The sequence below is a fragment of the Euprymna scolopes genome, chromosome 36, assembly GCF_053919585.1.
Source record: "Euprymna scolopes isolate OS-2025 chromosome 36, ASM5391958v1, whole genome shotgun sequence".
Lineage (NCBI taxonomy): Eukaryota > Metazoa > Mollusca > Cephalopoda > Sepiida > Sepiolidae > Euprymna > Euprymna scolopes.
In genome coordinates this window covers 1,090,181-1,234,359 of record NC_136517.1, presented here as the reverse complement: position 1 = coordinate 1,234,359, position 144,179 = coordinate 1,090,181, and the positions used below count along the sequence as shown (strand labels likewise).

At 35.3% G+C, this 144,179-nt stretch overlaps 3 protein-coding genes across 5 annotated transcripts in view; 1 reads left to right on the top strand and 2 right to left on the bottom strand.

Annotated features, from left to right (window-relative positions):
- Positions 1-48,161: 48,161 nt before the first annotated feature.
- Positions 48,162-59,525, bottom strand: LOC145260282 (m7GpppX diphosphatase-like). Its single transcript, XM_080118120.1, has 4 exons — positions 59,140-59,525; positions 53,399-53,544; positions 50,102-50,326; positions 48,162-48,520 (listed from the first exon to the last, which is right to left on the bottom strand). Exons 1-4 carry the CDS (start codon positions 59,465-59,467, stop codon positions 48,221-48,223), a joined length of 999 nt encoding a protein of 332 aa, XP_079974246.1. The 5' UTR covers positions 59,468-59,525; the 3' UTR covers positions 48,162-48,220.
- Positions 59,526-65,535: 6,010 nt separating this feature from the next.
- On the bottom strand, positions 65,536-116,702 carry LOC145260283 (protein YIF1B-B-like). Of its 3 annotated transcripts, none has more exons than XM_080118122.1 (9): positions 116,502-116,702; positions 86,657-86,761; positions 86,182-86,333; positions 80,607-80,711; positions 79,192-79,270; positions 75,871-75,928; positions 74,226-74,381; positions 72,612-72,705; positions 65,536-66,072 (listed from the first exon to the last, which is right to left on the bottom strand). In XM_080118122.1, exons 1-9 carry the CDS (start codon positions 116,530-116,532, stop codon positions 65,920-65,922), a joined length of 933 nt encoding a protein of 310 aa, XP_079974248.1. In that variant the 5' UTR covers positions 116,533-116,702; the 3' UTR covers positions 65,536-65,919. The 3 variants fall into 3 exon arrangements, with proteins under 3 accessions (XP_079974248.1, XP_079974249.1, XP_079974247.1); XM_080118123.1 differs by having other exon boundaries at positions 116,508-116,702; XM_080118121.1 differs by lacking the exon at positions 116,502-116,702 and adding an exon at positions 109,150-109,225.
- A 21,679-nt stretch (positions 116,703-138,381) lies between these two features.
- Positions 138,382-144,179, top strand: part of LOC145260278 (golgin subfamily A member 5-like) — an 87,888-nt gene continuing 82,090 nt past the window's right edge. The window contains exon 1 of the mRNA XM_080118115.1: positions 138,382-138,503. The gene's annotated coding sequence lies outside the window, so the exon portion shown is untranslated. The remainder of the gene's footprint in view (positions 138,504-144,179) is intronic.

Sequence of the window (144,179 nt, the reverse complement as noted above, 5' to 3'; positions counted from 1 at the left end):
ATTTACAGTTCCTTTTCTTGTTTACTAGGATTAAAGGATTGTTTAAACAGTTTGACTAGAAATGGACATCAATTATCCATTAACATTTCGAACATTCACAATCATACTGTGAAGGTTTATGGTTTATTGGGAGTTGATGCTTTGAAGGTTTTTAGACTAATAAAATTAGTAAGTTGTGTTAAAGGGAGTCTGTTTAAGTTCTCAAAAGGATTAGTATTTTTTGGTGCCATTTCAAATTTTAAGCTTGATATTGCTTATTCTTCTGATAAAGAGTCTCATAATTTGAACTATAATCAGATAACTTCAAGTTATTCTGGATGTCCTGTGGCTTAAGTGTATCATGTTTTGGATTCCAAAACTAAGATAAAGGATAACATTAGTTGTATTACTCATAATTTTCATTCTGAGAAAATGTTAGGTAACTTGCATGACACTGAAAAGGATGATTTTCAATTTTACGTTGATTTGGAAGAAAAAGATAACAATAAAAAAGGAAACATTTTTGTCCTCAAATTTTAGTGATTTGAGCTGTTTTAATTCTGACAAGTGAAGATTAGTTTTGGTTACTACTTTATTCAATTTATGTTGTTTCAGATTTGGCTTCAGTTTTAAATATATAAAAAAATTTCGTCTTAACCATTAAAAGTTTTTATCTTTATATTTAAATTTGTTAACACTTTGAATGATTTTGATTCTGCGTCAGATTTGGCTTCAGTTTTAAATATAAAAAAAAATTTCGTCTTAACCATTAAAATTTTTTATCTTTATATTTAAATTTGTTAACACTTTGAATGATTTTGATTCTGCGTCAGATTTGGCTTCAGTTTTAAATATAAAAAAAAATTTCGTCTTAACCATTAAAATTTTTTATCTTTATATTTAAATTTGTTAACACTTTGAATGATTTTGATTCTGCGTCAGATTTGGCTTCAGTTTTAAATATAAAAAAAATTTCGTCTTAACCATTAAAATTTTTTATCTTTATATTTAAATTTGTTAACACTTTGAATGATTTGTATTCTGCGTCAGATTTGGCTTCAGTTTTAAATATAAAAAAAAATTTCGTCTTAACCATTAAAATTTTTTATCTTTATATTTAAATTTGTTAACACTTTGAATGATTTTGATTCTGCGTCAGATTTGGCTTCAGTTTTAAATATAAAAAAAATTTCGTCTTAACCATTAAAATTTTTTATCTTTATATTTAAATTTGTTAACACTTTGAATGATTTTGATTCTGCGTCAGATTTGGCTTCAGTTTTAAATATAAAAAAAAATTTCGTCTTAACCATTAAAATTTTTTATCTTTATATTTAAATTTGTTAACACTTTGAATGATTTTGATTCTGCGTCAGATTTGGCTTCAGTTTTAAATATAAAAAAAATTTCGTCTTAACCATTAAAATTTTTTATCTTTATATTTAAATTTGTTAACACTTTGAATGATTTTGATTCTGCGTCAGCTGCCAGAATATATTTACTTAAATTGATACACGTCATTTCTTCTAAAGGAGAAGTTTTTCTTGTTGAATCCGTCCATGAGTGACATCCATTTTTTTAGTTTCTAGTTTAAATCTGTTTCTAGATAGTCAGGGATTGATTAGATCTAAAGGTAGAATTGAGAAGTCAATTATTTCTTCTTGTTATTTATGTAAAAAATATATTTCCACGTCCTTTAATTATCCTAAAGTTACTAATTTACTCAAACATAGAATTAATTTATCAGACCTTTCCTTCATAAAGCAATAGATTTTACTGGCCATTTGAAGAACAAGACACAATGAAGAAAATGCATCAATGTGAGAACAATCCATATGGAGTTGGTTGACGACATGTCTGCCTATGCCGTAATTCTTGCCTTTGTGAGATTTTTTAAATTTGTATGGCATTCCTATCCAGATTTATTCTGACAATGCTCGTTCCATTTTTTTCTTTCTTATTTTTTGATTAGAAAAGTATTTGCGTCTGATGAAATTGAGGGAAAATTCAGTTTATACAACATAAAGCATCTTACCATTCCAATGTATTCAGTTTGGTTTGGAAGTGTAAGAGTGTCTTATTAAGACGGTGAAATGTTGTTTATATAAGTTAGTGGGAAGGAAAAAAACTACCATTCTTCGAGGTGTTTACTTTGTTATCAGATATTCAGAATTCTGTTAATTCACGCCCGCTCACTTATAGATGTTCAGGAGATAATAGTTGGGGTGTTATTTCTCCAAATGACTTCCTTTACTCTTATTATTATTATATTCTCTATTTTTAAATGCTGATGATTCTTTGAAAATGAATTATCTCAAATGTCTAAAAGCTATATAGCTAAGAAAAAAGCGATTTCTAACTTAAAATATTCCACAACTTTGATTTATTTGAGCTTTGGCTATCTTTTTGTAAAAAACTTTCTACCGGGAAATCAACCTGGATAAAAGAATTAAATATTTTGACAGAGAGCCAAAATATTAAGAAAAATTGAAATATTGCAGGGAAATCAACTTGGATAAAAAAAAATTAATATTTTGACAGAGAGTCAAAATATTAAGAAGAATTTTAATATTGCAATATTTAAAATATTTTGGAAGAGGTCTAAAATATTAAAATTATTTTCAGTAAGCCATAAATGGAGTTCAAAAGTTTCTTGAGCTCAAATGATTTTTAATTTGTAATATAAATTCAAAGAAAAAAGAATATTAAAAGAAAATAATATAAAACGATAAAACTAGACCACCACCAAACAAACAAAACCAATTCGCCTTCACCCTTGAGGCTCGCTTTCACAAATATCCATGGGCTTAGAGGTAATCTAGATAATGTAGAATCTTACCTTTTAGTAAACTCCCCAAATATCTTAGCATTAAGTGAAACAAACTTACACTTTTCAATCCCCTCTAACTACTTTAACATAACAGGATACCTCCCACTTTGCTGTAAGGACTTAGATAGATATATGCATGAGCTTGGAGTCTATATCCATAGCACCCTTCCTTTAACTAGAGAGAAAAATCTTGAATCAGATGACCAGGCTTTTATGTACTTTCAACTAACATTTCATCACTGCATTAGTTACTTATATTTTCTCTGCCATTTTCCCTCAAGTCAGGATTTTAAATACGTTCGTTTTATTACTTACATTAAAAAGTTGTTGTTTTTAATCCTTAAAAGTTTTGTAAATATTTAATATTAAAAAACATGTTTAGGAAATATATATTATTTCTTTTAAATCTTAAAAAGTTTTGTAAAAATATTTTTTTTAAATCTTGCTCACAAACATTCAACCCTGTCTGCTATATGCCGTGTTTACAAACAACCAACACCAATGTCAAGGTCAAACAACCGGTGTCACTGAAATGTTCACTAGTATTCGTCTTTTGCTACAGGTTATCTAATCTTTACTTGATCCAGAGTATGTGTGTGTGGAGTGCACATTGAAGCAAGTAGGAGTTTGAAAGGTCACCATGTCGTCTTGCTTTGTACTCACATTCAGCCTGGGGCAAAAGCCCCAAGCTAATGTGTGCTGCCAGCTGAAGCCAGGTAGAAAGAGAGTTAAGAGTTTCAGATTTCGCCTTTTGTATACTCTGTCATGTGATTGAGAGCTTGCTTGTGATTGGACAAGCCAGGGAGAAAATGGATTCCAAATCTTGGGTCGAGAGAATTAGCTTCTGCCTGTGTTTGTAGCGAATTTCGACTGCTACAAAAACTTTTGTGGGCCAGGATACAGGAAGGTTATATATGCTGGCTCATGATTCACCAGACCTGTTGAAAGCCATTCGCACCAATTGAAGGAGAAGCTTTAGCCATAAAGTTTGACTTCGAAAGCTACAAAATGTTTGTTTTGGCCGATGATGACACCTGTTCGAACATGTTTTTCTTAACATATACACACCCACACGTACGCACGCACGTACACACACACGCATGCATATACACAGCCTCATACACACTCTCACATTCATGCGCATACACACACTCACATTTATGCGCATACACACACCCGAGCTGTGACGTCACTTCCTTTTAAGTGAAAACCAGACATGCACACCCAGAACACTAACTCCAGTATAAAAGTCAACAAAACCTGTTAACTTCCCTTTTTCATCCGGACCAGCATTCAACCTGTTGAGTCGACAAACCAACCACGCACTCTAACGTCACTTTCCCTGCTACTGTAATGTGGGGCAAGCGCAAGTACACTTTATACGCTTTCTCTCTCCATGAACTGGATTGACTTTCTCACTCTATCTCCCCTTTGGCTTTGGTCCATCAAAACAGACATGTGCGGGACTCTCTACTGAGCTTAACCCTCTCTTTCTACAGGCCGGCTTGCCACTTCACGTTTCTCTATTGCATTCCCTTTTCCTTCCACGCGCGTAGTCGTCAACAGCTGAATGAACACGTGTACACCCAAGACTTTCATTTCTCAACAGAAAATAAGCGACATGTTTATTTTATTCCAGCATTTGAGTTCTTTGTTTCCTTCATTCAATTCGTTTCATTATTTCTTCTTGTAGCGAGTTAGGGTATTTATATCCTGGTCCACAACACACCTTACCAGACGGCTTACCAAACAACAAGATGGGTATCCATGCCCCACAATTGCCTATCCTACTCAAAGCCAACACCCTCAAACACAAATAACGTTAACACCACCTTCCGCACTCAGAATGCAAATAGAGAATGAAACCCCAGGCCAAGATCAAAGTGTAGTATCTGTTCTTCAGCTGCTACACTTCAATTTCTTATTCTCTCTCAGTGGAGGAGAAATCCTTCACGATTGAGACAATATTTATTTTTGTTCCTTTTCTCCAAGTTAAAAAACGATCCTGGTGTAACTCTGTCCCGTGGGGAAACATTGTAAATAGGAACTCCTCCAACGACAGAGATAATACAGAACAAAGGACTAGAGACGAGGTCTAGTCCTGTGACAGATGATTACCCTCTAGATTTAAGGACTTCCAGCTGCGAATAATAAAGTAAATAAATAAATAAATAAATAAATAATAAATAAAAATAGCATGTTCATTTAATGCTGAGTTATCTATCCTTGGCCCGAGCTCTCCACAAGTGGAGGAGAGGAGTGCATTGTTATATGGCGGAGTCAATAAAAGATCTCATGTACATCGTAGATGAATAACCAAACGCTTGTGTCCTGTTGTCATTCCTCGTTATGTAATGTTCCTATATCTTAACTATACAGTTGTCTACAGTGATAGACTTTTTCTTTTTTTTACTAAAAACGCAATAGAAGTTATTCTACTCGAATGAATTTTCGTAATTTTGGGATATATTACTATTTTAGATATGTAAGTACGTAATATTGTTTTTGCTTAAAACGATTTTTTTTTTTAATCGATTTGTTGACTGTATCTTAACCAGCACGCGAATAATTCTTTTAAAAATTACGAAAAGGAAAAAAAAATGTATATCTCGAAGGAGTCACTACTCTAGAAAAGAACCGAGGTATCAGCTGTGAATGAATCTACGGAATTTTTTTTACTGGGGAACAAAACCCGGTTTGTTGCGATTTTACGCTTTTTCTTGGATATATTTTTATGTGTTGTTTGAGATGTCAATATTTATGATGTCGTAAATTCTAAAATTTCTATCTGATGACTTTCTTTGTTTGTCACAAATTATTATCCAATCAAATCGAATGCAATATCATTTGAAAATCTCAGGTAAGAAAAACAGACGATCCATTTCTTTATTTAATTTACGAGTATTTGTTTATTGTATCGGACAAAATGACAATTACAGATATTTTAATTTCGTAATTTAAATGAAATATTTTGAATGAGGGAAAAGGAATCGGGTGCCTGTTTAGAAGAATAGCGAAAATCGGAAAATTGAATTTCAACAAAAAACAATGTTCCTATTTACTTGCCTCCCCACGAGGGCAGAGTTAGAAACAAGATCGGTTTTTAATGTGGGGAAAATTCAGCTCCCCAAAAAGGGCCGCTCTGGATGGGTACAAAAATAAAAATTGTCTCAATTATGAAGGATTTCTGCTCCCACTGACCGAAGACAGAAAAGGTGAAGTGTAGCAATGTAGCAAGCATCAGAACAGATACTACATTGTGATCTTGGTCCAAAGGCCAAGAATGTTTCTATTTACTTTATTCACGAGGGCAGAGTTAGACTTACGGTCGGTTTTTAATGTGGGGGAAATCCAATTCCCTTAAAAGGGGCATTTTTGATAAGAACAAAAATAAAAATTGTCTCAGTCATGAAGGATTTTTTCTCCACTAACGGAGGACAGAAAAGGTGAAGTGGAGCAATAGCATCAGAACAGATACTACACTGTGATCTTGTTTATATAGTTTATTGCATGAAATTTACAAATTAAGTTATAACACAAAAACTGAAAAATAACATACAAGAAACTAAGGCTGGAAACTGATAAGAATTTGAGGGGGGGGGTCTTTCTAAAAAGTCTATAAAACGTTGAAGAATACTCTTGGCTGGCACCATTCGCCATAATACTGCATTCACACTGTGGACTTAAACCTACTTAATAAATTCCCTACGCGTTGTATAAAAATTATGTGTGTCTGTCACGTGTGTATTCTTTTTTCCTTTTTTTTAAACAAAAACAAATGTTCATTAAAATAAGTCTTTGAATTAAATTTGATATTGTAAAAAGTTCAATGTTGTAAAATGTTCGTATTGGGGAGTGGGAAAGAGCTAAGAAACACCCAAAAAGAGAAGATTGAACCAAATAAAATGCATATTGCAGTGTGTTAGTATGGTCCCTGCCGACCTTAATCTAAGTATTAAATCGCCCACTGTATTCCAGGAACCTAAAACGAGCAGGTCGGTCTCTAGTTGGGAATATGATGATTTACTCAAAGATGTGGAGAGAAAAAATTAGGGAGGGAAAATGGGAGGCAATCTCTTTTCAAATCCAAGTCTCCACCAACGATTCCTTTGTACTTTCGACCAGTTTTTATCCAGCTGTAGACCTGGTTCAAACCAGACACTAAGAACACGGACCAGGTCATCAGTCCAGTTGAATATGTCAGGAAGTGCGGATTCACCATTCCAGGCATCAAACCGTAGGTCGACAGAATTGTTGTAGTTGAAGACAGCCCATTGTAAGCGGGCACCTTGGTCACTGCTTGAATGTCTGTACATCTCGACGCACACAGTGACATCATCAGTGAACGCAGAAACTCTGGCTTGTGTACCGCAAAGACTGGTGTATCCACCTCATCCATTAGCTTGCGAAGGAGAGGTTCCAATGCCAGAACGTATAACAGAAACGACAGCGGGCAGCCCTAACTCACCAACCGAGGGACAGTGAAAGACTCCAAAAGTCTACCATTGATCTGCACCACTACCGTCGGCCTGTGGTACAGAACAGAAACCAACATGCAGAAGTCTGGATTAAAACCAGCGGCTTCTAAAAAGATCCGAGGAAAAGATGGTCGACCCTATCGAAAGCCTTGGACTGATCTAAATTGATCAGCAGGGCTTCAGTGTTGTCTTCTATTTCCAATAGCCAAGAATGTTATCTACTTAATTATCATGATACGAGATTAGTAACATAATTATTATGCTAGCATGACCCGTGGAAATTCCACAGGATGTGAAATATATTTAATCAATATGATTTGATGGAGCTGATATTTTTCTGGATAACGAAAAATATTTTTTTAGAAAATTAATATCTCGCAGCAAATATGAGTTTATTAACATTCCTATGAAAATAGTGTCCATTATATTTTAAATATAGAACTGACCTAAATGAGATAAATTAATCTCTATATAAATAAAATGAACTCATTTTTTCCCATCGGATTTTGACCTTAATAGGATTAAAAATCAAGATATTTCATGCAAATATAATATGCACAAACGGCAGAACAATATCTGAGGTGTGTTACAGGCTTATTATTTCTCAAATTCCTCGATAATCTTAGATTTCTATACCTTTTCTGCTGAGAAGTCACGGCTAAAGTCGGTTAAGATCAATGGAAGTGGTAAAATATTTTCTCTCTAATAAATTCCTCCTCCCCCTGCCACCACTTAACACCGTTTGGGGATCGTTCACAAGGAACAGTTGAGAAGAGAACACCGGTTTGGCTTCGTAGTTCTTTCATGTGAAGTTATTTAAAATCACTAAACTAAGCTGCAGTGCTCTGTGGCGTAGTGGTTAGCATGCTGGACAATTCACATTATATTTTCACGTTCGCGCCGACCTACCGTAGTCGTTTTTTTTTTTTTTTTTTTTTTTTTTCCTAAACAACTGGAATGGACTTTTCTTGGTGGCCGAACTGTTAACGTTGCAGATGTTTTGGTTTTTTTTTCACACTTTATTTTCCTACTTTTACTCATGACTCCGGGTTTGATCCTTCCTACTTACCTACCATAACATTTTTTAAAACTCCCCCCCCCCCGTCCCGGAAACAAACACTCGGGCAACGCCGGGTACCCCCGCTAGTAAAGTAATATTGTGCTACATAGTTCATTACAAATAATAAAATCAAATTGTAAGGGACAATCTTTAATTTATTCCTTCAGTCTACCACCTCTTTTTTTATCTTGTTTCTTTTAAATGTTCCTTTTTTTTTTTACATAACTTTTTACTGACATCTTTTTTTTGGTAAAGAACCGCTACATGTCGAAATTACTACAAGTTTCTTTCTTTTTCACTCCATTGCAACGATGATCATATATTATTATAAGGATTTTCGAAAACGAGGTTACACACAAGGAAGGTCACTCTCATACGCTTGTCAAGGTTTGCCTTTTTAGGGCCAAATTTCATGAAGTTGGCTTTTTTTTCTTTTTTTTTTTTAAGCATTTTGGCCTTCAAAAATTGTATTTTGACTTTTTCAAAGCATAAAGTACGAACTTACTAAAAAAAACAAAAAAAAAACAAGCAGAATATTATAGAGATTATGTAAAACATTTACTTTTATAATCCAGCGATCTACCATTATTTTTTTTTTTTATGCAATGACAACAAAGATGGCGGACATGACGCTATCTCCTTTGGAGTCCCGAAAAGTATACAAAATCTCGAAAATAAATTAAAATACTAAAAAAATCCACCTAGTAAATGTCATGATGATATTTATTGACATGATAAGGGGAGGGTGTCTTGTAACTAATCTGTACTTTCACCTAACAATCAATAAAGAAAAGTAACCATAAAAATTGAATTTAACCACCGACATCCATGACAAAAAAACTCCCTAACTGAGAATTCTTGTGTTAAGTCAATATTAAACAAATGTTAAAGTATAAATACATCTGGGCAACACTGGATCGGGACAGCTAGTTAAATATAATTAAAAAAATATATATAAAACATAGTAACAGCTCAATAAACTGCTAACAAAATATAAAGACTTCTTTGAAGTTGGTAAACTACAATATACACATCACATCATGGTAGATGAAAATATATCACCAATAAATCTACCAAGAAAAGTTTCTAATAAAAGAAAAAAATTCAAGCAGAACTAGACAAAATGCAAACACAACAACCACCGACATCCATGGCAAATAACTCCCTACCTGAGAATTCTTCCTTCAAACTCCTCAGCTTAGCATTCATGTGCAATATGAACTGGAACCAATACATTGAGGATATTGCGAAGGCTGCTGCAAAAAAGGTAGGTTCCCTCTATTGTGCTAGAAGACTATTCATATCAGAGAGTATCCTGTACCTCTACAAGGCCACAAGTCTCTCCCTCTTGGGTAGGGTCCAAAAAAGAGTCTTCAATCTAATAAGTCCCACTTCATCAACTAAGCTCTAACCTCTGTCCCATCACCTCAATGTTGCTGTGCCTGTTTTATAAGTATTTTAATGGAACGTGCTCTGATGAACTCGTTGCACTTGTGTCCACTCAACTTACATATCCCTGATAAACTTGTTTAGCAGCAAAATCACACCCCTTCACTGTTGAGAATGCCAGAAAGCTTTCTACTCTAATAGTTTCTTCCCTTGAACAGCTAGACTTTGGAATTCCCTTCCTGCTACCTGTTTCCCTGACTGTACTGATATGCAGAAGTTTAAATGTAACTTAAACCAATATCTTGTTAATCTTTCCTAGGCATGGTCCCAAATGTCCAAGTAGCAATATGCCTTGTTAGGAGGTGAATGTGAGTAAAAAAAAAAAAATAAAAAAAAAATAGTAATACCAACAACTGAACCAATAAAATGTGTTGATTCAATTGAAATAGTCGAGACATTAAATGCAAAACTACAAATAAGAGACATTTTAGGAAGATGTTATAAGCTCAGAACTGCAAAGAAATCTGTTGTTTATTTTCTTTTACAAGGTGGAACGATAAATTTGTCGGCCAAGAGAAAATAACTATTGAACTAGAAAACTATTCACACCTGAGAGTATCCTTGATAAAGAAAAGTAACGATAAAAATTGAATTTAACTTCTAAATCCTAAGACCAATGTAAATGTAAGACTAAACGTATAATTTTATTATTGGATTTCTTTTGAGATGAGTAATTTGTATATTTTATTTATTTGCGGACTTTTCTCCTCATCTTTTATTCGTTTCGGCCAACTATTCCTCTGGCTTTCATCAGGTTATTAACCGCAACAGGATAGGAATGTGTAATCTTCAAATGTATTTCCAGTAATTACTGCCTCCCATAGTTGTTGTCGTCTCACCACATTTTGTCCAACTAATCCTCTGGTCGGCTTTGGGTAGGATTGAAACCGCTATCTTCAGACAATACTTACCTGGAACTGTACAGATTCAACGTCTCTATTCACTGCGCCATGGCCCCAAAATCAACTATAAAATGATGAGGATAATAGTCCGCAAATAAATAAAATAAGACTAAGCTGTTCTCCTTTAACAATTACAAGATGTCTCTCCAACCACTGATATCCATGACAAATAACACCTTATCTGAGAATTCTTCCTTCAAACTCTTTGGCTTAACATTCACTGGCAATATGAATTGAAACAAATACATTGAGGACATTGCGAAAATTGCTGCAAGAAAGGTGGGTTCCCTCTATCAAGCTAGAAAACTACTCACACTTGACAGTATCCTGTAACTCTACAAGGCCACCATTCACCCATGCATAGAGTATTGTTGCCACATCTGGGCTGTTGCATTTACCACTAGTCTCTCCGTCTTGGATAAGGTCAAAAAAAGAGTTTTCAATCTAAATAGGTTCCATTTTGTCAACTAAGCTCCAACCCCTGTTCCATCACCGCAATGTTGCATCCCTGTGCCTATTTTACAAATATTTTAATGGAATGTGCTCTGATGAACTCATTGCACTTGTGCCGCCTTGACGTACATATCCCCAACAAACCTGCTTAGCAACAAAATCTCACCCCTTCACTGTTGAGGTCCCTAAATACCAGAAAGCTTTTAACTCTAATAGTTTCTTCCCTCAAACAGCTGGACTTTGGAATTCCCTGACTGAACTGATGTGCAGAAGTTTAAATGTAATGTAAATCAACATCTTGTTAATCTTCTTAGGCATGGTCACAAATAGTAAATCCTTACATCCAAGTGGCGATATGCCTTGTTAGGGGTGAACGTGAGTAAGAAAGAAAAAATCCGATCTAAAAAAAATAGCTGCAGTTCATATTCTTTAAAATGCCAATAAAAATCTCAGACAAAATTTTACGAGTTTAAGTTTTTTGTTTATATGTGACTTTTGTAAATACACATTGAATTATATTTTAAATTTTGTAAATACACATTGAATTATATTTTAAATTTTGTAAATACACATTGAATTATATTTTAAATTTTGTAAATACACATTGAATTATATTTTAAATTTTGTAAATACACATTGAATTATATTTTAAATTTTTAAATACACATTGAATTATATTTTAAATTTTGTAAATACACATTGAATTATATTTTAAATTTTGTAAATACACATTGAATTATATTTTAAATTTTGTAAATACACTTGAATTATATTTTAAATTTTGTAAATACACATTGAATTATATTTTAAATTTTGTAAATACACATTGAATTATATTTTAAATTTTGTAAATACACATTGAATTATATTTTAAATTTTGTAAATACACATTGAATTATATTTTAAATTTTGTAAATACACATTGAATTATATTTTAAATTTTGTAAATACACATTGAATTATATTTTAAATTTTGTAAATACACTTGAATTATATTTTAAATTTTGTAAATACACATTGAATTATATTTTAAATTTTGTAAATACACATTGAATTATATTTTAAATTTTGTAAATACACATTGAATTATATTTTAAATTTTGTAAATACACATTGAATTATATTTTAAATTTTGTAAATACACATTGAATTATATTTTAACTTTTGCAAATACACTTGAATTATATTTTAAATTTTATAAATGCACATTGAATTATATTTTAACTTTTGTAAATACACATTTAATTATATTTTAACTTTTGTAAATACACATTGAATTATATTTTAAATTTTGCAAATACACATTGAATTATATTTTAAATTTTGCAAATACACATTGAATTATATTTTAAATTTTGTAAATACACATTGAATTATATTTTAAATTTTGTAAATACACATTGAATTATATTTTAAATTTTGTAAATACACATTGAATTATATTTTAAATTTTGTAAATACACATTGAATTATATTTTAAATTTTGTAAATACACATTGAATTATATTTTAAATTTTGGTAAATACACATTGAATTATATTTTAAATTTTGTAAATACACATTGAATTATATTTTAAATTTTGTAAATACACATTTAATTATATTTTAAATTTTGTAAATACACATTGAATTATATTTTAAATTTTGTAAATACACATTGAATTATATTTTAACTTTTGCAAATACACTTGAATTATATTTTAAATTTTATAAATGCACATTGAATTATATTTTAACTTTTGTAAATACACATTTAATTATATTTTAACTTTTGTAAATACACATTGAATTATATTTTAAATTTTGCAAATACACATTGAATTATATTTTAAATTTTGCAAATACACATTGAATTATATTTTAACTTTTGCAAATACACTTGAATTATATTTTAAATTTTATAAATGCACATTGAATTATATTTTAACTTTTGTAAATACACATTTAATTATATTTTAACTTTTGTAAATACACATTGAATTATATTTTAAATTTTGCAAATACACATTGAATTATATTTTAAATTTTGCAAATACACATTGAATTATATTTTAAATTTTGTAAATACACATTGAATTATATTTTAAATTTTGTAAATACACATTGAATTATATTTTAAATTTTGTAAATACACATTGAATTATATTTTAAATTTTGTAAATACACATTTAATTATATTTTAAATTTTGTAAATACACATTGAATTATATTTTAACTTTTGCAAATACACTTGAATTATATTGTAAATTTTATAAATGCACATTGAATTATATTTTAACTTTTGTAAATACACATTTAATTATATTTTAACTTTTGTAAATACACATTGAATTATATTTTAAATTTTGCAAATACACATTGAATTATATTTTAAATTTTGCAAATACACATTGAATTATATTTTAAATTTTGTAAATACACATTGAATTATATTTTAAATTTTGTAAATACACATTTAATTATATTTTAACTTTTGTAAATACACATTTAATTATATTTTAACTTTTGCAAATACACTTGAATTATATTTTAAATTTTATAAATACACATGTAATTATATTTTAACTTTTGTAAATACACATTTAATTATATTTTAAATTTTGTAAATACACATTGAATTATATTTTAAATTTTGCAAATACACTTGAATTATATTTTAAATTTTGCAAATACACATTGAATTATATTTTAACTTTTGTAAATACTATATTGAATTATATTTTAACTTTTGTAAATACTATATTGAATTATATTTTAACTTTTGTAAATACTATATTGAATTATATTTTAACATTTGCAAATACACATTGAATTATATTTTAACTTTTTTAAATACTATATTGAATATATATATATATATTGAATTATATTTTAAGTTTAAGTAAAGTGAATAGAAAACTAAAACGATTTTTTTTTATTTTTTGTTAAAAAAATTGTAAACTCTCAGGTTTGTTTTACAATCCACAGAGGTACAAAAAGGTTGTCAAAAACAAATATATAACAAATCAGAGGTAAGATAAGTTACTTGACAAGATTGAAGATTGAGTGGCAAAATACTCTCGATCCCTATATCACATAAAAGGAACCTAATTCCCTTAATTACTGTTATGTTATTATGTAAACAATAATATCAGTATTTCAGAAGTTAACAGTTTTAAATTAGCAGAACTTCTTTTTTAAAAATAAACAATTTAAACAACTTTTTTTTAATAAACACTTTATTTATTTTAAACATATACTGACCCTTTTTTTTTTTAATAATTTTAAACAATATAAACTTTTTTTGTTTTTAATTTAAACAATATAAACAGAATTTTTTAAAAACAAATATTGTTTGAATGCTTTTGATTATACGGAAAAAGACTTTCCCCTTTTCTGCGACATGAATTCCATCATATACATTCCAAAAGTTTATCTGTCTGACTTTTTTTTTTTTTTCTTTTTTTTTTTAATGATGGAACCATGAACCTATGGTTTGTATGTGTATCGAGAGGTCAATCAGGTCAACAAAGTTTTCTTCATGAATAATTTCATCATGTTGATACTTTCCATGACTGAATAGTCCAGATCTTTATAGGCTGCTCATCCACTCGATAAAATTTGTGTCCCTGGTAGGATCCATGAATTAATTATTGGTAACAATTGTTGCCCAATCCCTGCTGTCAACTCTGGTAATATAACAAAGGTTTGAGCTACGTTCGACAGCCGTGAAAACCTAGACACTTTATTGGCATAGTCCATTAAGAAAAAATTAGGAAATTGAAAATTTTTTTTCAAAAATTGAAAAGGATAATACATTAATTTTAATTTTAATCGTTTAAAAATAATCACATGGTTCATTTTTCAATAATCACGCGCTTAAATTTGAATCAATAATTTAGGGAATTTGGTTTCATTTTATGTGATATAGAGATCGAGAGTATTTTGCCGCTCAATCTCCAATCTTGCTAGGTACTTTTCGACCTAACTGGATAAGTTTTTAGTGTTTTTATTTAAAGTAAAATGTGTATTCGGCTAAAAAAATATGTCATGTCAGTAGCTACGTGCCAATGAGAAAAAATGGATATATCTCTACATCTTTGAAGTTTTGATAAAGACTTAAGAAAAAAAAAGCAAATGGTTGTAGAAACACACCCATTGTTTGTGTTAATCATATTTATTTACATGGATTTAGTTTGTTGTATTCCGTTACCTGAAATAAGAAAGGATAACATTCACAGGATGCCGACTAGGTCCTCCATGTTGGTTATTAAAAGAGCTCCTGCTGATTATGACACTTAGACCAATCTTCTAAGCCTCACAGGTTTTTATATTTGTTTGGTGTCGTTTTTTTTCATGGTTTTATTGGTGCATGAGGCAATACCTGTCCCAGACTTATTTTACCTGTGATCTTTTAATCGAATGGTGTTTATGTATTTCATACGCATAAATGTCTGCGCACCATCACATGAATTGGATGTGCTTGATGTTTACAATAAAAAGTGTTGATCAATAGTTATTGTATTGACCTTTGACTCTGAAACCAAACACTTCCAAACCTGTTTATGGGAACTTTGTTCAATATTTACTTACATATAAGCCAATCCAGTAGCATTACAAGTTGATTTTTTCTTTTTAGATAACTTTTTTTTTTTTTTTCAATTTGCATTAAAAGAGCTATGTAAAAGATGCTTAAAACCGTTTGAATTATGCAAATACCATCAGTAGTTCAAAAGTTATGAGAATTTTAAGTGCCAAATTTTAGGCTTTTCCGTGGACATTTTTCTTGAGAAAAAGTGGGCTAAATTACTAGATGAGTAGACACAATCTGTCACAACCTGACCTCAACATTTCAAGAAATTCGGTAATTTCCCCAACATTTATTTATTTTCCAAGTTCTTCTAATGAAATTTGGAACTCTTATGTAAAATTGTGTGCTCTTTCTGATTATGCAATCAAATCTGATGTATCTCTTTACCATAAGCCATGAATTATAAATTAAGATATACAAATTTCGATTTTTTTAAATTGGCGCATCGTATCATACAGTGGGTGTCTATTCATGAACAAAACTAAGTATTATAGTTGTATTTAAATATAGCTTCTCCTGCCTCCTCACCAGAGGAGAGCTTAGTCTGGGGTGTAGACATTTTGAATGCCTAAAGAGCATTCATGGCCGGTATTTACTACTCTACTCAAAGAAAAAAAATTGAGGAGATATGAATTAATCTCAGAAATAAATCAAAGAAAATTTTTCATATAGATTTTGGATTTCTGTAAAAGATGGAAATTCCCATAGTCAACCAGAACTTATGCATTTTGGGACAAGTCCAATTTTCAATTTTGTAAATCCTTTCTATCTGGCCCAAAATATACCCCTATTTTCTGAGATTCAACCATAAATCGTACTCTACGTGAATCCTTGATGTAGCTTTCACCGTACCAGGATACCAGGAATCCTGATAAGCAACAACTATATATTCACCAGTTGATGGTAATTTTCGTCATTTCTATTCTGTTGTTTTGCTGAAAATTCAACTAGGTAAACAAAGAAATAAAACGGTAATTTTTTACCTTGTTTTCCACCTTAACATTTAAAATGATTACTTTTATAGGTTTTAGGGTATGCTGAAAACGAATATCGCTTTTAAATTTTCTGCAAATAAGCAATTTTCTGGATATCAAGCAATGTCATTTCTTATGTTATCGCTGGTGACCATCTTAGTACGCGCGAACGCAACCCCAAGAAACTATGTACAAACGCGCATACCAAGATGGCCACCAGCAATAACATAAGAAATGACATTGCTTAATATCCGGAAAACTACTTATTTGCAAAAAATTTAAATGCAATATTTGTTTTCAACATAGCCGAAAACCTTAAAAGGTCGTCATTTTAAAGAAAAATGTTAAGATGGAAGCAAGGTAAAAATTTACTAAATGCATCACAATGAAATTCTTTATCGAACTGCCAAATTATTATTATTATTATTATTATTATTATTATTATTATTATTATTATTTAGATATCCTCAGTTTAAAAAAAAAAGGTTTGTCTTACAGATTAAAAAAAAAATAGTCTTGACAGTGAGTTAAAAATAAATTCAAGTTTCACAATATATTTTCTTTAATTGTTGGTGAAAGTGCAGAATAGTTAACAAAACACCCTTCCTTTCCCCATGTTAAGAATGTGTTTCTAAATAATGTTATTTCAGCATGGTAGCATAAGTGCACAAGTACCCTTTTTATTTGTTATATATTTGTTTGTTTTTTTACAATAACAGAAACGAATGTACTTAGTAGATTTTGTTGTTTTTTAACGCTTTTAGTACATGTGTACTAAAAGCGTTAAAAACAACAAAATAGTATTGTTTGGAAATCAAATTTGAAAAATTTGAAAATAATTTTTTTTAAATTGAAAAACTCAAAATAAAAAATGAAACTGATTTTTCTGCTTTCGTTTTGAAAGCAGAAAAAACAGTTTGTTTATTATTCTTTAGTCAGCTGAGCGCATAGCAAGCCATTTTCCTGAAACAGATTTGAATTTCTATAAAAGATAACATTTTAAAGAAATTTCCGCACAATTAATAATTATCAAATATTTACATATTATATTTGAAAATAATTCTGAAACTATTATCTATATGAAAATGTATGATATATACCGATGTATCTTATCAATTTTAAAATATTCTTTGTCAACTTTTCTCAGTCGTAACTTTGCGTCCTGTGGTTGTAAAAATAAAAATCCAGTAGAGATGGACTTCTATGCTTATATAGCCTGTAAAATTTCAGCCACATCCAATCAAATTTAACCCTGTGCATATGTATCCAAACATAACATATGAAATGTAAACATTGTAAAAACAGTTTCCCTTTTTTTGCTGTTGTCATTTTTTACCGTTTTATTTTCATTTTTAACTTGGAGCATAAAAATATTGAACGCATAAAAGAAAAATAAATTAATATCATTGGAATGCTTATTCTATTCTCTGTCCAGCAATGTAATTCTTTTAAAAATTGACCGAAAATAAAAAAGATATGACTTGTTGAAGCAGATTAGCTATGTAATATTGCCGATGTTCACGAAAATACAACATACGCTTGTAATGCTAAATCCAGAAGTAATGCGATCGATTTTCCAAACACCTTATAAATACAGGGTGGAACGATAAAATTGTCGCCCTAGAAAAGACGACATGATTCCATTTCTGTTTGATATAGCAATAAGAGCCTTCTATCATGTCTGAAAGTGACACAATGTTCAACTATCAAGATTGGAGATGCGCCGCTATACAACTCATGATCTCTACTGATCCAAGTTATAACAGGACCATTGCCAGTACCCTCAAAATGCATTGCTGGATTGTCATGAATAATAGGGATATGCCTAGGGTGATGAAAACAAAGTTTCCGGCCACGGTTATGGTCTTTGGTGTGGTTTCATCTTTGTGGTTGGCTTGAAAGTACACACCAAAGTGTACCTGGATGTGCTGAAGAGTGTGGGGATCCACTGATGCAATCAGGTGGCCGTTGGCAGACACTAAGTGTGGCAACAGGACTCGGCGCCAGCCCACAATTCCAAAGAGACCCAGGTTTGGCTTCAGAAGGAGTACCACAACTTTGGCCCTTCTCTTTCCCCGATCTGAACCTACTGGACTACTTCAATTGGTCATACATTGAGAACATCACCAACATGATCTCCCACAATACCAAAGCCAGCCTGATCACTGTTATCCGCCAAGTATTTGCTGAGCTTACACAGGCGCTTGTGAAAAGGTATGCTCTTAGTTCCAGTCCCATCTCGAGGCTGTCATTTAGACTAAAGGCGGCTTCATTGAATAGATGTCAGCTCTACTGCATAATGAAGTTACCTGAATTGATTTTTTCAATAAGTTTTAAAATAAAGCTGTATTGTTGTTTTCTTTAGGGTGACAATTTTATCATTCCACCCTGTACCACAAAGTCATACTCCCCATTTAATCTTTTCATTTTTTTGTCTAATTATTGTTTGAATAAAATATTGTATGAACCTCATAATTTATTTATGGTGTGAATGTAATAAATAATTTATTTTTATTGTTTAAAATATCAAATTTAAAATATCAAATTTAATCAAATGTATTTTCTTTTATTTACAGATTATGAGAATTAGATGATAAAATATAACAAAGCATTAAACCATATTGAAAATTATGATAATCAAAACACCTGGAAAATTGTGGAATTTGTGATGATAAAATACATAAAAATATTATAAAATTTGTGATAATAAAAAACATGGAGAATTATAAAATTTGCAATGACAAAGCAAATGGAAAATTATGAAATTTGTGATGGTAAAAGACATGAAAAATTATTAAATGTTGACAATAAAACATAGAAAATTGTGAAATTTGTGATGATAAAACATCAAAAATTATAAAATTTGTGCTGATAAAATACATGGAAAATTATAAAATTTGTGCAGATAAAATACATGGAAATTGTGACAATAAAATTCATGGAAAATTATAAAATTTGTGACAATAAAAAAACATGGAAAATTATAAAATTTGTGCTGATAAAATACATGGAAAATTATAAAATTTGTGCTGATAAAATACATGGAAATTGTGACAATAAAATTCATGGAAAATTATAAAATTTGTGACAATAAAAAACATGGAAAATTATAAAATTTGTGCTGATAAAATACATGGAAATTGTGACAATAAAGGAAAATAATGAAATTTGCAACAACAAAAACACATTAAAAATTATGAAATTTTTTACAATGAAAACATTGCTGATCGTGAAATTTGTGATAAAACACATGAAAAATAATTAAATTTCTGACGATAAAATGCGTGAAAAATTATGAAATTCGTGACAATAAAACATGAAAAATTATGAAACAAAAACAGATTAAATATTAAATTTTTGACAATTAAAACAGATATTGAAAATTATGACATTGAAAATTATGAAAATGTAACAATAAAAGTTTTTAATAATAATTTTTAAAAGCTTTGAAAACTTTGGAATGTTATTACTGTTTAAGACAAAATGCAAACGAAAATCTTACAGTTGTAATAAATTTAGAAAAAAAAAACATGGAGAATCAGGTGTCGCATCAAAGACAGGATTTACCATTTGTTTGTGAAATTTGCAACAAAAACTTTTCCAAAAAAAATGCTTTAAAAATCCACACAAAAATGCATTTCGGTAAAATTCCATTTCCATGCGAAATGTGCGGTAAAGAATTTTCACAAAAAGGAAATTTGGAACGGCACAGAAGGACTCACACCGGGAAAAAACCATATTCGTGTCAAGAGTGCGGAAAAGCTTTCTCCCAGAAAGTTTCGTTACAAATTCATGTGAGAACACATACTGGCGAAACTCCATACACTTGCGAGGTATGTGGCAAGGCCTTTTCTCATTCGATAAGCCTTAAGTATCACTCCAAAATCCACGTGAAGGATGCTGATGCTGATTATTCTTGCAAAATCTGTAAAGAAACCTTTCCGACGAAGTTCGATTTGAAAACACACAAGCAGATTCACGCAAGAAAAATAAAATTTCATTGCCCATTGTGCGAAAAAACTTTTTCTCAAAGAAGCCCATTAACGATTCATTTAAGAAGTCATTCTGGTGAGACTCCGTTTTCTTGTGAAGTGTGTAGTAAGGCTTTTACACAAAAAAGTAACCTAACCACGCATATGATAACGCATACAAAAGACGTTACGTTTTCTTGTGAAATATGTGACAGAAAATGCTCTACGAAACGGACATTACGAATTCATCTCGATGCTCACGCAAAAGACAGCGTGTTTCCTTGTGAAGTTTGTGGTAGAAAGTTTTCTCTGAAATGTAATTTAGAGAAACACAGGCGAGTTCACGATAGAGAAAAGTCGTTTTTGTGTCAAGTATGTGGTAAAGCATTTCTGCAGAAGTTTTCCCTACAAACTCATTTGCGAACACACAATGGAGAGAAACCATATGCTTGTGAAGTGTGTGGTAAAGCTTTTCCTTACTATGTCAGCTTAAAATATCATGCACAAATCCATACAAAATCTCTTGTATACACTTGCAAAATATGTAACAAATCATGTTCAACAAGGTCCGATTTAAAAAGCCACAAACTGACGCACAAACAATTGAGTCACTTTCCGTGCACATTTTGCGATAAAATCTTCTCACACAGAGGAACGTTGAAACTTCATTTACGTAGTCATACTGTAGAAAATCGATTTCCTTGCAAACTTTGCCCTAAGACGTTTTCTCAAAAGAAAAACTTAAATGCACACGTGCGAAAACATGCAAGCAATATCTCATACTACTGCGAAATATGTTCCAAGCCTTTTTCTACGAAAGGAACATTGAAAGTACATATGGAAACTCATTCCAGAGATGTTCAATTTCATTGCGGGATGTGTAGTAAAGGTTTCACACAGAAGGGTAATTTGGAACGGCATGTCCGAACGCACACGGGTGAGACTCCATTTTCTTGTAAGGTTTGCGGCAAATCCTTTTCTCAAAACGGCACATTAAAAATCCACTCACAGACGCACACGGGTGAGACCCCATTTCGTTGTGATGCCTGTGGTAAATCATTTTCTCATAATGTAAGTCTGAAAAGCCACATCCGAACTCACACCGGGGAAACTCCCTTTGCATGTAGCATGTGTAAAAAAGCTTTTAGTCAACGAGTAAGTTTAAAAATTCATATGAAACATCATATTGCTAATGTTTCTTCTCATAACGAAACAGATGGAAAATTTCCATAACAGTCAGGTTTCTATGTTCCCATGAAAAAACAACCTACGAAAACTTTTTCACAAACTGGTAATTTAGAAAGTCATCAATGAACTCATACTGAAGAAAATGGGCAATGCCGGTTTTGCCACTCAGCAATTGAGAGCCCAAACCACCTAATGTCTGCATACCCAATCTTATTGGCAGATGGCCTCTACACTGCCCGCCACAACAAAGTATGTAAGTACCTTCATTGGAAAATCTGTGGAGAGATGCAGCTTGACAGAGCGACGAACATCTGGGAACATGAACCACCACCAATAACATCAAATGGAAAAGTGACCGTGTTCTATGACAAAGACATACAGGCGGGGAGATACATAAAAGACAAGGCTATCAAGCCAGATATTGTAATATGGAACAAGCCTGAAAGAACTGCGCTCATTATCGATGTTACAGTCCCAAATGATTTTGGCCTTAACAGAGCTGAACGGGAAAAAATAACAAAATATCAGGACCTAACAAATGATCTAAAAACGACATGGTCTCTGAAAGAAATAAACATTATACTGGTTGTGATAGGAGCGACTGGGTTAATAAAAAAGAATCTTCATAAATACTTAGAAGCAATCCCTGGAAGACCAAGCTGTAACGAGATACAAATAGCAGCCATAAAGGGAACAGTGTCTATTCTTAAAAGAGCCCTCGGATATAAATTTAAATCATAACAGAATCAAGTGTTAGCTCCAGGAGGGAGCCCCTTGATCTCTTAATACTTACTGAAGTAAAATGAATAAAAAAAAAAAGAAAAGTGACAAATTTTCATTTGATGAAGAATGATTAATTGTAGCTACACAAGACCAAGGCCTGCTCACAAATGGACTTAAGAAAATGGTCTACAAAAACCTGACCAATGCAGATTTTGTCACTCTGATATTGAAAGCCGAAGCCACCCAATGTCTGGATGCAAGATCCTTCTAGCCGATGGTCATTACACTGCCCACCACAACAAAGTATGTAGATACTTACATTGGAAGATCTGCAAAGTGATGCAACTAGACAGGTCGTCAAACATCTGGGAACATGATAACATCAAACAGAAAAGTGAAAGCGTTCTACGACAAAGACATACAGGCGGCCAGATACATAAAAGACAAGGCCATCAAGCCAGATATAGTTAAATGGAACAGGCCCGAAAGAACTGCACTCATTATCGGTGTCACAGTTCCTAATGACTTTGGCCTTAATAGAGCTGAATGGGAAAAGATAAAATATCAGCACCCAGAAAATGATCGAAAGACGACATGGTCTCTGAAAGAAATAAACATTATACCAGTTGTGACGGGAGCAACTGGCCTAATAAAAAAGAACCTTCAGAAATACTTAGAAGCAATTCATGGAAGACCAAGCTGTAAGGAAATACAGATAGCAGCCATAAAGGGAACAGTATCTATTCTTAAAAGAGCCCTCGGATGTAAATTTAAATTGTAACAGAATCAAGTGTTAGCTCCAGGAGGGAGCATCTTGATCTCTTCAAACTAACAAAAATAAAATTAAAAAAAAAAAGAAAATATAGCAGATACATAAACGACAACATCATTAAGCCAGACATTGTAATATGGAACAAGCCTGAAAGAACTGCGCTCATTATTGATGTCACTGTCCCATCTTGTCATGTCACATCTTGATTAACAATCCTATTTTAGCTTTCCCTTGTATTTCTTCGTGAACAACTTCATATAGTTTTGTTCTGCTAATAAACTTATTTCCCATTTTTTTTTACTTCCTAACATTTCAGAGGGGAAGGGGAACATCAAAAGTATCACATTTAGATATTTCCGCAAAAAGATCAACCTACGAAGGTTTTATATTGCTGTGAAAGCTTTTGTGTTCCTTGGTGAACAACTTCCTATATTTTTGTTCTGCCGATAAACTTATTTCCTCTTTTTTTTCTTTTTTTTTTTTTTACTTCTTAGCACTTTGCTGTGAAATCAGTCGCAACACTTTTTCATCAAGTGACCATTCCAAATGACTATAACCTTAAATGGGAAAAGACAACAAAATCCTTACACAACTGTTTAAACGTTGTCTTAAGGAGAATTGCTTCCCATCACTCTGGAAAATCTCATCAGTATGTCCTGTATTTAAGAATTCAGGTGATAGCTCATCTCCCTCACAATACAGGCCAATAAGTCTCCTGTGCGTCATGAGTAAGTTGCTGGAATCTGTGTTAAATAGAAAATAATCAACCACCTTAGCAAAAATAATTTTGAAAATTGACACGCATTATGGTTTCCGTTCTGCTAGATCTACAGCAGATGTGCTTACAGTTATATCTCATAGAATTAGCGAATCTCTCGACGGAGGCTACCTTTCTAGGGCAATTGCTCTTGACATATCAAAGGCCTTTGATAGAGTAAGGCATAAAGGTTTACTTCACAAGATCTCCAGCTACAGTATAGCCTGAAATGTCTTCTCAATTATTAAATCGTTTCTCTCTGATAGGCTCATAAGAGTAGTGGTTAATGGGCAGAAATCAGAAGCTCTTAGTATTAATGCTGGAGTCCCTCAGGGTCCATCCTGGGCCCAACTCTCTTCCTGATCTATATTAATGATCTTCCAAATCACATCCTTACATAATTCGTAGACATCTATGCTGATGACACTACTGTCTATGGTAGCACATCTAAGATGGTAAACGACCAAGTTCTCTCTGATTCTCTCTCCTCTGATCTTGAGCAAGTGGTACAATAAGGAAAGGAGTGGCTGGTTACTTTTAATGCATCTAAAACCAAGCTTTTATCTTTACATTATCAACGCTCTGATCCCCATCTGGCATCAATTGAAATGAATGGCTCTCATCTTGGGGAGGCCTCATGTTTTGACAAGCTTCTGGGCTTGACCTTTACTCCTAATCTTAAATGGAACACATACATTAAATCCGTTGCCAAGGCTGCTGGAAAAATGGTGGGATCCTTCTATCGATCCAGTAGATATCTCACTGCTGATGCAATTCTCTATCTATATAAGAGCCAGGTACGTCCAAGGATGGAGTACTGTTGCCACATCTGGGCAGGAGCTGCTAGAAAGAACTTATCCTGCCTTGATGAATAGACTTCATAGCCTTGTGGGGGATGTCCTTTTCTCTTCCCTGCAACCTCTTTCTCACAGAAGAGATGTTGCAAGTTTGTCTCTGCTTTATCGTTATTTTCATGGCAGCTGCTCGGATGAGCTCCATTCTATGGTCCCCCCTCGCCAAACTTTCACAAGAAACACCCTTCTAGCAGAAAACACTATCACTAGTTTCCCCCACTCTTTATCTGTGCCTAAACCTAAGCGTAGATTCCATGAGCAAAGCTTCTTTCTTAGAGCTGCACACCTATGGAATTGTCTCCCGTTTTTCTGCTTTCTAGTTAACTACAATATGGTTGTCTTCAAGTCTAACGTAAACAAGTTTTTGATGAGCCGTTCCATATAAGTTAACAAATTTACTGAATCTCCATTACTAACATTTACTATATTGTCCAATTTCTATTGTACACTCTTTAACTCTTATCCTCGAGTGGCCTCTTGGCTTTGATAAGTGGTGATGCCTATGTAAAAAAAAAAAAAAAAATGTTAGGACTTCAAGAATGATTTAAAAGCATGGTTTCTGAGAGAAATAAAAATTCTACCAATTGTGATTGATGACACCAGTAGGAAAAAATAAAGACTTTAAGAATGAGATCATATTAGAGATGGCAATAACGTTTGAGATCATGTGAGAGGCATGGATGGCATTCAAGATGATCACATGAGGGATGTCATAGCAATAACGAGAGAAGGACGAAATAAATGTTAAATACAAGAAAATAGCAAGTTGAAGTTCTTTTCTATTCTTTGTTTCCTTTGCGACAGGCTACAATGTGTAGCCTGAGTCCCTTTGCGACTGAGGCTACGTTATAATAGGAGCAACTGAACTGATGAAAAAGATCTTAAGAACTACTTGGAAACAATTGCTTGAAGACGAAGCTGTAACAAGATATAAAAAGAACAATGTCTATTCTTAAAATGTAAATTACAATCATAATGAAATCAAGTGTTATCTTTGGGCGGGAATTCCTTGATCTCTGAAAACTAATTGAAGTAAAATAAAAAAAATAAAAAAACAAAGCATTTGTCTGTGAAATGTGTGGTAAAGTCTTTTTGTAAGAGTTGACGTTAAAAGTTTCAGACGATGCAACCTCCAACTTTCTCCAGGTGTATATTGTCGAACTTAAGAATCTCTCTGATGAACTCTGCAATCTTTCTGACAAAATTAGGAATGGAATGATTTATTTAATCGACAGGGGTAACATCCTCTTGTTCCATCAATGAAGATTGGTTAGAAGTCTTAAGTAAAATTTCTGATTTTAATAAGATACACCTCAATAAGGTCGGAGTTTACATCAGCCGAAATATTATGAAAATAACACTCAAGATGAGAACAGTAGTGCAAAGAATCCAAATAATATGCAAAATCAATCCTCATCTCAAAACTTTCCAAAATATTTGTTAAAAGATGGGAAACAAAGTCAAACTATGATACGATGCTACATGGCAGCCAACGACTAACAATTGAACTTGTTTGAAATACATCAGGTGGTCAACCGATGCACAAGGTCAAAAGTTCACACCTGTATCTAATGAGGTCGACGGTCATGAGTGATGCTCAAGTTGAAGTCTTCATAATAGATAAACTTTTAGAAGGTTAAGGAAGAGTCACACAATTTTCCTTTAGGTTGTTGGGTTGGGGTTGTCTTTTTGTATGAGATTTTTCTGAGGTAAGAAAAGTCAGAAGTGAGCTGAAATTTCAACATGGAAGAGTTTTCGGCCTAATCCTGTTTCTTAGTGTTAAGTAAATAAAAGAAAGTATACATACAGGGTTTCTCAAAACAATGTACCTCTAATGACGTGTTTCGTGATGTGTACGAATCCCTTGATGCACTTTTTCAGCATTGTCTGGACAATAATATTCATCAGTTTGAACATTTGCGAACATGATTCTTCAATTACATTTGTCTTCTGTGTTTGAAACTATTTAATTTCACTCTATGTTCATAAATAAAGGTTTTATCGTCATTCGAAGTGTGAGTATATTTTTTTCGAGTCATTTTTGTATGCAACCATTTATTCCAGCTTGTATGCTCACAACCTATCAGACACAACACAATGAAGGATCACGATTAATAAGATACATAGATTATTAGTTGAATGATTAATAATATTATGCAATGATTTAAAATGATGAATGACAAAGGCTTCCTTTCTAGGGCAATTGCTCTTGACATATCAAAGGCCTTTGACAAGGTATGGCATAAGGGTCTACTTCACAAGATTTCCAGCTACGGTATAATGGGAAATGTTTACTCAATCATTAAATCATTTCTCTCCGATAGGCTCATAAGAGTAGTGGTCGATGGACAAAAATCGGAGGCCTGCAATATAAATGCTGGAGTCCCCCAGGGGTCAATCCTGGGCCCAACTCTCTTCCTGATCTACATCAATGACCTCCCTAAACACATACTTAAATCATTCGTTGACATCTATGCTGATGACACAACCATCTACGGCAACACATCAAAGGCTGTAAATGACAAAGTTCTCTCTGATTCTCTCTCCTCTGATCTCGAGCGCGTGGTTCAGTGGGGGAAGATGTGGCTGGTTACCTTTAATGCATCCAAAACCAAACTCCTATCCTTACATCATCAACGCTCTGATCCCCAGCTGGCATCAATTGTGATGGATGGCTCTCGTCTGGGTGAGGCTCCGTGTTTTGACAAGCTTCTGGGTTTGACCTTTACTCCTGATCTGAAATGGAACACGTACATCAAGTCTGTTGCCAAGGTCGCTGGAAAGATGGTGGGATCCTTTTACCGCTCGAGAAGATATCTCACTACTGATGCAATTCTCTATCTATATAAAAGCCAAGTACGTCCAAGGATGGAATACTGTTGCCATATCTGGGCAGGAGCTGCTAAAAACAGCCTATCCTGTCTTGACAGAGTACAAAATAGACTTCGTGGCTTAGTGGGGGATGCCCTTTTCTCTACCCTGCAACCTCTCTCCCACAGAAGAGACGTTGCGAGCCTGTCCTTGTTTTATCGTTATTTCCATGGCAGATGCTCGTCTGAACTCCAATCTCTGGTCCCCCCTCGCCAATCTTTCACGAAAAACACCCGTCTAGCTGAATCCACTGTGAAAAATTTCCCCCATTCTATATCTGTGCCTAAATCAAAACGCGGATTCCATGAACAAAGCTTCTTTCTTAGAACTGCACGCCTGTGGAACTCTGTTCCGTCTGCCTGCTTCCCTCCGGACTACAACTTGGATGTCTTCAAGTCCAATGTTAACAAATTCCTAATGAACCGCCCCCTTAAGTAAACACTTCAGCAAATCTCCTCACTAACTTAATGTACTTGCAATAACCCTTATCCCTGAGTGGCTTCCGGGCCTTGATAAGTGGTGATCACTGTGTAAAAAAAAAAAAAAAAAAAAAATGAAATGAATAACATGAATTGGAACAAATACGTTGAAGACATTGCTAAGGTTGCTGCAAAGAAAGTGGGCTCCCTCTACTGTGCTAGAAAATTATTCACACCTGATAGTATCCTATATCTTTATGAAGCTACCATTCACCCATGCATGGAATATTGTTGCCACATCTGGGCTGGTGCATCTACCACTAGTTTAGAAAGGGTTTTAAAAAAAAAAAAAAAGTCTCCAACCTAATAGGTCTTGCACTATCAACCAAACTCCAACTCCTTTCTCATTACTGAAATGTTGCATCCTTGTGCCTGTTTTACAGGCATTTTAGTGGAATGTACTTTGACAAACTCGTAGCACCTGTGGCCCCTCGATGTAAATATCCCTAACTAACCCAAAAAAGCTGCAAAATTTCATCCCTTTACTGTAGAGATTCTTAGTTGCTGAAAAGTTTTCTACTCTGATAGTTTCTTCCCTCAAACTGCTAGAATTTGGAATTCCCTCTTGGTCTCCTACTTCCCTTATTGTAATAATGTGCAGAAGTTTAAATGTAATGTGAACAAACATCTCACTGCTGAACTCCTTGTAGATATGGTTTAAAATAGTAGCTTTTACATTCAAGAAACACTTTCTTGTTTGGGGTGGAAAAGAGTTTTTTAAAAAAATTAAAAAAGGACAGTTTATTGACATTAGATTTCTTGACATTAAGTTTATTGACATTAGATTTCTTGACATTAAGTTTATTGATATTAGATTTCTTGACATTAAGTTTATTGACATTAGATTTCTTGACATTAGATGAATCTAATGAAGTGGAGAGAAACCATTCAACCAAGTTGACAACCGAAATTTGAAGATAATCTTGTTCTAGTTCACAGTGAAGCAATCCCATGATAACATGTTCTATAAATGGGAAGTTTTTTTTAGGAAATTCTCTGCATAGAATTTTCATTTTATGTTAAGAACATAGAGAAAGTTACAAAAGTTCTTTGGGGTTTTGGTAGAGAGACAAGTTCTTGCTGTGAATGTCTTAAAAGGAGAAACCATAGATCGAAACTTAGTTGACCAGTTTCCACGAAAATAACGATTGAGTAGAGAAAGACTAGCAATGTCTCTTTGTTGAGAAAAAATTTGTCGGGAAGAGAAGAGACCATCTCCCACTAGATGGTAAAGTCGATATTGTATTTTATCAAAACAATAAAGAGTGCTTTTCTGTGAGATAAAAAACACACTGGACCTTCACACGCAGCATTCTGTAAACAAACATAGATTGAGTCGTTTGTTTTTTTTTTTCCTCGGCAAGATTTGTTTTTAATGAAATAATGATTTGTTTTTAATGAAATAAAGATTTGTTTTTAACGTAGGGTGTGTTTTTTTTTTCTTTCATATAAAACTATCTAAACAAAAGTTTTTAATTAACAAAGGATAATTATTTTAATAGTTATATTATTTTTTATTGTTTTTTTGAAATTTTTATTAAGAAAAAATGGGTTGTTTTCATCAACAGATTGATATAAGGAAAATTATATTTTAAGAAAAAGGGTGGAGAAAAAAAAATTATTAATATAGGATACATTTAGGGTGGGGGGCAATATTTTCTAATTGCCTTAGTCTAGAAAGATTTCTCTTTCCATGACTGCTGACAGAAGAGATCAGCATCCTTAATTTTCAATTATTATGTCATTATTATTCATTTTTTTTTTAATTAAAAATATCAATCAAGAGTGCCTTATCTGGGGGAGCTTGAGTCGGTGAATTTATAATATAATTTGTTTTTTATTATTATTGTTGTTTGTTTAAATAAAAATATCAATTCAAATTTTGGTTTAAATAGTTTTATTTAAAGGTTTTGTAAATATATAAATGTACTTTACATAAAAAAAAAAACATCTTGGTCGTGAATAAATAATGTAACTCATTATTATTATTTTATTTTCATTTATTTTTAATCCAAAATTTTCATTTATTTTTTTTTTAAATAAAATCTCAATTTTTTTTTTTTTTTAATACAAAATTTTTATTTATTTTTTAAATAAAAATGTTAATCCAAATACTTTTTTTAAAATAAAAATATCCAAATTTTTATTTATTTTTTAAAATAAAAATATCCATCCAAATTTTTATTTATTTTTTTTAATATGAATATCAATCCAAATTTTTATTAATTTTTTTAATAAAAATATTAATCCAAATATTTTTTAAAATATCAATCTAAATTTTAAAAAAAAAATTTTAATAAAAATATCAATCTAAATTTTAAAAAAATGTTTCAAATAAAATATCAATATAAATTAAAAAAAAAATTTTTTAATAAAAATATCAATCTCTAGATTAAAAATTTTTATTTTAAATGAAAATATCAAGATAAATTTTAAAAAATCTTTCAAATAAAATATCCATCTAAATTTTTTTTTTACACATCGCTCTCACCCCGCCAGGGGGGGGGGAGAAACCCTCATAAGAGCTAAGTTGAAAGGCTCTTGTTTTTAGCTGGGAAATTGATTAGTGGAACTTAAGTATGCAACCTGTATCATGAAGCTTGAATCAAAGAACTCGACTTTTAAACAAGTGTAAACGATTTATGAATAATTATTTTGTTTCATTATATAAAAATGTCCCCGAGTTTTTCCTTGTTTCTCGATTTGCCAGCTGTCAGAATGAAGATGCAGTTTATTTCAGGTATCCCCTAACGCCAGACGATTAAGGAGACAGACTGGATCCAGTACAAAGCCAGAGTGACGGCCGAAATCGACGGTGTTGCTACACGGACTTAGGGTCATGCACATTTTGCGTGCCCTGAGCAGCAGAGATATTTTCCAGTGACCAGTGAGAGTCTGGTCACCCTTGAGGGATCCACCACTAGACAAGTAAGAATGTAGCCCTGCTGGGTTGCATCTATGGTCCTGTGAGCTGGGAGTGACGAACACAACCAGAAGTACATCACAAGTATGCTCCCGTGAACTAGGATAGCGACGGATGCGGCCCAGCCCTCGGACGAGAAGAGGGGTTAGGGTTATATTTCTTTCTTACAATTATTTCTAGCTTCTATAAACTTTTGTCTGTTTGTACTGGACTTATGTCGGTTAAATCTGTGGTATGCATGCTGCCTTTGGGCAATGTCAGCTGCACAAGTAGAAGTAAACCATTGGAGAGAGTGGGGTTTGCCATAGAACTTCTGTGGTTCAATTGCCATTTTGAAACATTCAGTGGTCTCATTAGTGCACTGATCAGCAAGAAGAGAAAAGATGGTTCCCCATGATGAGATCCCTGATGGTTTCCAGTGAGCCTTCTTATAATACCTTGTTGTTTTGAGCAATGGCTCTTCAGTTTTGGGTTGAGAGTTTAGGGCGATTTCTACCATTATCACAGTGTGATCAGCATTCTGAGTGGGCTATGGGCATTCGTTACATAATCATCGGGAACTGTGGTCAGAAATAGATCTAGTAGTGAGGCATGTTGATCGTGCTGATTTGGGAAATGTGTCGGAAACGTAACCATCTGTGATAGGGAATGAGATATAGAGAAGCTATGTGTTATGCTACCATGTAAGTAGAGAATCAATACTAGCACACTGTGGTGGATATTGAAGTAAGCAAATACATGGACTTATGCATTAGTATTGAGGGAGAGTGCTGTATCTATGCTGTCAGAGATTTGATTGATTAGGGCACAGTCCTGGGTCGAGGGAGAGCGGTAGAGGAAATATAGGTTGCTAATATTATGTTGCATGTTAAGTCTAAAGCACATAAAGGCCTGGTCATTTGATTCTAGTTTTATTTCTCTAGTCAAGGAGAGGGTGTTACAAATATAGACTCCAAGTCCGTGCATATGTCTTTCTGAGTCCTTACGGCAAAGTTAAAAGGCATGTTAAAGTGGTTAGAGGGGATGGAGGAGTATAGGTCAGTTTCACTTAGTGCTAAGATATCCGTAATTTTTGCATGAATTGCTATTTTATTTTATTTATAAGTTTCAGTTTTAGAGTGAGAGGAGCTGGATAAAATGGATTGAGCAGAATACCAAACATGCAACACAAGTAAACCATCAGCCGACTCCTCATCTACAGGATTGTGGCCTCAGGTCTCTGTTTGTTATTTGCCAAAACTGGTGGGAATCAAGCCGCTGCTCAGCTTCTTTGGACTTGACGGACTGAGCATACAACTCTCTTGCATTCTTTATTGCTCTTTTACAGTGCTTGTTGGCATTCCTCAAAGTAGCTTAGTCTCATTACAGCTATTACATTGGAAGCAATGGAAAAAATGATTTCTGTGCACAATGGCAGCAACACATTCTGGAGAAAACCATAACTGACTGTTAGATTTTTGCTGAAATTTTTTGGAAGGTATGAAGCGGTCTATATCTACAATTAACCATTCCGTCAGGCCTGGTACTATAGAGGACACATTCTTTTTAAACATGGAATGCAGGGGTAGAAGCTATCCTAGTCAGCTATCGAGTATCGATATACTGTACAATGGAGAGATACATTTGAGGACTTATTACATTTTGTTTTTATCTTAACTGAGACACCCGATGGATCGGAAGATCCCAGTGTAGACAGAATGGAGGATGAACAAGTGAGAAAAAAGTCTAAGAGACTTTATATACTGATTGCCAGTGTTGGGCACATGAACAATGTGAGTAAGGTCATAAGCAATTGAGAAATCATGACACCCCCCCCCCACTAATCATCTGTCTTGTTTGAGTGGGCTAACCATTCCACATCGTGAACATTGAAGTTTCCACAGATATATACAGAATGTGTGTGTATATATATATGTGTGTGTGTGTGTGTATGTATTTCTTAAAGCACCACATTACAAGGAACAGACACAGATACACATACAATTGTTCCTATTTACAATGCCTCCCCAAGGGACAGAGTTAGACAGTAAGGTCGTTTTTTAACATGGAGAAAAGGAACAAAAATAAAAATTGTCTCAGTCGTGAAGGACTTCTCCTCCACTAACAGAGAACAAGAAACCGAAGTGCAGCATCTTAAGAACAGATACTACACTGTGATCTTGACTATTACAAAGGATACAATTGTTTTGGATCCAATGTTGGCATATAATTATATAATAGTTCATTTATTATAGTTTTGCACAATAGGGCAATCCCCTCAGCACAAAGCAAGAACCAATTATTAAAAAAGTTTCACATCTTACAAGCAGGATTTTGTTATTAACACGGCCTGGGAGAGGGGAGGAGGAGGCAGAAAATTCCATTAACTTTATTTTATTATATAGATTATTAACTGTTTATTTATGACTAACTTATAGGCCAAAAGCTGACTACAATATGGTCGTCTTCAGGTTAACGTAAACAAATTCTTGACGAGCCATCCCCTTAAGTAATCTAATTTACCAAATTTCCACTACTAATGGTTAATACATGATTGTCCCATTGACTACCATACACTCATTAACCGTTATCCTTGAGTGGCCTCCTGGCCTTGATAAGTGATGACTCCTTTGTAAAAAAACAAAAGAGAAAAAGCGATCTTTTGTGCTTTAGAATTTATATTTTTACAGTCACCACTTTTCTTAATGCTTTCAGGAATTCAATGATGCATCTCTGCTTCTAATACACGTCTATGACAGGAGTTGCTTTCTTAGAGTCTCACGACGTCAATATCTGCAACAAAAAAAAAAGTTCCCCCCTTCTTCAAACTAAACCTTACCTGTAACTCAAATCCTAATGGAAATCTATCTGTAAATAAATAACCCCTCTTCTCTTGAACGCTAACAATCTACTCCTTCCAACCTATCCGCCACTAAACTCCCACATTGCCCCGCATCTGTAGTGGAATCGCTAGCTCGGGCACAACTCGTAGCTCAATTCTTAATACCTACTCATACTGTAACATTATCCTAGACCTAAGCTAACATAAATAAAATAATAAAAAAAAAGGGGTAAGACTAAAATCACATTATCTCCTCCCTAACAAGCCCTGTTACAATCATAGACGCTTACACTGCATGAACTTCACCCACCCCCTTTATCCATTAACAAGTAAATAGCATGTCCCTAATCACTTTGAGGAGTGTAACTAATCAGTAGAGATATAATCCCCCACAAACTAACCCAGTAACACTAACCACGCGGGGTCGCAGAAATACCTGGATTAGAACCTAGGCGCGGAGAAAACCCTCTCGGGGCTGACGGACCCAGTAGGTCTTCCCAGATCATCCGTCTAGGAGAAGGAAAACTCTGAAACTAAACCAAAGGGGAGAGAGGCCTCTTCAGTCTTGGATGACAACCTTCCTAGAGCTGGTGACTCAAACAAATTCACCGGTTTGCAAACTTAAATTGCTTAAGGAGTAGATAGGCTCTGTCTATCGCCCAGCTTCCATACTCCTTCTTTGCCTATTAGTCAAGCGCAGAGACACTATCTCAGTGATTTGACAGAAACACCCAGCGGTAAATCTTGTTTCCTGGCTAGGGCAATGAACGCCGTTCTTCCCCATTCCCAGCACGCCCCACCCCTAAAACTGAACATTTGGGAGTGCTGGAGTATAAGATAAGACTGAGCGATTAGATTGGGTTGACCTTCTTCTAAAGGGTTGAGGGTACCGGATTGACAGTTCCTGGCTGCTGTTCCCAACTGGTAGTACAGGAGCCCTAACTCTTTGGTAGCGCTTAGAGCGGCTGCTCCATCAACAGTTGAATAATATCGGGTTGTTTGTAGTGCCATGACGCGCATAGAAAGGGACTCTGCACTCATCCCCGGTGGGCTTTCCTGAGGCCACAATCCTAATTGGAGAAAGGTCAGCTGATGGTCTACTTGTGATGCATGTCTGAAGCTCCGCATAACCTCTTGTTTAGCTCCCCCTTACCGAAACTCTTAAAAAAAAATATGACGACAGTACAATCTAAAAATAAGCTTAAACCAGGATTAGGGACAAACAAATTCAACTTGCCTCCTCCCTTGAGGCTCTCATTCACAAATATCCGTGGGCTTAGAACTAACTTAGCTGATGTTGAAGCATTTCTCTTAACAAATACCCCGGATATCTTAGCACTAAGTGAGACTAACCTACACTCCTCCATTCCCTCTAACCACTTTAACATGCCTGGATATCTCCCACTCTGCCGTAAGGACTCTGACAGACATATGCACGGACTTGGAGTTTACATTCGTAATACCCTTCCCTTGACTAGAGAAACAAACCTAGAAACAGATGATCAAGCCTTTATGTGCTTTAGACTAAACATGCAACACAATATTAGCTACTATTATTTTCTCTACCGCTCTCCCTCGACTCAGGACTGCTCCATAATAAACAAAGTATCTGACAGCATAGACACGGCACTGACCCTCGACACTAGCGCACAAATACATGTGTTTGGTGACTTTAATGTCCACCACAAAAACTGGCTTGGATTCTCTACTCACACAGATGCAGCAGGCAGCACAACCCATAGCTTCGCTATATCTCACTCCCTATCACAAATTGTTACGTTTCCAACCCGTTTCCCTGACCAGGAAGAACAACACGCATCACTTCTAGATCTGTTTTTGACCACAGTTCCCGATGACTGCATAACGAAGGCCCACAGCCCACTCGGGAACGCTGATCATGCAGTGATAATGGTTGAAATCGCCCTAAACTCTAGACCCAAAACTGAAGAGCCAGTGCTCAAAACAACGAGATATTATAATAAGGCTGACTGGGAAGCCATCAGGGAACTAATTAGAGATGCTCCATGGAAAAATATTTTCTCTCTCCCTGCTGAACAATGTGCAAACGAGACCACTGACTGGTTCAAAACTGCAATCGAAGTGCATGTTCCCATGCGGGAATTTTATAGTAAGCCCCACTCTCCCCAATGGTTTACGTCGACTTGTGCAACTGCCATTGCTCAAAAGCAGCATGCATACCGTAGGTTTAACCGACATAAGTCCAGTTCAAACAGACTGAAGTATATAGAAGCTAGAAATAACGTTAAGAAAGAAATAGCGACAGCTAAGAGAGAATTTACGGAAACCACTAAAAAGCGCATCGAAGCACAAAAACTAGGAACTCGAGACTTCTGGAAAATCTACAACAGTGTAGTAAATAATGGGCAATCAACAATTCCCCCACTAATCAACAATCACGAGGTTGTCTCCTCGGCAACCGACAAGGCTAACATGCTTGCCAGTCAGTTTGCCTCAAACTCCACACTGGACCCTTCCAACCACCCCCTACCTGACTTTCCTATGCGGACAGACGCCACACTAGACGATCTGAAAACCACCCCTGCTCAGGTGCATGCTATCATAAAAAACCTTGATACCTCAAAAGCATGTGGACCCGATCTTATCCCAGCTGTGCTATTAAAAAAGTGCTCAGCCGAAGTAGCTTCAGTTCTCTCCAAACTCTACAACAAATGCCTTAATGAAGCTTGCTTTCCGGTCTTTTGGAAAACTGCTTCTTGGTACCAGTATTCAAGAATTCTGGCGAAAGGACAGACCCATCAAATTATCGCCCCATTAGCCTCCTCCCACTTTTTGCCAAAATATTTGAGACCATAATTAACCATGCTCTAGTCCATCATCTTACAGATGCTAAACTACTGACTGACAAACAATATGGATTTAGACAAGCCCGTTCCACAGCAGACATCCTAACTGTGATCTCTGAACGTATATACCATTCACTGGACAACGCGGGGGAGGGCAGAGCGGTAGCTCTAGATATATCTAAGGCTTTTGACAGGGTATGGCATGAGGGTCTCCTCAGTAAAATCAGATCATACGGTATCACTGGTAGAATGCTTAACATAATTAAATCCTTCTTAGATAAGAGAAAAATCCAGGTTGTCCTCGACGGTCGTACATCTAAACAATATGATATAAATGCGGGGGTGCCCCAGGGTTCTATCCTTGAACCTCTATTGTTCCTGATATTCATAAATGACCTCCCCGACAACATTGCCTCTGAGATGGGTATATATGCTGATGACACTACACTCTATGGCAGGCACGACAGGAAGACGAATGAACACATTTCTAAAGAAATGGCAGAAACACTAGAGGAAGACCTCCAATCTCTAGTGGAATGGGGACAAAAGTGGTTGGTCGCGTTCAATGCTGCCAAGACTAAACTAGTTTCATTCAATAATTACAAGAAACCCTCTCTACCACCCATAGCAATGGCCAACGACTCTTTATCTGAGAGTACATCTTTCAAACTCCTTGGCCTAACGTTCACAGGAAACATGAGTTGGAACAATTACATTGAAGGCATTGCCAGGGCCGCTGCAAGAAAGGTGGGCTCTCTCTACCGTGCTAGAAAACTACTAACACCCGAAAGTATCCTGTACCTCTATAAGGCCACTATTCGCCCATGTATGGAGTATTGCTGCCACATCTGGGCTGGTGCATCTGCTACTAGTCTCTTGCTCCTTGACAAGGTTCAAAAGAGAGTCGCAAACCTGATAGGCCCTGAACTGGCATCTAAGCTTCAGCCTCTGTCCCATCGACGAAATGTTGCATCCCTCTGCCTTTTCTACAAGTATTTTAGTGGTGAATGCTCTGACGAACTGCAATCACTTGTGCCCCCACGACGTGTGCACCCTCGACAAACCCGACAGGCTGCTAAATCCCACCCCCACACTGTAGAGATCCCTAGATGTAAAAGATCTTTTTACTCCAATAGTTTCTTCCCCAGAACCGCTAGACTCTGGAATTCCATTCCAGGTCCCTGCTTCCCCAACAGTACTGACGTGCAGAAGTTCAAGTGTAACGTGAACCGACACCTTGCTGCCCAAATCCCTACATAGTACCCCAGTAGTTGTTGCCCCTGATAGTAGCCCCCTACACCAAAGTGGCAATTTTCCTTGTTTGGGGTGAAAATGTAATAAAAAAAAAAAAAAAAAAAAAAAAAAAAAAAGCAATGAAACTTTCAAGTCATAAATGCACAAGTTCAATCATAACAATACAATTTGCATTACTCCTTTATCCATTCTTATGGAATAAAAATAGGAGGCATTACGTTTTGAACACACCTCGTAAATGTAAAAATGTTCATGTACAACAGTTGTAAGTAGCAGATTTAGTTGACAGAGAAAGCCTCATTGATATCCAAATTATCAAACTACATCCTTCCATAATCTTTAATGATCATCTCATAACCTTGTGCTCAAATTGGCACTCACATCAACTTCAAACACTGCTAGACACGACCAGCCTCTCAAGCACTGCTAAACTTTACTCGCTCCTCAAACGCAAAAAAGTCAGTCAAATCATAGTTCTTCATTATACGACAACAATTACAAAAAACGTCTGACTTGAATCACATTTCAATATTTCCATTTTTTAATGCTTTCAATTTTCAAAGTTCAACGCAAATCATTTTAATCTTTTCATTTCTCAACACTTTCAATTTTCAAAAATTCCACTTTCGTCTCGATTTTATATTTTCATGCTAAAATAGCTTGTAATTAAATAAAAAGAAATTTCTTGATGTTCGTACTATATTCTATGGTCCAACGTACTCAGTTCTTTTCTAAGAACTCAATCCCCTTCCCTCCCGACTTTAGCTTTTCTAGTAATTGTCTGTATTTTTGAGATGAGGTGTTTTCATTGATTGAGATTGTCAGACTGACTTCCTCATCTTGGTTGTTATCGTCACAACGTTTTGGCCGTTTTGCCCTCCTTCATCAGGTGTTTTGTATCGAACTGGGGAACGGAGTGGTCCTAGACGTTGTATCAAAGTTTACAGTTACCCAAAGGTACTGAGTTCAATCCTGAACGAAGGCAGTAAAAAGTAACATTCAAAACAGAGAATCAGCAACTATGTCCTAGAAGCCTAGCTGGAGTCTGAACACGGTACTCCCGTAATAATAATAAAGGGTTGGGTTCGAGACTCCTAACAAACGGTTCCCCAGTTCGATACAAAACACCTGATGAAGGCCAGAGGGCAAAACAGCCGAAACGTTGTGACGATAACAACCAAGATGAGGAAGTCAGTCCGACAATCTTTAGCTTTTCTATAATGTCTTTTTAGAGGAGGGTGAAGCCTTATTGATATGCAAATCAAAGCATACCAAAAGACAGTGCGTCAGAGAAAGTTTGGTCCATTTGAGTTTTGGGCGTTAGCAGATCAGTTCCGCCAAAGAAATTCAGAGATTTATGAAACTTCTTTGAAAATAGCAAGTTAGAAACCCAGGAGGACCATTATACTAACTCGAAACGATAGAGATATTCCCCCAATATTGTAAAAGAACATAAAAAAGTGTGAATGTATCGCAAAAAAAAGAAAAAATTAAATTAAAACTTATAATAACATATAGGAGTGAACAAATCTCCAATATGTGAGAAGAGAGAGAAAAAAAAAAAACAAGAAGAGAAATTAATAGTGCCATAATTAAGCTTGTTGAATGAAAACACTGGTACACTCATTTTGTTCCCTTTTCTTTTTTTATTTATTATTTTTCTTCCTTTTATTATTTGTGTTACCAATCTGACTGTGAACTGTTGGCACTGTTTTTTTTAATACATTTGAAAAATCAAAATAACAGCTTGTGTCATCTTTGTTGCATAAATCGCTGCTGACAGCGAACATCGCTTCTGTTTTGTTTTTTCTGTCTCTCTTATTCTCACACCAAGAATACTGACACATCAACAAGTTTGGCGAGTGTTGGATATTGGCAGGCTACCTTGGGAAGAGAAACATTTAATAGGTTGCACACACACAAACGGATTCCAAGTGTGGAATGTGGGACTTTCCTCCATTGTCTAGCGGAATGCATAATTTGACCCAGAAGTATGTGAGAGGATATCGGTCAAAGGACTGAAACAATAGACAATAGGAAATATTAAACATTTCAATGGGAAAAGAATGTTTATATAAATTGTCACAAAGAGAAAGCAGTCAGAGAGAGAGAGAGAGCAAACCTGACATTTCTTTACTGCAAACAGCCACACTAACCTAATGCACCTGCAGAAATGTCAAAACACTGGAAACATGGTGGGATCCTTCTATCGATCCAGTAGATATCTCACTGCTGATGCAATTCTCTATCTATATAAGAGCCAGACACATCCAAGGATGGAGTACTGTTGCCACATCTGGGCAGGAGCTGCTAGAAAGGATTTGTCCTGCCTTGATAGAGTTCAAAATAGACTTTGTAGCCTTGTAGGAGATGTCCTTTTCTTTTCCCTGCAACCTCTATCTAACAGAAGAGATGTTACAAGTTTGTCTCTGCTTTATCGTTATTTTCATGGCAAGTGCTCGACTGAGCTTCAATCTATGATCCCGCCTCGCCAAACTTTCACAAGAAACACTCGTCTAGCTGAAAACACTATAAATAATTCCCACACTCTTTATCTGTGCCTAAACCTAAACATGAGTTCCATGAACAAAGCTCCTTCTTTAGAAGTGCACGCCTGTGGAACTATCTTCTGTTTTTCTGCTTTCCAGCTAACTACAATCTGATTGTCTTCAAGCCCAACATAAACAAGTTCTTGATGAGCCGTACCACTTAAGTTAACAAATTTACTGAATTTCCATTACTAACGATTACTATATTATCTAATTGTCTACTGTACACTCTTAACCCTTATTCTCGAGTGGTCTCTGGGCCTTGATAAGTGGTGATGCCTATGTAAAAAACAAAAAAAACACCAGTAATAACTTTAAATCTAAAGCCAATTTTTGGTGTGAAATAAAAACAATATATTTTTTAATAGATCAACTGTGTTGTGTTTTACTTGTTGTCAGTGTGTATATATCTTGGACCAGAGACAAAAGTAGATGTTAACATTTATATAGACTGGACAGCACAATTTGAACAACCGGCCACAGCAAATACATAATAGCTGCTCAACTCCCCACAATCCCCTGTTAGACATGATTCCAAATAGTAGCCCAATAGCCATGTTCCAAGTGACAATATGCCTTGTTGGAATGAAAAAGAGTACAAAATTGATGAACTCATAGCACTTGTGCCCCCTTGATGTAAATACTCCCGACTAATCGAAAAAGCAGCAAAATACCACCCCTTCACTGATGAGCTCTTTAGATATCGGAAAACTTTCTTCTCTAATAGTTACTTCCCTCAGACAGCTAGACTTTGGAATTACCTGTTTCCTGCTTCACTGACTGTAATAACCTGAAGAAGTTAAAATGTACTGTGAACAAACATCTCGCTGCTCAACCCCTCCCCCACAGTCCCCTGTTACGCATGGTCCAAAACAGTAGCCCCTCATATTTCAAATGGCAATATGTTTTGCTTTGGGTTCAAAAGAGTAAAAAAGGTTTTAATTGGTCAAACGATATCGACTCTAAACTATATTCAGGTAAACATAACCCTAGCCTTGACAAAAGCAATCAATAAAACTGGAAAGCGCATTTTGAACAACTGGACCTCCCATGAATAACGACACCTCAACACGCTGAGCGAGGAATTTCTGTGGATAACGGTACGTACAACAATACTATTGTATTTACACATTATAGAGTTTCAAGAACGTTAGAACTTTTCTCTCTTCTGTAACCTTACAGGGCTGAATCTATGGACAATGGTAACTTTCATTGACAGCAGCCACGAATGTCATTATAATTGAATTTTCCTTTTTTTATAATTGAACATGGCTGGCTAACCATTTGATTGCACAGCCCGATCACTTGTAGATGAGGCATACCAGGACTTGTCACACCCTGCTCATGTTATAAGTGATACAGATGGATTTCAGAGAAAAAGCCAGAACTAAAGATCTGGCCAGACATAGGTTAGTTTAGAAACTTCTAAAAGCCGTCTGACATATGTCAGCATGTAAAACATGAAACAGACGCTAAACTGAAAATGATGTCAAGTTATGTATAGATTTTCCATCCATGATAACATCTTTGTGGCAAACTCCAAAAATTGAATATCAAAGGCATCTATAACATAAATCTCAGTCGTTTGTGTGTGGGTTGTGTGTGTTTGTATGTCTGCTAAAACTTTTGTCATCCGCATCGAACAGGCATGAACCTGTAAAAAAGTTGGCTTCAATGCTGTTTGTTAATCATGCATGTGTGAACAGTCGATTCGTCGTTTCATTTTAAAAAGCTAAATTTGCAACATTGTAACATCTGTGTTGTTGTAGTTTGATTGATAACGTGTTCGCTTATAAACTTGACTTTAGCAAGTTTGCGTCCACTATGTAGTCATTTTTTTTTCTTTTGCTTACAAAATTTTGCTTATGGTTTCGCTTTTGGCTGATGGCACTAAGTCCCATTTTTATTTTTTTTAATTGACTCTATAATTGAAAATATTTTATTTAACCATATTTTACAACCGGGCACCCTCCTCCCCCCCACTAGTACAAAATAAGAATAAAAAAAGGTGATGTAATCAACTTGCCATAAAAAAAAGGTCCATCATTCAATTCTTGATAATGCCAGGTTTTCTTGCTAGCAAACAGATAAAGGTTTTTTTTTGTGACACACTGGGTCTTAAAAGATAATTTTAAAAAACAAAAACTAAAACAATGGGATACATGGATAAAATAGACATCTAAAAATTTAATGGAGATTCCCAAGTTTTGATGGAGATATATACAGATGATAAGTTGTGGCGACAAATATTTGTAAAACCCGACTCTTTCGACAGTTTATTTATTTTTTACTCTTGTTCATTCCAATTAAGGCAAACTTTGTGGGCAGATGGCATGGTATTGTAAAAAATAAAACGTTAGTGCTGGCAAACTTTCAGAACATCACAACAGAGCTGGAAACACAAGCACAGGTTGAGAATGAATGCTAGATAAAACAAATTGACAATTGTCATCATTGCTATATGAGTTTGTCAGGGATATATATGTTGAGGGTGTGCAAGTGCAAGGAGTTATGAGCATATTCTATGAAAGTACTTGTCGAACAGGCACAAAGCTGTAATGAGACAGAAGTTGGATCTGGTTTGATAGTGTGGGATCTATTAGAGTGAAGACTCTCTTTTAAACTCTTGTCTAAAAGTAAGAGACTCATGGTAAATGCATCAGCCTAGATGTGGCAACAATACTCCATGCATGGGTGAATAGTGGCTTTGTAGAGATATAGGATACTCTTAGGTGTAATTTTATAGTATGGTAGAGGTATTTTAGCAAATTTCTGATTTTTACCAATTTTTTTTCTTCTTTCATTTCAGCAACATCACTTTCTACTAGTCATTTGCTTTTTTTCTTGTAATATTTTATAAATCTGCTTACGTTTTGTCCTTCTTTTGCAATCTTAATTTTTCTCACTAAACCTAACCCTAATTCTAGGTGGCAACAGAATCCCCCTTCCCCAAATAAAAGACAAAGAAAAGTAAATTTAAAAAATAATAAAAAGAATTTATCAACCCACAAACATTAAAAGGTTGACTATATCAAATCTAGGCTCAAACTAAAAACTTATTTTAATAGAAGCAACAATAATTTATGTTGATATTGCTTTCGATAAAATATGATTTGAGGGTGTGATCAAGTGTCCACAATAAAGGGTTGGAAGGGCCTTACAAACCAATTTTTGTTGTTTCTTGTTTATTCCCAATTCCTTCATCAATGAAATGTAATTACTATAAATAATAAAATGTTTGGAAATTTGCATTTATCTTCTTTTTTTTTTTTTTTACAAGGAGGTATCCACTTATCAAGGCCCGGAAGCCACTCAGGGATAAGGGTTATTGCATGTACAGTACGTTGTACGTTAGTGTTGAGATTTCATAAAGTGTCTACTTAAGAGGGCGGTTCATCAGGAATTTGTTTACGTTGGATTTGAAGACATCCAAGTTGTAGTCAGGTGGGAAACAGGCAGACGGAACAGAGTTCCACTGGCGTGCTGTTCTAAGAAAGAAGCTGTGTTCATGGAATCTAAGTTTTGATTTAGGCACAGATAGAGAGTGTGGGGAAAATTTTTGACAGTGGCTTCAGCTAGACGGGTGTTTTTCGTACAAGATTGGCGAGAAGGGACCAGAGATTGGAGCTCTATCTATATAAAAGCCAAGTACGTCCAAGGATGGAATACTATAGCCATATCTGGGCAGGAGCTGCTAAAAACAGCCTATCCTGCCTTGACAGACTACAAAATAGACTTCATGGCTTAGTGGGGGGATGCCCTTTTCTCTACCCTGCAACCTCTCTCCCACAGAAGAGACGTTGCGAGCCTATCTTTGTTTTATCGTTATTTCCATGGCAGGTGCTCGTCTGAACTCCAATCTCTGGTCCCCCCTCGCCAATCCTCCACGAAAAACACCCGTCTAGCTGAATCCACTGTGAAAAATTTCCCCCACTCTATATCTGTGCCTAAATCAAAACGCGGATTCCATGAACAAAGCTTCTTTCTTAGAACTGCACGCCTGTGGAACTCTGTTCCGTCTGCCTGCTTCCCTCCGGACTACAACTTGGATGTCTTCAAGTCCAATGTTAACAAATTCCTAATGAACCGCCCCCCCTAATTAAACACTTCATCAAATCTCCACACTAACGTAATGTACTTGCAATAACCCTTATCCCTGAGTGGCTTCGGGGCCTTGATAAGTGGTGATCACTGTGTAAAAAAAAAAAAAAAAAAAAAAGTCCCCAGACATACCCCTCCACTGTACTGTATACCAATACTCCATGGCTGACTGGGATAGCTTCCGTACATTCATATCTGATCTACCGCTGCATTCCATGTTTAAAAAGGATGTGTCCTCTATAGTATCAGACCTAACCGAATGGTTAATTGTAGGCATAGACCGATTCATACCATCTAAAAAATTCCAACAAAAACCTAACAGCCAGCCATGGTTTTCCCTAGAATGTGCTGCTGCCATTGTGCACAGAAATCACTTTTTCCATAACTACCAGACGAGCACTTGCCATGGAAATAACGGTAAAACAAAGACAGGCTCGCAACGTCTCTTCTGGTTGCAGGGAAGAGAAAAGGGCATCCCCCACTAAGCCACGAGAGCCATCAAAAGCTTATCAAAACATGGGGCCTCCCTTAGATTAGAGCCACCCATTTCAATTGATGCCAGATGGGGATCAGAGCGTTGATGGTGTAAAGATAGAAGCTTGGTTTTAGATGCATTAAAGGTAACCAGCCACATCTTCCCCCACTGAACTACACGCTCGAGATCAGAGGAGAGAGAATCAGAGAGAACTTTGTCATTTACAGCCTTTGATGTGTTGCCGTAGATGGTCGTGTCATCAGCATAGATGTCAACGAATGATTTAAGTATGTGTTTAGGGAGATCATTGATGTAGATCAGGCACAGATAAAGAATGGGGAAAATTTTTTGCAGTGGATTCAGCTAGACGGGTGTTTTTCGTGAAAGATTGGCGAGGGGGCCCCAGAGATTGGAGTTCAGATGAGCACCTGCCATGGAAATAACGATAAAACAAGGATAGGCTCGCAATGTCTCTTCTGTGGGAGAGAGGTTGCAGGGTAGAGAAAAGGGCACGCCCCACTAAGCCACAAAGTCTATTTTGTACTCTGTCAAGGCAGGATAGGCTGTTTTTAGCAGCTCCTGCCCAGATATGGCAACAGTATTCCATCCTTGGACGTACTTGGCTTTTATATAGATAGAGAATTGCATCAGTAGTGAGATATCTTATGGAGTGGTAGAAGGATCCCACCATCTTTCCAGCGACCTTGGCAACAGATTTGATGTACATGTTCCATTTCAGATCATGAGTAAAGGTCAAACCCAGAAACTTGTCAAAACACGGGGCCTCACCCAGACGAGAGCCATTCATCCCCAATTGATGCCAGATGGGGATCAGAGCGTTGATAATGTAAGGATAGGAGTTTGGTTTTGGATGCATTAAAGGTAACCAGCCACGTCTTCCCCCACTGAACCACGCGCTTGAGATCAGAGGAGAGAGAATCAGAGAGAACTTTGTCATTTACAGCCTTTGATGTGTTGCCATAGATGGTCGTGTCATCAGCATAGATGTCAACAAATGATTTAAGTATGTGTTTAGGGAGATCATTGATGTAGACCAGGAAGAGAGTTGGCCCCAGGATTGACCCCTGAGGGACTCCAACATTATTATTACATTTCATTTTTATCTTAACTGATACAACAGAGTGGTTGGAGGATCCTAGAGGAGAAAGAAGTGCATGAACATAGCTCAGGGGAGGTTGAGAGAAAAAGGTCTAGAAGGCTTGCAAACTGACCGGTAGTATCTGGCACTCGGGTGGGCTCGCGAACAATCTGAGTGAGGTCATAGGCAATGGCAAAGTCATGACAGAACATCCCCTCATCGTCTGTCTTATTTGAGTGGCTCAGCCATTCCACGTTATGGACATTGAAGTCACCACAAATGTGAATGTTAGCCGAGGGATGTGCAAACAGGATGTGGTCTATTTTCTCAGATATACTCTTAAAGATAGTAACTCCGCTGTTGTGGGGGCAATAGAGGGCAAATACAAATGCAGTGGTGTAAGCTAGTGCAACCCGGAAGCACATATAAGGTAAATTAGAGTCTTCTCAGGAGATATCCCTGCCAAACGGGAAGCCATCTTTAATGTAGGCACATATTCCATGCCCATGGCGATCTTGGGGGTCAGATTTCAATGTTAAGTTAGAGTATCCGTTAATTATGAATTCATCTAGGGAAGTGGTCGGCCCTATTTCAGTTTCGCTTAGAAAGAATATGTCCGGTTTTGTCTCCTGTAATTGGGTTTCAACCTCTGGAAGGTTGGAACGTAGACCCCTGATGTTGGAGAAGGAGACAAGGTAGTAGGGGTCTACGTTGGAAGATTGGGGTTCTAGGTTTATTCGAGTTTTTGCTTTTGAGATGTTTCATGTTGAGGTTTTGGGGTTTGTGGAACAGGTCAGCATACTTGGTTTGAGCAAGAATGAGAGGGAACGACAAAGAGAAAAGGATAGGAATTTTTTTTTTTTTTTTTTTTAGGAAAGCCTCTGGAGTGAATGCAGTTAGTGAGTTATTTCTAGTTTAGAGTAGGATAGACAATTTTAAGTATTTGAAACTAAGGATGAACAACAACACCCATTATCCCCACACTTTTGATTGGCTGTGTGCCTAATTTATTCATTATGTAATTTTATATGTTGTGCAAATAAATATTTCAAGTGTTCACAATTTTAAAAATGTTTTCAACACATTTTGCATTCAAAAATATATTTAAAAAATAATAAAAAGAACTTATAAGCCCACAAACATTAAAAAGTTGACTATATCAAATCTAGACTCAAACTAAAAACTTATTTTAATTGAAAGTAACAATAATTTTTGCTGATATTGCATTAGATAAAACATTAAAAAGTTGACTATATCAAATCTAGACTCAAACTAAAAACTTATTTTAATTGAAAGTAACAATAATTTTTGCTGATATTGCATTAGATAAAATATGATTTGAGGGTGTGATTAAGTGTTCACAATTTTCAAAATGTTTTTTATCGCATTTTGCATTCAAATTCTGAATGTTAAAGTTAGACTCTGATTGGTTGTTAGATGATTCTTCCAAGTATAAAAAATATTCAAGCTCTATGTGCCAAAAACGTTTTGATCATTTTAACAATTTAAACGGTCCTAATTTTCAACCTTCTTTCTCCATAAAATTAAATGAAAATTGGAAAAAAAAAATTAATAAAACTTCTTTTTAATATTTCCCTTTCTGACGTATAAAGAAAAAATACAAAATAAATTGTTTGGAAAAAAAAATGTATTTTATTTGCTAAGTGTTTTGATAGCTATGTACGTTAAGACTCAGGAATCTCCATAAATATTGAAATTCTTTGGATGTGTATTTGACATATACAAAAATATTCATATTTAATGAAATTGTTGTATGGACAATGAAAAAACAAAAACAAAAAAAAAAGATGCTAAAAATGAGGTTTAATCATACAAGTCTCACATCACTCCGTTTCCCCAATTTCAAAATTCATTCAAGAGAGGAACCTGATTGTCATCAATGTGGCCGCGATTCTTCAGTTCTTTAAAAAGCAAAGTGTTCTCCGCCACCATATATGAGAGTGTTTTCTCTTGGTAGTAATTACTTTTCATCTCAATATTGTCAATAATGTCGGACAAAAGATGGGCGCGCATAATGTCTTTGCCCGCACAATCGAACCTGATGTGATTGATGTGTACATGAAAATGGTAGTAAGACGGCTCATAATGGCAGTACAGCCGCAACTTGCAAGGAGCCACGCCATAAACTTCAGAAATTATCCTCTGCAAAATAAAAATAAAAAGTTTCATATGTTTAAAGACAACAAAAAATCTATATATTAATACAATAGTGTGTGTGTGTGTGTTATTTTGTATGTCACGCTTACATGTTTTTCTTCAGAGAGATTGTTGTTTAATTGTTCCGTTCCGTCTGCTGACTTCCCACCTGACTACAACCTGGACGTCTTCAAGTCCAACGTAAACAAATTCCTGATGAACCGCCCCCTTAAGTAAACACTCCATTAAATCTCCACACTAATGTACTGTACTTGAAATAACCCTTATCCTTGAGTGGCTTCCGGGCCTTGATAAGTGGTGACCACCGTGTAAAAAAAAAAAAAAATGTTATGACCTTCCATTTCTTGTAATAAATAATTTTACCAAGAATTTTTCATAAGTTTTGGTTTCGGTTATAGATGATGCACTCAATGGATACATTTTTTTGATTTTTGAAATCACAACTTTATAATATATAAGAATCGATAGAACATTGACTCTATAATAATATATACAAAATCTGCATAAACTAAAATATCATATTAGGTGTAATTTTCTACCAGGCTACACCAGTTGTCCCTGTTAGCTTGGATAAATACTTTTGCAGTTTTAACAAAAGAGCTGCAATAATATCAGGGCATCTCCATTTACGCTGGATATCCACAGAATGCCAACATCAATATATTACATATGAAAGAATTCACTGTGGAATTTCCACAGGTCCTGCTAGTTAACATAAGTAATATTAATTTTTTTTTTACCCATTTTTTTGTTATGTTTAAGAAATTGATTCATTATGTTGCTATTTTTACACATATATATAATAGCAGGGAGACTCAACGTTACCCAGGATTGAATGAGAATTACCTAATGTTTCACCCTCCCATATTTTTATTGTCATTGAAATCAGTAAAATTACCTCTTTTTAATCAAATCGATTAATTGCTTGCTCTAGTTGAGAACCCATCGCGGTGGACCAGGAGGAAGCTTCATATGCTTCTCTGTATTGATTTAGTCCACAATACATTGTAGTCTACATTGCACTGTAGAGAACCTACTGTTGATTTTATAAAATTATTTTTTTATAATGGCTTAAATTAAAGTTTAAAATGCAAAAGTCAAGTACCATGCTCCAATTGTGCTTTAAACAGAAACATTCATTTCGAATGCGCCCCTGTCATATCAAAGAACCTACTGTTGATTTTATATGTCAGACCTTTGTGCTTGTGTGGTAATAAAACTTCTCAAATGCACTTGTGATGCTAGGCTGTGTAAGGCGTTAACTTTAGTCAATATCACCTGTTTCTTCTTTCATTGGATTTTTTCAATAATCGATACTTATCGAAGACATTCCGATACAAACCCTATCTAAGAACACTGCCAGGCACATAAAGTACATTTGTATGAAATTTAAAAAAACTCGACCTAGGTGTTTAAGTCCATATGGAATGAACTCTCTCTCACACACGCACAAAGTTCCTTTGATATAATAGTAGAGCTATATAAAAAAACAGCATATTCGTATGATTTGTGAAGGTTTACTGTTAATTCTATCCAATACTTATATGTTTAAAAATATTTACTTACTGTACTTTGCTCTAAAATATTCTTCAGTAATGGCAGATGTGATCGGTTAAGGTCTCTGATACTTTTAAGGTTTCGGTTATGGGCAATGGCCACCAGGTAGAGACTTTCAAGTTCTGTGCCATTCCATTTCATATCCGGCAGAAGAACAAAGCCATGTCTGAGATCAGGATCTTCAAATATCACTTTATCAACTTCTGCTTTCTTGTCCAGGATATTATGCACCCACTTAAATAATTAAAAAAAAGGAAAGAATTAGAAAATATAAGATCAATCATTATCATCTTATGTTGAATGTGAAAAAAAAATCTTATGTTGAATGTGAAAAAAAAATCTTATGTTGAATGAATGTGAAAAACAAGACAAGTTTGAATATTGGATGTTTATTTTAGAGTTTTCAGTTGTAAGCCATTTTAGTTTCAGAAGAGAAGAGAAATATTTTAATCAAAATGGCAGTATCAATCTAGAGAAGCTTTGAATTGTAAAAGCTTGCAGATGAAGAGCAGATTTCTTTTCTGTGTGAAGATGAAAAGTTATATGCAGAAATTCTAAGAGATTCACTATATTTTATGAAGTGATTCTGATTTCTGATTGGTTGGTAACAAAGTGTACTTCCATCTGATTGGTCAATTCTTATCACCCACGTTTGAAAATATTACCTTCCAATTTTTTATAAGCATATTCTAATAGTCGTACAAAAATTTTGAACACCCGATTGGAAAATTAATGGAATAAGAGACAGTGTAAACATGCATGATAATGAACATTTAATGAGGTGCATATATATATGTTTAATGGGGTGCATATATGCATGTTTAATGGGGTGCACAGATGCAAACTTAATGGGAGCATAATTGCATGCTGCAGATGAAAGACATAATGGAAAAATATTTGGCTCAAGGTTAGACAAGCCATGCATTGAATAAGGTAGAGAAGGTTAGGGCAGTAGCCCTAGATATAGCTAAGTCCTTTGACAGGGTATGGCACAATGGTCTTCTAATGAAAATTACAATATATGGTATTACTGGACAAATACTTAACATAATCAAATCTTTTTTAAATAAAAGAAAAATCCAGGATGTCTTCGATGGTCGTACTTCAAAATAACATGATATAAATACAGGTATGCGTCAGGAGTTGATCCTTCAGCCTTTATTATTCCTGATATTCATAAATGGCATCGCTGATAAAATTGTCTTCGAAATGGGTATATTCGCTGATGATATCATGCTCTATAACACACACAAGGGGAAAATGAATGGACAAATATCTAAGAAAATGATTGAAACCTTAGAGGAAGAACTCCAGTCTGTAATGGAATGGAGACATAAATAGATGGTCACATTCAATGCTGCCAAGACTAAGCTTTTTTTCTTTTAATAATTTTACAAGAGATTTTCTCAACCACTGATAGCCATGATACTAATGATACTCTACGTGAAAGCTCTTCATTCAAACTTCTTAGTTTAACATTTACAGAGAACATGAATTGGGACAAATATATTGAGAGCATTGTCAAGACTGCTACAAAGAAGGTGGGCTCCCTACCGTGTAAGAAAGTTATTTACGCCTGAGAGTATCCTTTACCTCTACAAAGCCACCATTCGCCCATGCATGGAGTATTGTTGCCACATTTGGGCTAGTGCATCTGCTACTAGTCTCTCCCTCCTAGACAGGGTTCAAAAAAGAATGGCACTGCCAACTGTAGCTTTAGACACTGATAGAGAGTAAGGGAAATTATTGATGGCTATTATAGCTAGACAAGTATTTGTTGTGAAACTTTTACAAGAAGGGACCATAGATTGAAGCTCAGTGGAGCACGTGCCATGAAAATAATAATAGAGCAGAGATAGAATCGTAACTGTGAAAAAGAGGATGCATGGAAGCAAAAAAGTCCTCGCCCACTAGAATGATCTAACCATTTTTCCAGTCGTTTTGGTAACAGATCTACATCTATGTTATGAGGAAACCATAAAACCCAATCACATTTGTGATGTTGCTTTATCTCACAGATGATTATAAAAGTACGGTTGGGATGATGGCTAAATGGTTAATGACGCTGACTGAAAACTTGGGTGGCGTGCCAAATTCGAATCCAGTATTTTCTACAAAAACACTTTCATTAACCCACCCTTGACCTTGTGTCAAACCTCCTGGAAAAAAGTTAAATAAAAAATAATGTCTAGAAAAGTTGTTATTCAGAAGGAGAAAATGACAGACTTAATTTGACTTGAGGTGGCATTCACCAGGAATGGGTTGAAACGGCTCTTCATGTAGAACACACAGCATCCCGGATGACAATCCGTAACAGCCAAGATAGTGACAGGCAGCCAGTCCCAGTACCAGTGGTGAGCACCGTAGACTTGTGAACTGGATTGAGGTTCAATGTTGGCTTTGATGGTGTGTAACCACATCTTTAGCTGACTTCCCGGGTGTCTTCAACGATTTTGGAGTAGTTCTGGAGCTATTGTTTTGTGGATGAACTCTTCTGAGTTAGGGCGCGCAGCGTGGATGAACCAACAAAGTCGTCTCTTTAAAAGCTTTGGTTAAAGGGGGATAATTCTGCATCGCGTCCCGATTTGGATATTGGAGACAAAATGGTGCCAGTAGACCTACAGATTTTGGTGGAGGCAATATAGGTCAAACACTACCAACCTTTTGAGATCCGTAGCTCTCATTGGTCAGGTCTTACAGTCATAGAGATGGTTCATCCAAACAAGCACTTGATAAACCCAAATTTTCATGTTTATTGTGATCCCGAGACGAGACCACAGATGGGATTATAGGTGGCTGATAGCGTACTTGGTGTAGTTGTTCCAAACAGTAATGTCATTATACCCCCGACCCATGGTGACAAACAGCCCAGGTATTTGAAGTGACTAACCTCCTAAAAGGTTTCCTTGTTGAGAAGAACCATGCTTTCCTCAGAAGCTACGAATCCTGCAGAGAGGATTTTTGTTTTATTGTAGCATTTACCTTCATAACAATCTTGTACCTTCTTTATGAACAACAATAGAGAGAAGAGAAGATAGGAATCTTATGACTGCAACTACAAAAATGAAACCAGATAATTTTGCCAACAAACACTACAACAATGTTGCAATAAAGCTTGCTATTAGCTGAAAAAGTAGATTTCTTGAGCAGAATCATTTAAAATTTCAGATGTCAAAGTCAAGAATTGTCATTCTGGCTATGAGATGAATCGAATAACAAAATTGCACCATTTTTAAAATAACTCTCCACTTAAAAGACGAGTGCCATTCCTTTCATTATAGCTTGTATAAATCATAATATTTTTACCTCGACAGAAAAGCCCTGTTCTTCCAAAAGAGGCAGCGTAACACTGTTGTAAATTTCTTTTGTCTCGTGGACAATAAAGCATTCTTGTTCCATATATTTCAATATGTGTTTCTCAGTCGCTGGGTTTATAAGAGTGACCTTCACATCTGTGTGAAAATAAAATTAAATAAAACATATATAGAGCTAATTCAGAGAAGGTAATACAATGCGGATATGTAACAAATAAACACAAACTGGAGAAAATTAAGATACATATCACGGTTGAATAAGCTATGCAGATTCACCTTCTATTAATCTATAAAAGTGAGCATGTGTGTGTGTGTGTGTGTGAGGACACTTCTCAACCTATATACTCAATGAATTTTTGATCTACAGACTTGAAATCTATATATATAAAAGCAAAAATGTATGTATGTGTGTATGTTTGTGTGTCTGCTAAAACTTTCGACAGACTCAACAAAAATTCACAAACTCGGTATCATATTGAAGCTCCATCCTTCGCTCAAAAAATATCGAAAAATTGGCCAAAAATGTTCATTTTTTTCACCACGAAATCGACAATTTTCGACAGGGGGGGGGGGGTCAACAAAAACGACCCTCTCGACCGGTTCTATGCATGCGTCAGATGACGTCATGACCTGATTTACTTTAAATAGTTGAAAAACTTAACAAATTTCATATACGTCGCGTTAGGTTAGTCGATTAGCACGTTGGTTCATTATCTAAACGTTTTGGGTTCGAATCGTGGTGTGAGATGTCTTTTTTTTTTTTTTTTCGTTTTTTTAAATTTAAATATTGAACCAGTGTTATTTAAGCCATTTTTCACGTAACATTCGTTTTTCTGGGTTTCTTTTACTTCGCTTATCCACTCCCGACCACACACCCAAAAACACCCGGGTACCCACCGATTTTAGCCATTTTTCACGTGTTCGTTTTTCTGTTTTCATCATTCGTTTGCCTCACGTTAGTTTTTTTTGTGTTTTTTTTCCTGATTAAGTGTTAACGTTCTTTTCTTTTTTTACTTCGCTTATAACAAACAAACCTACTCCGTCGTCGTTGTTGTCTTTGTAATGCTCGACGACTTCCGAGCGCGCACCTGTCAATTTCGTTCTTACTTAAATAAATTCAAACATCTTTCACTAACTCATTCTGGCTGGCCGATTTTATTCTCAAACTTCGCCTAAGGGCTTCCGGTTCGATCCTACCCCCCCTCCCCCGGGTTCTTTTTTATTTAACACCACACACACCTACAAACACCCGAGCAACGCCGGGTACCCCCGCTAGTCTATATATATAAAAGTGAAAATGTATGTTCGCTTTTTGTGTATGTCCAAGAAAGGCTTTTTTCAGAGAAGCAGTAGGTCGCCTAACAACTTTTTAAAACTTTTTATATCACATGTAAATCGTAATATCTCAGATTTAACAACGGAGCTCGCCTGTCTATTTAATTTGCTCGACTTCGGGAAGATAAATATTCAACAGTTTTCGCTCGTCGCATGTAGGTTAGGGTTAGGGTTAGGGTTAGGGTGATTTACCCAAAACCACACACACCTCCAAAATCCTGGGCAACACTGGGTACCCCTCGCTAGTGTAGTATAAAGGACATTCAGACATGTGGAAAACTTTTTAATCTGTTTTCATCTGGGAAAAAAAGGCAGCTAAGAGGCCAAAATTGAAAAATTGGTACATGAGGGTGATTTATCTTTTTGTCAACTGTTTCACAAATGTGCATGCGCAGTCGTGAAACATGACAGCTTTTTTTATGTTAAGAATAAGTAGGTTTGAAAACACTTTGTAAAGATCATGTCAAGCTGGTCTAATGGTTATCTGATTCACTGTTTTTAGGTTTTGGTTTTGATCTCAGCTCGAGTGCTTGTTTTGTTTACTTACAAGAAATGAACTGTTTATAAAAAATATAATACTCGCATGCTCATGTCTCAGTTTCTGTATGAATTAAGCTAGAATAGTTATGCATATTTTACGACCAGGCAAAGCCAGGCGGCCTGCTATTATATCAATAAAAGTGAGAATGTGTGTGTGAGTGTGTGTGTGTGTGTGTGTGTGTGTGTGTGTGAGAACACTTTTCAACCTATATACTCAATGAATATTTGATCTATAGACTTGAAATTTGGTATATAGGGTATTCAGACATGTAAGAAACATTTTAATCCATTTTCATCTGGAAAAAAGGGTTACTAAGGGGTCAAAATTGAAAAATTGGTACTTGGGGGGAGTCATTGGATTTTTATCTGTTTGTCAACTGTTTCACAACTGCGCATGAGTGGTTATGAAACAGAACATCTTCCTTATGTTAAGAATAAGTTTGAAAACACATTTTAAAGATTGTGGCAAGCTGGTCTAATGGTTATCATACTTGACTCACTGTCTTTATATTTTGGTTTGGATCTCAGCTTGAGTACTTTTTGTTTTATTTTACAAGAAGTGAACTCTTTAGAAAAACATAATATTCACATGCACACGTCTCAGTTTCTTTCCATTTTTTAAATTTATTTTTCTTTTTAAAGAAATTTAATGTTACGTTTAATACCCATTGTATTTCTGGTTATAATCAATAAGTAATCTGCATTAATTTAAATATAATATTTATGCATATTTTATGACCAGGCAAAGCTGGGTGGCCTGCGAGTAGTATATATATATATATATATATATATATATATATATATATATTTTCTGCTATTTTATACTTGCTTTATGTTTTTGCTTGCATCAGCATGGTCAGATGAAATTTCTGTGTTGTATAATATTTCAGGAAAACCATCATCAGATGTGTTTGAATTTAGTTTAAACATGTATTTGAACCATATCTGATGAAAGGATTTTTTTTTACAGAAACTGCAGTAACAAAAAAACGTTGTTACTATAGAATAAATAAATAATTTTGAATTAGATGGTAGAATAAGTCTGTCAACTTCGACTCCTTAAATTTTATGTTCATTATTATTCAAGTTGTTTTTGATATGAAAATAGGCAAGTAGTTCTCTTGTGGCACTAAATGAACCTTTTGCAGTGTCAAGGAACATCTGCTGTGCGATTGAACAGCTTTGCAATAAAAACTGACCATTGTAAATATATGACCCTTTTTGGAGAATTTTATCTATCAGGTTGTCCGGAATGTTAATTTCGAATTTGTGTACATAAGTTTTACAAAATGTTTATGAATCTGGGCTGATGTATCTACCACTAGTCTCTCCCTCTTGAATAGAGTCAAAAAAAGAGTCTTAAATCTAATATATCCCACTTTGTCAATTAAGCTCCAACCCCTGTTCCATCGCTGCAATGTTGCATCTCTGTGTCTGCTTTACAAGTATTTTAGTGGAATGTGCTTTGATGAACTTGTACTTGTGCCCCCTTGACATGCATATCCCTGACAAACCGGCTTAGCATCAAAATCTCACCCCTTCACTGTTGAGGTTCCTAAATGCCAGAAAGCTTTCTACTCTAATAGTTTCTTCCCTCGAACAGCTAGACTTAAGAATTCCCTTCCTGCTACCTCCTCTGGTTGTACTGATATACATAAGTTTAAATGTAATGTAAACCAACATCTTGTTAATCTTTCCTAGGCATAGTCCCAAATAGTAGGCCTTTACGTCCAAGTGGTGATATGCCTTGTTAGAGCTGAACATGAGTAAAAAGAAAAAAATAATAGAATTTGATACGTCAAACTTTTCTGGAAGTTATCTCATTATGTAATGTGAATTATTTTCAATGAATATCTGTCATCCTGACTGACATTTTATTACTTTTTGCACGTCAAACAAGAAATAAACTTTATCAATACAGTAGATTAATTTTGTCTTAAAAAATTGTTATTATTATTATTTAAACTTAATGTATGGCTTGTGTTAATATTCAATATCTATTTATTTTTTAATTTCATTTCATTTATTTTTAATTTAATTTTATTTATATTTAATTTAATTTCATTCCAGTAAAACAACTGGCCCTGACGACATTTCTATTATAGTGCTAAAAAACTTCCACCAGAACTAGCTCCTGTACTTACAAAGCTGTTTAAGCATTGCCTTAAGGAGAATTGCTTTCCAACACCCTGGAAAATCTCATCAGTTTGTCCCATATTTAAAAATTCAGGTGATCACTCATCTCCTTCTCAGTACAGACCAATCAGCCTCCTGTGCATCACGAGTAATTTGCTGGAATCTGCGTTAAATAGAGAAGTAGTCAACCACCTCAGCAAAAATAACCTCCTCAGTGACACGCAATATGGTTTCCGTTCTTCTAGATTTACAGCAGATGTGTTAACGGCTATATCTCATAAGATTAGCAGATCTCTCAGTGGAGGCTTTCTTTCTAGGCCAGTTGCCTTTGACATATCAAAGGTCTTTGATAGAGTATTGCATAATGGTCTACTCCAAAAAATCTCCAGCTATTGTATAGCTGGAAATGTCTTTTCAATTATTAAATCATTTCTCTGATAGGTTCATAAGAGTAGTGGTTGATGGGCCTGGGCTCAACTCTCTTCCTGATCTACATCAATGATATCCCAAATCACATCCTTTTTTTTTTTTTATTTTTTTTTTTATTACATTTTCACCCCAAACAAGGCAAATTGCCACTTTGGTGTAGGGGGCTACTATCAGGGGCAACGACTACTGGGGTACTATGTAGGGATTTGGGCAGCAAGATGTCGGTTCACGTTACACTTGAACTTATGCATGTCAGATCATTTGTAGACATGTATGCTAACGACACTACCATCTATGGCAACATTTCAAAGGCCGTAAATCACCAAGTTCTCTCTGATTCTCTCTCATCTGATCTTGAACATGTGGTGCACTGGGGAAAAAGGTGGCTGGTTAATTTTAATGCATTTAAAACCAAACCTATCTTTACATCATCACCACTCTGACCTCCATTGGGCATCAATCAAAATGAATAGCTCTCGTCCTGGGGAGGTTGCATGTTTTGACAAGCTTCACAGACTGACCATTACTCCTGATCTGAGATGGAACACGTACATCAAATCTGTTGCCAAGGTTGCTGGAAAAATGATGGGAGAGTTCTACCGCTCCAGTAGATATCTTACTGCCAAGGTTAATGCTATCTGTATACGAGCCAAGTACGTCCAAGGATGGAGTACTGTTGCCAGATCTGGCCAGGAGCTGCTAGAAAAACTTATCCTGCCTTGACAGAGTTCAAAATAGACTTTGTAGTCTAGTTTGGTTTGAGCGCCCTAAATTATGAGATGAAAAAATGAACGAATCTCTTAGTAAAAGAGAGTTGACAAATTGTAAAACCGCACCTAACTTTCTACTTGATACATTTTCGTAATCTTTGGATATATCACTATTTTCGACATGATAATGTTGTATTTTCTTAAAACGACATATTTTTAAAAATCAATATATCCACTATATCTTAATAAGCACCCATTTTTGCTAACTCTTTCCTCTGGAGATAAGAGCTATTCTTTGAAGCTTCATGGAATAATGAAATTTTTTTAAGTTTTTGTATTCTTTGTCGAATAATAAATTGTTGAAATGTCTAACTTGCACAGTTTAAATTGAATTCCCTATATTTTTTTTTAATATTATTTACAAGTTAAATTCAAATTTCAGGATATTTTTGTTTATTCAATTGTTAAGTGAAAGTACATATTAGTTACAAAACACCCTCCCCTCCTCATGTTAAGAATGGGTTTCTAAATAATAACGTTATTTAAGCGCGGTAACACAGATGCAAAAGTATGAAAGGCTTACCATGGTTAAGTTTCGATGGAGCCAGCTGATAATTCGAATAACAATCGTTGACAAAAGTGAGTTTCGAGTTGGCCGAATGAACGAAATCTTCGATGTCGTCAACAACGAACGGTTTCTTCTCCAGAATCAGAACAGCTTTATTAACACGATTGCCATCTTCATTCGCCGACTCCGGCGCGATTTGTCCTTCGACTACTACTAATTTCTTGGCAGAATCTTCTCGTAAGAGTTTCACCTGTTCAAACCTCCTAAGAACACCGATAGCCGCTTCGTCATCTTCATCTTCATCGTGTTTACGTTTTTTGAAATCGTCCATCTTAACTCGCATTGTTAGAAAATGCCGGGGCCCCTTGTATCCACAAGGAACGAAAGTTTTCCATTTTTTCTTTTAAAAAAAATTAAATTCTATCATAAATATAAAATATTTATCGATATAGTGTTATATTTTTAATCAAACAACTATTTTTTGATTTTTGTATGCAAAAATATACTTCATACTCGCTTGATATTTTACGAAACTAAATAGAGACGATTCGGCTCTTTTCGTAAACGTGCTACGGAAACTGTCGGAAATTTACAAGTTACGGACAAGATAAAATAAACAAACAAAAACACGCGGATAAAAAAGTCAAACAGAAAAGGTCCTTGTCCAGAATTTAACCTAATTTAAAAAAAAACAAAATTACGGAAAAATCTTTATAATGTACGTACGCGTCGCGACGCATGCATCATTGCATCACTGAACGAAAATGTCATATTCCAAAAAGTCACGTAAATTGATCAATGAACAAGACCCTCGAAGCCGGCATAAACCCAACATCTACAGAAACCGCAAAAAACAGTGTCAATCAAAATTACGGGAACTAGAAAACAAATGGTGGCAGCTGAAAGCTTTAGAATTGGAGGGTTTTGCAGAAGCCCGCGACCTTAGAAATTTCCATGCCGGTGTATAACAAATTTTTGGCCTCATCAGATCCTCCATCGGAACACTCCTTGCAGCAGATAATGCCACCATCCTCAACGATCCACAATCAATTCTGGATTGTTGGAAGGGGTATTTTGCCACTCTACTCAATAAAAAATAAAAAGCGCTTTCAGGACTGCCAGCAACCATTGTAAGAAAGTAATAAAGAACGCAAGAGAGTTGTATGCTCAATCCGTCAAGTCCAGAGCAGCAGCTTGATTCCCACTAGTTTTGGCAAATAGCAAACAGAATCCTGAACAGAAGCGTGTGCTCCATCCCAACTATTATCAATGGACCTGAGGTAATCTCGTCAACATCAGACAAAGCCAAACTCTTTGCCAAGAACTTTGCAGCTAATTCTACCCTTTGCGACCAAGTCCGCCAACCCCCAATATTTCCTCCTGTATCAGAAAACACGCTATGTGATATATGTATATCTGTACGTGATGTTGCCAAGCTAATCAAAAACCTTGATTCCAGTAAAGCAACTGGCCCTGACAGTATTCCAATTATAGTACTCAAAAAACTTCAACCAGAACTAGCGCCCATACTTACAAAACTGTTTAAACGTTGTCTTAAGGAGAATAACTTCCCATCACCCTGGAAAATCTCATCAGTATGCCCTGTATTTAAGAATTCAGGTGATCGCTCATCCCCCTCTCAGTACAGGCCAATAAGTCTCCTGTGCGTCATGAGTAAGTAGCTGGAATCTGTGTTAAATACAGAAGTAATCAACCATCTCAACAAAAATAACCTTCTTAGTGACACTCAATATGGTTTCCGTTCTGCTAGATCTACAGCAGATGAGCTTACAGTTATATCTCATAGGATTAGCAAATTTCTCGACGGAGGCAACCTTTCTAGGGCAATTGCTCTTGACATATATAAGACCTTTGATAAGAGTATGGCATAAAGGTTTACTTCACAAGATCTCTAGCTATGGTATAGCTGGAAATATCTTCTCAATTATTAAATCCTTTCTTTCTGATAGGTTCATAAGAGTAGTAGTTGAGGGGCAAAAATCAGAAGCTCACAGTATTAATGCTGGTGTCCCTCAGGGGTCCATCCTGGGCCCAACTCTTTTCCTGATCTACATTAATGATCTTCCAAATCACATCCTTACATCATTTGTAGACATTTATGCTGATGACACTACCATTTATGGTAGCACATCTAAGACTGTAAACGACCAAGTTCTCTCTGATTCTCTCTCCTCTGATCTTGAGCACGTGGTACAATGGGGAAAGGAGTGGCTGGTTACTTTTAATGCATCTAAAACCAAGCTTCTCTCTTTACATCATCAACATTCTGATCCACATCTGGCATCAATTGAAATGAATGGCTCTCATCTTCAGGAGGCTTCAGGTTTTGACAAGCTTCTGGGCTTGACAATTACTCCTGATCTTAAATGGAACATGTACATTAAATCTGTTGCCAGGGCAGCTGGAAAAATGGTGGGATCCTTCTATCGATCCAGTAGATATCTCACTGCTGATGCAATTCTCTATCTATATAAGAGCCAGGTACGTCCAAGGATGGAATACTGTTGCCACATCTGGGCAGGAGCAGCTAGAAAGAACTTGTTCTGCCTTGATAGAGTTCAAAATAGACTTCGTAGCCGTGTAGGAGATGTCCTTTTCTCTTCCCTGCAACCTCTATCTCACAGAAGAGATGTTGCGAGTTTGTCTCTGATGTATCGTTATTTTCATGGAAAGTGTTTGACTGAGCTTCAGTCTATGGTCCCCCCTCGCCAAACTTTCACAAGAAACACTTGTCTAGCTGAAAACACTATCAATAATTCCCCTCACTCTTTATCTGTGCCTAAACCTAAACGTAGATTCCATGAACAAAGCTTCTTTCTTAGAACTGCACGCCTATGGAATTGTCTTCCGTTTTCCAGCTGACTACAATATGGTTGTCTTCAAGTCTAACATAAACAAGTTCTTGATGAGCTGTTCCATATAAGTTAACAAATTTACCGAGTTTTCATTACCAATGATTACTATATTTTCCAATTTCTACTGTACACTCTTTAACTCTTATCCTTGAGTGGCCTCTTGGCCTTGATAATGTGGTGATGCCTGTGTAAAAAAAAAAAAAAAAAAAAAAAAGAAGCTTACTGTGATGTTCAGCTAAGTGCCCATATATTTTGTCGAGGGTCTTTGATTTTATAGACGATCTGTGACAGCTTCCTTTTAGTTTTGGAGGTTGGATTCTTCTTTAATCTGCAATAACTCCCAGAATCCATTAGGTCTGTCAGTTTTGTGGAATATTCTGCTCTGTTCATTAGCACAGTAGTATTGCCTTTGTCTGCTGGTAGTATGATGGTGTCATCATCTTTGCATAGCAACCTTATGGCTAATAATTCCTCATTTGAAACATTATTCTTTGGGTTTTTTGTCTTTTCGAGTACTTGTCTCACTTTCCATCTTAGTTCATCAAATACAGATTTTTGTTTTTCTTCTGTGAGGTCTCATATCTGAATGTTATTTGAATTGAAAAATAATGATTTTTTTTTATCATCTCTATTGAAAGTTTTATTTGCTGAATTTGCATGTGCGTGAAAGGGATTTGCACTGTGTTGAGAAGAACGTGTGTAACACGTTTTGTGCTCACCATTCTTATTGCCATTTAAAATAATTTTTTTTTTTTTTTAAATATGGAATTACAACTTTGTTTCAATCAGTATAGCTTGTTCAGTCAGGTCACTACTGACAGAAGTTGCCTACTGTTAGGGCATAGTTGGTCTCTCCTATATATATGCTCAAATAAAAGGATTTACTTATGAAAAAAATGTAGAATTAACTCCCTTCTCAAAACAAGTACACACACATACCGCTAGGTGGTGCCAAACTTGATTACTCTCTTATCATGACATCAGTGGATGTAATAATCTGCTTTATAAAAAAGGATGAACTTACTGTCTTTGTCTGTCAAAACCTGCATTATTTGGATTCATCAGACTACTGTTCTCATCTTGAGTAGGATTTTCACAACATTTTGGTTAATGTAACCTCCGACCTTCTTCAGATGTATCTTGTCAAACTCAGAAATGTTTCTGTCGAACTCAGGAAACATTGTGAAAATCACACTCCACATGAGAACAGTAATCCGATGAATCCAAATAATGAATCCTTATTTCAAAAAATCAAAATCTGCTTCAGATAACATAAGCCAAACTCTCCCTATTCGAGCTGATGGCTGCTATCACTGTCCTGGTATGTAAGAACTTTTCTCAACTCGCACGCATACATACAAAATAGTTTCTAATCTAGACATTCCCAATGGTCAAGTGGTTAACAAAACAGACTGACAACCTGGGTCTGCAATGTTCAAATCCAATTTATTCCACAGAAACATTTTCACTTAGGGATGTTGGCAACCTTCATGTGATCCTTCCCATAAATACCCAATGTCTTTCTAGAAAGAATTCTAACTAGAAAGATATCCGGGAAATGAATACCAGCAATAAACATCTGATTCATACAAAATAAATGCTCAACAATATCAGATTGACATTCTCATGAACATTTTATTTACACACACACACACACACACACACACAATTCAGCCATAAACTTTCCCTCTCTACTTACACACACATCATTCCTCCTAAATTTGTATACGTTTTAATGAACACCATTTCATAATGTGTTGTGCATACAAGGAATGCTTTATTGAATTATATTTTATTGGATTTGTTACTTTGTTTTTATTAGTACATGCTTGTATTGCGAACACACACACACACACATATATACAGGGTGGAACGATAAAATTGTCGCCCTAAAGAAAACAATACTACAGCTTTATTTTAAAACTTTTATTAAAAGAATCAATTCAGGTAACTTGATTATGTATCATACCGGATGTCTATTCAATGTAGCTGCTTTCAGCCTCAATACGGGTCTGAAACTGGAAGCATTCCTTTTCCACAAGCTTTGGCAGGAGCTTGGCGAATACTCAGGGGATGGTGGCGATCAGGCTGGCTTTAGTATTGTGGGAGGTTATGTTGGTGATGTTCTCGATGTATGACCAAATGAAGTAATTCAGCGAGTTCCGGTCGAGGGACCAGTGAGAGAAGGGTATAATATTGTAACACTCCTGAAGCCTGGGTTTCTGATTGCACCAGGGGTCACCACACTCTTCAGTAACATCCAGGTACACTTTTCTATTGACTTTCAAACCGAAGAGGAGGTGGCATGATGTAGCCCTCACTTGAAACCATACCAAAGACCATAACCGTAGCCGGAAACTGTTTTCATCGCCCTGGGTACATCCCTGTTATTCGTGGCAATCCAGCAAGGCATTTTGAGGGTGTTGGCAATGGTCCTGTGGTCATAACTTGGATTGGTAGAAATCAGGATTTCTACAGCAGCACATCTCCGATATCGCTCATTGAATAGTGTGTCACTTTCAGATATGATAGAAGGAGCCTATCATTCTTGGGATTTGTATACAACTGGCCAACTAGTAGATGGTCTGCAACAATAACAAAAAAAAAAAAGAAATGGTCTTCATTAAACGGAAATGGAATCATGTCATCTTTTCTAGGGCGACAATTTTATCGTTTCACCCTGTATATATTTGGGATATCTGGTGCTGTGCTAGCATCCACTTGGAATCCCATCAAAAATAACACAGAAACAAGAATGCATACAAAAAAACATTTCACACAAACCCGACAGGATTCAAGGATATTTTTTTAATTTTATCATTTTGTTCTAGTTGGGGTCGGGGCATCCTACCAGATGCCAGACATTCACTCGCTATCTCTTACATTGCAATCCGGAGGATCGTTTTTAGGTTGTATTTTGGTATCTTTCCCCCCCCCCCTCGCAGCTCTGTTTAACAGAGCATCATAAGGACACTAACTTCTACTAAGGTTGTTTCTTTCTACTTATTGTCTCATATCACTATGTCAGGTTTAATAATTCCATTTCTTGTATCCATGAGAATGTGTGCAAATATGTGTAAGTTGAGGGGGGGGGGGCAGAAAAAAAAAAACTGAGACATGTGCATGTGAACATTGTTTTTTTCTAAACAGTTCACGTCTTGTAATTAAAAAAATACTCAAACAGATCAAAACCAAAACCTAAAGACAGTGAGTCAATTATGATAACGCTTAGACTAGCTTGCCACAATCTTTAAAATGTGTTTTCAAAACTCATGAAACAATTGACAGATTCCTGCTTCCCCAACTGTACTGACATGCAAAAGTTCAAGTGTAATGTGAACAGACATCTTGATGTTGCTCAACTCCCTTCATAGTATCCCTGATAGAAGCCTTGTTTGGGGTAAAATGTATTAATAAGAATAAAAGATTTAAAAAAAAAAAAAAAAAAAAAAAAGTAATGTTCACCTTGACATTTAGCTTACATATCTCAAAATCAGATGTGTACACAAAAACAGTGACAAAGCAACAAAAAATATTTGATCGAAAACATAACCTCCTTGACAGAGGTAAAAAAAAAAAAAAAAAAGATTACTTTATTCATTTCTTTTGGCTTTTTTTTTTTTATTATTTACGGCATGTCTTAAAAATTGTTTTTATAGCATTCTTGGTATCTTTATAAAAAAAAAAAAAAAAATGAAGAATGAAGAGAAAAAAAAAGAAGCATTTTGTCCATTGGCAAAAATTGATTAAGTGAGAGAGAGGAGGAAGCGGTAGGGGGGAGTGGGGGGGGGGGTAAAAAAAACAAAACAAAAAAAACAAATGTCTTTAACATAACAAATGCTACCATCACAGAGGTGTTGTATTTTTAGATTTATTTTCAGTCCATTTGTAGGATGAAAGGCTTTTCGTTTCCCGTATGTTAACGAGGGAACATGACCCGATGGGTGAGCCACCACATGAGGATTGGCTGCATGAGGGCTATCGACAGGATCAGGTAGAGGCTGCGTTTACTTCCACGAGTGAATCCGTCAGATTCTGTGTGCGGCAAGATTTGAATTCTCAACGTTTTCAGCTGAAATGAATAAAAATAAAAAGTATTAAAATAAAGTCGCAATAAACAAAGAGACTTAACATGGAAAGAAAGAAATCAAATATAAGGAAAATATTTATTTTAAATTGTATACTTTGTTTATTCAATAGGTATTTTTTTTTTTTTTTAACAAAGAAGTCACCACTTATCAAGGCCCAGAGGCCACTCGAGGATAAGGATTAATGAGTGTACAGTAGTCAATGGGAAAATGTCTAGTAATAGTAGAAATTTGGTATATTGGATTACTTACGGGGATGACTCATCAAGAACTTGTTTACGTTGGACTTGAAGACAACAATATTGTTGTCAGTTGGAAGGCGGGAAAACGGAACAGAGTTCCACAGGTGTGCAGTTCTAAGAAAAAAAAAGCTTTGTCATGGAATCTACGTTTAGGTTTAGGCACAGATAAAGAGTTGGGGAAATTATTGATAGTGGTTTCAGCTAAACGGGGTTTTTTTAGGTAAAAGTAAGGCCATGGGGGACCATAAATTGGAGCTCAGACAAACACTTGTCATGAAAATAATGATAAAGTAGAGACAGGCTCAAGATATTAATGTCCACCACAAAAACTGGCTTGGATTCTCTACTCACACAGATGCAGCGGGCAGCACAACCCATAGCTTCGCTATATCTCACTCCCTATCACAAATTGTTACGTTTCCAACCCGTTTCCCTGACCAGGAAGAACAACACGCATCACTTCTAGATCTGTTTTTGACCACAGTTCCCGATGACTGCATAACGAAGGCCCACAGCCCACTCGGGAACGCTGATCATGCAGTGATAATGGTTGAAATCGCCCTAAACTCTAGACCCAAAACTGAAGAGCCAGTGCTCAAAACAACGAGATATTATAATAAGGCTGACTGGGAAGCCATCAGGGAACTAATTAGAGATGCTCCATGGAAAAATATTTTCTCTCTCCCTGCTGAACAGTGTGCAAACGAGACCACTGACTGGTTCAAAACTGCAATCGAAGCGCATGTTCCCATGCGGAAATGTTATAGTAAGCCCCACTCTCCCCAATGGTTTACGTCGACTTGTGCAACTGCCATTACTCAAAAGCAGCATGCATACCGTAGGTTTAACCGACATAAGTCCAGTTCAAACAGACTGAAGTATATAGAAGCTAGAAATAACGTTAAGAAAGAAATAGCGACAGCTAAGAGAGAATTTACGGAAACCACTAAAAAGCGCATCGAAGCACAAAAACTAGGAACTCGAGACTTCTGGAAAATCTACAACAGTGTAGTAAATAATGGGCAATCAACAATTCCCCCACTAACCAACAATCACGAGATTGTCTCCTCAGCAACCGACAAGGCTAACATGCTTGCCAGTCGGTTTGCCTCAAACTCCACACTGGACCCTTCCAACCACCCCCTACCTGACTTTCCTATGCGGACAGACGCCACACTAGACGATCTGAAAACCACCCCTGCTCAGGTGCATGCTATCATAAAAAACCTTGACACCTCAAAAGCATGTGGACCCGATCTTATCCCAGCTGTGCTATTAAAAAAGTGCTCAGCCGAAGTAGCTCCAGTTCTCTCCAAACTCTACAACAAATGTCTTAATGAAGCTTGCTTTCCGGGCTGTTGGAAAACTGCTTCTGTTGTACCAGTATTCAAGAATTCTGGCGAAAGGACTGACCCATCAAATTATCGCCCCATTAGCCTCCTCCCACTTTTTGCAAAAATATTTGAGACCATAATTAACTATGCTCTAGTCCATCATCTTACAGATGCTAAACTACTGACTGACAAACAATATGGATTTAGACAAGCCCGTTCCACAGCAGACATCCTCACTGTGATCTCTGAACATATATACCATTCACTGGACAAAGCGGGGGAAGGCAGAGCGGTAGCGCTAGATATATCTAAGGCTTTTGACAGGGTATGGCATGAGGGTCTCCTCAGTAAAATCAGATCATACGGTATCACTGGTAGAATACTTAACATAATTAAATTCTTCTTAGATAAGAGAAAAATCCAGGTAGTCCTCGACGGTCGCACATCTAAACAATATGATATAAATGCGGGAGTGCCCCAGGGTTCTATCCTTGGACCTCTATTGTTCCTGATATTCATAAATGACCTCCCCGACAACATTGCCTCTGAGATGGGTATATATGCTGATGACACTACACTCTATGGCAGACACGACAGGAAGACGAATGAACACATTTCTAAAGAAATGGCAGAAACACTAGAGGAAGACCTCCAATCTGTAGTGGAATGGGGACAAAAGTGGTTGGTCGCGTTCAATGCTGCCAAAACTAAACTAGTTTCATTCAATAATTACAAGAAACCCTCTCTACCACCCATAGCAATGGCCAACGACTCTTTATCTGAGAGTCCATCTTTCAAACTCCTTGGCCTAACGTTCACAGGAAACATGAGTTGGAACAATTACATTGAAGGCATTGCCAGGGCCGCTGCAAGAAAGGTAGGCTCTCTCTACCGTGCTAGAAAACTACTAACACCCGAAAGTATCCTGTACCTCTATAAGGCCACCATTCGCCCATGTATGGAGTATTGCTGCCACATCTGGGCTGGTGCATCTGCTACTAGTCTCTCGCTCCTTGACAAGGTTCAAAAGAGAGTCGCAAACCTGATAGGCCCTGAACTGGCATCTAAGCTTCAGCCTCTGTCCCATCGACGAAATGTTGCATCCCTCTGCCTTTTCTACAAGTATTTTAGTGGTGAATGCTCTGACGAACTGCAATCACTTGTGCCCCCACGACGCGAGCACCCTCGACAAACCCGACAGGCTACTAGATCCCACCCCCACACTGTAGAGGTCCCTAGATGTAAAAGATCTTTTTACTCCAATAGTTTCTTCCCCAGAACCGCAAGACTCTGGAATTCCATTCCAGGTCCCTGCTTCCCCAACAGTACTGACGTGCAGAAGTTTAAGTGTAACGTGAACCGACACCTTGCTGCCCAAATCCCTACATAGTACCCCAGTAGTTGTTGCCCCTGATAGTAGCCCCCTACACCAAAGTGGCAATTTGCCTTGTTTGGGGTGAAAATGTAATAAAAAAAAAAAAAAAAAAAAAAAAGAAAATATTACTGTACTAGGAAAGATATCCGCACTTCACACGGGACTTTGCTGTATACTTGGATGCCTGTGAAGTGGGTACCCGATCGGACAGCAACGTCTCAACCTTAACCTTTGAAAAATGGTGTGCACTATCCCTAGGTGAGAGACCATCATCATGCTAGGTTTGATCATGATTAATCCAGTGGTGGGGCTGTAGAAGAGTTGTACACACAGACACGAGGGCTACTACTTATATATATAAACTATACAAATCAAATTTACTCCAGTTTTCAAAGTAAATAAATACTTTAAAATAAGTTTAAACACAAAAACTTATCCAGGTAAGTAAAAGAGTAATGCATTTTGCTTTTAGTAACATTTGTTGTATATTTATTTTTTTCACCCCCCCACTTTTTGTTTGTAAAAAAAATAAAATAAAATAAATCTATTTTATAAAAGTGGGAATGTATGTGTGTGTGTGTGAGAGAGAAGACACCTCTCAACCTATATACTTAATGAATTTTTAATCTACAGACTTGAAATTTGGTATATAGGTTTTTCAGACATGTGGAAAACTTTAATTTATTTTCACTCGGCTGCTAAGGGGTAAAATTTGAAAAATTGGTACATAGGGTCATCGGATTTTTTTTTCTATTGTCAACTATTTCATGAATGCGCATGTGTAGCCGTGAAATATCACAGCTTCTTTATGTTAAGAATAAGAAGGTTTGAAAACATTTTGTGAAGGTCGTGTCAAGCTGCTGTAATGGTTATATTACTTAACAGTCTTTAGATGGTTTCAATCCCAGCTTGGGTATTTTTTTTTTCACTTACAAGTGAAGTATTTAGAAAAAAGGAATTTAACGTTATGTTTAATACCTACAGTATTTCTGTTTATAATAAAGAATTCTGCATTAATTAAAATATAATATTTATGCATATTTTATGATCGTGCAATGCCAGGCGGCCTGCTAGTCTATATATCTATAAAAGTGAGAATGTGTGTGTGAAAACACTTCTCAATCTATGTACTCAACAAACTTTTGATCTACAAACTTGAAATTTGGTATAGAGGATATTCAGACATGTGGGAAACTTTTCAATTTGTTTTCATCCGGAAAAAAGGGCTGCTAAGGGGTCAGAACTGAAAGATTGGTATGTGGGAGTCGTCAAATCTTTTTACTGTCTCACAATTGCGCATGTGTGAATTGTTCACATGACACATTATGTTAAAAATAAGTTTGAAAATATCTCTTAAAGTTCGTGTCACGCTGGCCTCATAGTTATCGTACTTGACTCACAGTCTTTAGGTTTTGGTTTCGATCTCAGCTTGAGTATTTTTTCTTTTTTTTTTTATTTACAAGAAATGAATGGTTTAGTAAAAAACAAAATACTCACATGCATGTCTCAGTTTCTGTATTAATTAAAACTAGCAGTTCAGTCCAGCTTTGAGTCCTATGTACTGCTCATAACTTTGTGCATATGTATATCAATATATATATATATATATATATATATATATATATATATATATATATATATTATATATATATATATAAAAGTTTGACACATGTCCAGGTAACCTACATCTAAAATTTCAAGTGTATAGACCCAAAATTGGCAGAGGAGTTTGGTAGAGTCTGTAAAGGTCAACTCTTTCAACTTTGACCTCATAGCAGCCAAATTTTCACCAAAAAACTAATTAAAAAGCTTGCTGCATGTCTGAATACCCTTTATGTAAAATTTCAAATGTTAAGACCCAAAATTAGTTGAATAGTTTGCTAGAGACTGCAAAGGTAAAATCTTTTGAACTTTGACCTCTTGGCAGCCAAATTTTCAGCCAAAAACGGATTAAAAAGCTTGGCCTATGTCTGAATACACTTTATGAAAATTTCAAATGTTTAGACAAAAATTGGCTGAGAGGTCAAATTTTTTAAAACTTTGACCCCAATTTTGACCCTTTTGTCAACTTTTAAGTTCAAATCACGTTATAAAGTTTGATCCATGTCCAAGAAACCGACATCTAAAATTTCAAGTGTTTAGACCCAAAATTGGCGGAGGAGTTTGGTAGAGTACTCAAAAGGTCAAATTGTTGAACTTTGACCACTTGATAGCCAAATTTCTGGCCAAAAACCGATTAAAATGATTTTCCCAAATCTCAATACCCCTTATGTCAAATCTCAAGTAAGTAGATTGAAAATTGACAGAGTAATTTGATAGGGAAATGTATACACAGACACACACAGAGACAATTTCACTTTTATAGATATAATATTTATGTGTATTTTATGATCAGGCAACGCTGGGCGGTTTGCTAGTAATTCAATAAATGTAGATGTCAACTTTGTGGTCAAGAAAAATGTATTATCTTAAAAAATTTTTTTTAGCTTTTTTATTTGTTTTTTTTTATTGAAAACACTTTTTGCGTTTTTTTTTATAGAAGTATTTATTGAAATTAAATATATATATATATTTTTTTTTTAAACTATTTTGCGAATAGTATATATTGGATATATTTTTTCTATGATGTTGGAAATTTTATTTTTTTGATTTCAATCACTTTTTTTTTTTCAAATCAAAAAAATACGGTGCTTATTAAGATAGAGCCAACAGATTGATTTTTTTTAAATGTGGTTTTAAGCATGTTGAAAATAATAAATCCAAAAATTATGGAAATTCATTCAGAACAACCGCTATTGTGTTTTTAGTAAAAAAGTAAAAAAAAAAAAAAAAAAAAAAAAAAAAAAGAAAAAAGTCTATCGCTATTGGCTAAAACAAAACGTATTTGCAATGTTTAAGGTGTTTACATCTAGGGAAAATGTAATTTCCCCCAATTTTCTGTAAAGATTACTTTTAACTATAAACTATTACTCAAATGTTCATAATTCTTTAATATAATATCATTTTCAACATGACAAACAAAACTATATATCCAGGAAAAAAAAAAAAATCGATCTCTTGATTTTATCTGTCAATCATGTTTAACTTTTGTCCAGTAAATTTTAATATCTTAACTTCTCCCATCTATCTGACAAGCAGCAAAAACCCACCTCTTCACTATCGAGGTACCAGATGCTGAAAAGCTTTCTATTCTTAATAGTTTCTTCCTTTGCACTGGAATTCCCTCTGTTTCCTGCTTCTGACTGTACTAACATGAACAAGTTTAAATGTAATGTGAACAGACATCTTGCTACTCAACTACTCACAATCTCTTGCGTCAAAAAAACTGGGTCAAATTTTACAAAAACTGGTATAACGATGGTTAGAAGCGCAGATTATGTGTTGACAATTCGGGGTTGTATTGACCCAAAAGTTTTGAAGATGTCTCAACCTAAAGTTTAAAATAGCATCTTCGTTTGTGCATTTTTGAACAGCATTTCCGTCATTGTTAAATTTGAAAAAGTATTCACTTTGTTAAAAAGCTGAAATTGACAATGCATCATAATAATAATAATAATAATAATTGCTCTTACCAAGAAATAGGCCGTAGAAAATGAAAACCATAATAAAAGAAGGTAATAACCAGCAGATTTGAACAATAATCCAGCCGAAAGAACAGCAATCATTCTGCAAAAGACAAAAACATTACAAACTAGAAAAGAAAGAAAAAAATTATAATCTTCAGTTGAAGAAACAACTTTTTAAGAATCAGAGACATAAGTGAGCTGCAGTGATAAGCAACCTGAAATTGCTGCATATTCTCTCAAGAGGGAGGGGAGAGCACTAAAAACGACCACAAAAGATGATTTACTTTTTTCTTTGTTTCGGCATTCTCCCTGGAGCAAAACATTTTTGAAAGGGTAGAGAAGGGAGAGAGGGCAAAAGAGAGAGAGAGAGGGGGTTCAATTCAAAGTTTGTATAAATCCTTTTAGAAAATGTATTAGTTCCTTGTTTTTTTTTTTTTACCAATAGTCCTTTTTAGAAACAATCGTCACCATCTCCTTGTTTTAATCAGTATCCGTTCATCTATTAGATTACGTTTGTTTCTTTACTCAAAGATCTTTGCAAGTGGTATTTTCATGCGTGTGACCACAACTCTTCCAGAGAATTTGTAGCATCGCAAGCAAATGTTTACATAAGGCATGACAGTCTACCACAGTAGCAGATACAATAGTTAACCAATCATGGTTCCAGCAGCAAACTCCAAAGACATGATCAGAGGCCAGGATCAGCACGTTATGTTTCATTGTTCTAAGACAGGGTTTCAGCTGACCCTCACTTCATTTTTTACAACCCCAAGGAGTTGTTTCAATAACTTTGTAGATGAAATCATCTGAGTGACGAAGAAGAATGTGACTGGACCAGTGAAGACGTCTCAGGAGAGTTTGCTGTAGGGATGATATGTTGTAGTGAGAACAAACAGCTGTATTTGAAATGAACTGCTGCCTACGAAGACAAACGATGTGTAGTGATCAAACACCTTGAACTTTTGTATATTACTTGCTCTCCACAACAATTTGAAAAAGTGGTAAAAAACACAGCAATTTGAAAAAGTGGTAAAAAAAAAAAAAAAAAAAAAAGCAACTATACAACAAATAATTGTTACCATAGCCAATAAAAGTTACTTTGCAACCTACCTGCATAATTTTTTGGTGTTTTTTTTAAAGTAGTTTTAAATGCTTTTTATTTCATCTCACATTAATTCTTTATGGCTTTTAAATTTCTAATCAAGATGGCTGTCTTATCTATTTTTTTTTTCGGGGGGGGGGGGGGACAGTCCAGTCTCATTTTAGATTATCACAATTTTTGGTTGGGGGGGGGGGGAAAGAAATCACCATTGGAGATTGGGGGGAGGGTATTTTTATTTATGGTGGCTGCACTACCCCCCCCCCCCATTATATATGAAAGCAAAAATAGAGGGAGAGTTATTTTGATTTTATTTTGAATATTTCGACAAATTTTTACTGGACATAACGAATATAATTTTCAAGACATTTTCCTTATTTTCAAGGTAATAATAGAAATAAAGTCATTTCAAGGCAAAAGTCAAAATTCAAGGACTTTTCAAGTTTGTGCAAACTCTGCCATAAGGCTAATTAACAAATGTTTTTTTTATTTGATATTTTCGAAATTGCGCTAATACTTACCCGATATATTTATAACCAGAATAGGCCATGATGTCCGTGTATTTGAGATCCGTGTTGACATTTAGTATATAGAGACTGAGCATAACAACCAAAAGTTCCAAAACCAGCCACACTAAAGCAGAACTTGCTTGGATGCCAAGTTGTTCAGGGGTGAATCTGTTTTAAAAGGAAATGGAGAGAAAAAATTAATTTTCTTCCCTAATATATATATATTTTTATTAATATAAACAAATTTATATGGTCACGACTCTGGACATGCTAATGTTTTGAACAAATGGTCAGTTAAAACCAGAAGTGCTTGTCAGGTGACTTAATAAATCGTTGCTTTCCTCAGAAGGAACCAGTCCTCAAATCTTATTAACATTAGACTTCTTCCCGGTCATGGGTGATAAAATGAACATTCTACCCCCATGGATTAAATCTGTTCTGTTCAAAATTTCATGCAAATTACCAAGTTCAACAAGCTACACCTTGAAGAAAGTTGAAGGTTACATCAGCTGAAACAATTGTGAAAATGACTCAAGATGAAAAAAGGAGTCCAAAGAATTAAAATTCTAACATTGAATTTTGATTGTTCATCTTTCATTCAATTCCTGTTAATACAGAAATAATGTCAACGATTGCCTTGTGATTTTTTATCATAATTGTTTTTCATCATTTGATTTTTTAAATAGAATCATTAATTTTTATTATAAGGTGTACACAATTTTATAGTTTTTTTTTTTTTTTACATAATTAAAGGGTTCTAATAAAATAATTTAATTGGTAAACATTTAATTTCTATAATTTATGAAATATAGGATTTAATGTTCATAGTATTCAAAATTTCATAGGCATCATATACTTATCATAATGTCACCAAAGTTATAAACGATGTCTGATTTTAATGATATTTGGACATGTTGGACAAAATTTTATGAAATTTTGATCATAAAGTTCATTTGATAAAATCGAAACTTGGTGTTTATTTAGAATTAAACTGATTTTTTTACAACAAAATATCTTAAAACTTTGATGTACGCACTCGTCACAACGAAGATGTCATATTCCAAAAATCATGTAAATTGATCAAGTAGTTTTATTTTGTATTTTTTAAAATTTTATGAAGAAATGACACCTTATGTTTTGATCAACCATGTTTTAAAAAAAATTGATTTAATAAAATTGATTTTATTTTAAAAAAATTGATTTTCTTTATAAAAGAAAATTAAACTACTTGAACCATTTACATGACCTTTGGAATATGACATCTTTGGGTAACGATGAATACATACATTATAAAGTTTTTTTTGCAATTTAGTTTTTAAAATAGGTTTAATTCTAAATAAGCACCCAAATAATATCTTTTTTCCATTTCTAAAAGCCGCTGTAAAACATATTAAAACTGAATGTGATGATTTTGCAGTCATCAATTTATCTCCAATACAGATTTCTGTTATCAAGATAATATGTCGGACAGCAATAAAATTTAGTCCATAAATGGAGTCCACATAAAGCCACTAAGACTATTAAAGGCAAACAGAAGAATTAACATTGAGCATGATTAATATGATAATGTTTGTTTGCATAATGGATGCGAGTAGAGAGATTCCTACGATAATTGCACTTTTGAATCATTAAAAAGAAAAAGAAATGCACAGCTTACCTATTCTGAACGCCCATAACCACTCCGGTGGTAAGAAGGTACGTTACTAAAGCCATCACTAAAATAAGAATTAAAATTAAATTTAAAAACATAAAAAAAATGCTAACTAAAAAGAATAAAAACAACTAGAAACAACCTTTTAATATATATATATATAAAAAATACAGTTATCAACCAACACATTTTCCGTTATCTCTATAACTCATCAGTGTGTCCAGATTTAATGAGATTTAAAACCGAGACCCCCAGTAACAGGTACTCAGCATATAACTAATTTAGCTATGAAATTGGTTATGGGAGAAATAAAATTGTATTTTTTTAAAAACTCATATTCACTCCAAATGATACACAATGCCATTTGGAAATAATATTGACAGGGACACTATGTAGGGACTTGAGCAGCAAGATGCCTGTTCACATTACACTTGAACTTCTGCATGTCAGTACAATTAAGAAAGCAGAAGATGAGGAGGGAATTGCAAAGTCTAGCATCTCGAAGGAAGAAACTATTATAGTAGAGGCTTTCCGACATCTAGAGATCTCTATAGTGAAGGAATGTGATTTTGTTGCCTGTTGAGTTAGGGTTATTTATGTATGGGTGGCACAAGTGCTATGAGTTTGTCAGAGCATATCCATTAAAATAGTTGAAAGTGCGGAACGTATTATGTTGGAGATCTTTTTTTTTTTTACTTTGTGTAAAAGTGAGAGACCAGCGGTAGATGCACCAGCCAAAATGTGGCAACAATACTCCATGCATGGGTGACTGGTGGTTTCATAAAAATATAGGATGCTCTAATGTGCGAGTAATTTTTTAGTTGCTGCCATTCATTTATTTATTTTTACGATACTGACAACTGAAGGTACTCAATTCTTTCTACAAGAGTGAAAATCAATAAATAAAAATACATAAAAACATTGACACCCCACCCACACTCCATTTACAGTTAGGTAAAACAAATCCTTGAAAAAAACAAAAATGGTCATTTTTCAGCAATTTGCTACAAATGATATCAAACAAAATAATAAAATAAAACTTGAACATTATTAAAATACATAGAAATGAGAGAAACTTAATATTTTTTTAGAAAATAAACAGTTATTAAACATTTCCTAAAAAAGACTTGTTTCACCACACTGTACAGAATACTAAGACAATTGTTACCAGCAATGCCCAGAAAAAAATTAAATTTTAGATATTATAAATTGATTAAAGAGTTAGTTGTTGGGTTATTAAAATTAATCCATAACTTTTTGGCATATAAATGTTTGAAGTTAAAAATAAAACATCTTTGTTTTCATTGATAAAATTCTGTTTAAAAAACTATTGATGATAAAATAATGAAATTTGTCATGTGTAAAATTTGCTGGTGAATGTCCTGAAACTATTAAAAAAAGAGATATTTGAACATTTGAGAAATTTTACACTGATTCTATGATTATATTTGTTTGATTTGTAACTAATTTACCAAAATGAAATGTTTATCAATTTATCATCCACACAAGTGTATGTGTGTGCGTTGGGGGAAGAGTCTGCTTCTTTTTTATTTTAAAGCAATTATGTATGGTTTTAAGAGGTGTTTTGTTGGGATGGTGCTTACCACTCCAACTTAGTGTTAGTGGTTAGAGTCAAGGAATTTGGTTAAGAAAAAATTCTTTTTTTCAATAAAATAACATGTAAACATAGTTCATTTAAATTTATATACACATAAGTTAAGATAAAGCATAAAGTTACACAGGAACTTTATTACATTACCAAGTTAATAAGGAAGAAACCTTTTTAGGCCATACACAGTGATAACAATGAAACATTTAATATTTTTGATATTCATATTTTCAATTTTTCAAATTTGTTCACAAATTAAAAAATAAAAAAATTGCTGCCTCATTTACAGCTGCTGCTGATTGAGTTAACTTACTTAAATCAAGAAAAAAAAGTTACTAGTAATAAACCAATCCCACTCCTAAAGGAAAAAAATAATGCCTGGGTGGATGGCCTCCTCAAAATGATCTGAACCAAACAACACCTAATTTAAACAAAACTTTCCCAGATGATATGAAAATAGCTAAAAAATAAAAAAATGTTTTATTTATGTGCGTCCCACACCAGCAATGTATGTCACAAGGTCAATTTAATGTGAGAAAAACAGCTTTTGTGAGGCAACACTCTGGAAGAGTACAAAAAATAGCCATGAACTGACCTGATGGTTATCCCCGACAGGAGTACCTCAGATGACAGACAATACCCACCCCGTCTTTCAAAGGAGTAGATAATTCTTGGTTTGGTTGTGTTTTATGGCATATAAACAATTTTCCGGTTATTTAATGCCAAATCATTTTGGAAAAAGTTTTTATGTTTCTAGTTCATTATATCTTCAAATATTCTTTCATGATGTTTGGTTTGGTTGTTTTATAGAGAAAAATTGTTTTTCTTTTTGATTTTGCAGATGAATTGCAGAGAACATGATTGCAAAGAAAAACTGATAACATCAATGTTTGGCACATTTTAGGTTTGGAAGCCAGTAGCTCCAAACAGCCTGATTTGGTAGCACCATTAGTAATTCTTAGGTTTCCTATGACCAAATCAGACTATACCTTATTCCAACTCTAAAAGATCCATAAAGAGACAGTTTCTAGGTTACCAGAATGACATCAAGAACATCAGAGTTGAATCAAAAAAATAAAAGACAAAATCCAAAGTTAATCTCTTTCTGTTTGCCATCTCTCTTTCCAGCGACGTGTTAAATAATATTAATACTGTGACATGCCATGTACGCTACTAATTTACCAGTGTTGTTATTAGGGCACAGTTTTCAATTCTATCACAAATAGTATTCAATAAACTGTGTTTTTTTACACTTATCAAAGTTTGTATCCTGACAACCCTAATATATATTATACAATTATTGTGACTTTCTATAACAAAAAAAATCCAACATTCACCATTTCTCAAATCTTATACCAAAATCAAAATGAAGTCATCTTTGTTCCTTTAAAAACCAATTCATTAAAGAAATCACCGGTTATATATATAAAAAAAAAAAATAACCTGCTATATGTAAAAAAATAAATAGCCTGCTATATAAAAAATTTTTTTTAAATCATCTGGTATATATGAAAAAAAAAATGTTTAAAAATCACCTGGTATATAAAAAAATTACTTGGTATATAAAACAAGATTTTTAAATCACCTGGTATAAAAAAAAAAATTTTTTTTTAAATCACTTGATATAAAAAAAAAAAAAAAATAATAAATCACCTGGTATATAAAAAAACCAAAAAAAAAACCAATCATTTGGTATATGAAAAAATAAAAGAAATCACCTGGTATATAAAGGTCTGGAGCATTGATTTCATCGCGTGGTGCAACAGGTTCATCATGATTGAAACGGATGGACCAATCCTAAAATATAAGTAAAACAGTTATTTAAATCTATATTTTTGATTTTAACAGGTATGAAACAGATATCAATAAAAAAATAACATTTATTATACCTTTTTAGGCATCTCGTATTTTAATAGCTGCATAGTTAATACTGGAATTATATCACACACACAAAAGATAACTCAAGGAGTCAAGAAAACGAGAAAAAAAAATTAAAAGAAAACCACAAACATACTTTGATAACACATGTTACACATACGTTTTGTTTTTTTTATTCATGAAACACAGGAGATTAATTGATCTGTACTGAGATGCAGAAAATGATCTCCAATATTTTTCTATATCGGGCAAACTAATGAGGTTTTACAAAATGTTGTGAAGCATTACTCATCCTAAACATTAAAACTGAGAATCAGGGGCCAGATTTATAGAGGCATCCTAAGTGGGGAGTTGTGCAGCAAGATATTTGTTCACATTACATTTAAATTTACAGTCAGGGAAACAGGAAGACAAGCAGTTTGAAAAAAGAAGTTATAAGAGTAGAAAGCTTTCCGACATCTGGGAATATTTACAATGAAAAGTTATTTTGCTGATTATCAAGTTGTGATCCATTTCTAAATTGCAAGTGAAAAAGCAAATTGATTTCTTTCTTGTCCTTATTGTAATGCAGCTTCAGTTAAAGCAGTTTCTTTCCAAGAACTGCAGGCTTGTGGAACTCTCTCCCTGCTGACCGTTTTCCTTCTACTTATCACCTTGGTCTTTTCAAAAACTTAGGCCATTAGGCATTTACAATCTTTACAATAATCATTGTTCATTAGCTCCTTACATCAAGTGGCTTCATACCTTGTCTGGAACAATTTAAAAAAAAAAAAAAAAAAAAAAAAAGAAGAGTAGTCTAGGATGTAGGGGCAATCTTTACTCTATCTTGTTGCCAGCTCCATTCATTTAATCTATAGTTGAGGCTGACAATATGGTTATAGGTCAGAGTGAAGTTGGGACTATAATGGCAACTTATGGCCAACTACATACTCCATTTAATTAAGCAACGTTAAGCCTGGTTAGTACCAGATGGGTGACCAATTTGGGAATCCCCGGTGCTGTATATAGGAGGGCGTCAAGACCTCTTTGCAAGAGTTGCAAAATCCCAATGCCATCATCTTCTCTAATGGGGACATACATTCGACTAGGGATTGCTTGTAAATTTCATATTCCTATGGAACTTCTTTCATCTGGAAGAAACCGGTTAAATCTGTATCGGATTCGTGTGTTTTTTTGTTTGCTTTTTTACACACTCCATGCGACGAAACCAAAGTAAAAAAAAAAAAAAAAAAAAAAAGAAAAAGCATTTACTTACTGAGTGTGTGAAAGGAAAGCAAATAAGAGCCAGTTTCTTCCCAACATAATTTGTATCGACGGCAAAATAATATTTCAGTTTAGTTGTTGACACATATTTTTCAAGCTGAAAAGAGAAAAATATTTTCTAATTATGATAATAAAAAAATTCTAATTAATGATAATAACAAAATAAAAAAAATAGAAGAATTTATAATAAAACAAGTGAAGTGTAGCAAGATTCCAGGCGATATCAGATGGTCTTGCTTTTCAAATAGAGGAAGAGAGGGTGGGGCAGGGGCGGAGATATTTGATCAAGGAAAAAAAAGAAAATTGTCCCTGGGACTTTATCAAGAAGAAGGAAATAGTAGATAATAATTGTTCTTAAAGAGGTTTTAATTTCCATTTTGTACTTATGTAGCGATAAGAGGTAAAAATGTCCATAAGAAATAAAATATTTCAATGGGGGGGGGATAAATAAATAAATATGATAATGAGATTCTTGAGTTTGGCAGAAAAACAATACGGGATCATTTTCTGAAAGAACAATTCAAATATTATGGAAACAATGACTTGGGTTCAAAATGTCTGCTTTGGTGTCTGGGAGATGTTGTCATTTGAGTCCACCTGTTGTATTTAACTACCAGGCCACCAAGTCAGTGATAAGTTAGTTGGACAGATAAATAAATAAATTGAGGGAGAGATACGGTCACGAAAGAGAAGGAAGAGGTTCACAAGAAAAGAGAAAATGAAAAGAATATAAAATAAGGAGATAGAGAAAGGAGTTTACCAGAGAAGAAAAAGAATAAGATAATGGGAAAAAGAAAGAAGAGGTTTAGAGGAAAAAAAAAGAAAAGTAGTCTTCAAAGGACAGAGGAGGGGAAGAGGCCAGATTTATAAAAATGATTGGCTTTTTAGAATTAGGGTCTTTTTACTGGCTGGCATCGAGACATCCACATCGCTCTCGCCCCGCCTGGGGAGGGGGGGGGACGAAACCCTCATAAAAGGTAAGTTGAAAAGCTCTTGTTCTTAGCTGGAAAATTAATTAGATGAACTTAAGTTATACAACCTGCATCATGAAGCTCGGATCAAAGAACTCTACTTTAAACAAGTGTAAAATGATTTATGAATAATTATTTTGTTTGGTTTTTACGAAAATGAACCAGAGTTTTTCTTTGTTTCTCGATTGCCAGCCTGAATGAAAATGCAGTTTATTTCAGGTATGCCCTGACGCCAGATGATGAAAGAGATAGACTGGATCCAGCACGAAGCCAGAGTGACAGCCGAAGTGGACGATGTTGCCACACGGACTTAGCGTCATGCACATTTTGCGTGCCCTGAGCAGCAGAGAGATATTTTCCAGTGACCAGTGAGAGTCTGGTCACCCTTGAGGAGTCCACCACTAGACAAGTAAGAATGTAGCCCTGTTGGGTTGCATCTATGGTCCTGTGAGCTGGGAGCGATGAACACGGCCAAAAGTATATCACAAGTATGCTCCCGTGAACCAGGTTAGCGATGGATGTGGTCCTGCCCCGGCTCTGGACGAAGATTGGGGGTTAGGGTTATAGAAGCATGCCTAACCCCCCCCCCATTTAGCTCTAAAAGTCCCTAAGGCCTTAACATATTTAAATTTGAGTTCAGCACCATACAAAACTGCTAAATACACATACACAGAAAATTTTGGACAAATATGGTAAGATAGTCCCAAAAATGGAGTGTTTTTATTAGCCCTAAAAGAGCCTCTGGGACACACCCAAGAGTTATCGCAAATTATAGATAAACAAAATTATATAGAAATCAGTTAGTTACTTCAGAAAGTTTTATAAAAACCCAAGGCATCAATTTTTTTTAATAAGCACAAAAGTGTCAATTTTAGCCATTTTAATTCGAAAGCTACCCCTAGGTGAGAGGGGGGGGGAGGGGGGGCAACCGGAGCTTTCCCGGAAAATCTGTTCTGTTACTTTTTTTATTCTTATCATGTTTAACGTTTGTGCAAAATTTCAAAAATTCCAAGGTGTAGTCATTGTGGAAAGTGCGGACAGATGAACGGACAAGATTGAATTTACAGGTCCACCCTTCTTTTGTCGGGGGACGAAAAAGAATTTCTAACTAATGATATTACCATGAACAGCAATAATCAAACAAATAAATGCTGAGGTAGATTGGTGATCTGTTAAACGCATTTCAGGTGAAAACATTAGATACTTTTGTGTCGTGTTGAAATTAGAAGTTACGAAAAAAATCATCTGGTAAAAAAATAATTACAAGTAAAAATTAGAATTTATTGAATTATCAAATTTTGTTTTGTTTTTTATGTGGAAGAGTTGTGCGACCAATTCAGTAAGACAAACTTATCTCCTTTGACTTAAATTAAGGATCCAACATTTTTAAAGAAGATACTTTTGACATGGCACATACATGTGTAATGTCATGTGTCACCTGAGATGCATTCGTTTAAAAATCTCACCAATTTATCCAATCAAATTTTTAATAAATAATTTATTCAGTTGATTCAATAGTAAAGAGTAGCAGAGGTGCAATGAACAATTAATACATAGTAAACTAGTAGGATTACCCAGCATTGCCCAGGACTTTAAATTTCTGTAAAAAAAATAAATAAATAAAAGTATAACTAAGCAATCGGATTGATATTGTAATTTCAAATTACATTTTGGGATAAAATCAGAAAAAAATAATTATGCCATTAGCGAGGTTTGAACTCACAAATTGTCTCAAAATACAGCAAGCTAACCACAGCGGAAGGTATGAAATTATGATCCAATTAAATACATAATCCAGACTCCCCCCCTCCTCTTTCAAGTCAAAAAATGGTCAGCAACGAAAGAAAGATCACGATTTAAAAGATATTTAGGAGAATGCCTTGTTTCTAATGCAAGTTCTAGTAAATTGATCCCCCATATTAGATAAGAATAATAAACTTATTGCCCATATGGTTGGTGGAGGTAGAGGTTTGGTGTGGTCTTTTTTTTTTTTTTGTTTTTTTTAATTTCTTTGAAAATAGTTGACTGGAACAATAATTATGGATTTTAATTATAACAATGTCGTTTGGCTATTATTTAATTATTAATTGAATCAAATTGCCATGAAATATATATATATAGTTAGTTATAAAATATATATGGCGATTAAGCTACACTGAATATTCCGCGTTTCATCCACTCTAGGATTCTTCAGGCTTATGCGCAAGCCTGAAGAATCCTAGAGTGGATGAAACGTGGAATATTCAGTGTAGCTTAATCGCCATATATATTTTATAACTAACTAACTAGCTCTACCTACGTATTGAGCACTTTTGAAATAAATACTTAAAGTTTACGCATAAATTTATACTTTCGTACATTAATTTTATGTGAGTAAATGAAGTATATACATATATAGTATAAATACCAATTTCATTTAAACTTTTGCAACAATATTGTTGTTGCTTTTATTATTATTGTCACCATTGTTGATATTCTTATTAATATTGTTATGATTTTATCACTTTTAAATTAAATTTAGTTTTCTTTCTTTATTAATGTTAGGATTGTATGACCTTGTAATGTTTTTAGCACTCATCGTTTCATGCCTCTCCTGCTGTTTAGACGACTTCCGCTGTCTGGATTAACGCCTACACATTTGCAATTCTAACTTGAATTGACCTAATTTTCAAATAACGTGTGCTCTTACCATTTGATGCCTGACCAACGATGGAAGCAGATCAGTTGGTTACATTTAACTTTTAACCTTGCGATTTTGGAGCATTCTCGGCAACTGCAAGCGGATTTTTATATTCCTATAAGATACATTGAATTTCTTTTTCAATCATATTATTTCTCGTTCTGCAATTACTTTTCCAATCATTCGACAACTCCCTTGTGCATTTTGCTGACTTTGAATTTCTGACTATTTGTTTTTAAAAAATCTTTTTTAGCTTTTTGGATTTATGATCGAGTGAGTCTTCATGCACTCTGGACCTTCTATACCCAGTTTGTTTTTTTCTGAATTTTTCCCCTATTTTATTATGTTTTAACTGACATGAACAATTTTTTTGCAATTTATGACTAACCATCATAAAGTGCTATTTCATTTAATGCCATAACTAGCAAATTTTAGCTCAGTTATAATAATAATTTGCTAATATCTTTCTTTATTCTGAAGAGAAGAATAGCATTCTTTGAAACTTTTGGAGTATTCTGTTCAACAATTTACTTGTAAATTTTAATTTACAGTCTTGATTTCTTTTCCTTATATATATATATATTTAATTTGAGGTTTTTCAAAAGTAGGGTAACCAGGGAAATATAACAAGGTTAATACAAGATTGCTAAATACGGAGGTAGAGCAAGTTACATTTTAAATTTGTCTTTACATAAGCATGCTCATGACTGTGTAGCAACAAATTACTGTTTATGTAAAGACAAATTTAAACTATATATATATATATATATATATTATATGAATGATGATGCTGATGCTTGCTACATCTTTCCAGATGATTTTTGTTACATTGAGTCCTCCCCCATCTTGCTTTTATATATATATATATATATATATATATATATATATACATACACACACTTTTGGTTAGCTGCACCCTAAAAATCTTTAAATATTGAAATCTTTCATTTTTTTTGGTGGGGGGGGGGGGTGAATAATCCGGTAGATTAGTATCCAATCGATAATTCGCTAAAAAAAAAAAAAAAAAAAAGAAAAATTGACAAAAAGAAAAAATTATGAGTGGTGTGAACATTGTACAGGTCGACCGAAAAATCAAATGAAAAGATTTTTTATTTTCTTGATATATCCACTCATGATTTTTATGACCGTTAACTGCGGAAGCAGATTTACTCTGTTTCAGAAACAAACCTAACTTTAAGCTGCAAGGTGTGGATGCACACCTGGTGATTTTCCAACATTACGCCATACCTCAGTGACTCTTTTTATAAAACACTTTTGTACCAATTTTCTTAATTTGCTTTCCATATACATTTCAACTGGACAGAAAAGAAACCAAGTATTAGAAATGGCAAACACTGAAAGGTATCTAATAAGAACAGTATGGAGAAGACAAATGAGATTCAGGGGCCATGCCCACAGAAAAAGCGGAATAGAACAAATTTGGAGAGAAAGATCGATGGTAGAAGCAGAGGACGACAGTGAGAAACATACGTTGATAATCTGAATACCTGGGAAACATCGATAATGATGAGCAACAATGAATTCATGAATGCCGAGAGAGAGATGGATGGAGAGCCATAGCCGTCAATACCTGTACCAGGCAGGACACCAATTGATAATATATTTAAAAAAATCTCTTTTCCAGAACAAAACGATTTTAATTATAGATATGAAAACCTTACTGACAGAAAAAATTTTCAGAGATACTAAATACTTATTTTTTTATTTGTTTTGTGAATAATTTACATTATTACATGATTGATTGTTTTAGCTTTGTAAAAAAAAATAAAACACTTCGTATGCTGCCAGAAGTGATACACAACCAGCAACTTCACATGTTAATCATTACCAATGCAGTCTTTTCAACTTTTCACAAATAAAACTTTAATCAATTTTCACAAGATATAGTAACGCACGTTTTTATGCATATATTCCTTTCCTTGTCCAGCAAGTGACGATCCATATTGGACAGCCATTGACGCCATTGGATCATTGAGAATCTGTTCCCCTGGAAACGACATGGTCGGTTGTGGTCCGTATTGCGGCTGTCCATAAGCCATTGGATAACCTACAAATACAAAGAAATTAGAGTTGATAAAAATAAAAGGGGGGGGGGGAATGTTTGCATTGTTTTATGACATATTTACTCCAAAATGTGATCCCTTAAATTGTACCTAATATTCTCCCATAGCTGGGGAAAGTTGAGATTTTTTTTTTTTTTAACGATCTTAAAGCATAAGTGAATGAAAAGAATAGATCACAAACTAACTATAGATTAAGATTTGAGAGAGAGGAACAAAAGGTGGGAAAAGGAGAGAGAGGGTGAAGGAAAGAGAGAGGGAGAAGAACAAAGGGTGGGAAAAGGAGAGAGAGAGAGAGAGAGAGGCTTACCTTGGTCCGGAGCATAGCCATAAGGTTGTTGTTGGCCACTTGTATCTTCAAACAGCGGGGGACGTGCACCGCCAGCACGGTTGTTCCGTTTCTTTTGTGTGGCAGCTAAACCCCAAAGAATGAAAGGAGAAAAGAAAAAAAAAAAACAAGAAAAAAATGCTTGAGATAAGTTATTTTGATAACAGAATTTAAAAATGCTTCAATTACAAAGACGACAGACATATTTTTAATCTTTTTATTCCAATCTAGAATGTCCCTTTTATGGGGAGCAGGATTTACACCACATTAAAAGCTGACCTTGTGCCTAACTTTGCTCTTGTGGGAGAGGCAAGTAGATAGGTAATAAATTAACCCTTTCTTACCAGGTGAACTATTTTGGAGAAAAATACTTTATTTTTCGTTAAACTTTACAGTGAAAATTGACAAAAAAAAAAAAAAAAATCTTTGCCATCCTTACCAGTTTCTCTAATATATAAAAGTCACTTTGTGTGTGTTTGAAGTCCTTATAGGTTCCGAAACGACTGAGCTCATCATGCAAATTTCACATAAAGCTAATTTATATTTCTGGCAATGTTCTTAAATATGTTTTGTGCAGAATTTATCCGATAAGTATCAGAAATCAAAAAAAAAAAATCCAATCTTAAAAATAGTCTTTCTTATAGATAAAAAAAAGAATTTTTACAGGGGAATATTTTGTTACACTGGCCAAGGGAAATATTAAAATCTAAGCAAATCATTTCTTCTTAAAAAAAAAAAAAACAAACCCAGATTTATAGTCATCTGGAGATATAGCTCAGTGGTAGAGCATTCAACTACAGATCAAATGATTCCTTGTTCAAGCCTGAGTGTCTCACCATTTTAATTTTTTTCTTTTTAATGATTTAAGTTTACAACAAAAGAGGTACCATTGAAAATCGCTGCAAATCATTTCTTTATTTGCCTATTTTAAAACTAAACATTAATGAGGAGTGACTTTTCCAGGGTATTCATTGTCAAGTTTGATATTGTAAACAGACGGAATTTGATGAACAAATTTTTTTTTTTTTTTTTTTTTTACATATTTTTTGTGAATTAGTCCACTTGGCAAATTATTCCTCGTAATATATAATAATCAATATAGGATTGATTCTATAATAATACATATGCAATCTGCATAAATTAAAATATGTTTAAGTGTATTGTACAACCATGCAGGATTGGGCAGGCAACTAGTATTTTTTTAAAGTATTTTCAATGCCTTGCTTCCCCCCCCCTCACATACAAAAAAAAAAAGATAACTCCAAAAAAGGGCTTAACCTGAATAATGATGCTTTTAGAATCTTGAAAGATTTTATAATAGACAATACTCATATGTCAAAAGTAAAACAATGAAAAAAGAAAGTTTGAAATTAAACGTATAAAGTTATCTTGTTAGATTTTCAAAGTCATACACAAATAGCAATCTGTCTGACATATCGGTATTCAACTTAGGCTAGTTATTTATTTTTTATTTTCCTTCCACAATATTGACAGAAATATATTTTACCTTATTTAGCATCACTCATCAAACCCTTAGAAAAGGAATGAATATCTTTCCCTCCAATTACAAATTAAATAGTAGACTCAAATAATCTAGAAGTAAAACTGGAATGACGCTAGTCTCTTAGTGCTCATCCCAGTGTTAGATAAGATACAGGAGGGAGGAGCATAAGTTGCAGATTGATCTTTCCATGACCATATTAGGAGAAATTAACTTCCACTTTTCAGTTTACTATTTATTCGGACTTTACTGGAAACAGACGTGTCTGTTATTAGCTTGTGTCCAAACTGCTGAGAGTGCCTCCTCCCTTCGCTCAAGTACTTAACAATCATGGTCACTGAGATTGGTTTGCCAGAGAGCTCCAACAAACTAATGAACCTTATCTGTGTGGTCTCATATTTTAATAAGAATTTCTGTCAGCATAAATAACACCCTGGTGTTAATGGTGGAAAGGGAAACTGTCACGTCATCAGATAAGAATAGAGTCCAGTTGAGACACAGGACCAAATTAATTGGCAACTCTTCATATATGCAGCACCAACATTTTTTTCAGCCGTTTTAGACATTTCCTTGCAGTGGACTCCAGCAATGCCAATTCAGGAAAAGTGCGGTTGAGATTACGCAAACCTTACATCACTATAGACTCCCAGGGTAAATGCTTTAGCAGTATGTATCCACTGTCTCTTGAGAATGAGAGAAAAACAATTTTTTTTTTTTTTTTTTTTAGTCGAAGCATATTTCGGTAGCAACTCTTTTATACGTTTCATTAAATAAAACTGACAAAGATTTTTCTCCCTTTCCTTGTATTGTCACAAATATGGATTTTTTTTTTCTTTCTGATGTAATAAAAAATTAAAATTGGCCATCAAACAATATAAAAAAAAAAAGAAAAAAAGAATGGAGAGTTCCTTGTCAGTTTTATTTAATGTGTATATATATATATATATATATATATATATATATATACATACACAAGTCCAAGTATATTGATAACATGAACTAAAAAACATTTTTTTTTTTTTTTAAAGCACTCAATACACAAGCAGAGCCTTTAGAAATACAGTAGAACCGAACCCCAGAATACAGTGGCCTTAAGATACAATTTTTTGAGGTTACGATGTGGAATACAATTTTTTCAGGACCCTGGTTATGATATTTGCTCCGCCTTACTGTGTTATTTGATTACATACATGTGTATATGGTCCCATATTTTGTTACTAATTTTTAATATGTACTGTATAAAATTTTGCTTAGGCCCCGCCATATGGCGATTTCACCTTACAATCCCAACCCCAGAACGGATTAATGCCATATCCCAGGGTTCTACTGTACAATTATACAAACATCATGAAAAGCCTACGCGGATTGACCAATGTTAGGACATCAATCGACAAGGCATCTTTTTAATATATATATATATCTGTTATATACATATGCACACAACATTGTCAGAGATGCAGTGAAGTCATTTTAGTCATAATTTCTACATCTTTAAACATTAACTAGACAATTATTAAATTGATCATTTTAAAGTAGGAGTTATCTCCCCATTGCTAATTTATATCTTAAAATGGTTTCATATTAGCAACTATCTGGGTGGATCAAGTACTTTTTAAAATAAATTATAACTAAGTATACTATTATATCGTTAACAACACAGTAAAACAATAACATATGAAAATTGGTCAGTTAAAAGCAAAGTCTGATTTTTCAGTTTAACTGCTATTTGAACAAAACTTTGAAAATCCAACAATATAACTTTATATGTTAAATGAATGTTATATCTGAATTAATCTTTTACTCTTGACATTGAATTTATAGTTCGATTTAAGATACAAACAGATTATGAACAACATTAAGCAGATTAGAGATTACAGGTTTGTATCTTTTTGTTTTGCAATTAGATGATTTCACATGAATAGGACAATTACAGATAAACAAGATCACAAAAAAACAGTTTTGAATTTTTTAGATGATTCGATTATTTGTATTTGGATTCTTTGGACTATTGTTCTCATTTTGAGTGTTATTTTCACATTTTGGCCAATGTAACCTCCAACATTCTTCAGGTGTATCCTGTTGATCTTGTGAATCTTTCTGCTGAACTCGGGAATCTGCATGAAATTTCGAGCAGAACTCTTTAATCAATCCACGAGAGCAGCATGTTTTCGTTCCATCAGCCATGATTGGGCAGAAGACTTAAGTAATTCACAATTGTATTCTTGGGTGTCGTCTGCACTGAAGCTTAAATCTTCAACTCCCAAAAAAGTAATCTTTCCAACTCAATTTAACCAAGTACTCTATCCATTATATCACAGCCTGCAAGATGAGAACATTAATCTGAAGAATCCAAATATAAACATCAAAGCAGTTACAGTTATTCAGAAATAAAATAGAGTCACCGGCAAAAATTTTAAGATAGCAATTTTTCTTGTTACGTATTGCATCATATACGGCATAATCACGTTGGTACATCAGTTTCCATTAGATCACCAAAGTGACATTGAGCCTGGTCAATACTAAAATGGGTGACCACATGCTTTATGTGCTCAAAGCCGTTAAAGAGATGGGCACCGCCAGGCTATTCTTGCTTAAGATGCTGCATGAATAATGCAGTCCCCCTCCTCAACCCCACAATTCTGAAGGGTAAAGGGACGCATCATGTTTTTCATCATACAAAGACACATTGATTCTGCATCAGCCATTACGAATGTATGGTTTTAGTGATTCACAACATTTTCCCAATTACAATTCTCTGCAACTTCACCTGAAAACGAGAGCAAAGTTGATCATAAACATAACGTAAAAGAATGTGATAATAGGAAAAACTAAAGCATATTTATATTTGGGGGGGGGGGTAGTAAATAAACAAAACTTTCAAATTTAAGAGAAAATAAAGAACTTTGTGTCTTAATGAATATGTATAAGCAGTAAACACAACTAGTACCAAAACTCATTCTTCAAATTCTATTTTTTTTAGTTCAACTAGTTACAAAGAGAAATAACTCAGTTGTGTACTTTAATTCAATTTAATTCATTTATTGATTAATTCAAACGATCAACCACTGGCCTGTCGAAGTTATGTTTTGATGGTATGTTAGAAGGCAAAAGAAACAGAGGAAAGCTAAGGAGAAGGTGAAGAGAAAATGTTTTTGATTAGACATCTCTCAACAGTTGTGCGTCCATCAATCAACTTGCCTTGGATCGGAAGAAATGGTGAAAAATAAATCATATGAGTTCGCAATCCGCAGCAAGTGGAAGATGCAACACATGTTCTTTGATTTAAATCGATGTATAATATAAACCATTTCTGCTTCAAAGTTGTATCTCTTCAGATGAGAATGGAAGATTCTTATTTCATTAGGGTTTTAAAGAATGCAGAATCTCGGCAGCCAACAACTGATGTAAGCAATTTTGAATGTTAAAAAAAGTTATAAGAGCGGCACCATTTTCTGATGTTTTATGCATGTCAATATGTGTTAGAAATCAAAAAGATGTTTGGGATTCCTGTTACCAAAAACTTCTGGAATCCAACTAAATCGATTGCAAACCATGATAGCTTTAATAAATCAAAACTCAGAAAAGCAAGGCATTCAGAATGCCTGATGGGTGATATTTGCTTGTCTCAACGGTTTCCAGGTAATCAATGTCCAAAGTGAAACAAGAGTTCTAGACTGATGATGTGAATGTACAAATAATGAAAAGTAACGTACAAATGCTGAAGTATGAAGGTCATCAACTTCGTTAAGAGCATCCAAGAATATTTAAAAATACTAACCTTTTTACAAAATATCGAAAAAAAAAAAAACACATTTACAAAATGATACTCTACCAGTGCAACTCTATAATCCTGAGTGGATTGAACAAAATCTTTCCAATGGCTTAGTCACATCAGAAATAAATTTATTCCAGACGAGATATGGACAGTGCACCATGCATGCTAATATTGTATCAGATTCCATAAGTTGCTGGTCGGAGATCATTTCCAGGTCAGACTTTCAGGTGCTGTGTTTAACCAGGTTTTCACTTGAAAATCATATTTTTTATAAGATTTTGATGTCAATGGTATCCCTCATCCAGATTCCAGGCAAACAATTTATAGTTATTTTTTATTTTTTTTATTATAAAGGAATCCCCACTTATCAAGGCCTGGAGGCCACTCGAGGATAAGAGTTAATGAGTGTACGATAGTCAATGGGATAATATCACGTACTAACCATTAGTAGTGTTTGTGCTCAATGAAACGTTTTCTTCTCAAAACAGAAAAGAGAAAAAAAAAAAAAAAAGTAAGATTCGAAATTCTTAATCAACATTCTATTTCTTCACCCTCGCCGCCGCCATCATAATTCACTTTTCATCCTCTTTCCAATTGACAGCAATCTCACGTGCACAAATAAAATGTCACCGTCGTTGCACAAACAACAAGTCTTTTTATATTGCCGCTTTGAACCTCGATTAAATTTGTCTTTATCTTATTTTCCGTATCGGATAGGTTTCAGGTTCAGATGCCAGCGCTTCTATACAGAGGACATATGCCAACCGTTGCCGCTTATTGCTGTGATTCTGCACACCGTTATTGCTGTTGAGACCGTCCTCCCAGGAATTACCTCCACCTTTGGAGGAATAGTGTAGTATATGTTCATTCGTCATGATACAATACACAGGCATTATCTCTTCCTTTTGGAGAAAGTGGTAGTGTAGTATATATTCATTTGTCATGATACCATCTTCCAAAGCAAATATTTGATAGTGATGTAAAGAAACTAAATTCTTCAACTTAAAAAATAATTTAGTCACAAAATTAAGTATTATTACCAGCAGAAAATAGAGTTTCGTATAACTGTCACCAATAACCTTCACCAAAATTGAATAAAATTAAATATAATTACCTCATCATTCCAACAAAAAAGGAGAAAAATCTCAAAGAAAATTTGGAACTAATTTGTTTTAGCATTATTTGACACTCAGCATCATATTTTAGACAAGTTTTTCTGATCTCCTATGCACAATCGTTTGCAAAATGAATACTGCTTAAATCATGTGATCTACAAGAATTAACCCATTTCACATAATGAGTGAATTCCTAGAGATCAATATAATCTGTTAGTCACATGCAAACTTTGATTCTAACTAGCCAATTTTCATTTGTTATTGTTGTATCATGTTATTGGCAATCAACTAATGTATTTCCCTGCAGTTTATTAAAATTGCAAAAAATACTTAACCTGGTTCAGTAGTAATATAGAAACTCTTAAATACCTAAAAAGAAAAATCAACTATTTCATTCTTATTCGACTTTTTTTTTTTTGTTTTAAGCTTAGATACTGAACCTAACAAAAAAGATGTTTTATATAAAATGGACATATTTATAAAATATATGCATAACATTAAGGAAGGTAATCATGTAAATGCTTCATATTTCTTTAAAAGGAAATGCATTTTTTTGTGAAATAAGAAACGTTTGCCTATTTTTCCAATACATGATTGGTTTGTTCAAGAAATGTAACATTTCTCGCTGTTGGTTTTTGACAAAATGGATTCTCTTAAACTGAAGAGGTCTCTTTTCAGCATCTACAGTTAAGCAAGGTTACACAATCTCAAACTGCACCTCTTCTGAACTGGCATTATTAGAGACTAGTGGCAAGGAGAACTCCAGGATAGCTAAAAACACTGCACAGATAAACTGAGAAAGATGGTCTTATTTTGAGAGTTTTCATTTAGACTAGTTGTACAAACAAGGCTTGAGAGTCTAGACTACCCTACTACTTAACCCATAGATGGAAGGAGGATATATGGATTCATACCTTTCCCAAAGGTATTAATTAAAGTGATACAGAACTTGAACCCAGAATGTCGAACTCTCAGTCCACATCAGTAATCATAAGATGATGCCACTTTCATAGCAATAAACTAAATCAGTTATATTTGAAAAATGTGAAAAAAAAAAAAATTTATAGCTTTATTCAAAAAAGATATTTTATCACTAAAATAAACAGAAAATTAATTGTATATTTTTTAAAATATTTTTTTTAGTTGATATTGTGAAATGCAATCTCTAAATTGCATTAAAATAAATAAACAGATGAAGTGATTGAAAATTGTTCAATAATTTGTGTGGAAAATAATTTGTGTAGCATCACAAAATTGCATTTTTTTTTTTTTTTCTTTACAGTTTTCTAGGTTTTTTTTTATCAACCACAAAATGGTAAACAATGGAACCCATGGAATTCCTATGAATAAAAAAAGAAAAAATTCAAACTTTCAATATTGTTAGTAGATAAAACGAAGCAACACCAAAAAGCATATCAATAATAACATTCAAAGTAATGTACTCCTCAAAAGTCATATGGAAGACATTATTGCTTTTATATATGTGGATAAGAGCATTTAGAGGAAAAAAAAAAAATGACGTTTTTCAGTATGACCCTCTCATTTGCATGTGTGTGCGTACCACCAAAGCACATAAATTGGATAGCAAAATAATGTTGCGCTACAATTATATAAGAATAACAATACTTCTATAATAATAGATATGGAGCAGTATAAGAAGGCTACAGCAATGCAGGGAACCAGCTGTTGTATTGATATTCATTGGTCCTTTTTCTTTTGAAAAAGAGATGAATTTCTCGAAATATTAAAATCTCCACTATCACGGTTATATCAAACAGTTAAGTTCATATTTACTGATTTGTATTGTCGTTATCTTTAAAAATAAATGGATATATGAAGTTAAAAAATAACAAAACAAATAAGACCTTCGTTTGTCCATTTTTGTTCATACGTTACACCAATACAACAGTCGGTTTCCTGCATTGCTATAGCCTCCATATCTATTTACCAGCAATGCTTCAAGCAAACTACCTTTCTCTATTATAATAATAATTATATAAAAATGATGAAACTTAATTTTTGTTATGCAAAAAGAATGTCTTAACAGATATGTCAAACTTTATGAATTTTGCAAATTTAAACAAACTAGAATATTAGTAGCGGTTGTGATCCAAAGAGTCACGGGTATATTTACAATTAAAAATCAGACATTTTTGAAGCATCCGAATCAGAATAATTTAAGCCGAATTTCCAATTCCAAAAACGATTCTTTTAATTTGCTTAAAACTTATATTTCTATTGCTGGTACTAATTTATAGATTTTAAATTTACTATTAAAACTGAAATTTTTTAGATCATTATGAATTTCTGTAAAAATAGCACTGAAAAAAAAAATAAAATAAAATAATGACCGGGTAAAAATGTTACAAGTGAAAAATACAGATGAAAACCCACAATAAGTTTATAAAAATCTTGGATACAATGTATAAAATGGAAAACATTAAGTTTGTCGAATTAAAAAGAAAATTATATCTAGAATTAAAAGCAACACGAAATGAAATTCTACCTTTGTAGCAATCAGGTGATTTTATAATCAGAATCAATAATTGTATCGGAATCTGGAAAAATAAAACACACAACAACAATAATAAAGAAAATGATTTATTTCAAGATTTTACTGCAGTTTCATGGAGTTCCTAATTCTGAATGTCCTTACAGAATTTCAAAGAGAGCTTAAAGGGAGATTTAATTTTTTTTCACTTTGAAAGTAAAAGAGAAAAAAAAAAAATAATCACCCCCCCCCACCCCAAGTCCAGACTTGATTGAGTAGTACATTATTTGCATGTTATTTTGAAGTTAGAAGCATGCAAGAAAAAGAAGAAGCCCTGGAAATAAAGAATTCTCACCTGAAGGTCAAAGGTGAACATCATCATGAAATGGGAGACAAAAAAAAAACAAAACAATCAAGCATTAAAAGTTTTTTTTTTTTCTTTTTTTTTTTAAAACAGCAGAAATTAAAATGAAAACAAAAACAAAAAAAAATATGGGTGACTGTGGTTGGAGAAGGGATAAATTATAATTCATTTGTGGAAAAAAATTTCTAGTGTAGAAGAGATTAAAACAATAATTGGTGCTTTGCGACATAATGCTCCCTGGTAAATACGCCCGATAAAATTTTGAAGTTTAGGAAATGCTTATTTATGACAAAGAAAAAAGGGAAAAAAAAAAAAAAAAATGGTAGCCAAATTTTACAGAAAACAATCCATTTTTTTTTTTTTTTTAAAGATATTCAATTGATCAATTCAATATCTGATCTATCTCTGTATTCCATGTTTAAAAGGATGTGTCCTCTATAGTATCAGACCTGACCGAATGGTTAATTGTAGGCACAGACAGATTCATACCATCCAAAAAATTCCAACAAAAACCTAACAGCAGCCATGGTTCTCCCCTGAATGTGTTGCTGCCATCGCGCACAGAAATCACTTTTTCCATAGCTACCAACGTAATAGATGTACTGAGACTAAAGCTGCTTTCAGGACTGCCAGCAACCATTGTAAAAGAGTAATAAAAAATGCAAGAGAGCTATATGCTCAGTCCATTAAATCCAAAACAGCTGAACAGTGGCTTGGTTCCCAGCAGTTTTGGCAAATAGCGAACAGGATCCTGAACAGAAGCGTGCGTTCTATCCCAACAATCATCAATGGACCTAAGGTCATCCCGTCGGCATCAGACAAGGCCAAACTATTTGCTAATAACTTCGCAGCTAATTCTACCCTATGCGACAAAGGCCATTAACTCCCCATATTTCCTCCTATAACAGACAACATGCTATGCAACATATAAATACCTGTGTGTGAGGTCGCTAACCTAATCAAGAAACTTGATTCTAGTAAAGCAACTGGTCCTGACCGCATTCCAATTATAGTGTTGAAAAAGCTTCAACCAGAACTTGCTCCCATACTTACAAAACTGTTTAAGCGTTGCCTTAAAGAGAAGTGCTTCCCAACACCCTTCAAAACCTCATCAGTATGACCTGTATTACAGAATTTAGGTGATGTCATCTCCCTCTCAGTACCGACCAATAAGTCTCCTGTGTGTCTGAGTAAGTTGCTGGAATCCATATTAAATAAAGAAGTAGTCAACCATATTAACGGATGGTATCTGCTTGCATTGATATCAACGGATGGTATCTGCTTGCACTCCAGGTCAAATGGTGGTCTCTTCAACATCGCCAGACTCCGTTCCAGGACAGTTCGGATAAGAGACATGCTGTTTGCCGATGATGCAGCTATAGCATCACATCAGGAAGATGGTCTTCAAAGACTGATGGACAGGTTTGCTAATGCTTGCAGCCTGTTCGGTCTCACCATCAGCCAGAAGAAAACCCAAGTCATGGGACAAGCAACCGCCTCCCCACCCAGCATCACAATCCAAGGCACACCACTAGAGGTCGTACGACAGTTTCAATATCTAGGCTCCACTGCTTCAGACACCCTCTCATTGGACGTGGAGCCAAACAAAAGGATTGGAAAGGCATCCACAACCTTACCACTTCCACCAAGATGACCGTCTACAGAGCGTGCATCCTCAGTGTTCTACTGTATGGGAGTGAATCCTGGACTACATACTCAACACAAGAGAGGAAACTCCAGGTCTTCCATATGAGGTGTATACGTAGGATACTTGGTATCACATGGCAGGACAGAGTAAGTAATACTGATGTTCTGCAGAGAGCGGGCATCCCATCCATTTACTCCCTACTGCGTGAGCGACGTCTTCGCTGGCTGGGCCATGTGCGCAGGATGGATGATGGGCGCATCCCTAAAGACCTTCTCTATGGCAAGCTTGCCTCAGGCTCAAGAAAGAGGGGGCGACCCCATCTTCGCTACAGGGATGTCTGCAAGCGTGACATGAAGGCTTTCTCGGTGGACAGGAATACATGGGAAGCTACAGGGATGTCTGCAAGCGTGACATGAAGGCTTTCTCGGTGGACAGGAATACATGGGAAGCCTCTGCAGCTGACAGAACTGCCTGGAGGAAAATGATACGCCAGGGGATTATCATCAGCGAGAGGACCCTCCATGTTGAAAACGCTGCAAAGAGAGCTAGTGTACAGGCGGAACAGCCGGACGAAGCGGCAAATTGCATAACAACCTTCATATGTCAAGGCTGTGGCAGACTATGCAAATCAAGAATTGGTCTCTACAGTCACAAAAGGATGCATACAGGTAACATCTTAATACGGCGCTGATCCATGGTCGTTTCGACTGACGGATGCCACACACACAGTCAACCACCTCAGCAGAAATAACCTTAGTGACATGCAATATGGTTTCCGTTCTGCGAGATCTACAGCAGATGTGCTGACAGTTATATCCCATCGGATTAGTGAATCTCTCGACAAAGGCTTCTTTTCTAGGGCAATTGCTCTTGATATATCAAAGGTCTTCGATAAGGTATGGCATAAAGGCCTACTTCACAAGATTTCCAGCTACGGTATAACTGAAAATGTTTTCTCAATTATTAAATCATTTCTCTCTGATAGGCTCATAAGAGTAGTGGTTGATGGGCAAAAATCAGAGGCCTGCAGTATTAATGCTGGAGTCCCTCAGGGGTCCATCCTGGGCCCAACTCTCTGCTTGATCTACATCAATGATCTCCCAAAACACACACTTAAATCATTCGTTGACATCTATGCTGATGACACGACAATCTACGGCAACACATCAAAGGCCGTAAATGACAAAGTTCTCTCTGATTCTCTCTCCTCTGATCTTGAGCGCGTGGTACAGTGGAGGAAGAGGTGGCTGGTTACTTTTAAAACCAAGCTCCTATCTTTACATCATCAACACTCTAATCCCCATCTGGCATCAATTGAAATGGATGGCTCTCATCTTGGGGAGGCTTCATGTTTTGACAAGCTTTTGGGATTGACCTTTACTCTTGATCTGAAATGGAACATGTACATCAAGTCTGTTACCAAGGTCGCTGGAAAAATGGTAGGTTCCTTCTACCACTCCAGAAGATATCTCACTGCTGATGCAATTCTCTATATAAAAGCCAAATACGTCAAAGGATGGAGTACTGTTGCCACATCTGGACAGGAGCTGCTAAAAACAGCCTATCCTGCCTTGATAGAGTACAAAATAGACTTTGTGGCTTAGTGGGGGATGCCCTTTTCTCTCTCCTAGAGAAGAGACATTGCAAACATGTCTTTGTTTTATCGTTATTTCCATGGCAAGTGCTCGTCTGAGCTCCAATCTCTGGTCCCCCCTCGCCAATCTTTCATGATAAACACCCGCCTAGCTGAAACCACTATCAATAATTTTCCCCATTCTTTATTTGTGCTTAAATCAAAATGTAGATTCCATGAACAAAGTTTCTTTCTTAGAAGTGCATGCCTGTGAAACTCTTCTATTTGCCTGTTTCCCACCTGACTACAACTTGGATGTCTTCAAGTTCAACAAACAAATTCCTGATGACTCGCCCCCTTAAGTAAGACACTTTATCAAATCTCCAATACTAACGATTACTACGACACTATCCCATTGATTACTGTACACGCAATAACCCTTATCCCCAAGTGGCTTCCAAGCCTTGATAAGCGGTGACTACCATGTCAAAAAAAAAAAAAAAAAAAAAAAAAAAATTGATTGAATTTTATTGCCACATTACTGATACTAGTCCCACTTGTAAAGGCCCTGCATGGTTCTGGGTGAGTTCCTGGGTAACAGTGAAACTTTTCCCTGTCCAATCAAAGATGTTATTAACACACTTCTTCTGTCTAGCTTTTCTTTTCGCCCTGAACTGTTCCTTGCAGGACGGTTTTTGCAAGTTCTTCTGGGCAAGTTACGCATCCATACCATCCAGGTTGGAAGAATGTTAAAACCATAACACGAGGGATGAAATATTTTTCCTGTCAAAAACTTTGATGAACCTTGCAGCGAACTTGTGGCACAGTGGATAGAGGTGTTGAGTCTCTGCAGTTCTGGATGAGCATTGTCTAAAGATAGCGGTTTCAATCCTACCCAAAGCAGGCCAGAGGATTAGTTGGCCAAAAACATGGTGAAACAACAACAACTATGGAAGGCAGTAATTACTGGGGATATAATTAAGAGACAGCATTCTTATCCCATTGTGGTTAATCACCTGAAGAAGGCCAGAGGATAACTTGGCCAAAATGTGGTGAAACAACAACTATGAAGATGAGGATAACAGTTCGCAAGTAAATAAATATACGAATTACTCATCTCAAAGGATTCCAATAAAAACAGACTTGCATTGTTAAACTTTATATGTTATAACAAATTGATATTGGCAAAGTTTGGCTGATAAACGATGCTGTACACGAGAGGTACAAGAAAATATTGCAAAGTTTGAAGGGCAAGTTTCAAACTAGGGAAAAACAGAACAGCACTTTAAAACATCTATGTTGAGGTTGAAAATCGGGTGCCCAATCCCCCTTTGAACAAATTCGCTTTCCGAACTTTTCTTTTGGAATTCTATACATCCATTTTAGAAAATGAAACTGACAAGTTGCTTCTATCAAAATCCAAGTTAAGTGGAAAGGCCTCCAAATTAATTCTCAGAATTCGACGTTAAGTTGAAGAATTTCGGAAGACTTTTGAATGTACTAAGAGAAAGATTCTTAAATCCAAACGACATAACAAATAAAATATTTTAACAAATTTTTCATAGTACAGACCCTTTCGTAAACTTTAACCAGTTGAGAAATGATATTGAACACATCAAAGCAGATTTGACTGAACTTGACCACTCCTTCAATGGAGATTTTTTTAAAAGGAAAACTTATCTCCTGGTCAGCTAGTTGCTCATATTTTTGAAGGATTCCTGCAGAAAAACGTAGGGAATTAATGTCTCAAACCAGGGATAGATATCCATCATTCAAGGGTTAGTTGAGAATGTTACAGAAATTGTTGAATTCAATAGGAGCAACACCTTGCCGAAAAGAGCAGGAAAATTTAAAGCATAGTAAAATCCCTTTCAATTATTTTGATGTGTAACCTTTCAGTAAATATATAACCTTTAGTACTCTGGTTTAGGATCCAGGTGCAGGGCTAATCCTCTCAGTGCTGATAGATCCATAGATCTTTTCAGGTCATTCATCTAGAAGGAAAACTCTAAAGTTAAACATGTGCTACTGACCTAATATATCTTGGCACTAAATAAAGGGGGAGGAAGGCCTCTTCAGTCCTGGTCGACGACCTTCCTAGAGCTGGTGATTAACAAATTACCGGTTTGCAAACCTAAACTACTTAAGGAGTAGATAGGCTCTGCCTATCACTCAGCGTTCATACTCCACCTTTGCCTATTAGTTAAGTGCAAAGGTGTGATCATAGGAACTCAACAGAAACTCTCACTGTTTGACCTTGTTTCCTAACTAGTGCAATGAACGCTATTCCTGCCTCATTCTCATCCCCTAAAACTGGGCATCTTGGAGGTGCTTGAGTGCCATATATGCCAATGCAATTGGACTGGGTTGCTTCTGTCTGACAGGTTGAGGATACTGATTTGACAATTTGTCTGGCTGTTGTATTCCAACTGACAGTACAGAAGCCCTAACTCTTTATTAGCACTTACAGCGGTTGCACTATAATCAGTTGTATAATATTAGGATGGTTATAGTGCCATGTTGTGTATGGAAAAGGACTTTGCACGCATCTTTGATGGACTTTCCAGAGGCCACAATCCTGTAGATGAAGAGTCAGCTGATGGTCTACTTGTGTTGCATGTTTGGTATTCTACACAACTACTTTGTCCAGCACCTCTCACCCTAAAACTGAAGCTATTAAATAAAATAAAGTGACAGTTCAATCAAAAATTACAATTAAACCAAATGTAAACTCAAAGCCTCCCTTGAGGCTTGCATTCCCAAACATCCGCAGGCTTAGAACTGATTTAGATGATGTTGAATCATTTCTCCTAGCAAACTCCCCGAATATTATGGTGCTAAGTGAAACTAACCTACACTCTTCCATCCCCTCTAACCATGTTAACATGCCTGGCTATCTCCCACTTTGCCATAAGGACTCAGACAAACATATGCACGGACTTGGAATCTATATTCAAAACATCCTCCCCTTGTCTAGAGAATCAAAACTAAAATCTGACGACCAGGCCTTCATGTGCGTTACACTAAACCTACAACATAGCGTTAGCTACTTACATTTTCTCTACAGGTCTCCCTTGACCCAGAACTGTACCCTAATCAATCAAGTCTCTGACAGCATAGATATAGCACTCTCTAGATATTAGCATGCAAGTACATGTATTTGATGACATTTTTCTCCTCTTTTTTATTCAATTTTCACCCCAAACAAGGCACAGTAGCAAAATGTCTGTTCACATTACACTTGAACTTCTGCATGTCAGTACAGTTGGGAAAGCAGAATCTCAGAAGCGAGTTCCAAAGTTTAGCAGTTCTGGGGAAGAAACTATTGGAGTAGAAGGCTTTCTTACATCTAAGGATCTCTACTGTGAAGGGGTGGGATTTAGCTGATTGTCGGGTTTGCCGGCAGTGTTCACGTTGAGGGGGTACAAGTGCTTGTAGTTCGTCAGAGCATTCACCATTAAAGTACTTGTAGAACAGGCAGAGTGATGCAACGTTTCGTCAATGGGACAGAGGCTGAAGCCTAGATGACAGTGCAGGACCTATCAGGTTGGCAACTCTCTTTTGAACCCTGTCCAGGAGTGAGAGACAAGCAGCAGATACACCAGACCAAATGTGACAACAGTACTCCATACATGGGCGAATGGTGGCCTTATAGAGGTATAGGATACTGTCAGGCGTAAGTAGTTTTCTAGCACGGTAGAGAGAGCCCACCTTCTTCGCCTTGCAATGCTCTCAATATCTATTCTAGTTCATGTTCCCTGTAAACGTTAGGCTGAGGAGTTTAAAAGAAGTACTTTTGGGTAATGTGTTCTTGGCCATTGCTATTGGTGGTAGAGAATGTTTCTTGTAAGTATTGAAGGAAACAAGCTTAGTCTTGACAGCATTGAATGTGACCCTCCATTTTTGTCCCCATTCCACTACAGATTGGAGGTCATCCTCTAGTGTTTCTAATGTCCACCACAGTAATTGGCTTGGTTTCTCTACTTACACAGATGCAGCTGGTAGCATAATACATAGCTTCTCTATATCTCATTCCCTATCACAGACAGTTAGGTTTTCGACCTGTCTCCCAGACAGACAGGACCAACAAGCCTCACTTTTAGACGTACTTCTGACCACAGTTCTCAACGATTGTGTAAAAAATGTCCATAGCTCACTTTGGAATGTTGATCATGTTGTAATAATTGTAGAAATCACCCTAAACTCTCAACCCAAAACTGAATAGCCATTACTCAATACGACAAGGTACTATAAGAAGGCTGACTTGGAAGTATCTTTTCTCTTCTTGCAGAACAGTGTGCAAATGAAACTACTAAATGGTTCAAAGCCGCAATTGAAGCACACGTTCCAACATGGTAGTATTTTATCAAACCACACTCTCCACAATGGTTCACCTCTGATTGTGCAACTGCTATCGCTCAAAAGCAGCATGCATTCTGCAGACTTATCCGACATAAGTCCAATACAAATAGGCAAAAGTTTGTAGAATCTAGAAATAATTGTAAGAGAGAAATAGCCGCAGTTAAGAGAAAGCATTCGGAAATCATCAGAAAACAGAGCTGCAGAAACTAGGAATTCAAGATTTCTGGAAAATTTATAAGTGTCATAAATAATGGATAATCGACAATTCCTAACTGAAAAGGCAAATCTGCTTGCCCAACGTTTTGTCTTCACTTTAGACCCAGCAAACCACTTTCTCCCAAATTTCCCTTTGCGGACAGCAGCCACACTCGATAACCTAAAAATCACTCCTTCCGTTGTTTGTGATGCCATAATAAATCTAGACACCTCGAAGTCATGTGGGACAATCTTATCTCTGTTATACTACTAAAAAAAAAAAAAAAATGCTCTGCTGAGGTTGAGCTATGTTTTCATATCTGGTAAACTACTTATCAGCCCCAAATTTAATAATCGTTGTCAGCATACCCGAAAACCTTTAAAAGTCAACATTTTGAATATGAATAAGGAGTTGTAGTTAATGTAAAAAAAAAAAAAAAAAAAATACTGAAAAATTTGTATTTCAGTTAAAGACCAATTATTTAAATAGTGTCATTGAACTTAATATTTGTTTTCTCAAAATTTAATGATTATATTTTATTAGTTACGAAAATTTCTATTTTGTATTAAAATAAATGTCTATTTTATGTTGTCATAATTTTAAGATTTTGAATTCAGTAAATGTGTAATGAAAACTTTCTAAAAGAATTAAATAAATAAACACACAGCACACGCATTTGAAAACTTTAGAATTTTGGTTCAAAATTAATATTTATTTATCTAATCGATGAATAAATAAAAAGAAAATATATATAGGATGTCTCCATCTTATTTCTTTACAAAAATGAAAAGGAGAAATTATTTATAGAAAAAGAGAGAAGTTATTTAAATAAAGAGAAAAGAATTACATAAAGGGAACAGGAGTAATAATTTGATTTAAAGAAAAATAACATTAAAGTTAGGCTAGACTATAAACGTTTTGAATTTCAGAATCTCGAGCAATATTTATGTATAACTTGGAAAAAAAAAGAAAAGAAAAAAAGAAAGAAAAGAAAAAAAAGAAAAGAAAAAAAGAAAGAAAAGAAAAAAGAAAGAAAAGAAAAAAGAAAGAAAAGAAAAAAGAAAGAAAAGAAAAAAGAAAGAAAAGAAAAAAGAAAGAAAAGAAAAAAGAAAGAAAAGAAAAAAGAAAGAAAAGAAAAAAGAAAGAAAGAAAAGAAACGCAGGAACCTGAGTAAACTTTTCTATCAAAACTGTAATCAGACTTTGTTCCTTATCGCGAAAGATTTACGCAAGAAATGTATAAATTTATTTCATTGAATTTTGTCTTCGTTCGTGAGAGATTTCAGGCAAAAATATAATTGTCAAAAAATATTTATCGTCTTTAAAGACAGTAAAAAATTTGTAAGAAATTAAAAAGAAAAGTTTTATTTTCCAAGCCCGTAAATAAATATTTTTATTCCGTTTGCCGTAAAATACGTTTAAATATATTTAAAATTATACAGATATTCGCATTTATTAATACAAAGACATGACGGCAAAATTAAAAAAAAAAAAAAAAATTGGTGCCATAGCGTTTCAGCCACGTTCTTTACCTACGTTGTTACCAAGAGAAACATAATGAATTCTAAATATTAACACACTTGAAGAAATGCAATTTATGTGCAGAAAGAAGTTAAAACATGTCGGACAATTGAAATGAACATTTCGGATTTCAACCTGGCGATCTGTACGCGTTATTTGTTAACTCAAGCAAAGATTTTATTCGTTATAAACCATCCTTGGTGTATGATTACTGTTTCCTGTTAATTTTAGTGACCAGTAGTTAAAGAGTTTACCTGTTACACACACATACATCTACTGTTTTTTTTTTTTATGCATAGATTTCTCTTGGAGAATTTGTATCCTCCAAATATTTTCATGGTGGATTTTTTTCCTTTCTGACTAAATAGCTTTGTATTGTAAAGAGGAAAGCAAAGAAAACACACACAACAATACATTTTATATATATATATATATATATATATATATATATATATATATATATATATAACAATACGGCTGACGAGAGCCTAAAATTATTTACCATTAACTAACTGGCCCCCCCTTATGTTAGGCTTGAAACCGACGGTACCAATGTTTTTTTTTCTGACCTTCTGTACAGTTTAAAATAAATAAATATTAAGAAGCTCTCATATTGAAATTTCTTTGTAATCGAGCACTTTGTTGGAATTCTTTCCTATAAAACTGTAAACACACACACACACATGTTTGTTAACTGTAGTCGACGGCTTTGGCATGTCTGAAAAAATGTGTTAAACGAGTGGGAAAGCTGAATTTCAGACTTTCTGTATTTTTGATTATTCAGCATTTGTTGCTATATTTACTGACTAACTGTTGAACCCCGACCACCCCCCAACATTTTCATCACCTCCTCCTCTCCTCATCCGATGCGAAAAGTGATTTGTTGTCAGGGTAAACTGAGGAAGATGAAGGATGGAGTACAACTCAAACTTTCTTTCCTTCATCGTCTGTAGAAAATTAACTCCTTCCTACTCCAAAGTGCTAAAGTTCTACGATTGCAAGGTAATAGCGAACGTTTCATCCACCTCCACAAAATAAATAAATAAAATTAAAATAAAAAATAAATAAAAACAAAAAACGAGAAGAGGCGAGAGGTGGGAGCAAGAAGGCCGCTGGGTCCTGGGACAGGAAATTCCGGAAGATTTTCTCGTCAATTTAAATTTTTCGCAAAGTAAATAAATAAATAAAATAAAACGATTTTTTTTTTTTGATAATTTTTTGCAAGCGTAAAAACGACTATTCTGAATCAATGCTGAAATTTAAATAGGTTCGATTTTTAGGAAGAAAAGCTAGTATTAAAGATGGAGAGGGAGTGTCGGCGCTTTAAATCGAGTTATCTCTCTGTGACGTGTTCTAAAAATCCAAACAAAAATGTAAAAATTCAAAGATATCTACCTTCAACGCGCTGTCACAAAAACTAAATCAAAAACATTTTTTCGGAGATCTTCAGTTCAAAACGGATACGTACAATATAACCCTTTTTCGATATTTCCATTTTTTAATGTCTTGATTAAACTGTACAAGTACCGTTTTTTGTAATAAAGTTCGCCCGGCCGTTTCCGGTTATTCTCATCTGCCGGGCATACCAGAGTAACTTTGTAGAAATCGTAGGTTCATAAATGCAGAAGTATCTTAAAAAAATGAATTTTTTATGATTTTTTTTTTTCTGTCACTAAAAAAATTAAAGAAAAAAACGCACTTGTTAACCTTTAACACTTACAAAGTATGAAAGTGAAATTGGGAAATCCCTAATTTAAAACTGAAAAGACGTTTTGGATTTCTGTTACACCAACTAACGGATATGATGATGATGATGATGATGCTAATAATAATAATAATAATAATAATAATAATAATAATAATAAAGAAGACCAGTATCCCCGTGTTTTAAAGGCTTTCAAAAAAGGTTTCCTGTGATCCTTGTCGGCTGGACAAAAAAAAAAAAAAAAAAAAAAAAAAAAAAAAAAAAAAAAAAAACTTTAAAATCCCCCCTCCCCCTTTTTTCCTCCACTTTTACGAGATAAAAACTAAAAAAAGTTATTTATTCTTTTAATTTTCTTATTTTTGTTCCAGCTGTGGATGGGACATCCTACCGGATGCCCGACATTCACCCGCTTTCTCAGACATCCCATCTGAGCGATCTTTTTAAGATGCTAACCGTCCTTATAAGTGCAATTGTTTGTATCTATTTCTTTTGGACTTGGTTCACCCACCGGGCATATTCGCCAGGTAGTGGGAATAGGCTTTTTTGTGCATGCTCCAAAACCTATAATATAAGTTGATTGATTGACTAACCCTTGATCCGAGAATACGTTCGCCCGAGCAACGCCGATTATTTTCAGATAAATTTTAAAGTTTTTTTTTTCTTTTTTAAGGGAAATATTGACACATTGCATTTTTTTTAAATGTCAGTGTTTTAAAAATAGCATTTGTGTTTGCTGTAAACGTCATACGAACGCATTTTACAACGAAAGAAAATTGATATCAGCTGTTGTTTAGATTTTTCAGATGAAAAAAAAAAAAATGGAGAAACAAGAAAACGAAAGTTTCTGCTTTTATTAAATTTATTCGTTCTTACTTGGTATTATTAATATGTTGTTTATACAGGAAAAATAAATATTTTTTTAAACTCTTCAGCCTTCGAAAAAGTAGTAAAAAAGAAATCAAATAATAAATGTTACCAAAGGCAAGACGTTACTCTTCTACATAACTGACTAGGTATTTAGTGTTTTACTGTTTTTTTAACTAAAATGTAAAATGTTAATTCGGCTCGAAAAACAAGTGTTCTCAAGGGTACACGACCAGTGCGGTGCGACCACAAGAAAAACTGTCCGCGTAACAAATACATTGTAGCCACTTTTTCTTGTGATTGCGTACCCTTTGAATTTGCTTGCTTTTCAAGCCGAATAAACATTTTACATTTTAGTAAAAACACTAAAAACATACCCAGTTGGGTAGAAGGGTAACGTATCTTGCCTTTGGTAACATTTATTTGTTATATATTTGACTTTTTTTACCACTTTTTCGAAGGACTGTGAGCAGTAAAACATACCCAAATTTTATGCAGATTTCGTAAAATGAAATATGGGAGGAGGTGACAAGTACAAAAATATTTCCCTTCTTTTTTTTTTACAAAAATGTATTTTTAAATATAAAATAATTTAAAAGTGATTAAGTATCGAAAATTTCATGAAAATCTGACAGTTTATTTTTTGTCAGATGTATTAAACACGGGTGTCTTGTCTTTAAAATGAGAATACAAAGGTTTTAAGGTGTTGATGTAAACAGCATTTTCATTATTTTTGTACACTGAAATTTTTGGGGCTTGTTAAAATAGAGTCGATATGTCGATTTTTTTAATACGTCGTTTTAAGCAAAAACATTACATACTTAATTGTCATGTCGAAAATAGTAACTTGTCCGAAAATTATGAAAATTCATCAAGTCGAAAGATATTTATACTTAAAAGTACTTTTGAACGGAAAATTGGGTAAAATTGCATTTTTCTTAGATGTTATAAAGTAGACGATGAAGATGTCATAAACAAGGGGGCATAACTCGGAACGCAAATTTAATGGTGACCAAAAGTTTAGTCTTATAGCGTTGTATTTTTCCTAAAAACACAATAGCAAATTTTCGTAATTTTTGGATATATTACTATTTTCGACACGACGATTACGTATGTAATATTGTTTTTGCTCAAAACGACATATTTTTAAAAAATCGATCTACTGACTACTTTAACAAGTACCAAAATTTTCAAAGGACAAAATATGTTGCGCCTATATTTTTAGTTCAATTAATGAGGAAAACAAAAATTTAAATTCAATACAAACTTCGGGAGAGGAAGAGTCACCCCCCTCCCCTCATCTAATAGTTTTGCTACGTAATTTTAACAAACTGGCGAGGTTGAGGAGCAAAAAAAATTACTAAATGCAAATCTGTTGTTATCATCACTTCTATTTAGCCAACCACGCGTCTTTTCCAACATGGCCGACAATCATAATAAAAATTACTATAAGCCGATTGACAATCACCCTCAGACTTACACTTACGATCCCCCTGCCACTTTTATTATCCTTTTAAGCCTGTCGCAACCAAATCGCCACAAAAGTGTCGGCCACGTTGGAAAGCAGGCGTAGTTGGTCAAGTAAAAGTGACAATAACAAATGTAACCAGTAAAAAGTAATACGTGAAAAGTAAACGTGTAAATATAAAAAAGTAAACGTTTTGTAACATTTGTTTTGTTTCGCTCCCCTCTTTTTCTACTTAACTACTGCACACTCACACAAACTTATCCCTGTAATACAGGGACCCTGTATGTTTCAAGGATATCTTCAACATCTAATATACCCCCTATTCATTTTCCTCCCCACAAGGGCAAATTTAGACAAAAGCTCAGTTTTTAATGAGTGTAGAGAGAGGGGGAATTCAGCTGCCGTAAAAAGGGGGAGCGAGTATGCCATATCTACGATGCGATGCGGCCTCTATTTCGAAACGTTGCTCAAGTTTTAATCTATATAAATAAAACATTGGATGTATGTATGTGTGTGAAAATATTTAACCAATAAACTCTTAAACTACTAGTCACATAGCACTGAAATTAGCAGGAAATAGTAATCAATTAGATACGAGCAAAAACGGTGGAATAAAGATAGGGAGTTTTGAAAGCCGATTTATCAAATTTTTTGTTTTGTAGTTTCAGACTACTTTTTGATTGTATCTGAAAGATTAAATTTCCAAAAGGAAAAAAAATATTTGTACACATGAAAAAAAAAAAAAAAAAAAAGTTATGAAAAATGTTTTCACAGCGAGCTAACAAATTCAGCTAAATTTTGAAGTTAAATAAATTCATTGTAAAAATCCTTTGAAAGATAAATATTAGTTTTCCAGATCTATTCAAAAGATAATTAGTAAAGTCCTAAGATATTGAATTAAAAAAAAAAGAAAGAAAGAAAAAACTTGTTTGTACAAAAAATAGCTTAATTAGCTCCTAAAAGCAAGAGATTATCGCTTCTTCGCAGAATATCAACAAAACTGAAGTCTCTAAAGATGGATTATACAGAAACCCAAAATCTCAATCGAAAGGCTGTCTGAAAATGACATCAAGTAGTTGAAGGGAAGTAGCGGTACTGTTTTTTGCCTGCCTCCCCCCGGCCGTGCATCCTTACGTTTCTATCGTGAAATGTTTGTATGATTTTTAGTATTTTTTAATTCAATTTTTTTATGTTCCAGCTTTTAAATAAAAAGAAACAATTTTTCTTTTATATATTTTTCAATATTATAAAAAAATATATATTACGCTGAAAGTTTCAAATTCATGCAAATAAGGAAAATATTAGAATCTTACACATAAAAATTATGCGAAACCTGTACTTAAAAAAATGTAGAAATATTTTTTTGCAATTATAATTTTTTTCGGTAGTTCAAGAAATTAATTTTTCTTCGAGTTATATCGAATTCATTAATACGGACTTTACAGGGCTTTTTTCGTTATGTTCCTGTAAAAATTAATTTTTTTTTTAATTGTTATAATTTATGATGCTTTATTTTCATAAAAAGGCTAAAAATAAATTCATGCATTTTTTTTTTTTATTACTGAAAACCATAACTTTAGTAAAGATATTTTTTGTTTAAACAAAATAATACTGAGATTTAAGTAAAAATAATAGGTTCAATATATTCCGTGATCATTATTTGATAAATACTGAAAATTTCATTAAAATTTGTTAATTTCCTGATTTTTGGTAAATTTTTAAGTAAAGGGAAGGGTCAAAATAACATTTTGAGTATTGGCCATTCATTTTGCACGTACCTAGTAATCAGACACCAAGGATGGTTTCTAACGAAGGAAATGTTTGTTTGGAAGGATGAATAACGCGTACAGAAATATATCGCAAGTTAAAATGCAAAATGTTCATTTCAACTTCCTGATATATTCCTATGAATTTACGCATGCGCAAAAGTAAATCATATCTTGAAGTGGTGTAATTTTAAATCTTTCATGTCTATATATCGATAGCTCAAACAGTAAAGAACGCGGCTGTTTTGATTTCGATTCTAGCTGATGATGGTACCCAAGTCATTTGTTTTTAACTTTTGAACTCAATACTATATATCAGGTACAACATAATATTCAATAGAGAATTATCTCTGTAATAATAAATATGAAATCTGCATGAATTAAAACATATTTAAACATATTTTACGACCAGGCAAGCCCCCCCCGCCACCTGCTAGTTTGCTTATAAAACAAAAACACGTGTTGAACGAATGACGTTTACAAATGATCAATCTTCACTGAAATTAAAAACGTTGAGAAATCAATAAAAAAAAAAAAAAAAAAAAACACCATGAAGCCAACGAACTAACAAAATCGACGGTAATTTATTCGCTTACAAGCATTAAATCCGTATATATTATTAGCATACGATTATTATCATGTTGACTCACAACTGAGTTGGTCACTAGTCTAAACAGTCTCACTGGCATTTCCTGGTATAGGTGACTCAGACGACCGGCAATAAATTAACTCCTTCTCAAAAAGAGAATATAAAGCCTGGGAGGGTGAAACTTCTAATACAGAGCAATACCTCATATTTTCAGGGCAGGCAGGACCGACTGATACTCAAACGGCCCACCTTCCATCGGATCGGATCGAATCGAGGAATGAGGATGTATCTTCGGCTGGTATGGAATCAGTGAGCCTTCGAGTTTTAATATACGTCATTATATCTATACGATCAATGTCCGAACGTTAACTAATTTGCATATTTCTTTGCAAAAGGAACTCTTATTAATTTACTTTATTTTATTTTTCTGTAATCGTTTTCATTTTACTATTACCCAAAGTTCTGTTTCAGACCATTTTTCATGCCGTGAATAAAAACTCTGCATTTTGGTTAAAAAGCAGATTTTTTTTGTCGCTTGTTCCCCCCCCCCGCCTAAAAATACTAAAACAACTCTGATATGCGTACATGCAATGGAAAGAAAATATCATATACCAAAAATCAAGTAAATTGATCAAATAATTTTATTTTTAGATTAGAAAATTCAATTTTGTGGCTAAAAGAACAGATAATCTTGCAACGCCATCTTGAAAACACGCCGACGAAACAAGGACAATAACTTCAAGTAACTCAAACTTGCAACATTTTAGAAGACCATTCTTAACATGAGGGGGCATTGAAAAAACTCACATTCACTAAAAAAAAATTTTTTTAATGAAAAAACTACTTGATCATTTTATGTGATTTTTAGTGTACGATATTTTCTTCCCGTCTCAGCCACGAACATCATATGGTGCTTATGCAGAGAAGTTAAATAGTATTTCCATGTTAAATTCAAGTTTAACGGTATTTTAGTTGATTCAATTGTTAGATGAAAGTATAGAGTAGTTACAAAACATCCTCCCCTCCCCATGTTAAGAATGAGTTTCTGAATAACATTATTTCAGCACGGTAACTTCTCTGCATAAGTACCTATCATACAGTTTTTATTTTAATTTACTTCGGGGTGGTGTGGTTCTGGATTTCCTCAATTTTCCCCGGGTAACGCCGGCGCACAGGTTTTGCTAGTAACGTATAATTTAAAAGTGAAAATAAATAATTCTATGTATTGTCAATTTCACACCTCACATGATAAAAATAGGTTTTGTTTCAATAATAAGTCTAATTAATTAATTTCGGGTTTGTATTACAATCCACCACAGACAGCGGTACAAAGTAGTTGTCAGATAACAAATAAATGTTATGAAAGGCAAGATTAGTTACTTTTCTACCTAACTGGATAAGTTTTTAGTGTTTCTATTTAATGTAAAATGTTTATTCGGTTCGAAAAACAAGTAATATTAAACGCTACCTTAGAACAAGAAAAAAAAGTGGCTGCGACATCTTTGAAGTCTCGACAAAGACTTCAAAATAAGAAATAAAACAAAATGGTGGTAGAAACCCACCCAATTGTTTTTTGTTTTTTTTTAAGTGATTATCGATACTTCAAAGGCGTAAAGAGATATCGCGGCCATTTTTCTTGTTCTCCGATAGCGTTCAATATTACTTGTTCTTTGAACCGAATAAACAGTTTACATTAAATAAAAAAAAACACTAAAAACTTATCGAGTAAAAAAAAAAAAAGTAACTTATCTTGCCTTTGATTAACATTTATTTGTTATATATTTATTTATTTGCAACTTTTTCGTAGCTCTGTGGATTGTAAAACAAACCCTTAAATTCTTTGTCACTGACAAATTATGAATTAAAATGATTAAGAATACATAATTCGCATTATTTGGAAAATTATTTAGGTTGTTACATGAAGAACGTTTAGACCGATGTAATCTCCGACCTTCTACAGGTTTGTCTTTTCGAACTTGCCAATCTGCTGTACGCCGGATTTTGAACTGGGCTTACAGAGAGATTGTTCTGAAGAAAGCCAGTGGTTACACGGGCCAAAACGTTGTGAATATACGTAACAACCAAGATGAGAATAGTCCAATTCAAATTGTCATTAATTCTTATCTTAAAAATTCCCAAGAAAATTAAAAGAAAAAAAAAAATAACAGACAGTTTAGTAACTAATCTCGCCAACAAAACAAGCAAATAAAAATAGGGGCGAATTAATGGACGATAAAATTAAAATTATGTTCTTTCATATGACAGGGGTCCGTTCAAACTAATTGTGTTTCTCTTTCCAAAATGAATCCTAATGAACTTTTTGCTTTAAACTTTAATTCAAGACAAAAATTACCTTCGAAATTTCACGAAGTAAACAATTGTTGTCATTAAAAAAAATCTAGTAATTAAAAAAAAAAAAAAAAAATGGCTAAAGGGTAAAATTCAGATACGCTACAACAGAACACCAACCACTTTAATTTTTTTTTTTTTAGGGGTAATCGAGGTCGTTGATAACGAATCTGATAATCAAACCCGGGGAAAATTTACCGTTTGCATGGTATTAACCCCTGAACCCACGAATTATTTTCCGCCATTTTACAGCTCCCGCTTATGCTACGCGCGAGCGCGCAGTAACATAAACAACGATTGTTGAATGTGCCTCCAGGGAGCAAACTGCCTTTTCACATGGCGTACGAATCATTTTGTGGAACATTTAAACTTATACAAAAAAGAAGAAAAGTACTCCAAATTTGTGGGGGGGGGGGGGGGGGTAATGTCGGAAAGACTTTTTTTTTTTTTTTTTTTTTTTTTTTTCTCTCTCTCCATTGGCGGACAATTTAAAATTCGTAAAAAAAAAAAAAATTAAAATTAAAAAGAAAAATACATTACAGTACTTTCTTTTTTCTTTTTTTTTTGGGGGGGGGAGGGGTGTTTTACGTAGTTTTTAATGCGGTTTACAAAAACAAGCACCAAACATTTTTATGTTTTTCGTTCTTTGTTTTGCGGGTTGTGTGGCTTAACAGGTGCTTTTGCAGTTTAATTAACCGTTTTTCCGTAAGTAACGCCGACATTTACCGATTATTTTAACATTTTACTGCTTTCTGTTTACATTGGGGGAAGAAGGGGGGTGTTGTTGGCGAGCACGCCAGGCGCCACCTCCCCCAATGTAAACAGAAAAAGGTGCTTCTGCAGACAGACATTTACCGATTAGAACACACCATTTATTTTTCGGAGATTTTACTGTTTACATTGGGGGAAGGAGAAGTGGGCGTGGGCGCCCACCCCCCTCAATGTAAACAGTAAAATCTCCGAAAATGTTAAATGGTGTCCTAATCGGTAAATGTCGGTGCGTTACTTACGGAAAAACGGTTAATTAACTGCAGAAAGCAACACAAGTTCTATAATTGAATCCCCCTCCTGCAAAAAGAACGAAAAAACATAAAAATGTTTGGTGCTTATGTTTTTGTAAACCGCATACGTAAGGCAAAAAAAAAAAAAAAAAAGAAAGAAAATCCCCAAAATATACAGTATTTTTTGTGATGTAATGTATTTTTTTTTTAATTTTTATTTTGTCTTCGAATTTTAAATTGTCCGCCAATGAAAAAAAAAAAAAAAGTTTTTTCGACATTACCCTCCCCTTACTTGAAGCGCTTTTCTTTTTCGCGTAAGTTTAAATGTTCCACAAATGATTCGTACGCCATGTGAAAAGGCAGTTTGCTCCGTGAAGGCACATTCGACAACCGTCGTTTGTGCGCTCGCGCGTAGCGTAAACGGAAGCTGTAAAATGGCGGAAAGTAGTTCAGGGGTTAATACCATGCAAACAGTAAATTTGCCCCGGGTTTGATGATTCGTTGTCGTTGATTACCCCTAAAAAAAAAAAAAAAAAAAAAAAAAAATTGTTGGTGTTCTGTTGTAGCGTATCTGAATATTTACCTAAAATTAACTAGTAACCAAAGATTGGTTATCTTTACGATTCGTGCCTCTTCTTCACTTCCAGTTAGCCCCTAAAGTTAAGAATCGCTTTTCAAATGACGTTATGTAGGGTGGGGGCGGTTAAATTCGCGAAATTTGGTCTAAAAACTTCGAATTGTGCTAAAATGGGTGATCGAGAACGTTGCATTAAGCACCCCTTACAAATATTTAAATATTGATTTTTCGTTTATATTTTTTATAATCTGTTAGACTAATGCCCATTCAATAATATTCCGCTGAAAAAATTGAAAAATAAATAAATAAAATAGAAAAGGAGCCAAGATTCTTAAGGTTAGCCATTAATTTAAAAACAAAGCAGAAACCAGGAGTGAAATGGAGACACGAATTGTAAAGAAAACCAAAATATTTAAACAACTGACTTGTCTAAGAAACCAAAATGCATTCTAGTGAATTCAATCTCGTAATGATTTACCAAATTGAATTTGTTTTAAATTTCATTGGGTTTTACGCTATTGCAGATTTAAATAAACAATCAATCAAAAGTAAATGGAAAGTCACACAGTGGCGATAAGCACAGGAAGTAGTCTCAATTTTAGAGACTGTTTAGTTGGATTCCTGGTTTTAAAATAACTCTTTGTCAGGAAATATATTAAAAACACTGAAACAGTCGATTATTAGACATTAATTTCTGGCTGTGATTAAAGTTTAAAAGGCGCAAGTCAAGTATTAATGTTCGTTTGTCTCAGTTTTTGAACGCGCCCCTGTCATATCAAATAAGCGTTTTGTTGGTTCTCTCTTCTTTCTTAACTCTAATGCCGACAAACATAACTGGTAAGAGCTAAAGAAGAAAACATATCAATAATGAAATAAACTTTCCAAGTGAGGAGAGGCTAAAAGCAGAGGAGGGAGAAGAAAAACCACAGCATACAACACCCATTATTGTTGAAATTGACGTACACTTACGCTGTCTGAAGCCTGGAGCATCCATTCCTTACAATAACAACACGGCCAAATTTGGGGAGAGAAAAAGGGGGGAAAAGGCGACCGAACAACAATATGCCAAAAGATCCACGTCGCACGAAATGAAGTTTCTGGTTCTTTTTTTCCCCCCCACTCTCAACAACTACGTCAACATTAGAGAGTTACTTTTGTAAGGGCAGATAACTCTACACGTTTATTGGTATTAAATTTAAACCACCAGAAATCTTATATGAGACCTTTTTAAGGCACATGATATACTAAACCAAATTTTAGTGTTTGCTACACACACACACACACATACACACACACACACACACACACACACACACACGCTATTTACCTCTTTTCCACCGGGAGGGGATGTGACACAAGGTCGGGAGGTGGAATGAATAAGCCAGCACCCCTAAAGGAGGAGCAAAAATAAGTTTGAGTAGCCTCGTCGACATTCCTGGTGAGGGCGCCTCAAACAACAAACGATAAACTTGCTCCCTCTGAAAGCCAGGAGGAAGGGCCTAGGAGGATGAACCCTCTGGGGCTACTAAAGGCTATTAACATTTGCATCAGTCCGGCAGCAAAAAAAACATCGAAATGGCCCAATAGCCAAGTGGCCCAGTTTCTGTCGGACTGATTGTTGAGGTGGAACCTCGACTGGTGTACTACAAAGTACACACACACACACACACACACACACACATTATTATTATTATTATTATTATTATTATTATTGAATATATAATTTCTTAACATTTTGATATTCTCATAGAATCACTCGTGCATTCAATAAATATTTAATCAAAAGAAAACCACTTCATTTGGGAAGGGGGTGTTGCCACACGATCTTAGAGTTAGTGGTTGGGTTAAGGAAGTTTCTTTAAAAGTGGAAGAATATTTGTTTAAAACTATATAAAAAAAAAAAAAAAAAGCAGTTTGGTTGAACACATGATTTATTCTAGAAAAGTGTCTTATGTTTTTACAAGAATTACAAAACCCAAACGGTTAAAAAAATGTTTTTAAAAAAGGGAAATAATTAAACTGTGTATATAGCGTTTTTTTTTTTTTTTTTTTTTTTTTTTTTACAAAGGAATCACCACTTATCAAGGCCTGAAGGCCACTCAAAGATAAAGGCTAATGAGTGCGTTATGGTCTGACATATTCTTTCATTGTTAAGAAGGAAGAAAACAATACGCTTGATATAGTAAAGAAGTTGTGATATGACCTCTATTTTTATTTTTGGGGAATCTACCCAAATGGAAGAGATTGTATTGTATATCTTAAACTCTGTTGATTAGAGAGTTCTCTAAGGGGAGGTAACAGTTACATACTATCACATCCCCCTTCTTTCAATTATTAGATAAAAAGACAAGAAAAGGAAAAATTTTATGAAACGATGAGACAAAATGAAAAATCAATTAGTCCCATCTCTAATTCTTTTTGGAGAGTCTGATGACACGTTCAGACCTGGTAGTTTTAACTGTTGCATGGTTGTTGTAGGTATCTATGTCTAATACTCCATGGGGTGTTTGTTTAAAAGGTGACTGTTGTTTTTGTGTGCTGTTTGTCTCTATATTGAGTGAACCCGGTTCTCCAACTTCCAACGTAGACCCCTACTACCATGTCTCCTTCTCCAACATCAGGGGTCTACGTTCTAACCTTCCAGAGGTTGAAACCCAATTACAGGAGACTAAACCAGACCTTTTATTTTTAAGTGAAACTGGCATTGGACAGGCTATTTCCCTTGATGAGTTTGCAATTACAGGATACTCTAACTTAACTTCTAAATCTGACCCCCAAGATCGCCATGGGCATGGAATATGTGCCTATATTAAAGATAGCTTTCCATGTGGGAGGGACATCTCCAGGGAAGATCCTAACTTACCTTATATGTGCTTCCGGGTTGCTTTAGCTCACACTACTGCATTTATATTTACTCTCTATCGCCCCCACAACAGCGGAGTTACTATCTTTCAAAGCATATCTGAGAAAATTGACCAAGTCCTTTCTACTTATCCTTCAGCTAACATTCACGTATGTGGAGACTTCAATGTTCACAACGTCGAATGGTTGACCCACTCAAGACCGATGATGAGGGGAGGTTCTGTCATGATTTCTCCATTGCCTATGACCTCACTCAGATTGTTCAGGAACCTACCCGTGTGCCCGATAATGACGGCCAGTATGCGAGCCTACTAGACCTTTTTCTCACAACTTGCCCTGAACTATGTTCAGTTTCTGTTCTGTCGCCTCTTGGATCTTCCGACCACTCTGTTGTATCAATTAAGATAAAAATGAAATGTAATAAGTCCCCAGACGTACCTCTTCATCGTACAGTATATCGATACACTAAGGCTGACTGGGATAGCTTCCGTACATTTATATCTGATCTACCTCTGCATTCCATGTTTAAAAAGGATGTGTCCTCTATAGTATTAGACCTAACTGAATGGTTAATTGTAGGTATTGACCATTTCATACCCTCTAAAAAGTTTCAGCAAAAACCTAACAGCCAGCCATGGTTCTCTCCAGAATGTGCTGCTGCCATTGCGCACAGAAATCACTTTTTCCACTGCTTCAAACATAATAGATGTATGGAAACTAAAGCCGTTTTCAGGACTGCCAGCAACCATTGTAAGAAAGTAATAAGGAACGCAAGAGAGTTGTATGCTCAATCTGTTAAGTCCAAAGTAGCTGAGCAGCGGCTTGGTTCCCACCAGTTTTGGCAAATAGCAAACAGAATCCTGAACAGAAGCGTGTGCTCCATCCCAACTATTATCAATGGATCTGAGGTAATCTCGTCAGCATCAGACAAAGCCAAACTCTTTGTCAAGAACTTTGCAGCTAATTCTACCCTTTGCGACCAAGACCGCCAACCCCCAATATTTCCTCTTGTATCAGAAAACACGCTATGTGATATACGTATATCTGTACGTGATGTTGCCAAACTAATCAAAAACCTTGATTCCAGTAAAGCAACTGGCCCTGATGGTATTCCAATTATAGTACTCAAAAAACTTCAACCTGAACTAGCGCCCATACTTACAAAACTGTTTAAACGATGTCTTAAGGAGAATAGTTTCCCATTTCCCTGGAAAATCTCATCAGTATGCCCTGTATTTAAGAATTCAGGTGATCGCTCATCCCCCTCTCAGTACAGGCCAATAAGTCTCCTGTGCGTCATGAGTAAGTTGCTAGAATCTGTATTAAATACAGAAGTAATCAAACATCTCAACAAAAATAACCTTCTTAGTGACACTCAATATGGTTTCCGTTCTGCTAGATCTACAGCAGATGTCCTTACAGTTATATCGCATAGGATTAGCAAATCTCTCGACGGTGGCAATCTTTCTAGGGCAATTGCTCTTGACATATCTAAAGCCTTTGATAGGGTATGGCATAAAGGTTTACTTCATAAGATCGCTAGCTATGGTATAGCTGGAAAAGTCTTCTCAATTATTAAATCATTTCTTTCTGATAGATTCATAAGAGTAGTAGTTGAGGGGCAAAAATCAGAAGCTCACAATATTAATGCCGGTGTCCCTCAGGGATCCATCCTGGGCCCAACTCTTTTCCTGATCTACATTAATGATCTTCCAAATCATATCCTTACATCATTTGTAGACATTTATGCTGACGACACTACCATTTATGGTACCACATCTAAGGCAGTAAACGAGCAAGTTCTCTCCAATTCTCTCTCCTCTGATCTTGAGCACGTAGTACAATGGGGAAAGGAGTGGCTGGTTACTTTTAATGCATCTAAAACCAAGCTTCTCTCTTTACATCATCAACATTCTAATCCACATTTGTCATCAATTGAAATGAATGGCTCTCGTCTTCAGGAGGCCTCAAGTTTTGACAAGCTTCTGGGCTTGACCATTACTCCTGATCTTAAATGGAACACGTATATCAAATCTGTTGCCAAGGCCGCTGGAAAAATGGTGGGATCTTTCTATCGATCCAGTAGATATCTCACTGCTGATGCTATTCTCTATCTATATCAGAGCCAGGTACGTCCAAGGATGGAATACTGTTGCCACATCTGGGCAGGAGCTGCTAGAAAGAACTTGTCCTGCCTTGATAGAGTTCAAAATAGACTTCGTAGCCTCGTAGGAGATGTCCTTTTCTCCTCCTTGCAACCTCTATCTCACAGAAGAGATGTTGCGAGTTTGTCTCTGATGTATCGTTATTTTCATGGAAAGTGTTCAACTGAGCTTCAATCTATGGTCCCCCCTCGCCAAACTTTCACAAGAAACACTCGTCTAGCTGTAAACACTATCAATAATTTCCCCCACTCTTTATCTGTGCCTAAACCTAAACGTAGATTCCATGAACAAAGCTTCTTTCTTAGAACTGCACGCCTGTGGAATTGTCTTCCGTTTTCCTGCTTTCCGGCTGACTACAATATGGTTTTGTTCAAGTCTAAAGTAAATAAGTTCTTGATGAGCCGTTCCATATAAGTTATTAAATTTACCAAATTTTCATTACTAATGATTACTATATTGACTAACTTCTACTGTACACTCTTTAACCCTTATCCTTGAGTGGCCTCTGGGCCTTGATAATGTGGTGATGCCTTTGTAAAAAAAAAAAAAAAAAAAAAAAAAAAACAGTCTTTGGTAAGCTCCTGAGGAATCTCAGTTGAGTGTACCTCCAGATGTGGTATGATTCCAGAGGGGTAAATCCTAAGGTGCTGTTGATTTTGATGAAAAGTTTTTCCAGAAGCTGTCTGTATCATGTATGACCTTGCTCTCTGCTCATTTGTGTGACAAGTGCGGGAGACCATTCACCTGCTTCTTTATTTAAAAACGTACAGGCTCTATAAGCTCGGTTACTCTTCGTATGACACCTTGTTTTATCATATTCTCCTTCTCAGTCTGGATTTCTTCCCTCATATGTATGGAACATTTTCTCTGTGCATGTATAACAGGGTGGTTGTCTGGTTTCAGGCCAATATGATATTTACCCTCAAAATTACCGATACTGTCAAAACGGTTGGTGTACATATTTACCAGCTCTTGTGTTGATCTTACTGAAATTGGGGTTTCTTGGAGTGCACAATGTAGAGTTACCAATTTAAGGTCTCTAGTCGAAGGTAGTCCTATGATAGGAGGCCCTTCTGTTATCACAACAAAGAACTTGAGTGTCTTCCATTTTCCTTTGTGTGAACAAGGTATTTTTATGGATCCATGCTGATTAATATTAGAACCATTATATACTGTCATTCCTTTGTTGCACCAGGGAGTGGCTGTGTTGCTGCACTTATCTGTGGGAACATCTTCCAGAAGGTACATAATGGAAGTGTATTGCCTTTGGCTCCTATATCAACTTTAGCTTTCAGAAAGTGAATGCCTAGGAGGTTGGGAAGTTTGATTATAAGGTTTGTGAAAATCTCTATCCAACGGTCACTTTGTTTGTGGATAGAATCGACAGACATTTGTTCAAACTTGTTAAATATCCCTTCATTGTCCCTCTAAGAGGCATTTACACAGTTGATGTATTTCTAGTGTTTGTACTGGTTCTTTTGTATCTCTCGGTGTCCTGGTTTGCTATTTGCTTTCTTCCATGTTGTGAGTGTTGGCACATGGCTTGGTGCTTTCTCATTTTTGTTGGTACACACTTTGGCCCAAGTTGAACATATGGTATCCTATGCTGGACATTTTCCACTTGGATTGGAGCCTCTACATCGTTTACAATTCTTGTATTTCACTGCGTTTATCTCTTGCTCTTTTCATTTGTCGGGTTCAACTAGTTGTCTCATGTGGTCTATGGAAGCTTCATGTGTCCTGCCACAGTTTATAGCTTCTTGCAGTGTCAAATCTTCACCTTTTACAGGAAGTTGTTTTGTTCCAGATATGACCTGCTCTAGAAGTCGTTCCTTTGTTTCCTGGATATCTTCGAATTTGCACGTTAATGTCTGTAATTTACATCTGGTTAGAAAGTCATCAAAATTTTCTGATTCCCTTTGTTTATATTGATGCAGATAAAAACTAGTAATGTCGAAATTCAATTGTGGTTGCAACCTTTCTTCGAATTTTTGCCAAATGGTTTCTGGGTTATATTTATCAGCTTCATTTTTAAATGCCTAGGTGTTGTACCTTTTAAGGCCGTCTTCTCTCGACAATAACAGAATGTGGCCAACCTGTTTTTCTAACTGAATATTTTTGACTGAGAAATACAGGTTACAACGATGCTCAAAAAATCTGAATGCAGATGTTCAAGACATAGACAGTTCGTTCGTAGTCATTGTCGTAATATTTAGTTCCAGATGATATAAAATTCACAGGTCTTTTTTTTTTAAATTATTTATTTAACTATGAAACAACAAACATACATGTATATTTGTTTTCTGCAGGAAAACTATCTGTATGTGTGTGTGTGTATATATATATATATATATATATATATATATATATATATATATATATATTTATCCATGATGCAAGTTATTTTTTATTTTCTGACAAAAGCCTTACATTTGAAAAATATGTATGATGAACACAATATTTACTCATGGTTTGTAATATGGTGTTGTGTATATTATTTCACCATGTGGCATGTCGTGTGCTGTTTTATTTTGTGTTTTGAAATGTCGCCCATATATATTTAACACATCTCATCTGTTTAGTTTTAGTTCAGAAGGGTAGAAACAAAGTAATATTCTTTCATTGTTAAGAAGGCAGAAAAATCAAGACGCATGATATAGTTAATGTGGGTAAAATAGATGACCTACCTGTTAAGCACCCATGTGTCTTCTTGTCATGCACGTTGGATAGGAAAAAGAAAAAGCAAGATGGCATCTGTGATATTTAACAGAAATGGTTGTGTGTAATCTCGCGAAATTCACATCGATGAATGTGATACAAAGCAGGTCGCTTGGAGGGGTTGGGGGAGCGTTTGGCTGTTCAGACACTAAACAGGTGACGTTACAAAACAGACGGTTACTTAGTGCATTGCAGCAACTGAAGGAGGTTCCAGTTCAACAAGCTATTTCAGCATGACGTCGGGATTTGATCCTAAGCTGATTCCAGTGTTTGATGGCAGCAGTGCTGAGCAGTCAGTACAGGAATGGGTGGAAAAGGCAGAATTGATATGCTAACTCAGTGGTGTGAAACGTCTGGAATGCGTGGTCCCAATGCACCTCGCTGGAGGCGCATACGCTGTATACCAGCAGCTAAGGGATGAAAAGAAGGCAGATTTCACTTGCAGTACAAACGCCCTCTACATAGCGTTTGCATTAGATCCGGTTGTTGCATGGAAAGAATTTATGGCACGCAAATTACATTCCGGGGAGACTGTTGATGTTTATCTGACAGAACTGAAGAAGCTTGCAGTCCTGTTCGGAGGAATGCCAGAGAAAGGCCGTGTGTGCATTTATTGCAGGATTGCCCACTGGTGTGGATTGTTGGTTGGTTGGTTGGTTGTTTTTGTTTGATGGCATATCAACCCTTTTCAGGTTATTTAATGCCGAATCCAAAGATTTTGAGGAAAATTTTTTTAATAGAATATATTTGTTGTTTTCAAGTTGGTTTCTATTTAACCCATAGTTGGGACCCTAGCAGGTACTACCACTCCGGGTCAGAGTGGACCTGGGAGCAATGACAATTAAAGGGTGGCTCCACACTCCCCAAAGCCCGCAAGCTGGGGCCTCACCACTGGATATATTTTAAGGTTATATCCAGGACCAAACACTGGTGTGGAAGATCTGCTCCAAGCCTCATCCCAAGTAGACGAGATGGACATTTCTGAAATATTAGCGTGTGTGCGGGTGATACTAAAAAGGAGTCCAGAGACTGTAGACCACGTGTCAGCCGTGCAGCCATCACAGGGTGAATCTCAGGACCTGGGCACAGTTACAAGCTGCTACAAGTGTGGTGGGGCCAACTATTTAGCCCGTGATTGTTTCTTATCACGCTCACTGACTTGAAGGCTCAGTGGGGTTCAGTGCTATAGGTGTAAAAACTGGAGACACCTGGCCCGTTCCTGTCTGGGAAATGGGCAAGAGGAGGAAGCTACAGCGCCAGTCTTCTCCCCAGATCGTCACTGAACAAGGTGCTGCACGCAGTAACTGTGCGCGTTAATGGACATGAATGCCTCGCCCTTGTAGATACTGGGTGTACCCAGACCCTGGTGCGCAAAGCATGTTGCAACACTTGGTACAAGGAGAGCATTCCGGTACTAACCATTGGTGGTGGATCGCTGGCCTCTTGTGGGATGAGCGTCATCAGCACAAGTATCGGTGATGGGCCTGCAGTAGTCGTGCAAGCCCTGGTGGTGGATGATGGGCTGCTTGGATACGACCTACTTCTAGGGATGAATTTGATTACACAGTTAGGTAGAATCACTGTGGACTGCACCAGCAAGATAGAGTTCTCCCGACATGAGAAACGTGTTTGCGCCGCAATTACCCTGGACGAGCCTGACTTTCATGCGGAGTATAACAGGGAAACCAATGCGTGGACAGCATCTTGGAAGTGGGCTGGCGATCAACCACCAATATCCTTACAAAACCGACTCTCAGTGTACACCCCTCCAATGAGGCTCAGAGGTCAGTATGAAGAAGAACTGCAGACTTGGATCAACAATGGCTGGCTACTTCCATATCCCGAGGATGAGCTCGGGCCCCCGCGAGGACTGATTCCTTTGATGGCTGTCTTACAAGATAGCAAACAGAAGGTCCAACCCATCATGGACTACCGTGAACTTAATGAACATGTCAACCCATATACAGCAGGGGCAGATGTTTATGCACTCAAATTAAGGGAGTGGTGGTAGCAAGGGTCGGACGTGGCAATTCTGGAACTGTGGATATGCAGATATGCATTGAAAAAAAGCTGTGGAAATTAAAGGAACTTTTTTTTTTTATTATTACATTTTCACCCCCAAATAAGGCAAATTGCCACTTTGGTGTAGGGGGCTACTATCAGGGGCAACAATTACTGGGGTACTATGTAGGGATTTGGGCAGCAAGATGTCGGTTCACGTTACACTTGAACTTCTGCACGTCAGTACTGTTGGGGAAGCAGGGACCTGGAATGGAATTCCAAAGTCTAGGGAAGAAACTATTGGAGTAAAAAGATCTTTTACATTTAGGGATCTCTACAGTGCGGGGGTGGGATTTAGCAGCCTGTCGGGTTTGTCGAGGGTGCTCACGTCCTGGAGGCACAAGTGCTTGCAGTTCGTCAGAGCATTCACCACTAAAATACTTGTAGAAAAGGCAGAAGGATGCAATATTTCGTCGATGAGACAGAGGCTGAAGCTTAGATGCCAGTTCAGGGCCTATCAGGTTTGCGACTCTCTTTTGAACCTTGTCAAGGAGCGAGAGACTAGTAGCAGATGCACTAGCCCAGATGTGACAGCAATACTCCATACATGGGCGAATGGTGACCTTATAGAGGTACAGGATACTTTCGGGTATTAGTAGTTGTCTAGCACAGTAGAGAGAGCCCACCTTTCTTGCAGCGGCCCTGGCAATGCCTTCAATATAATTGTTCCAACTCATATTTCCTGTGAACGTTAGGCCAAGGAGTTTGACAGATGTACTCTCAGATAGTCGTTGGCCATTGCTATAGGTGGTAGAGAGGGTTTCTTGTAATTATTGAATGAAACTAGTTTAGTCTTGGCAGCATTGAACGCGACCAACCACTTTTGTCCCCATTCCACCACAGATTGGAGGTCTTCCTCTATTGTTTCTGTCATTTTTTTAGAAATGTGTTCATTCGTCTTCCTGTCGTGCCTGCCATAGAGTGTAGTGTCATCAGCATATATACCCATCTCAGAGGCAATTTTGTCGGGGAGGTAATTTATGAATATCAGGAACAATAGAGAAATCCAAGGATAGAACCCTGGAGCACCCCCGCATTTATATCATATTGTTTAGATGTACAACCGTCGAGGACAACCTGGATTTTTCTCTTATCTAAGAAGGATTTAATTATGTTAAGTATTCTACCAGTGATACCGTATGATCTAATTTTCCTGAGGAGACCCTCATGCCATACCCTGTCAAAAGTCTTAGATATATCTAGAGCTACCGCTCTGCCCTCCCCCGCTTTGTCTCGCTATTTTCTGACCAGGCTAGGGTTCGATCTCAACATGGCACCAGGCATTATGACGGGAATTATGCACGCGATCCGGCAACAGGATGAGGCTGTGCGCAAGGCAACATCGTCTTACATTGAGAATATTTTTGTAAATGATAGTCTCATGTTTGCCCATTCAGTCAAAGAGCTCTTCGAGAACTTTGAATTGACACGCAAGGAACCGGAGCGTTTGCAAGATGGGGCAAAAGTACTTGGCCTGCACATGACCGGTAGCAAGGAGGGGCTCTACTGGAGGAGAGGTGGTGATATTCCAGAAGTCCCATCCAACATCACTCGTCGGAGCGTTTTTTCTGTTTGCAGAAAGCTGGTGGGCCACTTCCCTGTGTGGTTGGCTCAGGGTGGCAGTGGCAGCCATAAAACGTCGTGCCACATCTGTATCATTGGGATGGGATGATAAAGTGCATAATGCCACGCTCCTGAGCATGCTAACAGAAACTGTGGCCAGGGTGACTCACGACGGCCCTGTGCAAGGGAACTGGTGTGTTAACGGGAATGAGTTCACGGTCTGGGTGGACGCTAGTTCACTAGCCCTTGGAGTTGCCCTTGCAGTTGATGATGGTATTATCGAAGACGCCTGTTGACTTCATCCAGAGAATGATTCTAGGCACATAAACCTGGCCAAACTTGATGCCACATTGAAAGGAGTTATCCTGGCACTTCAGTGGCAAGCCAAGGTACTACATATCACGGACTCTGCATGCACTCATCGGTGGATAACTGATGCATTGACTGGAAGAGCATGGCACACGAGCAGCAAATGAGATGTTGATATGAAGACGGCTCACCACCCTGGTCGATACAATCAAAGAGTACAACCTGACTGTAGACGTAACATTGATCAGGTCTGCAAACAACAGAGTAGATGTACTGACACGAGTACCACAAGTGTGGCTGCTGGCTGATACCCGGGGAGGTTCTGAGATGCTGCAACAGCTGCGTGCAGCTGTCACGTGTAATATGGATGCGGATCGTATCAGTGAGATTCATCAGCAATGCGGACACCCAGGGGTTAAGCGGACACTATATTTTGCCAAAATGGTTGACCCAGAAGTAAAAAGAGTAAATATCAAGAGAGCAGTGGAAAGTTGCGAGGCATGTCAGTCAATCGACCCGGCTCCAGTACAGTGGAAAAAAGAACAATTAGTAGTGAGTGGCACATGGCAGAGAGTGAGCATGGATATCACACATTACGGTGGCAATCAATTCCTCACCCTCATTGATTGTGGACCTACGCGCTTCATGGTTTGAAGACCACTCGGGCGCCAGGACTCCTCCTCCATTATTCGCCAGCTGTCATCTGTGTTCTTTGAAAGAGGCGCACCTGAAGAAGTGCTGACGGACAATGACCCAGCCTTTTGCAGCCAGCAAGTCAGGCAGTTCCTGAAGGAGTAGGGAGTGCAGCTGTGACTGCGGTGTACTTATGTGCCATCTGGCAACAGTATTGCTGAGAGGAGCCATCGCAGTAACAAAAGAATCGTGATCAGGAAGCAATGCACCATCTCAGAAGCCATATATTGGTACAACATCACGCCAAAGGATGGCGTCTCTCCAGGAACCACACCTGCAAACGCAATATACTAATACCAAGTCCGAGAAAAGGGAATTTACCCCAACAGAGAAGTTGCCAACGAGGAAAGACAAAGGTCATACGCACAAGGGGATCCTGTATGGGTGAAGCCGTCGGGAAGCCAGTGCACTGACAGATATATATGGAGCCGAGTGACCGATGTAGTAAGTCAGCAGTCAGTCATGATTTAGGGTGTGCCCTGTCATGTTAGGGGCCTGAGGCCGGCGACACAGTTGCAACCACCACTGGATGATGGGAGCGACTCTGGGTCTGGGGCCAGTGGGCCATTACTCTGGTTTGTACCATCCTCATCCTCATCAAGCAGCGAATCCGATATTAGTAGCCTCTCAGGGGAGGCAAGGTTCTTCGACACTCAGACTGCTGATGAGAGTGCAAGTGAATAAGAGGCCTGCACAGTCCCCTTTCGAATAAGCACCCGACGGAAGAGAGCGCCATCTCCCTGCCATCTCTGTGATCATGAGATCAGAGGGGATGTGAGGAAAATAGAAACGGACATACATATGACCTACCTGTTAAGCGCCCACGTGTCTGCTTGTCATGTGCGTTGGATAGGAAAAAGAAAAAGCAAGATGGCATCTGTGATATTTAACAGAAATGGTCTTGTGTAATCTCACGAAATTCACATGTGATATAAAGCAGGTCGCATGGAGGGGTTGGGGGAGCTTTTGGTTGTTCGGATACTAAACAGGTGACGTTACAAGAAAGACGGGTTCTTAGTGCATTGAGGCGACTAAAGGAGGTTCCAGTTCAATAGTCAAGGAGTCGTGTTATGACTTCCATTTTTATTTTTGGTAAACTCGCCAAAATGGAAGGGTTGTATATCTTAAACTGTTGAATAGAGAGTTCTATAAGGGGAGGTAACATACTATCACATGATCCTTTATTGATTTACCTTTGTTTGTTCTCGTATATATAAAAATAATGTGTGTCGGAAATTCATTTCACCAGAGCAAAAGAAAGTGAATTGCTTGTAGTTGTGCTTGTAAAAATGATAAACTTGCGAATCATCAAAGTTATGATGAAATGGCACTGCATATATGCATCATTATTGGCTAAAATGAGACTCAAACCCAAGATTCCGATTTCTCAGCTGAGACTGACAAGAAATAAAAGAAGTGGTTTATAATTGAACAGAGCTTAGTCTTTAGGACTGTGGTGAAAGTAAAACAAAATGTGACTTACTCAAGTGACAGCACTGTCTATCCTGTCATATGACGGAATCAAGGAAGAAAAGAGAAAAATAAAACTTTCATCTATAGACAGTTTATTAATATACATATGGTATTAATTTGCATATGAGGACAATGACTACTGTGAAAAGAAATTAAGGGAAATCACAAGGCAATCTTCTTTTTTGGACAGCTGAAAGTGAGACAGTGATAATGGTCGGTGAAGAAGTCGGGAGTTGGCAATTGACAAGAAGGAGTATTATTAGAGAGTATTATTATTAGAATATTTATTATTATTATTATTTTTAAATCGCAAGTTCCTTCAAGGACTTGACCGAACTCATGGTTTGGAGAAAGAAAGAGAAAAGGCAAGGAAAGATATATATATATATATATATATATATATATATATATATATATATATATACGAAAGTATAAATTTATGCGTAAATTTAAGTATTTACTTCAAAAGTGCTCAATACGTAGGTAGAGCTAGTTAGTAATTTATAAAATATAAGCCTGAAGAATCCTAGAGTGGATGAAACGTGGAATATTCAGTGTAGCTTAATCACCATATATATTTTATAAATTATTATATATATATATATATATATATATATACTCGGGTTTTTTTATTCAAAAGTAATGGACTAATGAATTCAACGAGGTTGTTAGATAGTGCTCAATAAAAAGAGCTGATAATATTTGTTTATTGTTATATAAACATGGTCACATCCTGCTGCTACAAATAGCCACTTGTTTCAATCAAACAACAGATATCATCAGGCAGCGACTTGACTATTCAAAAGTTCAATGAATAATGGATTTTTATTTTAGGTAGGAACTCTTTAAAAGTTGGAGTTAAAAAACTTAAAACACAGAACTTTAATTATAAGATGTAAAGAGGGAGGGGGCAATTTAAATAAAGTTAAAAGATTATAATGGAGAGAGAGTGATTAAGAAGAGAAAAAGAAATAGAGAAAGAAAATAGAGAGAGAAAAAAAATATAGAGAGAAAAAAATATACATATAATATGGAGAAGAAAAAGAAAAAAGATATAAATGGTTATTATAAAGAGAATAAGGACTAGAAGGGAAAAGAAAGAATGTTGAGATATAGTTAAAGAGAGAAAGAAATAAAGTAAGAATTAATAGGAAGGGAATCTTAAAGAAGTTGCCAGTATATAGAAAAAGAAAAAGAAAAAAAAATCTGCGTGTCAACCAATTTATGAACAATTATACAATTCAGTAATTAGACAACATTAGTACAAATACAATCTAAGCGTTAGAAAGTTAACATGTCAAAAAAGACAGCGAATGTATCCAACTGACATATTTATCATCTAACATACGTCCACGAGTAATATCAACGCAGTTCAAACATCCGTCTACAATTCATTAAGCCCTTTATACTAAATGATATAAGTTTAAAGCTTTCGCATTTTTATTAAATGAATATATAAGTAAAAGAAAAAATAATAATGAAAAAACAATATTAAAATTATTATTATTATTATTAATAATAATAATAATAATAATAATAATAATAATAATAATAATAATAATAATAATAATAATAATAATAATAAAAGTAAGTAATTTAGTTTAGATATAAAATTTATACAAATTTAAAATTGTCACTGATTTCTATAATTTATTAAAATACTATTAATATACTTTCTCCTCGCCTGATTTCATTCTTTATTTCCCCTATCTTATATACCTGTCATAATCATCATTGAGAAGATTGTAGGCCTAAATCAGATCACCACATAATCGTCGGCGTTTAAAAAAAAGAAACGTTAAGCTTTTTTGAGTCAGGTATCCTAAGGCACACACACACACACACACACACACACACACACACACACACACACACACACACACATATGTATATATACACAGCATAATCACATTGACGCAATGGTTCCCGTTAGATTACGAAAGTTAAGTTAAGCAATGTTGAACTTCATTAGCATTAAATAGATGAACGTTTAAAAATACGAGATGCTATATGTGTTTTCTGTTCATCTCAGCATTGTTTCTAGTTGCCCTGGACATGTCCCTGCACTTGGATTCCAGCAGTACTGATTTAGGAGAGATGACGCTGGAGATTGCGCAACACTTGCTTCACAATTACATGTATAGCAACTCTTACAGGGGTTTTCCACTCAACACTGAACGAAGGCCATGACTGATTTTACTCATTGCAAGCAAGTCATTATCAGTGATTGCTTTTTGGCAATAACAAGTGGTGTTCCCTGGAGTTTGAGTGACAAAAAAATAAAACAAAAATCTCCCCAGATTTCTACGATTCTAATTGCAAATCATTTTACATTATCACAACAGCTGTTTACCATTGCTTTTTCACTGATAACTTTCTTGCCAAAGTATGTGATGCATCTCATGTAACACTTTAATGCACCCATCTACAACACTGCATGGCACAATCTTTTTTCCATATTAATAGGTAGTCTTATCTAGGCTTGTCTTGTCCTTGTGAGAAAGTCTGCCTGATTGATCTTTGACGACACAAGGTTAACCTTGACCTGAAGGTCAAATCTTTTTTTATGTCCTCCAGAATTCAGCAGCGATACCTCATGGGTAATTCTGCTACTCTTTTAATTCATATCCTACTGCTCTTTGCAATTACAGACTTAACTCACATCAACATTAATCTTTATAATTCTGTTATTTAGCTTCCACTTAAGTGACACTTGACATCCTATGTATAAAAAAATAATATAAATGGATCAATCATAGTCAAGGGCAATCGGAAGGCTCCCTTTTCCTTAGCTTTTACACTGAGATGTAAGAGAGAATGCCATTTCTTTCCCTGAGTTACTCCACTTACCCTTGATTCTTACCTTATAATGCTGAACGATTAGCAAGAGGGCATCAAGTATTCTGAGTCTTTGGTATTACTCTGTTGAGGATTGCACCCCAGTCTCCCAACCGAAGATTCTAAGCATCATGACAAATAGGCAGAGACTTGCATAGGGGGTGGTGGTGCTATGGGTGTCCAAGCACCTGCCCCTTTTACTCGTGTTTTAAAAGTTCCCTTTTCAGAGGAATGTACTACAGGCCTGTGCCCCACTATTACTATATTTTTACCGGGTTTTTTCCACTTGGGCACCTGCCCTGAAAAAGTTCTCTGCAAGTCACTGCAAATAAGCCTTTCATAATCGGCAACATTTCTGCTAGATTTATGTACTTAGCATCCATCCTCTTTTGAAGCATTTCTTTACTATCCATTTTTGCTAAAAGTTTTCTTTTAGCACTAAAGTCAACAGAGTATAGACCATTGTTGAGATGGATTGTTTTGTGTTGATTGAGGTATGTTTCTTCTCTTATGCAGTTCGAGGAGATCCGCACTCCCAGGCCTTGTCCCCCATCTTTTGGGTGTATTTATTTCTTACTGCCTAAGGCGCCCTGACTGGATAATATCGAAGGAGCTGCCCAGGCAATTTTTGGCAGGCCAGAGTGCTCTTCTTCTAGAGCACTGGCTTTTCAAATCACACTTTCCGACCCTTGTGTCACATTATTTCAATGTGATAAATAACTTCACTGTCCATATTAGCACCAACACATTAACCTTTAAATCAACTTCCAAATTGCAGTGTGATACTATCGGTGTCCCTCCACCAACTGTTGGGAAGAGTCTGGAGAAAGAGAAAAAAGTATGACACAAGAAAGGGAAAGTTGGTTTATCGGCAGAACAATGGATAGGAAGTTGTTCACAAAGGCAACAGTTTGCAATAATTTTGGGTTTGAGACGATTGATGGCAGTTTTAGTTGAGGACAATCGCGAGTTGGACACAGGTGGACCAGAGTGTGGCTCAGAGGAGATGGGGAAATGAATTGATCAACCGATTGACGAACATAGTCTCGACCGTAGATTTAAATGTGGACATTAGCATGTAAAGGGTCGATGGTGTCAGACACTCAGAATGCAATTGATATTTTTTGTTTTATTTTAATTTTATACTTGTGAGTCAGTGTGAGAGATGATGACATGGCCAGAACAGGAAGATAAAAGAGAAGAAATCCACAGCACACAATAGTTGAGGTTGGCGTTGAAAAGTGGGGGTGGCACATGGTTTTCTCACAGCAATTTCAATGCAAATTGCATTTTGCTTAATTGAACAGGGTCTCGATCGATGCTAAGATCTCTGTCAATTACACCCATGTTGACAACACCATCAATACCATCAACAGTGTGATTATTGATCAAACACTTTTAGCATAAGTTATCGAAAGAATGAGATATAGACGATGACCTTTCGCCTTTCGATGTATCATAACTTATACAAACAATAAAAATAAAAAATTGAAGGTTTTATGAAAGGAAAACTGAAGAATGTGTAAACATGGTTGAATTAACAGAATTTTTATGTAAATGTTTAAGAAAGTTGTTAACAATGTAGGATACTGGGATGGTGAAATGACATAATGTATGAACAAAAACGCAACCAAAGATTACGTTTAAATTACAAATCTTTGTATATCGATTTATTTTCCAAAAAATCTTTCATATATAAATTAGTAAATATGGATTTACTGTTAAATATAACTGGGATAGTAAAATGGCTTTGAGAATTTTGAGAGTAGACCTCTCTTTTTCAGAAAAAAAAACCAGCCCTAAAGTATGATATACAAGCAGAACAATGAATACAAATAAAAGACAGCCTATCTAGCCGTTAAACTTGATATTTTTTGCCTACAACAAACTTTAAAAAAAATTTTTTTTTTTATTCAATTTTCACCCCAAACAAGGCACAGTGCCACTTTGAAGCAGAGGGCTACTATCAGGGACTTAATTAGCGGGGTCATTATGAAGGGAGATGAGTAGAAAGATGTTTGTTAACATTGCACTTGAACTTCTGCATATCATTGCAGTTGGGAAAGCAGAATCCCGGAAGGGAGTTCCAAAGACTCGCAGTTCTGGGGAAGAAACTATTGGAGTAAAAGGCTTTCTTGCACCTAGGGATCTCTACTGTAAAGGGATGAGACTTAGTAGCTTGTCGGGTTTGTCGGGGTAGTTACGTCGGGGAGGTATAAGTGTTTGCAAACTATAATTTATAAATTGCTTGTTGCATCTGTAGAGGACCAGGATATATAAATCCTAATCCCGTTACAAGAGAATAATGAAACGAATGGAATTGAAGGAAACAAAGACTCAATTGATGGATAAGATAAACGTGTCGTTTATTTACTGTTGAAAGAATGAATGTTTTAGATATAACATGCGTTTATGTCCACGCGGGTGTAACCATCGTTCGTTGCGGGAGTGGTGTTGTAGAAAGAAAAGGAAATGTGTGTTCATCTCAAGTTCGGGTCACTATCGTTTGTTCGCGCGTGGGAAGAGAAGTGAGTAATGTAATAGAACGAGAAATGGCAGTCCATCGTGTAGACAAAGAAAAGGATAGAGGGTTGACATCAGTTAGCAGTCAGCTACGCGGTGGTGTTCTCATGGACAAGTAGTAGATAGAGAGAACAAGAGTGTACGTCTGTCTGTTGGCCTTTTGTCCCACAATAGTAAATGGCGTGAGGTACGCGGTCGGTCCGTAGACCGACCAGCTCAAAAGCTTATTGCTCTTTATTTTATAGGTGTTTCCATTGGTCTTTTGCGCATGTGTAGAGTTCCTTTGAAAGGAAGTGACGTCGTCCTTGTGTGCGTACGTGTGCGCATGTGTGAGTACATGTGTGTACGTTAGCGTGTGTGTATATACACGTGAACCTTAGTGTATGTACGCGAACGTGAATATATGGACGTGTGTGGACGTGGGTGCGTATGTTTGTGTGCGTATATGTATATGACAAGTAATATAGCTTGAAATGTGAACGTGTTTTTGTGTGAGACTAGGGAAGGCTCGCACACATCTGACTAGCAAATGAGGAGAAAATCTGGGTTTAATTCTCAACCATGTGTGTGTACAAAAATTCACACAAAATCTGTATACATCATCAGATTAAGGTTTTACTTTTTTCACCAAGGAGATCTAAGCTTTTTAAACAAAGGGGCATAACTCTAGCTTCGAAAAAGATTGTTGCTTGTGCAGAATAGTGGATTTTGAAATCAAAATATTTTAGGTGAAAACATTATTAATTATGTATGTGTCATGTCGAAATTAGTATAAATAAAAAAAATTACGAGAAATCATCCAGTAGAAGATGTGCAAGATCCAGTTTTTACAAAAAAATCATCCACAATAATGTATTTTGTATTTTGAAATGACGGATTGTCAAATTGATCGATTGCAATTACATCCTCTGGATTTTGAGAACTTTTCCACATGAAAACAGACAATAAAACTCTATAAATCGATAAATTTTATTTTAGTTGTAATTATTTTCTATTGGATCATTTTTCGTGATTTTTGGAATTTACAATAATTTTGACATGACCAGTAAGTACATAATGTTTTCACACAGAAATTCGTTTGCTTCAAAATTCACAGCATAAGCACCAAAAATGTTTCCTATCGGGAGATACGTCTGATTCCAACATTGTCTTACATAGGCCAGCTTACATTGGCCACATTTTTTTTTTTACAAAGGAGTCATGACTTATCAAGGTCCAGAGGCCACTTGAGGAAAAGGATTAATGAGTGTACAATGGTTAAAGGGAACATGTTGTAATAATTGTCAGTAGTGGCAATTTAGTAAATTGGATTACTTAAGGGGATGGCTCACCAAGAATTTGTTTACGTTGAACTTGAAGACAACCATAGTTAGAAAACAGGAAAACGGGACAGAGTTCCACAGGCATGCAGTTCTAAGAAAGAAGCTTTGTTCATGGAATCTATGTTAAGGTTTAGGCACAGGAAAAGAGTGGGGGAAATTATTGATAGTGGTTTCAGCTAAACGAATGTTTTTCGTGAAAGTCAGGACACAGGGGACTACAGATTGGAGCTCAGATGAGCACTTGCCAAATAACAATAAAGAAGAGACAGGCTCGCAACGTCTCTTCTGTGGGAAAGCGGTTGCAGGGAAGAGAAAAGGGCATCCCCATTAGGCTACAAAATCTATTTTGAACTCTGTGAAGGCAAGATAAGCTGCTTCTAACAGTTCCTGCCCAGATGTGGCAACAGTACTCCATCCTTGGATGTACTTGGCTCTTATACAGGTAGAGAATTGCATCAGCAGTGAGATATCTACTGGAGCGGTAGAATGATCTCACCATTTTTCCAGCCGCTTTGGTAATGGATTGGATGTGCGTGTTTCATTTCAGATCAGGAGTAAAATTCAGACCTAGAAGCTTGTCAAAACATGAAGCCTTCCCAAAATGAGAGCCATTCATTTTGATTGATGCCAGATAGGGATCAGAGTGTTGATGATGTAAAGATAGAAACTTGGTTTTAGATGTATTGAAATTAACCAGCCACCTCTTTTCCCATTGCACCACATGATCAAGATCAGAGAAGAGAGAATCAGAGAGAACTTGGTCATTTACAGCCTTTGATGTGTTGCCATAGATTGTAGTGCTGTCAGCATAAATGTCTACAAATGATCTTAGGATGTGATTTGGGAGATCATTGATCTAAATCTGGAAGAGAGTTGAGCCCAGGATGGACCCCTGACAGACTCCAGCATTAATATTGTGAGCTTCTGACTTCTGCCTATCAACCACTACTTTTATGAATCTATCAAAGAGAAATAATTTAATCATTGAAAAGACATTTCCAGCTATATCATAGCTGGAAATCTTGTGAAGTAGACCTTTATACCATACCCTATGAAAGACCTTTGACATGCCAAGAGCAATTGCCCTACAAAGGAAGGTTGTTGACTACTTCTCTATTTATTTACCCAATTGTTTTTCTTTCAATACTTACCTTTGGCCCCCCCCCTCGAATACTATTGTTAAAATTTACTATTGGAATTTATTGTTGTCAATTTGCAACTTGTGATTCCCTTTCTAAATTTTTCCTCTAAATAGACGTGCTCTCCAATCTCGAATTCAACATCTTCCCACATTTCTTTTGCAAAAAAAAAAAAAACAAAAAAAAACTGGCGACGCCATTCCATTTTTTAAGTATATTTTCAAATAATCATACTAATAAATGCGCCACCTAGCATTGAATGTTAGCAAAAGGGGTTGAAAATTTTCATTCAAATCAAGTTGGGAATGACTTGAGAAAATTTAGCTGAGTTGCTAAATAATTACACACGTTAAATTATCCAACTGAATTTCTTTCTTTTCTTCAGTTAGTGAAAGGGGCAATCTATCGCCATACTTCCCCTAAACATGTCAATTGAACTTTTACTAAGTAGAATGCTTAATATTATTTACCTATAACGTCCAATATTGTTGGAGAATTATTGATGATGAGTTAAAGGATGTCTCTCTTTATAATATATTCGATCTACTACTCTGAACTTTTCTTTTATCACAACCTTTACCATTTATAGGGTTTCATTTGCACCGTTATCGATCCAACGGGGTAGCTACTAGCAAATAAAAAGAGGGGGTAAAAAAGAAAAGGGAAAAAAGAAATCAAGAAAGAAAGAATAAAAAATCTCGAAAGAAAGTAAAAGGAAGAAAGAAAAAGAAACAAAGAAAGAAAAAAGAAAACAAACAAACAAACAAAAGGAAAGAAAGAACGCAAGAAAGAAAAAGAAAGCAAAGAAAAAGAAAAAGAAAAAAGCAATAAAAAAATAAAGAAAGAAACAAAGAAAAAATATAAAAAAGAAAGAAAGAAACAAAAAAAAACTAAAAAAGAAACAACGAAAAGAAACAAAAATAAAATAAAGAAATAAACAAAGAAAAAGACAGAAAAAGAAATAAAGAATGCAAGAAAAAGAAATAGAATAAAGGAAAAAATAAAGAAACAAAGAAGGAAAGGAAAGAAGGAAAGAAGAAAAAGAAAGAAAGAACGCAAGAAAAAGAAAATAAATAAACAAAGAAAAAAGAAAGAAAAATAAAAAAAACGAATAAAAAGAAAGATGAAAAAAAAGAAAATAAAAAGAAAGAAAAAAGTGGGATAACAACTAAAAACCGGAAGTTTTGCTTTTTTCTAACTGGGATAACACGCACTCTGTCCACGTCGCCATTGCTAAATGTCAGTCACACGAACCTCGACAGATATTCCACCCACTGAACGGTGATTAAAACGACAAACGTAAGGCCAACCCCAATATTATTTTTCGCTTTGAAACTCCACATCTTACTTATATATCTCTTCTATTTTTTGTTTTTTCTACATTCAATCAGTTTTTGTTGTTTAACCTGTAATTGTTTATAGTTTTGCTGCGATAATGTTTGTGGTCAAAAAGTCGGGGTTCGTTTCCAATGCAAATGATGTAGTAATTTGAACCCCCGTTCATGATGTCTATAAAATGTTAGGATCGGCGGCGCTACATCTTATGTTTATTATTATTATTGCATTTGTTTGTTATAATCGAAAACGTCTTTTAAAGAAAATAACATTAATTGGTAATATCTAGATTTAAAAAACAAGTTTTATTGACATTTATTGTAAAATTAAATCGAACATTCATCTTTTAAATAAAAATACTTTATTCAATCTTTTTTATTAATAAAATAGTGACCACTCCTTTTATCTGTGTTTCTCGCCTCTACGTAACTTACACATTGTTGAAACCAAATTAAAAATATATATATATGTACTATTTAATCTAACTTGATCGAAATTAAATCCAACCGAATGCATTTTGGTTCCTTCGTAAGCAAGTCAGCCATTTTAATGGATTGAAACTTTTGGAAAATATTGACATCCAATCAGTTTATAAATGAAGAATAAAAGAACATAAAAAAAAAAACTTATGCTTTTTATAACAATTTGGTTCAATTAATAATTAAAAAAAAAAAAAGAAAGAAATGCTAACAAAAATGAAAGTAAAAAATAAACAAAACACTCCCGACCAACACCGGGTGAGCGCAACTAGTTTGACATGGGATCAAAATTAATTATTTTATTTATTTCTGATTAATTATTTACATAGTTCCTATTTCGGATTCAACTTAATAAAAAAAAAAATACAGAAAACACAAATCTTTATGATGTACGTATCCGTCACGGAACGAAAATGTCATATTCCAAAAATCACATCAAGTAGTATTAAGAAAATCAAATTTATGAATAAGCAAAAATGGACTCTCACGTCGCCATCTTTAAAAACAAAGGCAGATAAGTCCACAATAATTCAAACTTGCGAGATCAGCCTTATAATGTTACCGATTTCACAGTAACCGCTTTAAATCGTTTAAAAAGGATTTTCTTTATAAAAATGAAACTATTTACGTGATTTTTTAGAATATGACATTTTTGTAACGGGTACGTACACCATACAGATTTTTCTGTAATTTTTTTTTAAACGAGTTTGAATTTTAAATTTGAACCATTTACGTTTTTGATGACATCTTTTTTATGTTTTAAATATTTTGAACTGAAAGATTTTTTTAACGCAACATTTGAATCTTGACTCTACCACGTATGACGTGACTACATTTTTTGTTTTTAAACAAATAAAATTAAACTCCGTGAAAACATTTTTATCGTAAGTTTCATAAACAATACGGCTACTGGATCGGGTCACCTTAGATCATCAAAGTTAAGCGACGTTGGCCTTGGTCAGTACTAGATGGGTGGGGTGACCATTTTGGGAATATATGTGGATGGACGGCGACACACCTTTACGAGGTCTTCTTCCCTGTGTGCCCAAAAAGAAAACAAAGAAACGATTATTGACTGAAAATCATAGAGATTTTACTGTCGATATTATGGTGCAGTGGTGCACTGGTGCACCACTGCACCATCGTACATTTTTGTTGTGTTAAATTTCAATTTTTATTAACAAAACTATTAGATACCGTCCTCCTGTACTCATGTGCTACGGCTGAACAGACCAAACCTGGCCCCTCCTCAAAGGGGTGGGGAGCACTGATTTCTCAATCCCACTTTCCGACCCTGGTGTCACTGTTCCTGCAGCGGTAGAGAACTATATACCCCCATATATTCACATTAGACCTTCTGCATAATCACACTGGTATTTGCTCAGACTGGCGATCCCTTTTTGTGTTTTGTTTTGCAGTCCTAAACGTGCTGCTTCAGAGTTGTCTGAATGAACATGTCACCGTCACATTTTCGGAGTTCTGTATTGTCTGACTATCGTGATGTTCTTAAGTTCTATGCATTCCCTAATTAGTTTAGTAGCCTCTGTCTATTGCTAATGGTTTTTATGACTATGGCTTGATAAAGGGGGAAAAACAAGTTGTTTTTTTTTTTCTTTCTTTTTTAGAAAATTTTGTGTGTCTGCATTTCTCGCCTATACGTAGCTTTCATATATATATATATATATATATATATATATATATATATATATATATATATATATAAGCTGAATGTGTGTGTGTCTGGTCACGAATAGGCTCCTATATGGTTGGTTGACTATTTTAAAAAAACTGATTACAGATAATGATAGAAGATGTATCGAGACACAGGAATGGGTATGTTTGATCTGGCAGAACGGTGGTTGGTTCATTAAAATTGGGGGGGGGGGGGCTGCGTTCGCGCCTGGTCCACAAAGTATGGAAATAAAAAATTTAAAAATTAAAAAAAAAAAACGTTTACAAGTGTTTTTGATATAGATGTACATAATAATACTTTGATAAGTATGTTTTAACTTAAATAGGGATGGTATAATAAAATTGTGGGGTCTGCGTTCATGCCTGTCCTCCATAGAATGGAAATAGGCACAAACTTTAATAAAGACTTTTCATATCTATCTGCGTAAGTATACTTTGATAATTATGTTTCAGTTTGAAGAAATATGGTATAATAAAATTATTGGGTGCTCGTTCGCACCTGACCTCCATAGAATGGAAATATGTCACAAAGTTTAACAAGTTTTTTTTTAATATAAATCTACAGAATATTGTGATAAGTGTTTCAGTGTGAACAGTTATGGTATAATAAATTATGGGGTTTATCTATTTTATTTTTACTTTCATCATATTTTGCTTTGGTTTTGATACCCCCAAATTCAACCCAAATTTACAACCCTTCCTTTTCATAACCTATCTGAAATGGAACACGTACATCAAGTCTGTGGCCAAGGTCGCAGGAAAGATGGTGGGATCCTTCTACCGCTCCAGAAGATATCTCACTACTGATGCAATTCTCTATCTATATAAAAGCCAAGTACGGCCAAGGATGGAATACTGTTGCCATATCTGGGCAGGAGCTGCCAAAAACAGCCTATCATGCCTTGACAGAGTACAAAATAGACTTCGTGGTTTAGTGGGGGATGCCCTTTTCTCTACCCTGCAACCCCTCTCCCACAGAAGAGACGTTGCGAGCCTATCCTTGTTTTATCGTTATTTTCATGGCAGGTGCTCGTCTGAACTCCAATCCCTGGTCCCCCCTCGCCAATCTTTCACGAAAAACACGCGTCTAGCTGAATCCACTGTGAAAAATTTCCCCCACTCTATATCTATGCCTAAATCAAAACGCGGATTTCATGAGCAAAGCTTCTTTCTTAGAACTGCACGCCTGTGGAACTCTGTTCCGTCTGCCTGCTTCCCTCCGGACTACAACTTGGATGTCTTCAAGTCTAATGTTAACAAATTCCTAATGAACCGCCCCCCTAATTAAACACTTCATAAAATCTCCTCACTAACGTGATGTACTTACAATAACCCTTATCCCTGAGTGGCTTCCGGGCCTTGATAAGTGGTGATCACTGTGTAAAAAAAAAAAAAAAAAAAAAAAAATCATACTTTCATAAATCAAAGTAAATTTTCTGTAGGCTGTTTTTGAACTCTGTCAACGATGGGTAATTTTGCTAGTATATATATATATATATATATATATATATATATATATATATATATATATATTGTTTGTTTTGGTTTTAGCGATATGTTTTGAATGAATTCAATTATTTATGAAAATGCATTTTTACCTAAATGCGAGTTGGGAATAATTTTCCCTTTAACCTACTTAGTACCCCCACATGGGGAGCGGTATATATATTATTTTTAAAATATAATTATCTACTGACACGTGTTTCGTTGTCTACGACTTATCAGAGTGGGTGAATCTAGCAAAATTCGAAATCAGGACCTGACGGTAATGATCCTAAACCCCTTACCGCTGACCCATTTCGCACGACTATCTGGATATATCGCGATTTACTTAGATGTTGTTTGTTTTGGTTTTAGCGATATGTTTTGAATGAATTCAATATATTTTTTGAATTATATATATATATATATATATATATATATATATATACTCATTCACCCCAACCAAAGCATATTGTCACTGAGACATAAGCAATGATTGCGAATTAAGAACCATATTTACGGGGACACTCTATGTAGGGAGTTGAGCAGCGAGATATCTGTTTACATGTCACTTAGATTTTTTTTAAGTTAGTACAGTCGGCGAAGCAGGATACAGGATGAATATTAAATATACTCATATCTTTAAACGAGAGAAAAATTCAGGTTGTCGTCGATTGTTGCACATTCAAACATGATGCAGATGTACTTCAGGAATCGATCCTTATATTGTCATCGTACCTGATATTCATAAATAACCTTCTTGATGAAATTGTGTCTGAGATGGGCATATTTTCTGATGACACCACACTCTTTGGCAGACGTGGGGAAAAAAAATGAATGTGCACTGGCTGAAGCCTTAGAAAATTATCTGCAGTCTGTAATGGAATGAGAATGTAAATGAATGCTAACATTAAATGCTACTAAGACAAAACTCCTTTCCTTCAACAATTTTTTTTTTTATTTGAGTGTCACCACTTATCAGGGCCCGAAGGCCACTCGAGGATAAAGGTTAATGAATGTAAAGTGGTAGTGTAGTAATCGTTAATGGCGTAAATTGGGTAGAATTTGATTATTTTTTTTTTTTTTTTTTTTTTACAAAGGCGTCACCACATTATCAAGGCCCAGAGGCCACTCAAGGATAAGGGTTAAAGAGTGTACAGTAGAAATTGGTCAATATAGTAATCATTAGTAATGAAAATTTGGTAAATTTAATAACATATGGAACGGCTCATCAAGAACTTATTTACTTTAGACTTGAACACAACCATATTGTAGTCAGTCGGAAAGCAGGAAAACGGAAGACAATTCCACAGGCGTGCAGTTCTAAGAAAGAAGCTTTGTTCATGGAATCTACGTTTAGGTTTAGGCATAGATAAAGAGTGGGGGAAATTATTGATAGTGTTTACAGCTAGACGAGTGTTTCTTGTGAAAGTTTGGCGAGGGGGGACCATAGATTGAAGCTCAGTTGAACACTTTCCATGAAAATAACGATACATCAGAGACAAACTCGCAACATCTCTTCTGTGAGATAGAGGTTGCAAGGAGGAGAAAAGGACATCTCCTACGAGGCTACGAAGTCTATTTTGAACTCTATCAAGGCAGGACAAGTCCTTTCTAGCAGCTCCTGCCCAGATGTGGCAACAGTATTCCATCCTTGGACGTACCTGGCTCTTATATAGGTAGAGAATAGCATCAGCAGTGAGATATCTACTGGATCGATAGAAAGATCCCACCATTTTTCCAGCGGCCTTGGCAACAGATTTGATATACCTGTTCCATTTAAGATCAGGAGTAATGGTCAAGCCCAGAAGCTTGTCAAAACTTGAGGCCTCCTGAAGACGAGAGCCATTCATTTCAATTGATGACAAATGTGAATTAGAATGTTGATGATGTAAAGAGAGAAGCTTGGTTTTAGATGCATTAAAAGTAACCAGCCACTCCTTTCCCCATTGTACTACGTGCTCAAGATCAGAGGAGAGAGAATTGG

Coding starts and splice junctions, on each gene's coding strand:
- LOC145260282 (XM_080118120.1), bottom strand. CDS start 59,467: ATGCGAGTTAAGATGGACGATTTCAAAAAACGTAAACACGATGAAGAT. Junction 53,545..59,139: donor TCCATCGAAACTTAACCATG/GTAAGCCTTTCA, acceptor ATTTTCACACAG/ATGTGAAGGTCACTCTTATA. Junction 50,327..53,398: donor AACAGGGCTTTTCTGTCGAG/GTAAAAATATTA, acceptor TAATTATTTAAG/TGGGTGCATAATATCCTGGA.
- LOC145260283 (XM_080118121.1), bottom strand. CDS start 109,210: ATGTTGGAAAAGACGCGTGGTTGGCTAAATAGAAGTGATGATAACAAC. Junction 86,334..86,656: donor TGGCTATGCTCCGGACCAAG/GTAAGCCTCTCT, acceptor TTGTATTTGTAG/GTTATCCAATGGCTTATGGA. Junction 66,073..72,611: donor TTTCTACGGCCTATTTCTTG/GTAAGAGCAATT, acceptor TATTCATTTCAG/CTGAAAACGTTGAGAATTCA.